At 43.2% G+C, this 144,179-nt stretch overlaps 5 protein-coding genes across 8 annotated transcripts; 4 read left to right on the top strand and 1 right to left on the bottom strand.

Moving 5' to 3' along the window:
* Positions 1 to 14,287: 14,287 nt before the first annotated feature.
* On the bottom strand, positions 14,288 to 15,913 carry LOC134611988 (nucleoside diphosphate-linked moiety X motif 17-like). The gene is made up of 2 exons (XM_063456369.1): positions 15,896 to 15,913; positions 14,288 to 15,173 (listed from the first exon to the last, which is right to left on the bottom strand). Exon 2 carries the CDS (start codon positions 15,158 to 15,160, stop codon positions 14,288 to 14,290), a length of 873 nt encoding a protein of 290 aa, XP_063312439.1. The 5' UTR covers positions 15,161 to 15,173; positions 15,896 to 15,913.
* Positions 15,914 to 54,743: 38,830 nt separating this feature from the next.
* Positions 54,744 to 62,714, top strand: LOC134610572 (G2/mitotic-specific cyclin-B1-like). Of its 2 annotated transcripts, none has more exons than XM_063453573.1 (9): positions 54,744 to 54,793; positions 57,798 to 57,917; positions 57,987 to 58,073; positions 58,495 to 58,665; positions 59,064 to 59,222; positions 59,302 to 59,538; positions 60,775 to 60,915; positions 61,128 to 61,238; positions 62,536 to 62,714. In XM_063453573.1, the coding sequence occupies exons 1-9, from the start codon at positions 54,773 to 54,775 to the stop codon at positions 62,629 to 62,631; spliced, it is 1,143 nt and encodes a 380-aa protein (XP_063309643.1). In that variant the 5' UTR covers positions 54,744 to 54,772; the 3' UTR covers positions 62,632 to 62,714. The 2 variants fall into 2 exon arrangements, with proteins under 2 accessions (XP_063309643.1, XP_063309642.1); XM_063453572.1 differs by having other exon boundaries at positions 57,984 to 58,073.
* A 1,345-nt stretch (positions 62,715 to 64,059) lies between these two features.
* Positions 64,060 to 87,569, top strand: LOC134612367 (uncharacterized). Of its 3 annotated transcripts, none has more exons than XM_063456705.1 (5): positions 64,060 to 64,213; positions 67,706 to 67,821; positions 73,015 to 73,183; positions 75,752 to 75,887; positions 87,113 to 87,569. In XM_063456705.1, exons 1-5 carry the CDS (start codon positions 64,165 to 64,167, stop codon positions 87,366 to 87,368), a joined length of 726 nt encoding a protein of 241 aa, XP_063312775.1. In that variant the 5' UTR covers positions 64,060 to 64,164; the 3' UTR covers positions 87,369 to 87,569. The 3 variants fall into 3 exon arrangements, with proteins under 3 accessions (XP_063312775.1, XP_063312774.1, XP_063312773.1); XM_063456704.1 differs by having other exon boundaries at positions 67,667 to 67,821; XM_063456703.1 differs by having other exon boundaries at positions 67,664 to 67,821.
* A 6,423-nt stretch (positions 87,570 to 93,992) lies between these two features.
* CENPH (centromere protein H) lies at positions 93,993 to 117,915 on the top strand. The gene is made up of 9 exons (XM_063456702.1): positions 93,993 to 94,195; positions 107,366 to 107,421; positions 108,049 to 108,094; positions 110,956 to 111,027; positions 111,453 to 111,509; positions 112,292 to 112,355; positions 115,001 to 115,052; positions 115,968 to 116,128; positions 117,747 to 117,915. The coding sequence occupies exons 1-9, from the start codon at positions 94,080 to 94,082 to the stop codon at positions 117,837 to 117,839; spliced, it is 717 nt and encodes a 238-aa protein (XP_063312772.1). The 5' UTR covers positions 93,993 to 94,079; the 3' UTR covers positions 117,840 to 117,915.
* Positions 117,916 to 126,151: 8,236 nt separating this feature from the next.
* On the top strand, positions 126,152 to 138,781 carry KGD4 (alpha-ketoglutarate dehydrogenase subunit 4). The gene is made up of 4 exons (XM_063453565.1): positions 126,152 to 126,213; positions 130,607 to 130,670; positions 134,774 to 134,982; positions 138,544 to 138,781. Exons 1-4 carry the CDS (start codon positions 126,175 to 126,177, stop codon positions 138,559 to 138,561), a joined length of 330 nt encoding a protein of 109 aa, XP_063309635.1. The 5' UTR covers positions 126,152 to 126,174; the 3' UTR covers positions 138,562 to 138,781.
* Positions 138,782 to 144,179: the final 5,398 nt, after the last annotated feature.

The following is a 144,179-nucleotide window of genomic DNA, read 5'->3' as shown; positions in this document are numbered from 1 at the left end:
CAATCCATGAACCAGTTTAGTAGCCCTTCTCTGAACTCTCTCTAAAGTATCAATATCCTTCTGGAGATACGGTCTCCAGTACTGCGTACAATACTCCAAGTGAGGTCTCACCAGTGTTCTGTACAATGGCATGAGCACTTCCCTCTTTCTACTGCTAATACCTCTCCCTATACAACCAAGTATTCTGCTAGCATTTCCTGCTGCTCTATTACATTGTCTGCCTACCTTTAAGTCATCAGAAATAATCACCCCTAAATCCATTTCCTCAGATGTTGAGGTTAGGACTCTATCAAATATTCTGTACTCTGCCCTTTGATTTTTACATCCAAGATGCATTATCTTGCACTTATCCACATTAAATGTCAGTTGCCACAACTCTGACCATTTTCTAGTTTACCTAAATCATTAGCCATTTCGCTTATCCCTCCTGGAACTTCAACCCTGTTACATATCTTAGTATCATCAGCAAAAAGACACACCTTACCATCAAGACCTTCTGCAATATCACTAATAAAAACATTAAAGAGAATGGGTCCAACTACAGATACCCCACTGAGGTACCCCACTGGTGACAAGCCCAAGCTTCGAATATACTACATTGACTACAACCCTCTGTTGCCTGTCACTCAGCCACTGCCTCACCCATTCAACAATATTGGAATCCAAACTTAAAGATTGCAGTTTATTGATAAGCCTTCTATGTGCAACTGTGTCAAAAGCCTTACTGAAATCAAGGTAAGCAATGTCTACTGCACCACCCTGGTCTATTATTTTAGTTACCCAATCAAAAAAATCAATAAGATTAGTTTGGCATGATCTCCCTATAGTAAACCCATGTTGTCTCTGATCTTGAAATCCATTTTTTTTAGATGTTCAACAATCCTATCCTTTAACATGGTTTCCACTACTTTCCCCACTGCTGAAGTAAGGCTTACTGGCCTATAGTTGCCTGACTCCTCCCTACTACCTTTCTTGTGAATGGGCACAACATTCTCTAACTTCCAATCTTCTAGGACTACTCCTGTTAACAATGATTGATTAAATAAATCTGTTAATGGTTTTGCAAGTACACCACTAAGCTCTTTTAATAACTTTGGGTGTATTCCATCAGGTCCCATTGACTTATTTGTCTTTACTTTTGAGGTTTGAAATAGAACCTCTTCCTCTGTAAACTCACGTGTAATAAATGACTCATTTATCCTTTTTCTTAACTGAGGTCCCTTTCCTTAATTTTCATCTGTAAATACTGAACAAAAATATTCATTGAGGCGGTCAGCTAGACCGTTATCCTCTTCTACATACCTTCCTTCTTTTGTTTTTAATCTAACTAATCCTTGTTTTACTTTCCTTTTCTCATTTATGTATCTAAAAAATGTTTTCTCCCCCTTTTTTTTTTTTACTGACTGTGCTATTTTCTCTTCTGTGTGTGATTTGGAAGCGCTTATAACTTGCTTAGCCTCTTTCTGCCTAATCTTATAAAAAAAAAGGAAGACAGAATGATCTATAATTACTAAATGCTAACTTTTTGTTTTTTACTATTTTGGCCACATCTGCGGAGTACCACAGTGGTTTCTTTGCTTTTACTGACAAGCCTAATGCAATTTTTCTGCCTTCAGCAGTGCAACTTTTAAATAATCCCATTTCTCTTGGACTCCATTTAAATTGCTCATGATAATGACTCCTTTACACATATTCTAATTTAAATATATCCTAGCAAAACCTCTGAAACGCTCACTGAGTGTAATGACATGAAGGGGTGCTGCCCTGGAACAGCACTGTCACTTTAAATGCGGGAACCCATTCAGCAGAGAAATAAATGCCAAGACACAAATAAATAGGGTAAAGCAAGAATCATATATATTTACAGGGAACCCAAGGAGAAAGTAAAACAATATATTATATATATATATATATATATATATACACACACACACACACACAGACAAGGCCACAAAATATATACAGTAAATCAAAAATAAGCACGAATCGTGCAGGTAACAAATACTGTAAGTCCTTTGGTAAGGGCAGGATTGTGCAGCTACCACGAGTAACAGGTAGGGCACAAATCCAGAGTCACAAGACTAATATAGTGACATCAAGATCAAAAGTAGAATAAATGAACAAGTCTGCAGGGACAGGATCACTGGTAGTAAAGCCGGGACCACAGAACCAGAACACAGGGTCAGAGGACACAGCAACTTAGGACCAGGAGGACACAGGATGAAGACCAGTAGATGCAGGACACAGGACCAAGTCACAGTATGCAGGAGCCAGGAGCCAGGAGCAAGGAATGTAATAGAATTATTAAAACCTTTATTAAATTTCTCATTAACTCCATTAACTTCATTATATGACATATTTTCCTAACAGCATTTAGAATATTAGACAGAGAATGTATTTTCTAGAAGGATATGACTAACACCGGAATTGTCAAGTTCCTGTAATATGAAACAAAGTATACCGTAGTTAGATCATGAGAAACTGCACTAATGAAATGTCCATTCACTAACAAGCCTTGAACCTGACCTCGAATCTCACATCACTAACTACTCAAAATGGTGCCTGAAGCCCCCCTCCCATCGAGTAAAGCCTCGTGCTAGCAAGATGGCGCCTGAACCATCGTGTCCACACCCGTGTCCAAGATGACGCCACCTCTCGGTGGGAGGACATTTAGCCAGCCACTTAGTACTTAAGCCATTTAATAATATTGATGGGTGGGTATTGACATAGCTACTTAACACCTAACCCAATTAATGATGTTTATTTGTTGTTATCTTGATATTCAATGATGATGCAATATTGCTCTTATAAGGGTCTGCGAGCCCGCTTTTTAACCCTGTTATGTAAACATAGTAGACGGCATACTAGACGGCATGGGGGCACGAGCTCTGAGGGACTCAGGCGCCACGCTCACAGTGATACAGCCGCACAAAGTATGGGCACAAGCACGCACTAACCGCACCATAGCCGTGAGAGTACCTGGGGGCTCCATTCACAAACTGCCTTCAGCAAAAGTACATCTAGACTGGGGTTCCGGATCCAAGCACCTCAAGGTTGGCATCATGCAGGAACTACCAGCTGAGGTCTTATTGGAGAATGACGAAGGCTGTTTTATGATAGTGAAGGACTTCCCCTCCCAACTTACTGGACACCTCCCTAGGCACTATTGACCAAGTAAGCTAAGGCCAAGAATTAACCCCCTTAAAGAAGAGCGAAGCCTCTCAGCTGCTACAGGGATACCAGGAGATGTTCTCAGCCGTACACCTCCACTGCGGTACACCAAGTAGAGACCCAGGGAGAAACCCCACTATGGCAGCAACCCTATCGTATCCCTGAGGCAGTTAGAGAGAACATGCTCACTGAGATAAGGGATATGCTAAAGTTAGGAGTTATTGAACCCTCACAAAGTCCTTGGGCTTCTCCGGTAGTGATAGTACCTACGCGCGACGCCACCACGCGCTTTTGTGTAGACTACTGGAGGCTCAATGACCGAACTATCACCGACGCATATCCCATGCCCAGAATAGACGAGCTATTAGACCATATGGCTGGGGGGAATTTCTTGACTACCCTGGACTTGTGGAAGGGCTATTGGCAAATCCCCTTGGAGCCCACGGCCATTCCCAAGTTGGCATTCGTCACCCCATTCAGGCTACACCAGTTTAAGGTTATGCCCTTTGGGATGAAGAATGCCCCGGCTACCTTTCAGAGAATCGCTGATAGGCTCCTAGAGGGGTTTCAGGACTTCGCATGTACGTATCTAGATGATATTGCCATCTATAGCCGCACATGGGGAGATCCAGGGTACTGAAGCGAATTCGGCTAGCAGGCCTCACATTGAAGCCTGACAAATGCCATGTCGGCATGGCCGAGGTACAATACCTCGGCCACAGGGTGGGTTCAGGTAGGCAGCGGCCGGAGCCCGCTAAAGTAGAGGCCAAAAAAGGAGGCCAAGTGGCCTCAACCTCGTACCAAAACACAGTTATTAGCATTTATAGGGACAGCCGGCTACTACCGCAAGTTCGTCCCAGAGTATAGTGCCCTGGCCAAACCCCTCACCGACCTTACCAAGAAGGCCCTACCTAAGCAAGTCAACTGGACCCCAGAGTGTGCGGCCGCCTTCCAGCAACTTAAGACTGCTTTAAGTGAGGCACCTGTGTTAACAGCCACGAACCCCACTAAATAATTTCGTGTACACACAGATGCCTCCATGTTTGGGCTGGGAGCAGTGTTGGGCCAAGTGGGGACGATGGGATGGAACACCAGGTGGCATACCTCAGCTGCAAACTTTTGCCCAGAGAGGTTAGTTATGCCACCGTAGAAAAAGAGTGCCTAGCCCTAGTCTGGGCACTGAAGAAATTGCAGCCTTACCTGTACGGCCGTCCCTTTACCCTTATGAAAGACAATAACCCCTTTGTGTGGCTGAACCATGTAGCTGGAGACAACCCCAGGCTACTGCGGTGGAGCCTAGCGCTTGAACCGTATAACTTTACGATGCAATACAGGCCGGGCAAACAAAACAGCAATGCGGGCGGTTTGTCGCGACAGACCGAACTGGACTCCTAATTTGTTTTCCCCAGACATCCCCAAGCCAACCCGGCAGGGTCTAGGCTGGTATGCCGACCCAAGGAACTATAGGGGAGCAGTGTGAAGAAATCACAAAGTTATTTAGTCTATTTTACTTTATTTCATTCGGTAGCTGTAACTACCACCCCCTGGCTTGTTAACTTAAAAGCAAACCATCATTTAAGCCCTCTCCCTGTGCGCAAACAAAGGCAGCGGGACTTGGTCGTCGAGTGTCTGGAACTAAAATCGGACACTCGACTTCCCAAACACCGGTCCCAACGTACGAACGCTTGCTTCTTCGTTTCCCGAACAGCTAGGAGAGCGCTGTTCGGTACTTTTGTTCATTCGAATGAGGGGAACAATCGCTGCTAGGAGCCAGGGGGAACCGTTCGTGAATTTGTTCGCTTTTTGAGACTTTTCAAACTTGACCAGCAAAACCACCAAAACTTGTGGAACTGTTTTGGGCAGGAGCCTCGTGGGTAGCCGGTTACCTAAGACCTTCATGAAATTCGAAAACCCCTAAACTGATCTGGGTGATTTTTGGATATGTTGGTCATCCAGATAAGGGCTATCTTGGGATATGACTTTTGTAGGGATATCTTATGTTTTAGGGTGCGTTTCAAAGTTGGGGTAAAATTGTGATTTTTCTACCTGGAGATAATTAAGTTATTACTTTATCAGCCTTAATTATCTCCAGGTAGAGAGGAGGGGATTATATGTTTGTACTGGGAGTTTTTAAGTGTTTCTCTGTTTATGATTGGCTGTATGATTTATGTTCTTGTGGGAGGTCCCCTTGCACGGGGACTTGCAAAAAAGCCAGTGTGGCATCACTAAACTTCAGTTCTGTTATACCCTTCATCTAGACTTCGGCTGATGTTCCTGTCTGCTTTACTGGGAGAATCTACTTGGGAAGCTGTTATTTCGTATGAGAATCGCTTACTTTATTTAACCGAACGGCGAGTTATAATCACTGATACTCTGGACGTTCGGGAGGAAACTACTGAATGGGTATTGGATATACCAGGTTTCCTTAAACTGTGTGTTTCAAATAAAGAGTGCTCAGTGTTTTAACCTCTCGAACTGTGCGTTGTCCGGTTACTGGAGGGAAGGAAGATTTACCCCCTGTGTCTGCTGTTCCAGCTTGCAGGGGATGCAATGGGGAAAGTCCTTGTAAGGACTAAGAGCTTCCAGGATTGAGTGCCGTCCAGCCCTGTGAGCGCATAGACCATGCAAGAGTTCCTGATCAGCTGAAGGAAGGGAACTAGCGGGGGTAACCGGTAGGGTTACCAGCTGCATCTACAGCTGCTATCAGCACACCACACAAAAGGCCAACACCAATAATACAATACACTAAACCGGATAAATGCCAACGGGGCAATCACTAGCGCTCAAGACACCAATCTGGGTAAACGCAAAAGGGGCAATCACTAGTGCACTAGCGCTCAACCCCGTTAATCCAAAGAGCGGACACAACAGACCAACCCTGAAAACATATAAGCCATCAGGCACATCCCCCAACGTTGGCCACCCAAACTCCTACCACATACCCGGCTTCCCCAACAACCAACTGAATCCACTCTCCCTGCCAGCCATAATGGAAAGAGGTAAGTCTGTATGTCTGTGTGTGACTGTTTGTCTGTGTGTCTGCATGCGTGTGTGTGTGTGTGTGTGTGTGTGACTGCCTGCCTGCCTGTTTGTGTGACTGTCTGTCTGACTGCCTGTGTGTGCTTGCCTGTGTGTGTGACTGACTGCCTGTGCGACTATCTGCCTGCCTGCGTGTGTGACTGCCTGTGTGTGTGTCCCAACTGATTCTCTCCAGCAAATGTAAAAAAAAACAACACACTAAGTCTTTAGTGAATAATATTCTACCAATCTACTTCTCTAATACTTCCCTTACCTTTTGTGTCACTATACTCCACTTCCTCTAGCATGTAAGCTCACTGAGCAGGGCCCTCAATCCCTCTGTTCCTGTGTCACTATACCCAGCTCCCTCTAACATGTAAGCTCACTGAGCAGGCCCTCAATCCCTCTGTTACCGTGTCACTATACCCCACTCCCTCTAACATGTAAACTCACTGAGCAGGCCCTCAATCCCTCTGTTACTGTGTCACTATACCCCACTCCCTCTAGCATGTAAACTCACTGAGCAGGGCCCTCAATCCCTGTGTTACTGTGTCACTCTACCCCACTGTGTCACTATACCCCACTCCCTCTGTTACTGTGTCACTATACCCCACTCCCTCTAACATGTAAGCTCACTGAGCAGGCCCTCAATCCCTCTGTTACTGTGTCACTATACCCCACTCCCTCTAACATGTAAACTCATTGAGCAGGGCCCTCAATCCCTCTGTTACTGTGTCACTATACCCCACTCCATCTAACATGTAAACTCACTGTGCAGGCCCTCAATCCCTCTGTTACTGTGTCACTATACCCCACTCCCTCTAACATGTAAACTCAATGAGCAGGCCCTCAATCCCTCTGTTACTGTCACTATACCCCACTCCCTCTAACATGTAAACTCACTGAGCAGGCCCTCAATCCCTCTGTTACTGTGTCACTATACCCCACTCCCTCTAACATGTAAACTCACTGAGCAGGCCCTCAATCCCTCTGTTACTGTGTCATTATACCCCACTCCCTCTAGCATGTAAACTCACTGAGCAGGCCCTCAATCCCTCTGTTACTGTGTCATTATACCCCACTCCCTCTAACATGTAAACTCACTGAGCAGGCCCTCAATCCCTCTGTTACTGTGTCACTATACCCCACTCCCTCTAACATGTAAACTCACTGAGCAGGCCCTCAATCCCTCTGTTACTGTCACTATACCCCACTCCCTCTAACATGTAAACTCACTGAGCAGGCCCTCAATCCCTCTGTTACTGTGTCATTATACCCCACTCCCTCTAACATGTAAACTCACTGAGCAGGCCCTCAATCCCTCTGTTACTGTCACTATACCCCACTCCCTCTAGCATGTAAACTCACTGAGCAGGCCCTCAATCCCTCTGTTACTGTGTCATTATACCCCACTCCCTCTAACATGTAAACTCACTGAGCAGGCCCTCAATCCCTCTGTTACTGTGTCACTATACCCCACTCCCTCTAACATGTAAACTCACTGAGCAGGCCCTCAATCCCTCTGTTACTGTGTCACTATACCCCACTCCCTCTAACATGTAAACTCACTGAGCAGGCCCTCAATCCCTCTGTTACTGTCACTATACCCCACTCCCTCTAACATGTAAACTCACTGAGCAGGCCCTCAATCCCTCTGTTACTGTGTCACTATACCCCACTCCCTCTAACATGTAAACTCACTGAGCAGGCCCTCAATCCCTCTGTTACTATCATTATACCCCACTCCCTCTAGCACGTAAGCTCATTGAGCAGGGCCCTCAACCCCCAGATCTCTCCCGGCAGCCGTACTGACAGAGGCCTAGGTCCCCTCCGGCAGCCGTATTAATCTTTTGTATCATTATTTCATAAGCCTGTAATTTTATTCTACCCACCAAAATCGGTCCTGAACAAGAGAACATCTAAAGAGATAGCCATTAATGCCTTTGTCAACTGTAGTTCCACCAATGTTATTTATATTATAACTTGTGATTGTGGATTACAGTATATTGGAAAAACTTATCAGCAACTACGTAGACGAATTTTACAGCACATTAGTTCCATCACTAATGTACATATTGAAACTCCAATTTCGAAGCATGTAAGAATTAATCATGCTTCCATACCTGAAGTTTTAAAATTTCAGGTGCTACAAAAACTTGTACTCAATCACCGTAAAGGAGATATTAATATAGCCCTTCTAAAGGCAGAATCTCGTTGGATCTACCAGTTTCAGACTCTCTACCCTAGAGGACTCAATGAAGAGTTTAATTTCACCCCATTCATTCATTCCTAATACAAATACACTTGTTTTTCTATCTAGGAGTGTCTAACTGTGAATGTTAATTTGATTTTAGGGTGAATGAAGAACAAAATAAATCATCTGTTACAATACCATAACAGCAATGTGATTATCCGTCTTTTCCCCCCCTAGGGATTTTCCAGGGTGCTCTTTTATATCTGTAGCACTTATGTGTCTACAATTACTATCTACAAAATGGGGGCCCCAGATGTAGGTTTAACAACAAATTTAATATATATATTTTCTTTTTATTAATTTTTTTGAACATTTCCCTTTGTGACATTTTTATCTGTTAACAAACAAACAAAAAAAAATACTTTCCAATCTCTGTAGAATTAATGAGTTCAGGAATGGGTCCTTTGTGTTACACATGTATACAATATTTATAACTATCCTTTTGCCCCTTTTTCACTTTCAAGACCTGACAGCGTTATTTTATAATTAGTTACTGAACATTATGCTTCTAATTTAGACTACACTGTTATTTACTTTTGGAGACTAATGTTTCCTTTTTCAAGACTACAATGAATCTCCTTCACTGTCTTTGAGATCCAATACTAACTGTAACATTATGTCTGAGAAGATCTCATCATTTCTTCTATTTGCCTAAATGCTTTACACCAATCCAGCATATTACTTTATGTGCTGATTGATACCCGGCCACAAAGGGTTAATTTTGCCTTTTCTTTGTCCCTCCCCTCTCAGTAGCGGTGGTTGGAAATATCAACCAATTGAAACTGAGAGCGGGATATTTAAACGATCATCGTTCACTTACCCGGTTCCCCTGGACGAGCCGTGTATCGGCGAAACGCGCGTCGGGACTTTCATCTAATAGCTAGTTATGGAGCTTGAGACAAGGGACTGATAGAAAGAATTTGTTACATTATTCTCCAGATTACTTTTCTAGCTTAAGTAAATGTGATTGATTTTCTGCCGCTCCGTTTTTCCAGCCGCAGGGACGCTCAGCTAGTAGTATCGTTCAGTTACATAAGGCACTTAGAGTTTAGACAGCGCTTACATTTTTCCTCTCCTATGTTACTTACCGAGCTTATTTAAGTTAACTCAACGATCTTTAGTAGACAACTGAATGAGGTCTTTTAGTCACTGGGACGCTAACTGCAACTATCAAGGGGTTTTTTTTTTTTCTTTTTTTACTTAACTATCTCCGGGGTGGTGTAAAGATTTGGGTTTTGAGGATTCCCTATCTGGGATTATAGACATAACGTTTATTTATTATTTTTTGTATGGAAGTGTTTCCACTACTCAATACCGTTTTTGATTTGGCTTTTTACTCCTCTACCAAAACCACTCATGTTGCTATCAGACTAAGGCAATTTAGCCTCTCTATAACAATTTAGATGGTCTGCTGATTGCAGCTCCTATTCTATTTCTTATTATATTTACACTTTTGATATATTTTTTAATGTTTTTTCATTAAAGGTTACATTTTAATTCACTATTACTATACGTGTGTATGTGTGGGTTGCTTATACTATACTAGCTCCATGTTAGAGAGTTGAGAATGGTATACCCTTTCTGGCAATTCTCCTCCTTAACTTTGGATTACTAGTATTTTTCGTTTCTTTCTTTGTTACTGTAATCATAGGGGTTACCCCCCACTGAGCATATAGCAACCTGACAATGTCTCCCTACTTGTGTCTCTTTTTTCATATTATTTCATAACTTTTTTTATTTCTTTTCAAGTTTGCTGCATGCACTGTCAGTGATAAAATATCCTGTACCTAATAAAAGCAGGTGAATTTATTCTGTGAATGTGCCTTCACCGTGAACAGATCAGAGTGAGTCAGGTAAATGTTGGATTGATATGAGAATCCTATACTTTGTGCATTGCCGATTTCAAACCAAACACAGGATTGTACAGAATGAGATGCGCTAATTGGGTGCAAATCACCATATCTGAATGGGAAATCCAATCATTTTCAGTAATTATGTTAACCTGCATTCAGATTTTACTGAATAGTCCTGACAAAGCGTGACCTTCAGACAGAGCACTGGAACTGAGACTGTTTTACACACAAGTAAAACATAATTTTCCTTCAATAATATACACAGCGCAGAGATTAACCCCTGCTGGGCTTAGAGTGGATAATACAGAGCACCTATTAACCCCTTCTCGGCCACGACTAGACAAACATAATCTACCTTCCAAACAGCTGGTCTCTGAGCAGATTAACTAACAGTCATCCCCTGGTGTATAATACAGTCTTATAGGCAGAGCACACCTCCAAACCGTCCCTATTTAGGAGGGACAATCACTGTGGAAAATACAGCCACTATATATGTCCTGTATATATAACCACTGTTAATGTATGTGTATACCCCTTTAAAAGAACCAAGCGTGTATGTATTATGTATATTTTGGTTCAGGGGAATGCTAGTATTCGTATGCTGGCGGCATGTAAACCGCCAGCCTTCAGGTAATCGTTTCACGAACGGTGAATTTCAACACCATTCGGGAAACAAACAGACTACCGAATGGAGTCCACACACAGGAGGTCGTGTGGCCCTCATTAAGGATTGCAACAATGTTGCAATCGGTATTTAAGAGGATTCAGGGTGCCCGTCGTTCGACTACCGACCATGCGGCAGTCGGCCATTTTGGATCCTTTGTTCGTCCAGTGGTATTTGGTCGTCGAGCCCCTGGTACTAAAATCGGCTACTCGATGGCACGAATACCGCTGGACTTGCAAGCCGTTCGGGAGCCCCGGTCTTTCGGTAATGTGGTCTCCTATGCTCAATCGGTAGTTTGAAGCAAGCAAAAGTATAATATGTATTTCGTGCGGCGTTCGGTTAGATAAGCTGGGATCAGAGCGGTACTTTCACGAAATGTGCGCTCAGACCCCAGCTATCTACCGAACGTCCAACCATGTTAATATACCGAATATTACCCAAGTTATGTATTTTTAAAGTAAATTGTCAGTTCTGCTGCACGAGGGGATAATCCACTTAACCGTATATTTCAGTGGGAGTATCCCTCTCGTCCAGCAGTGCCTGATGGGAGAAATGCAATGCATGATGGGAGAAATGTGGGAAATACCCCTGCTATGTCATTATGGAAACCCCTTGCATGGGGACCTGCGTAAATGCTGCAACTTGGAATAAAGCACTCAGTTGACTCCCAGCTTAAGTCTCGTCTAGTTCTTGGGAGGGAAGGATTCGTATTACGCTACCTGGAATATTGTATGCTGTACCTGCCTATGCTGATTATCACCTGTGTTTCTGTATACCAGCGGAGATCTTGCAGATGGTACTGCCTCTCCGCTACAATCACGAAGCACAAAGCCCTCTGATCCTCCTTTCTATCCTAATTTCCCTCTTTTCTAGGAGCTCCATATTGGTAATGTGTCTGAGTGTATAACAGAGCTCACCAGCAATAATACTCCCAGTAATGTGTCTGAGTGTATAACAGAGCTCCACAGCAATAATACTCCCAGTAATGTGTCTGAGTGTATAACAGAGCTCCACAGCAATAATACTCCCAGTAATGTGTCTGAGTGTATAACAGAGCTCCACAGCAATAATACTCCCAGTAATGTGTCTGAGTGTATAACAGAGCTCCACAGCAATAATACTCCCAGTAATGTGTCTGAGTGTATAACAGAGCTCCACAGCAATAATACTCCCAGTAATGTGTGTATAACAGAGCTCCACAGTAATAATACTCCCAGTAATGTGTCTGAGTGTATAACAGAGCTCCACAGCAATAATACTCCCAGTAATGTGTCTGAGTGTATAACAGAGCTCCACAGGAATAATACTCCCAGTACTGTGTCTGAGTGTATAACAGAGCTCCACAGCAATAATACTCCCAGTACTGTGTCTGAGTGTATAACAGAGCTCCATAGCAATAATACTCCCAGTAATGTGTCTGAGTGTATAACAGAGCTCCACAGTAATAATACTCCCAGTAATGTGTCTGAGTGTATAACAGAGCTCCACGGCAATAATACTCCCAGTAATGTGTGTGAGCGTATAACAGAGCTCACAGTAATAATACTCCCAGTAATGTGTGTTTAAACTACAGTAAATGTGTTTAGAATTCATTGTGTAAATAAGATACATTGTTCTTCTTGTAAATTACATTATAAATTGCTATTTGTAAATCACCAAATATTTCTCAGAACAATCCCACCCCTGGCCACATCCCCATTCAAACCCCTATAATTAACGTGTCCCTCTTTGTCTGTTTGAAAATACATTATTTTAGTATTGATTTCTATATGTATATTACATGATATTAATATTTAATATTTGATTTTGTTTACATATGTGCACTGTCAAATTCTTATAGTCAAAGGTTCCCTGCACAAAGGGCAAACCAACAGAGTTATTCAATAAACTTAGAATTACAGTGAATTAATGTATCGTAAAAAAAAAACTCCCCAAGTGATCAGAATGACAACTAACGGCTGTAATAGGGTTACTCCTCTAGACTTGTACACGCCAGATTCACCTAAAAATTTTTTACAAAATTGGTTTGGTCGAATTGAATTTCGTCCATGTGGCATTTCAATTCAGAGGAAATTCCCATGCAGTCGTTTGGTGAAAAACCATTTACGGTAGATGGAGCAAATGTAATGGAGCTCTTATTTGTGTACTGCAATTAAAACACAGTTTCTTCTACATTCCTTCCCACTTTTTGAGGCTCTGCAAAAGGAACACCGGATCACAAAATAAATGAGATGGCTCGTCCATTGCCCATTTAGTTTGCTTCATGATTTGACCATATAGTGTTTCTGAGTTTTGGTATTGTCACAAGGTAAAAACCCCGACACGCAGAGTTTAGGATAGCAAGGGATGAAACAAGGAAGTAACATATTCCCGGGCCTTTGAATGGCCAGACTTAATGTTAGACAGAGATAAAGCATAGTTAAGATACAAATCAAGGTCAGGGTAACAGAGACAGCGAAAACAGGAACTAGCCAGAGTCAGGGACATGGAAATCAAATTACACAGGAAAGGGTTAAAGATGAACGTAGGGTCAGTAACAAAGCCAAGGCCAATAGTAGAATATATAGAAGGAATCGAGAAACGCACTAAAGGGTACTGGGACAGAAACCATAATATGGCACAATGTACAGGGCCAGGGAGGATGAGGTGACAGGTATTCAGACAAATTACAATTTCCAAAATGGTGAAATAGAATGCACAAGTCTGCTATCCAACTTCATTCAATCTTTCACTCGCTTTTTAGGATTTTTATCAAGGAATATTTATAGCAAATGAAGAAATATACACTCAGTAGACACTTAGAATTCATATGATGTTTTTCTGGCAGTATAGAACATACACAGGAAATAAGAGACAAACGACAAGAAGAGTCCGACCTAGCCCCAGCAAGCAACATGGCTACCGGAACTATTGGAAGACGTGCCTGACAGAGTGCACTAAATTGGGGACTTTCAATAGATTGCATTTAGCAATTAAATAGCAACAGCAAAAAACGTGACATAAATATGTGTAGGGTCGAACAGGTTTATTTAGTAAAGTAAGTATGAAAAGTGAAATTAAGTGAATTTCAAATTTAAGCCCTGAGTAGCTGAGGGAAAGCATTGCCAACGCGCAGACATTTTGCAGTTGGGCTATTTTCACCTTAAAATTAAAATTCGTCCTAACACTTAGAAAAACAACAAAACATGTAAATTTGTCAGGAGTGCCCAAACCTTTGCTTGCAACTGTGTGTGCTCAGTTTTTAATTATTTTTTTTGTTATTTTGCTTTTTTAATGTAAGCATAACACACTATAAATTATCCCTCCTACCCCTGAGACATTCCAGGTTCATGCACTATATCCTCGGAGGGTATTCAGCCACAGTCCCAGGGCGTACTTCGTACCACTGATAAAACGTTCCTCAACTTCAGAGCCAACCAGCTCCGTGCTCAGAACTGCTCCTAGGTCCAGACATCTCTGGCTCCAAACTCCAGCTTTTACTTCAGTGATGCTGGCCGTGGAAGGCAAGATAGACAGATCCTTCTCTCCAACAACTCGTCCTGCTAGACAGGGATCCACCCATAGGCACGCACTCACCTCCAGCTCGTTCAGACGCAACTTTTTGTGCAACTGCTGATGTGTCTCGATGGAATGAACCAGAAGAAACATTACAATATGGTGGAATTGAGGCATTCCCTGGCTTAGCGCTGGAGGATAGACAGACTCCCAAAGCCCCAGCATACTCCATGAAACATTCCCAGAATGAACCTGTAAATTGGTTTCCTCCTCCAGCTCCCGGCGTCCAGCTTCAAACAACTGCTCTCCGATCTCAAGATGACCTCCTGGAGGAACCCAGGCATTAGGGAAGACACTAAGAGTCTTGGACCTCCTAATTAGCAGAACCCTTTGGTTGGCGGATTGTAATAGCACGGTGATGGCTACTCCAATTTCCCTACCTTGGACTTTCTCAGGAAATGCTGCAGCCTGAGATGAGCTGAAGTGACTGATAGGACAGGGTGACAATCTCCGAAGCTCAACTCTGCAGGACTTCCTGAATGGCCGGTCCGATATAACGAACTTGTTATGGTCAAGGCCACAGTGTACAAGCACCTTCCTCTCGTGTGCTCCAGAATAGTATCCTGTTATACTCTGGGCAAACTTGGCACGCTGGATCACAGAATTCTTCTTCAGATAGACCAGAACACGCTTTGCCGCCTCCATTATCTGAGCTAGACTGAACAGATAACATTGTGTGAGTCACATCGAAAACCTGATTAACATCACGTTTCATAAATCACATCTGATACATTAACCGCTTGACAACAGTCCAAGTTCTGAACAAAAACAAACCCTAGAATGTGACTATATGTACTATATTATTTACCTCTCTCATATAACGCGCACGCACACTTATTATATATCATGTTATTCAAGACAAATAGGGCTTACATTTCACATCAAATATTTACATTTGAATCATAATTTAAGACAAATAAAATCTAAATAAGTGTATTTTGTACAAACACGGACATTTGTTTGTGTCACCCATACAGTCAATGAATGAGAATATGCTACGGTTAACAATGACTTAAATGGAATATTTGAGCAATCTTAGTGATACCAGAATGTCTTGCTTTGTTTCAGACCCTCTAAACATTATCACATAATGAATATTAAGTAAGTGTCACAAGTATCGGGAGTTAAACTTGCTTTTTCCAGATTGCACCTTAGATACAAAGTTCCAGGTCACAAACAATGGTCTTACACCGTGTACCTTGGCAACCTACCCAGCACATTGTTTGAAATACTTGCTCTGAATCTTCTGAAATGTGTTAGACCAAAGCACACATGAAAATCTTTGCGGCCCGGCGATCTGCAAATTTAAAACATGCTTACTAAGGCAGAGTAAGCACCTGTTCTCCCCACATTGCAGGTGCCTACTCTGCTAAAATTTACCAGGGCGGGAAGGAGAGATCCCTGGTGGCAGTGAGGGAGTTCAGTCTTCCTGGTCCTCAATGCTCCCTCATGTGCGCCCTCTGTAGTGATGCTGAGTGCCGAATATGATGTCATTCCGGCACTGGCATCACTAAACCACTCCCGAGAGAAAATCCTCACTGGACCCCAGGAAGAGGACCCACACCAGCTCCCAAAGGTAGGGGGGGGGGAGAGAGAGAGAGAGGGGGGAGTCCCCCGCGGCAGATCCTGCCTCCTGCAGCCCCCCCGGCCATGTGAGAGTGAGGTCCTTGCGAGGACCTCACAATCACATGGCCGGGTTAGCTGGCTGCTGCATTGCCAGCATGGGGACTGCCTGGAAATCAAATGAAATTAAATTAAAATAAGTGTAAAAAAAAATATATATATACTTAGATCATATATATATATATATATATAGTATACATATATATATGATCTAAGTATATATATATATATATACACATATACACACACACACATACACTGTCTAGGTGTATTTTACTATTAATATATATATATATATATATATATATATATATATATATTAATATCAAATTACACGTAGACTGATACTGATTATATATATATATATATATATATATATAATTATTGTTATATACATATTTAAAAAAATATGTAGATATGTTAAAAAATAAAATTAAAAAAATAATTAAAAATAAATAATTAAAAAATATATAGATTTGTGTTATTTCGTTCTAACTGTATTGTGATATTACGTAACAAAAAGAATTCCCCCTGTGAAGATGGGTCCAAAAAACGGAACCGTCTCACTGGTGGAGATACATCTTTATGGACACTCCAGGGGTGTCCTGGGGCTTAACTGAAGGGGTATCACCTCTCCATCAGTATACTGAGGCTATATATAAAAAATATACCCCCTTTTTAAGTATAGTATTAATAAGATCTACACACGCTCTGGTTAGCGCTGCCTATGATGGTCACTTATCTATTTTTATCTTCTACAGCAAATCATGGCCATATCATATACTATGCTAGCTGAGTAGATAGTATACATCGATATCACCTTGGCGGATGACACTTTACCGAGATGAGCTAGCTATGCTAATTTCAAGCTAACACACACTGAATCCTACTAGCGCTCTCCCACCCAGCCCAGAATACAGTAATTCCCTTTAATAGGTATCAAGACCAAGGGGACTATGGGATCTATAAGTTCTCACTCTTAGGGTTACACTATGAGTACTTGAGAGCATTAGCAGATCATAGCTATTTGAATTCATGGCACTTAAAGTGTTAATTCCATCTCAGTCATCTTTTCACTGACCACGTACTATTAACTATATATTACAATGAAGAAGTGATACATATCACTCCTATTAATACAAATATAGACTACAATCCCAATTAGGAAGCGTCCACATTATTATACATGTGTAGATCCCACACCTATACTATAATCGTCCATCCGCCAGTTACATCTCTCTCGGGACGGCTTATAGCTTTCAGTTAAGCCGAGATACGATGTGTGTCTGATTACTTGATACAATTGCATAGTTACTGTAGCTATGTCTGTTCAAGCATCTACAGTTACTTCTGTATCACATTTCACTCTCACACACGGATCCGAACTCCTCGGCACTCAGCTGGTTAATATGCACTGAGAGATACGTCACAGCACAAGCAGTATGATTGGCTGGCACTGTTCAGCACATTAGCATAATGATCACGTGGTTATGTTGGCGCCAGAATGCGCACGATACTGGCTTTTTGATTGGACAGACTCCAAGATACTGTTACCTGAATACATTTAAAAGGAGACTGGGAATCAGTCTCCAGTCAGCCCCTGACGAAGGTGCATCACAGCAAGCACCGAAACGCGCGTCGGGCTCATATTCCTTCTTTTTTCTTCACTAGGGCTATCTATTACTATGTGCAGGTAACCAACATCCTAAGTATGGTTCTGCACATAGAGTCACTTTAACCCCTTAAGGACAGAGCTTCGGAAGCTTGTCTTTCACTTTGTGACAACGGCATTTTTTGCATTTTTTGCTGTTTGCGTTCAACTGCAATTTGCATTTGACTCATTTATTGCACCGACGCATATTATATACCGTTTTTTAAAGGACAGAAAGGGCTTTCATTTGATGTAACATATATATATATATATATACATGCTTATTTATTATAAAAAAAATACAGAAAAATGCAAAAAAAATGAAAAATTTTGATTTTTTTTTTACAGTTTTTGCAATAATAATGTGTGCCTAATTAGTGCAGGTTAAGGAAAGTAATTAAAAATAAATTCATTTAGTTGTTCTGATTTACAGAATATATAATGTGTCTGGGATTTTCAGTTTTTTTTTGGTAGTTACAGGTCACAAAGCACAAGGAGTAAAATAAACTTTTAATATGGAGCGATTTTAGAATTTAGTATGTTTGTCTTGTAAGCTTAATAGCCATAAAAGAAAACAAAATTGCCACACAAAAGTATATATTTATATAAAGTAGACACCACAGGCTATTTACCTAAGGTTGTTTTGACACTTTCTACGTAGCCATTTTACCGCCAACCTCTGCTAAATATTGGAGTAAAATTGTGTTTTTTGGGGTTTTTGGCACACAAACTTATAACAAAGAACTTCTCATGTGTTTTTTGTAAAGTTGGTGTGTGCTATTCCTGTGCAAAGTTTTATTATGTGTTCAGTAACTTCTGCTGAGTACAACGGTACCCCCATTGTATGTCGTTGGCACTATTTCGTGAAGCTACAGTGCCATACAGGAGACCTGTCCTTTTCAGTATTCACAGTAGAATTTTGAGAGACGGATTTAATGAGCCTATGCTTCCATTTGGGTTATTATAACAGTTTGACTGTTCAAGAAAACCCCACAAAGGCCTACCATTTGTAAAAGTAGACACCCCAGGGTATCTCATAAGGTGCATATTGTGCCTTAACATGCCCCCATTTTTTTACCATTACATGCCAAATTATGTGGTAAAAAATAATTTTGTGCATTTTTTACATACGGATTGCATTTTTGCTGTGCATTTTGTATATTTCATATGTGCCACTAAGTTCAAACCCCCCAAATTATGCTCAGCTAAGTCTTCTGAGTAAAATGACACCCCCATTGTATGTCTATGGCACTATTTCGTGAAGCTACAGTGCCATATAGGAGACCAAGCCATATCAGTTTTTACCGAACTTTGAATTTTGACGCCGGGCCTAAGTGCAATTTCCAAGCATCTTCGCAGGTTTTAAATTTAAACTACCCCACAAAGGCCTACCATTTCTTAAAGTAGACACCCCAGGGTATTTCAAAAGGCATATTTTGAACCTTAGCGTGGGATAATTTTTCCGCTAGCTTGTACCATGTGTAGTGGTAATAAGCGTTTTTTCTGCCTTTTTGACACACAAAGTGAGTTTGCACAGTATATTTTGCAAACCTTATGTGTACTACCACTGTATAATACTTCATATGTTGCTCAGCTATGTCTGCTGAGTACAAAAATACCCCCGTATGTACCTTTGCCAGGTATATGTGGACATCGGAGGGGCACATTTGGGACACAGCCATTCCATTTTTTTTCAAACTTTACATTTTTACGCTGTGCCCATGTCCCATTTTAGAGTATTTTACCAGGCTATATAAACCAAATACCCCATAAAGCCATACCATTTCTTAAAGAAGACATCCCAGGGTATTTTAAAAGGCATATTTTGAACCTTAGCGTGGGATCATTTTTCCGCTAGCTTGTACCAGGTGTAGTGGTAATGAGCATTATTAAATGTATTTTTTTACTTTTTAAAACTTTTTTTACTTTTTAAAACTATTTTTTAAACTTTTGTTTTGCTTATTAATTTTTTTTAAAGTTTCCTAAACTTTCGTAAAACTTTTTTTTACAGATTTAACATTTTTCTAAGCTTTTTTTTTACGTTAACCCCTAACTAGCAGTAAGCAGCACTAACAGTAAATTCCCCATTTTCCCATAACTCCCACCCACCCCAGCTAGCAAAATATTTAATTATACAATATTTAAATTAGTTAATTAAATAAATTTAACCCCTGAGGGTTCAAAAATAAATAAAAGTTAATCGTCAGGGGTTAAAAAAAAATTAGATCACAGTATAATACTGTGATCTGTATTTTGATCACTGTAGGCAGTGATCGACTGGCAGGGAAGGGGTTAATTTTTATTTGGACTGGGTAAAGGGTTTATTTTTTTACATTTTTTACTTAAACGTTATTAAAACTTTTTTTTAACTTTTTAAAGCTTATTTTTAAACTTTTTTTAACGTTAACCCCTAGTTAGCCTAATACTAAATCCCCCAATTCCCCACTAACTTCCACCCTCCCAGCTAGCTAAATTTATAACTTTAAAATATTTAAATTAATTAATAAAATAAATTTAACCCCTGAGGGTTAAAAAAAAAAATAATTAACCCTCAGGGGTTAAAAAAAAATCAGATCATAGTAAAATGTAATCCCTGCCAATTGATCACTGTAGTCTGTGATCAATTGGCAGGGAAGGGGTTAATTTTATATTAAAATGGGTAAAGGGGGGGTAAAGGGGGGTGGGATTTTAATTAAACTTTATTTTTTTAACACCAGGGGGCAGGATCAACACTGATCCGTCTCCCTGCACTTCACACTGAACCCGGAAGTGCAGAGAGGCGGAGGTGAGTATAGAGAGCACATGTGCCCGCTCTGGCATGCTGTCAGAGCGAGCACATGTACTGGGACAGCCCGATCCGGTGCTCCCGGTCTGCCTCTAATGCAGAGGCAGACCGGAGCACCATTAACCCCACGATCGCCGCGATTGCGGCGATCTGGGGTTAATTTTAACGGGTGACGGACGAGGTCCTTCACTCGTCGTTAAGGCAATCCCCTGAGTGACGGACCTCGTCCGTCACTCGTCGTTAAGGGGTTAATCTCTGTTTTTCACCTTTCAATTGGTCACAATATTTTGTCTGCTAAGGGTGATTCCCTTTGACTAAAACCTGGGACATTTATTATGTATAATGCATGTTTCCTTGTACCTACTCTATGGAACCACTATATGCCTAGTGTTACAGTCATCTAGCACCATTTCTAAAGGGACACAATCAATCCCCTATAGATGCTAGACGCACATTCTGCAAGGAAATTAGCAACATGCAGTCCCACTATGCCTGTTTGGTTTTATGATACGGTTAACCATTGTGTTTTAGTATGTGCAATTACAGGCTACTAATCACACTAGCGCTGTCATTAGCCACACGGCACTCTTAAACCATTCAGGCTTCGCTCAGTGACCATTTCCCAGACACCCATGTCAGTCAAATGACATTTACCTACCTAATACGCTCAGAGCCACTAGACTTGACACATATATATTGCCTAATAAAGTCTCTAGTCAGTTGCGATTCCTGAGCCAAATAGGTAATAGGGTACTACTGGGCTATTTTTGAGGTGAGCAACTAAGGCTAGATTGCACTTCCTTCATTATTTTGCTCTATTACTTAATTATTTAACTCCCTAATTACACTGCACTGAGTGTTTAATATTCCTATCTATTTTCCAGTACTATACTCAGCCAGTTTGGATTATTCCAACTCTTCGAGTATTTTGTTTTTTCTGTATTGTGATAATATATATATATATCTCAAAATAAACGTAGAACAAAATAATATATATCAATATACATAAATACAATAAACAATACACGAGATCCAGCGCACTCTCCTATCTACTAAACAGCAACTTCAATGTTGACAGATTTTATTAGTTTTTAAAAGTTTTTTTAAAAACACCTAATCTAGGCAAAAATAATAATGGGGATTTAGTTACATTATATGATCATACATTGCACAAGCCTGCCACAACGTCAATGTACCCCATCTTTGGCAGGTCCTACTCTCACAGTCTAATGTCTGCTCTTATGAGATTAACCCACTTACTTGGGAAAAAATTCCATCTGAGGCTCTCTGCAGTACAAGGCTAAATAGGGACCTGAGATGAGGCACCTGTAACAGGGAGGGGTGCAAAACCAAGGAGTTGGCTAGACTCCCAAATATATATATATGGAACATGGGGGGATGGTTGCACTCACCTAAACATGCTTAAATGGGGTGCTGCTGGGGGCCATATTATACAATAAACAATACACAAGATCCAGCGCACTCTCCTATCTACTAAATAGCAACTTCAATGTTGACAGATTTTATTAGTTTTTAAAAGTTTTTTTAAAAACACCTAATCTAGGGGAAAAAATCACTATATATCTACCTATATATAAATAAAAATATTTTAAAAAAAATTATATATATACATATATATATATATATATATATACACATACGTATATATATACATATATTAATTCTACATATATATTTATGTAATATTTTTACATAATTAGGTATCTTAATTAATTACAATTAGCGGGACCTGCCTGACAACCCATGCCGAAAGTATAGGGAATTTAATTTTCTAGCACTATATTTAACCCTATAACTTTCCAAGACACCATAAAACCTGTACATGGGGGGTACTGTTTTACTCGGGAGACTTCGCTGAACACAAATATTAGTGTTTCAAAACAGTAAAATGTATTACAACGATGATATCGCCAGTAAAAGTGAAGTTTGTGTGTGTGAAGTGAATGTAGGTGTGTGTATAGTGAATGCAGAGTGTGTGTTTTTGTAGTGTGTATAGTGAATGTAGTGTGAATGTAGTGTGCTTGTAGTGAGTGAAACGTGTGTATAGTGAATGTAGTGTGTGTGTGTGTAGTGCAAAGTGTGTTTAGTGAATGTAGTGTGTGTGTGTAGTACAAAGTGCGTTTAGTGAATGTAGTGTTTGTAGTGAGTGCAGAGAGTGTATAGAGAATGTAGTGCAGAGTGTGTTTAGTGAATGTAGTTTGTGTGTAGTGCAAAATGTGTATAGTGAATGTAGTGTGTGTGTAGAGCAAAATGTCTATAGTGCATGTAGTGTGTGTCTGTAGCGCAAAGTGTGTTTAGTGAATGTAGTGTGTGTGTGTAGTGCAGAGTGTGTTTAGTAAATGTAGTGTTTGTAGTGAGTGCAGAGTGTGTTTAGTGAATGCAGTGCAGAGTGTGTTTAGTGAATGTAGTGCAGAGTGTGTTAGTGAATGTAGTGTGTGTGTAGTGCAGAGTGTGTTAGTGAATGTAGTGTATGTGTAGTGCAGAGTGTGTTTAGTGAATGTAGTGCAGAGTGTGTTAGTGAATGTAGTGTGTGTAGTGCAGAGTGTGTTTAGTGAATGTAGTGCAGAGTGTGTTAGTGAATGTAGTGTGTGTGTAGTGCAGAGTGTGTTTAGTGAATGTAGTGCAGAGTGTGTTAGTGAATGTAGTGTGTGTGTAGTGCAGAGTGTGTTTAGTGAATGTAGTGCAGAGTGTGTTAGTGAATGTAGTGTGTGTGTAGTGCAGAGTGTGTTTAGTGAATGTAGTGCAGAGTGTGTTGAGTGAATGTAGTGTGTGTGTGTAGTGCAGAGTGTGCTTGTAAGGATTCAGTGTCTTCCTTTCCAGCTCCTCTCTGACTAAATCTCATGAGACAGGCCTGCGTGCTGTGCGGAGCGTTGCCATAGTAACCCGTGGCAATGCTCTGGCGGCCGCAGGGTGCAGGAAAGTTAGACAGAGAGCAGCTGGAAAGGAGGACAGAGTGTGCTGCTGGGCCCCCTCTTCATCGTACAGGTAGCAGGGGGCCCTCTGTGCACATATATATATAGCGAAAATCGCTATATATATATATATACTTCTCTATGACAAGCGTTCAGCGTCGACATGCAGAGCATGGAGATGTTGATTGTCAGTGCTGCACATTTTGCAACACTGACACAGGAAGCGCCTAGGTGTTCCTAGGCAGCAATGTAAACACTGCATTTTCTCTGAAAAGGCAATCTTTGCAGCAAAAACCCTGCAGTGGTAGACTATACTCACCAGAACAACTACATTAAGCTGTATAATATAAATTAAGCTGTAGTTGTTCTGGTAACTATAGTGTCCCTTTATGTTTGTGCGTGCAAAGGGGTAGGGACTGCAGAGGGTGCCGAAAGGAAGGGGCTGTAAAGGGTGTGAGTGGAAGGGGCTGCAGAGGGTACAGGGGGGAATAGAGGCTGTAGTGGGTGCAGAGGAAGGACAGGATGTAGTGGGTGCAAAGGGTAATAGGAGCTGCAGTGGGAGCAGTTGGGTAGCCCACTAGCCACTACCAAAAGCGAAACCCTACCATTGCGCACAGTGCAGGGGGCAGGAGCTGCAGTGGGAGCAGCAGGTAAGGGCTGCAGTGGGAGCAGAGGGGTAGGGAATTCAGTGGGAGCAGAGGGGTAGGGAATTCAGTGGGAGCAGGGAGGTAGGGGCTGCAGAGGGAGTAGAGATGTAGGGGCTGCAGTGGGAGCAGGGGTAGGTGCTGCAGATGGGGCAGGGAGGTAGGGGCTGAATGAGGTAGGGGTTGCAGAGGGAGCAGGGAGGTAGGAGCTGTAGGGGGTATGGGCTTAGGGCTGCAGAGGGAGCAGGGGGTAGGGGCTGCAGAGGGAGCAGGGGCTGCAGAGGGAGCAGGGAGGTTGGGGCTGCAGAGGGAGCAGGGAGGTTGGGGCTGCAGAGGGAGCACGGAGGTAGGGGCTGCAGAGGGAGCACGGAGGTAGGGGCTGCAGAGGGAGCACAGAGGTAGGGGCTGCAGAGGGAGCACGGAGGTAGGGGCTGCAGAGGGAGCACGGAGGTAGGGGCTGCAGAGGGAGCAGGGAGGTAGGGGCTGCAGAGGGAGCAGGGAGGTAGGGGCTGCAGAGGGAGCAGGGAGGTAGGGGCTGTAGGGGGTATGGGCTGCAGTGGTCGCAGGGGTTAGGAGCTGCAGAGGGAGGTGGGAGGTAGGGTCCGTAGGGGGTATGGGCTGCAGTGGGTAGGAGCTGCAAGGGGTATGGGCTGCAGTGGGATCAGGGGCGTAGGGGATGCAGTGGGAGCAGGGGGGTGGGGGCTGCAGAGGGAGCAAGGGATGCAGTGGGAGCAGGGGGTAGGGGCTGCAGAGGCTGCAGTGGGAGCAGGGGGTAGGGGATGCAGTGGGGGTAGGGGCTGCAGAGGGAGCAGGGGATGCAGTGGGTGCAGGGGCTGCAGAGGGGGTAGGGGCTGCAAAGGGAGCAGGGGGTAGGGGCTGCAGAGGGAGCAGGGGGTAGGGGCTGCAGAGGGAGCATGGGGGTAGGGGCTGCAGAGAGAGCAGGGGATGCAGTGGGAGCAAGGGGGGTAGGGGATGCAGTGGGAGCAAGGGGGGGTAGGGGATGCAGTGGGAGCCAGGGGGAGGTAGGGGATGCAGTGGGAGCCAGGGGGAGGTAGGGGATGCAGTGGGAGCAGGGGGGGTAGGGGATGCAGTGGGAGCAAGGGGGGGGTAGGGGCTCCCAAAACCCTCCCAAACCTTACCTCTCTGGTGGTCCTCAAAGGAAGGAACTGAAGGAACCTCACAATGCTGACATGCTGCCTGTAAGACCACCCCCGGGTTAGCCCCCCCATTTTGAGAATTTTAACAAAAGATTATTCCATTTGTTAGATCTTTGTTAGATCAGGTTTGATCAACTATTTTTTTCGTTAGATCTACTTTAAATTATGCGATATTAACAATCATTGTCAGGGGGGGTTAACCCGTAGCCAGCCCCCCCTCAACAAAAATTTGTACAAAATGTTGTTGATTATGATAGCTCTACGTTAGATCAGGTTTGATCAGGCAAAATTTTTGTTAGATCTAGTCTAATTACTGAGATATTGCATATATAATTAGGGGGGGCTGGCCCCCCCTCAACTGAAATTGTAATTTTTTTTAATTGATTTTGGTAGATATTCGTTAGATCAGGTAAGATCAACAGTTTTTTTTGTTAGATCTATCACGCAAGAGGCGGTATTCACTACTTAACTTTGTGGGCGTGACTACGGGTTAGCCACCCCTCAACTGAAATTTACATTTTTTTAAATTGATTTTGGTAGATATTTGTTAGATCAGGTAAGATCAACAGTTTTTTCGTTAGATCTATCATGCAAGTAAAGTAGTTTCTTACTTGCATATCAATATCCCATACACCTTAAACCAATACCCACCGTAACACACAGATGCTTACTTCTACCAGTGTTTCTTTGACAACTGTTATAATTGGAGCGAAAATTATTATCCAATCAAAGAATAGGTCATACACAGCATTACTCAAGGTTATCCTTGCATATTCCAATATCACTATTAACTACAGGCTGGGCATTTGCTGGACTTTATCACCTAAATAATGTGCATGTATAGAATAAAACCAATATTGAAAATGACCTACACATTGTGTTAACAAAACTCCAAGCAAATTCCTAAATTAGGAGAATATTTATCTGTGGTATCTCCTGTTTATGATGACACGTGGCTTGACATAAAAAATCAACTGGTATTTATGTGCAAAATCAAAATAAGATTGTGAATACCGCCTTTTGCGTGATCGATCTAATGACAAAAACAGTTAATCTTACCTGGTTTAATCCACCCCATCCTCCTCACACTCCACACCCTTATCCACTTTCTACCCTCGCATTCATAAAATGTAACTGTTCACAACAATGTAATGAAGCCATGTAAAGCGTTACCAGTTTGTAAGCTATAGACATCACGATTTTGCAATTGCGCTTGTACATTCTATTGTTACGAATATCTATCAAAATCAATTTCAGTTGAGGGGGGGCTAACCCCTAGTCACGCCCACAAAGTTAAGTAGTGAATACCGCCTCTTGTGTGATAGAGAAAAAAACTGTTGATCTTACCTGATCTAACGAATATCTACCAAAATCAATAAAAAAAAATTAAAATTTCACTTGAGGGGGGGCTAACCCGTAGTCACGCCCACAAAGTTAAGTAGTGAATACAGCCTCTTGCGTGATAGATCTAATGAAAAAAACTGTTGATCTTACCTGATCTAACGAATATCTACCAAAATCAATTTAAAAAAATTACAATTTTAGTTGAGGGGGGGGGGGGGGGGGGTAATTAGACTAGATCTAACAAAAATTTTGCCTGATCAAACCTGATCTAACGTAGAGCTATCATAATCAACAACATTTTGTACAAATTTTTGTTGAGGGGCGGCTGGCTACGGGTTAGCCCCCCCTGACAATGATTGTTAATATCGCATAATTTAAAGTAGATCTAACGAAAAAAAATCGTTGATCAAACCTGATCTAACAAAGATCTAACAAATGGAATAATCTTTTGTTAAAATTCTCAAAATGGGGGGGCTAACCCGGGGGTGGTGCTTGTAAGTCTGCTCAGGGCAGCTCCGCATAGCTTACTGTGACTGGTGATGTCACTTCCTGCAGAACCAGCCGCACGGAGCTGCCCTGAGCAGTGTTACAGGCAGCTCAGTGAGGTTGTGTTCTGAGACAGGCACACTGAGGGGCAGCCTAGTGGGGTCTTTGGGAGGGCCCTATAGCTGTCCCTCAGTGTTCCCTGCACGGAGGACATGATTAGTAGCAGCAGGGGCCCGCGGACGGCTGTGCGGGCCCCTTGCTGAGTGCAGGCTGGCTGGGGAGATTGTTTAACTCCCCAGCTCAGCCATTACTTACTGTAGCAGTATGTGGGGCTCGTGGCCCCCCAGGACCGCCGGGCCCATGACAACTGTTATGGTTGTCATGCCCTGATGGCGGCCCTGGTCACAAACACTGGCCAATATTGGCGTTTTTTGCTTTTTTCACACACAAACAAATATTACGCTAACTTTGGCCAGTGTTTGTGACCAAATGGCTACAAAAAAGACTGGACATACCCCATTTGCAATACCTTGGGTTGTCTACTATTGCAAATGGTATGCCATTATGGGTGTAAATTTCATTCCTGGGCTACTATACAGTCTCAAAGGCAACATAACCAATCTGGCGAATTTCAATTCCAAATGTAACGTGCTATAGTTGACCCTGTAACTTCCCAAAACACCATAAAACCTGTACATAGAATATGTGTATTTTATTACAGTAAAAGCAAACAGTATTATGACATTGACAGTTAAAATGTCATGTAGAACAAACAACATTTCTTATTTTCTCCCATTTTGTTCATATTAAATTATGATTCATAGCTAAATATTTGATATTAAATGAAAGCCCTGTTTCCCCTGAATAAAATGATATATAATAAGTGGGGGTGCATTTAATATGAAAGAGGTGAATTACGGTTGGACAGACATATAGTGCAAATGCCAGGTTTTGTTTACGTTATGTTTTGTTCACAACGTGTACATTTGGCCCAGTCCTTAACCCCTTAACGACGAGTGACGGACGAGGTCCGTCACTCAGGGGAATGCGTTAATGACGAGTGACGGACCTCGTCCGTCACCCGTTAAAATTAACCCAAGATCGCCGCAATCGCGGCGATCGTGGGGTTAATGGTGCTCCGGTCTGCCTCTGCATTAGAGGCAGACCGGGAGCACCGGATCCGGCTGCCCCAGTACATGTGCCCGCTCTGACAGCATGTCTGAGCGGGCACATGTGCTCTCTATACTCACCTCCGCCTCCCTGCACTTCCTGGTTCTGTGTGAAGTGCAGGGAGACGGATCTTCAGTGATCCTGCCCCCTGGTGGAAAAAAAACATAGTAAAATTAAAATCCCACCCCCCTTTACCCCCCCTTTACCTATTTTAATAAAAAAATTAACCCCTTCCCTGCCAATTGATCACTGACTACAGTGATCAATTGGCAGGGATTACATTTTACTATGATCTGATTTTTTTTAACCACTGAGGGTTAATTATTATTTTTTTTAACCCTCAGGGGTTACATTTATTTTATTAATTAATTTAAATATTTTAAAATTATGAATTTAGCTAGCTGGGGAGAGTGGAAGTTAGTGGGGAATTGGGGGATTTAGTATTAGGCTAACTAGGGGTTAACGTTAAAAAAAGTTTAAAAATAAGCTTTAAAAAGTAAAAAAATTAAGTTAAAAAAAGTTTTAATAACGTTTAAGTAAAAAATTAAAAAAAATAAACCCTTTACCCAGTCCAAATAAAAATTAACCCCTTCCCTGCCAGTCGATCACTGCCTACAGTGATCACAATACAGATCACAGTATTCTACTGTAATCTAATTTTTTTTTTAACCCCTGACGATTAACTTTTATTTATTTTTTAACCCTCAGGGGTTAAATTTATTTAATTAACTAATTTAAATATTGTATAATTAAATATTTTGCTAACTGGGGTGGGTGGAAGTTATGGGAAAATGGGGAATTTACTGTTAGTGCTGCTTACTGCTAGTTAGGGGTTAACGTAAAAAAAAAGCTTAGAAAAATGTTAAATCTGGAAAAAAAAGTTTTACGAAAGTTTAGGAAACTTTAAAAAAATTAATAAGCAAAACAAAAGTTTAAAAAATAGTTTTAAAAAGTAAAAAAAGTTTTAGAAAGTAAAAAAATACATTTAATAACGCTCATTACCACTACACCTGGTACAAGCTAGCGGAAAAATTATCCCACGCTAAGGTTCAAAATATGCCTTTTGAAATACCCTGGGATGTCTTCTTTAAGAAATGGTATGGCTTTATGGGGTAGTTTGAATTATATAGCCTGGTAAAATACTCTAAAATGGGACATGGGCACAGCGTAAAAATTTAAAGTTTGAAAAAAAAATGGAATGGCTGTGTCCCAAATGTGCCCCTCCGATGTCCACATATACCTGGCAAAGGTACATACGGGGGTATTTTTGTACTCAGCAGACATAGCTGAGCAACATATGAAGTATTATACAGTGGTATTACACATAACGTTTGCAAAATATACTGTGCAAACTCACTTTGTGTGTCAAAAAGGCAGAAAAAACGCTTATTACCACTACACCTGGTACAAGCTAGCGGAAAAATGATCCCACGCTAAGGTTAAAAATATGCCTTTTGAAATACCCTGGGATGTCTTCTTTAAGAAATGGTATGGCTTTATGGGGTATTTGGATTATATAGCCTGGTAAAATACTCTAAAATGGGACATGGGCACAGCGTAAAAATTTAAAGTTTGAAAAAAAAATGGAATGGCTGTGTCCCAAATGTGCCCCTCCGATGTCCACATATACCTGGCAAAGGTACATACGGGGGTATTTTTGTACTCAGCAGACATAGCTGAGCAACATATGAAGTATTATACAGTGGTAGTACACATATGGTTTGCAAAATATATTGTGCAAACTCACTTTGTGTGTCAAAAAGGCAGAAAAAAACGCTTATTACCACTACACCTGGTACACGCTAGCGGAAAAATGATCCCACGCTAAGGTTCAAAATATGCCTTTTGAAATACCCTGCGGTGTCTACTTTAAGAAATGGTAGGCCTTTGTGGGGTAGTTTGAATTTAAAACCTGCGAAGATGCTTAGAAATTGCACATAGGCCCGGCGTCAAAATTCAAAGTTCGGTAAAAACTGATATGGCTTGGTCTCCTATATGGCACTGTAGCTTCACAAAATAGTGCCATAGACATACAATGGGGGTGTCCTTTTACTCAGAAGACTTAGCTGAGCATAATTTGGGGGGTTTGAACTTAGTGGCACATATGAAATGTACAAAATGCCCAGCAAAAATGCAATCCGTATGTAAAAAATGCACAAAATAATTTTTTACCACATACTTTGGCATGTAATGGTAAAAAAATAGGGGCATGTTAAGGCACAATATGCACCTTATGAGATACCCTGGAGTGTCTACTTTTACAAATGGTAGGCCTTTGTGGGGTGTTTTTGAACAGTCAAACTGTTATAATACCCCAAATGGAAGCATAGGCTCATTAAATCCGTCTCTCAAAATTCTACTGTGAATACTGAAAAGGACAGGCCTCCTGTATGGCACTGTAGCTTCACGAAATAGTGCCATAGACATACAATGGGGGTGTCCTTTTACTCAGAAGACTTAGCTGAGCATAATTTGGGGGGTTTGAACTTAGTGGCACATATGAAATGTACAAAATGCCCAGCAAAAATGCAATCCGTATGTAAAAAATGCACAAAATTATTTTTTACCACATACTTTGGCATGTAATGGTAAAAAAATAGGGGCATGTTAAGGCACAATATGCACCTTATGAGATACCCTGGAGTGTCTACTTTTACAAATGGTAGGCCTTTGTGGGGTTTTTTGAACAGTCAAACTGTTATAATACCCCAAATGGAAGCATAGGCTCATTAAATCCGTCTCTCAAAATTCTACTGTGAATACTGAAAAGGACAGGTCTATATGGCACTGTAGCTTCACGAAATAGTGCCAAAGACATACAATGGGGGTACCGTTGTACTCAGCAGAAGTAACTGAACACATAATAAAACTTTGTACAGGAATAGCACACACCAACTTTACAAAATACACATGAGAAGTTCTTTGTTATAAGTTTGTGTGCGAAAAAACCCCAAAAACACAATTTTACTCCAATATTTAGCAGAGGTTGGCGGTAAAATGGCTACGTAGAAAGTGTGAAAACAACCTTAGGTAAATAGCCTGTGGTGTCTACTTTATATAAATATATACTTTTGTGTGGCAATTTTGTTTTCTTTTATGGCTATAAAGCTTACAAGACAAACATACCAAATTCTAAAATCGCTCCACATTAAAAGTTTATTTTACTCCTTGTGCTTTGTGACCTGTAACTACCAAAAATAACTTAAATCCCAGACACATTATATATTCTGTAAATCAGAACAACTAAATGAATTTATTTTTAATTACTTTCCTTAACCTGCACTAATTAGGCACACATTATTATTGCAAAAACTGTAAAAAAAATCAAAATGTTTCATTTTTTTTGCATTTTTCTGTATTTTTTTATAATAAATAAGCATGTATATGTATATATATGTTACATCAAATGAAAGCCCTTTCTGTCCTTTAAAAAACGGTATATAATATGCGTCGGTGCAATAAATTAGTCAAATGCAAATTGCAGTTGAACGCAAACAGCAAAAAATTCAAAAAATGCCGTTGTCATAAAGTGAAAGACAAGCTTCCGAAGCTCTGTCCTTAAGGGGTTAACCCCTTCAGGACGGAGTCAATAGTGCACGTTCTGATCAAAACAAAATGTAAACAAAAACTGGAATTTGCGCCATATGTCTGTTCACCCGTAGTTCCCCTCTTTCAAATTATATGCACCCACACTTATTATATATCATTTTGTTCAGGAGAAACAAGGCTTTCATTCCATATCAAATATTTATATATGAAACATAATTTATTATGAATAAAATTAAAAAAAAATGTGAGAAAATAAGATTTTTTTTTAAATTTGCATTTCCGTCTGACATTTTAACTGTGAATGTCATAATACTGTTAGGTTTTACTGCAAACAAATGCACATATTTGTAATCAGCGATGTCTCACGAGTACAACAGTACCCCCCATTAACAGGTTTTATGGTTTTTTGGAAAGTTACAGGGTCAAATATAGAACATTCCATTTTTAAATTGAAATTTTCCAGATTAGTAATGTTACCTTTGAGACGGTGTGGTAGCCCAGGAATGAGAATTACCCCCATAATGGCATAGCATTTGAAAAAGTAGACAAGCCAAGGTATTGAAAGTGGGGTATGTTTAGTCTTTTTTAGTAGCCACTTAGTCACAAACACTGGCGAAAGTTAGCGTTCATATTTGTTTTTGTGTGAAAAAAGCAAAAAACGAATATTTGGCCAGTGTTTGTGACTAAGTGGCTACTAAGAAAGACTGGACATACCCCACTTGCAATACCTTGGGTTGTCTACTTTTGCAAATGGTATGCCATCATGGGGGTAATTCTCATTCCTGGGCTACCATATGATCTCAAAGGCAACATAACCAATCTGGCAAATTTCAATGTGAAAAAAATGAAATGCAAGCCTTATATGTGACTCTCTAACTTTCCAAAACACCATAAAACCTGTACATGGGGGGTACTGTTATTCTCGGGAGACTTCACTAAACACAAATATTAGTGTTTTAAAACAGTAAAACATATTACAACAATAATATAGACCATAAAAGTGCCGTTCGCTTGTAAAAAATGTGAAAAACTTCACTTTTACTTAAAATATCATCGTTGTAATACAATTTACCAGTTTGAAACACTAATATTCGAGTTCAGCGAAGTCTCCCGAGTAAAACAGTACCCCCTATGTACAGGTTTTATGGTGTCTTGGAGAGTTACAGGGTCAAATATAGTGCTTGCGAATTAAATTCTCTGCACTTTCTCCCTGTGTTGTCAGGCATGTCAATCAAATTTTAATTAATCAAATCACATAATTACATTAAAAGATTATTTAAATATACACGTAGAATTTTAATATATATGCATTTAAAGGTATTTAAATTCTACGTGTATACTAATGTAATCTTTTATGTAATTATATGTATTTATCTATATTTATATATTTGCGGTTATTTGTATTTTATATATAGATAGATATATATATAGAATGTCATTCTAAGTGTATTCTGTTACCGATATATATATATATTAATAACAAAATACAGTTAGAATGAAATTACATATGCATAATATAATTTATATTCAATTTTGTTTCAATATTTTATTTATTTATTTTATTATTTTATTTATTTATTATTTTAATTATACGTATTTATATATAATATATATGTACATCTATTATATATATAATATATATATACGTATTATATATATGTAACGTCATTCTATGTGTATTTTAATATTAATATATATAATTATATTAATATTAAAATACACTTTGTATGACGTTACATATATATAATATGTATATATATTATATTTATAATATATATACATATTATATATATATATATAAATATATTTAATTTATTTTTAAACATGTTTAATTGTTTTTTTTTTACTCTTCCTACCAGCAGGGGGACTGTCTGATATTTCAAACAGTCCCCCTGCTGGCAGATCCATAGCCAGCTATAGGGGGCCATGTGATCGCTCTTTGAGAGCGATCACATGGCCCCCGGGGGCCTCATTTGCCGGAAGGGGGCTTCCTGGGCTCTCAGGCAGCCCCCCAGAAGAGGATCGCGGCGGAGGTAAGTAATTGCTACCTCCTGGGGCTGCAAGCCGTTACGGCGTACCATGCCGTCGCAACGGCTTTAAAGCCCATTAAATGCGTGACGGCATGGTACATCGTAACGGCGGGAAGGGGTTAAGGGGTTAAGCAGCAAATCCCAGTATCTCCTTGTCCCTGTGTGGTTTCCTGTTCCACAGAAGTCTCCTTGTTCCTGTGTTTCCTGTTTGTTCCTGGTTCCTGACTTTGTTCCTGGTTCCTGGTTCCTGACAGAAGAAGAATGGTACAGAGTTATAGTATTACAGAGTTACAATACATTCATAACACTCATACATTCCATCTATATAATAATATCTGCTACATTGTGTATAATAATATCTGCTACATTGTGTATAATAATATCTGCTACGTTGTGTATAATAATATCTCCTACATTGAGTATGTGCTGTGAGATGTTATGTGCAGCGTGTGTCTTACCAACCTAGTCTCATGTGATGTCAGTATCTTCTATTTTTAAAGGAATTGGTTCCCAGGTTGTAAATAGCCAATTCCTCAGCTCAGTTGATATGTAAATGGGATTTACTTTCCCAAGGCCCAAAGTGTTGTCTATCTGGTTATTTTATTTATGTGTAGTGATGTACCAAACTGTTCGCTGGCGTGTACTCTGCCAACCTCTGCAAGTGCACATTGCCACTCATATCTGGTGTCACAATAGCGTGCATTTAAAACCAAAAAACGTTTTTCACTGTTATAGATTGAATAGCAGTTAGTTGTCTTCAAGCGGGTGTCAGGCCTACAGCGTGTACTCTGCCAACCTCTGCAAGTGCACATTGCCACTCAGATCTGGTGTCACAATAGCGTGCATTTAAAACCAAAAAACTTTTTTCACTGTTATAGATTGAATAGCAGTTACTTGTCTTCAAGCGGGTGTGTCAGGCCTACAGCGTGTACTCTGCCAACCTCTGCAAGTGCAGCTGCCACTCATATCTGGTGTCACAATAGCGTGCATTTAAAACCAAAAAACTTTTTTCACTGCTATAGATTGAATAGCAGTTAGTTGTCTTCAAGCGGGTGTCAGGCCTACAGCGTGTACTCTGCCAATCTCTGCAAGTGCACATTGCCACTCATATCTGGTGTCACAATAGCGTGCATTTAAAACCCAAAAACTTTTTTCACTGTTATAGATTGAATAGCAGTTACTTGTCTGCAAGCGGGTGTCATGCCTACAGCGTGTACTCTGCCAACCTCTGTCAGTGCACATTGCCACTCATATCTGGTGTCACAATAGCGTGCATTTAAAACCCAAAAACTTTTTTCACTGTTATAGATTGAATAGCAGTTACTTGTCTGCAAGCGGGTGTCATGCCTACAGCGTGTACTCTGCCAACCTCTGTCAGTGCACATTGCCACTCATATCTGGTGTCACAATAGCGTGCATTTAAAACCAAAAAACTTTTTTCACTGTTATAAATTAAATAGCAGTTAGTTGTCTTCAAGCGGGTGTGTCAGGCCTACAGCGTGTACTCTGCCAACCTCTGCAACTGCACATTGCCACTCATATCTGGTGTCACAATAGCGAGCATTTAAAACCAAAAAACTTTTTCCACTGTTATAGATTGAATAGCAGTTAGTTGTCTGCAAGCGGGTGTCAGGCCTACAGCGTGTACTCTGCCAACCTCTGCAAGTGCACATTGCCACTCATATCTGGTGTCACAATAGCGTGCATTTAAAACCAAAAAACTTTTTTCACTGTTATAAATTAAATAGCAGTTAGTTGTCTTCAAGCGGGTGTGTCAGGCCTACAGCGTGTACTCTGCCAACCTCTGCAACTGCACATTGCCACTCATATCTGGTGTCACAATAGCGAGCATTTAAAACCAAAAAACTTTTTCCACTGTTATAGATTGAATAGCAGTTAGTTGTCTGCAAGCGGGTGTCAGGCCTACAGCGTGTACTCTGCCAACCTCTGCAAGTGCACATTGCCACTCATATCTGGTGTCACAATAGCGTGCATTTAAAACCCAAAAACTTTTTTCACTGTTATAGATTGAATAGCAGTTACTTGTCTTCAAGCGGGTGTGTCAGGGCTACAGCGTGTACTTTGCCAACCTCTGCAAGTGCACATTGCCACTCATATCTGGTGTCACAATAGCGTGCATTTAAAACCAAAAAACTTTTTTCACTGTTATAGATTGAATAGCAGTTACTTGTCTGCAAGCGGGTGTCAGGCCTACAGCATGTACTCTGCCAACCTCTGCAAGTGCACATTGCCACTCATATCTGGTGTCACAATAGCGTGCATTTAAAACCCAAAAACTTTTTTCACTGTTATAGATTGAATAGCAGTTACTTGTCTTCAAGCGGGTGTGTCAGGGCTACAGCATGTACTTTGCCAACCTCTGCAAGTGCACATTGCCACTCATATCTGGTGTCACAATAGCGTGCATTTAAAACCCAAAAACTTTTTTCACTGTTATAGATTGAATAGCAGTTACTTGTCTTCAAGCAGGTGTGTCAGGCCTACAGCGTGTACTCTGCCAACCTCTGCAAGTGCACATTGCCACTAATATCTGGTGTCACAATAGCGTGCATTTAAAACCAAAACATTTTTTTCACTGTTATAGATTGAATAGCAGTTACTTGTCTTCAAGCGGGTGTGTCAGGCCTACAGCGTGTACTCTGCCAACCTCTGCCAGTGCACATTGCCACTCATATCTGGTCTCACAGTAGCTTGCACGCATAGTACCACTAATCCAAAAAAAAATGACAGGCAGAGGCAGGCCACCCCGCAGGGGCCGTTGTGGTCGTGGTGCTGTGATTCCCTTTTGCCCTAGAATAATGCCCAATTTTCAGAGGCCACGTACCCTGAACTTGAAAAGTTCTGAGGACATAGTTGACTGGCTAACACAGGACACACAATCTTCTACAGCTTCCGCTCGGAACCTTGACGCACCATCCTCCTCCAGCTTAGCTTCGGGCACCTCTCAAGAAACCACTCACCCGCCTGCCGCCACCACCAACACTAGCACCACAGCCGCTTCACTTTATCTGTCAGAGGAGTTATTTACACATCCGTTTGAAGAAATGAGTGATGCGCAACCATTATTGCCAGAGGATGTAGATAACAGGGATATGTCTCAGTCAGGCAGCATTACATACATGGACGTACGGTGTGATGATGATGATGTTGTACCCGCTGCTGCTTTCTTTGCTGAGTTGTCAGATACAAGTGAAGCGGTTGATGATGACGATGCATCCATGGATGTCACGTGGGTGCCCACTCGGCAAGAAGAAGAACAGGGCGAAATTTCAGATGGGGAGACAGAGAGGAGGAGGAGATGAGTTGGAAGCAGGGGGAGGTCGTCGCAAGGAGCTAGTGGCACAGTCAGACAGCATGTATCGGCACCCGGGGTCAGCCCGACAGCACGCCAATCAACGCATGCTGTGTCCACCACCAGAATGCCGTCATTGCAGAGCTCAGCAGTGTGGCATTTTTTTTGTGTGTCTGCCTCTGACAACAGCGATGCCATTTGCAACCTGTGCCAAAAGAAACTGAGTCATGGGAAGTCCAACACCCACCTAGGTACAACTGCTTTGCGTAGGCACATGATCGCACATCACAAACGCCTATGGGATCAACAAATGAGTACAAGCAGCACACAAACTCAAAGCCGCCATCCTCCTCCTGGTCCAGCATCTTCAGCCACGTCAACCACTGCTGTCCTCCTTGCCCCCTCTCAACCATCCGCCACTCCGTTTCTCGCCTTGAGCAGTTCCCGCTCATCTGCCCACAGTCAGGTGTCTGTCAAGGACATGTTTGAGCGTTAGAAGCCAATGTCAGAAAGTCACCCCCTTGCCGAGCATCTGACAGCTGGCTTGTCTGAACTATTAGCCCGCCAACTTTTACCATACAAGCTGGTGGAGTCTGAGGCGTTCAAAAAATTTGTGGCTATTGGGACACCGCAGTGGAAGGTACCCGGACAAAATTTCTTTTCACAAAAGGCAATCCCCAACCTGTACTCGATTGTGCAAAAGGAAGTAATGGCATGTCTGGCACACAGTGTTGGGGCAAGAGTCCATCTGACCACTGATACCTGGTCTGCAAAGCATGGTCAGGGCAGGTATATTGCCTACACTGCGCATTGGGCAAACCTGCTGACGGCTGCCAAGCATGGAATGCGTGGCTCTGCAGAGGAGTTGGTGACACCGCCACGTCTTGCAGGCAGGCCTGCTGCAACCTCCTCTACTCCTCCTACTCCATCCTCTTCCATAACCTCCTCGGCTGAGTCCTCTTCTGCTGCTGTGTCTTGCTCCACATCAACGGCACCCCCCCAGCTCCCCAGGTACTTTTCCACATCCCGGATACGGCAGTGTCACGCCGTCTTGGGTTTGACTTGCTTGAAAGCAGAGAGTCACACCAGACAAGCACTCCTGTCCGCCCTGAATGCACAGGTGGAAAAGTGGCTGACTCCGCAGCAACTGGATATCGGCAAAGTGGTTTGTGACAACGGAACAAATTTGTTGGCGGCATTGAAGTTGGGCAAGTTGAAACATGTGCCGTGTATGGCACATGTGTGTAATCTGATCGTACAACGCTTTGTGCATAAGTACACAGGCTTACAGGACATCCTGAAGCAGGCCAGGAAGGTGTGTGGCCATTTCAGGCGTTCCTACATGGCCATGGCGCACTTTGCAGATATCCAGCAGCGAAACAACATGCCAGTGAGGCACTTGATTTGCAACAGCCCGACACGTTGGAATTCAACACTCCTAATCTTCGACCGCCTGCTCCAACAAGAAAAAGCCGTTAATGAATATTTGTATGACCGGGGTACTACGACAGCCTCTGGGGAGCTGGGAATTTTTTTGCCACGTTACTGGACGCTCATGCGCAATGCCTGTAGGCCCATGCGTCCTTTTGAGAAGGTGACAAACCTAGTCAGTCGCACCGAAGGCACCATCAGCGACATCATACCATTTGTTTTCTTCCTGGATCATGCCCTGCGAATAGTGCTGGATCAGGCCGTAGATGAGCGTGAAGAGGAAGAGGAAGAGTTGTGGTCACCATCACCACCATAAACAGCCTTATCAGCATCGCTTGCTGGACCTGCGGCAACACTGGAAGAGGATTGTGAGGAAGAGGAGTCAGAGGAGGAATGTGGCTTTGAGGAGGAGGAGGAAGACCAACCACAACAGGCATCCCAGGGTGCTCGTTGTCACCTATCTGGTACCCGTGGTGTTGTACATGGCTGGGGGGAAGAACATACCTTCATTGAGATCACTGAGGAGGAGGAACGGGAAATGAGTAGCTCGGCATCCAACCTTGTGCAAATGGGGTCTTTCATGCTGTCGTGCCTGTTGAGGGACCCTCGTATAAAAAGGCTGAAGGAGAACGACCTGTACTGGGTGTCCACACTACTAGACCCCCGGTATAAGCAGAAAGTGGCTGAAATTTTACCAAATTACAACAAGTCGGAAAGGATGCAGCATTTGCAAAATAAATTAAAAAGTATGCTTTACACAGGGTATAAGGGTGATGTCACAGCACAACGGGAATCTAACAGGGGAAGAGGTGAAAGTAATCCTCCTCCTCCCACGACCACGCCGGCAAGGACAGGACGCTTTAAAGACGTGTTGTTGATGGAGGACATGCGGAGCTTTTTAAGTCCTACACATCGCCACAGCCCTTCGGGTTCCACCTTCAAAGAACGACTCGACTAACAGGTAGCAGACTACCTCGCCTTAAGAGCAGATATCAACACTCTGAGGAGCGATGAACTCCTTGACTACTGGGTGTGCAGGCTTGACCTGTGGCCTGAGCTATCCCAATTTGCGATAGAACTTCTGGCGTGCCCCGCTTCAAGTGTCCTGTCAGAAAGGACCTTCAGTGCAGCAGGAGGTATTGTCACTGAGAAGAGAAGTCGCCTAGGTCAAAAAAGTCTAGATTACCTCACCTTTATTAAGATGAATGAGGGATGGATCCCGAAGGGACTGACAGTGGGCGATACATTCGACTAAAAAAGGCCTGATGAGATGAGCTGCCTTGGGTTAAAAATGGTGACCCGATGTAGGAGGAACAGTCCCTATTCTGCTCTGTGTCAGTGTGTATCAGGGTCCCTGAGGACAGGTGTCAATACATATCTGCAAAGTGACCCTATGTAGGGGGAACAGTCCCTATTCTGCTCTGTGTCAGTGTGTATCAGGGTCCCTGAGGACAGGTGTCAATCCATATCTGCCAAGTGACCCTATGTAGGGGGAACAGTCCCTATTCTGCTCTGTGTCAGTGTGTATCAGGGTCCCTGAGGACAGGTGTCAATCCATATCTGCCAAGTGACCCTATGTAGGGGGAACAGTCCCTATTCTGCTCTGCGTCAGTGTGTATCAGGGTCCCTGAGGACAGGTGTCAATCCATATCTGCAAAGTGACCCTATGTAGGGGGAACAGTCCCTATTCTGCTCTGTGTCAGTGTGTATCAGGGTCCCTGAGGACAGGTGTCAATCCATATCTGCCAAGTGACCCTATGTAGGGGGAACAGTCCCTATTCTGCTCTGTGTCAGTGTGTATCAGGGTCCCTGAGAACAGGTGTCAATCCATATCTGCCAAGTGACCCTATGTAGGGGGAACAGTCCCTATTCTGCTCTGCGTTAGTGTGTATCAGGGTCCCTGAGGACAGGTGTCAATCCATATCTGCCAAGTGACCCTATGTAGGGGGAACAGTCCCTATTCTGCTCTGTGTCAGTGCGTATCAGGGTCCCTGAGGACAGGTGTCAATCCATATCTGCCAAGTGACCCTATGTAGGAGGAACAGTCCCTATTCTGCTCTGTGTCAGTGTGTATCAGGGTCCCTGAGGACAGGTGTCAATCCATATCTGCCAAGTGACCCTATGTAGGGGGAACAGTCCCTATTCTGCTCTGCGTCAGTGTGTATCAGGGTCCCTGAGGACAGGTGTCAATCCATATCTGCCAAGTGACCCTATGTAGGGGGAACAGTCCCTGTTCTGCTCTGTGTCAGTGTGTATCAGGGTATCTGAGGACAGGTGTCAATCCATATCTGCCAAGTGACCCTATGTAGGGGGAACAGTCCCTATTCTGCTCTGTGCCAGTGTGTATCAGGGTCCCTGAGGACAGGTGTCAATCCATATCTGCCAAGTGACCCTATGTAGGGGGAACAGACCCTATTCTGCTCTGCGTTAGTGTGTATCAGGGTCCCTGAGGACAAGCGTCAATCCATATCTGCCAAGTGACCCTATGTAGGGGGAACAGTCCCTATTCTGCTCTGTGTCAGTGTGTATCAGGGTCCCTGAGGACAGGTGTCAATCCATATCTGCCAAGTGACCCTATGTAGGGGGAACAGTCCCTATTCTGCTCTGCGTCAGTGTGTATCAGGGTCCCTGAGGACAGGTGTCAATCCATATCTGCCAAGTGACCCTATGTAGGGGGAACAGTCCCTATTCTGCTCTGTGTCAGTGTGTATCAGGGTATCTGAGGACAGGTGTCAATCCATATCTGCCAAGTGACCCTATGTAGGGGGATCAGTCCCTATTCTGCTCTGTGCCAGTGTGTATCAGGGTCCCTGAGGACAGGTGTCAATCCATATCTGCCAAGTGACCCTATGTAGGGGGAACAGTCCCTATTCTGCTCTGTGTCAGTGTGTATCAGGGTCCCTGAGGACAGGTGTCAATCCATGTCTGCCAAGTGACCCTATGTAGGAGGAACAGTCCCTATTCTGCTCTGTGTCAGTGTGTATCAGGGTCCCTGAGGACAGGTGTCAATCCATATCTGCCATGTGACCTTATGTAGGGGGAACAGTCCCTATTCTGCTCTGTGTCAGTGTGTATCAGGGATCCTTAGGTTAGGTGTCAATCCATATCTGCCAAGTGACCCTATGTTGGGGGAACAGTCCCTATTCTGCTCTGTGTCAGTGTGTATCAGGGTCCCTGAGGACAGGTGTCAATCCATATCTGCCAAGTGACCCTATGTAGTAGGAACAGTCCCTATTCTGTTCTGTGTCAGTGTGTATCAGGGTCCCTGAGGACAGGTGTCAATCCATATCTGCCAAGTGACCCTATGTAGGGGGAACAGTCCCTATTATGCTCTGTGTCAGTGTGTATCAGGGCCTCTGAGGACAGGTGTCAATCCATATCTACCAAGTGACCCTATGTAGGGGGAACAGTCCCTATTCTGCTCTGTGTCAGTGTGTATCAGGGTCCCTGAGAACAGGTGTCAATCCATATCTGCCAAGTGACCCTATGTAGGGGGAACAGTCCCTATTCTGCTCTGTGTCAGTGTGTATCAGGGTCCCTGAGGACAGGTGTCAATCCATATCTGCCAAGTGACCCTATGTAGGGGGAACAGTCCCTATTCTGCTCTGTGTCAGTGTGTATCAGGGTCTCTGAGGACAGGTGTCAAGGTGTCAATATGTCATATGTCAGGTGTCAATCCATATCCATTGTGATCTAGGAATGTTAGGTGATTTATGCCCTTTATGGATTAAAACCAGACTCTGCATCAACTGTGTAATTTTCCATGGGAGTTTTGCCATGGATCCCCCTCCGGCATGCCACAGTCCAGGTGTTAGTCCCCTTGAAACAACTTTTCCATCACTATTGTGGCCAGAAAGAGTCCCCGTGGGTTTTAAAATTTGCCTGCCCATTGAAGTCTATGGCGGTTCGCCCGGTTCGCCGGTTCGCGAACGTTTGCGGAAGTTCGAGTTCGCCATTCGCGAACCGAAAATGTTATGTTTGCGACATCACTATTTAAGTGTGAACTCTCCCAGCAATCCCCTTGCCTCTAACCTAAGGTGTGTTTTCCAAGATAGAAACGCCTTTGAAGACTAGTTGATATGTAAATGTGATAAACATTCCCAAGGATGTAGCGGTGCCATTCAGGTGCTGTATCTTTCCAACTATCTAAACAGAGCCTCCCTGTGAAGATAATTCCTGATCTCCCATACACACAGACTTAATCAAGCACATATTAATCATATATATATAAAATGATAATATATTCCCCAACACTGCCCCCTTCCTACCTCTAATGCCCCCTTCCTACCAATAATGCCCCTTTCCCACCTCTAATGCCCCTTTCCCACCTCTAATGCCCCCTTACCACCTCTAATCCCTGCTTCCTACCTCTAATGCCCCCTGCCCACCTCTAATGCCCCCTGCCCACCTCTAATGCCCCCTTACCACCTCTAATCCCTGCTTCCTACCTCTAATGCCCCCTGCCAACCTCTAATGCCCCCTTCCCACCTCTAATGCCCCCTTCCTACCTCTAATGCCCCCTTCCCACCTCAAAACAACAACAACAACATTTTGGGGGATGTCTTAATTTTCGGGGAATAAAAGGTATCAAGCAAGTGCAAGAAAGCAGGTCTACATTTGGTGGAATTCCCCCGAATATAGACCAGTTCACTATGGCATGTAATCCTGCAAATCTTTGTTCGGGGAAACTTCCCCAAACATAAGTTAGTGACCTAGCGATAATCTCAACGAGGGCTTATTTTCAGGGGGGAGAGGGGGCCAAAATCATCTCACAGACCCCACAATGTACTGGTAACTCAGGTACTTCCAATAATATAAAATTGGCATGGATTGCAAAAAAAAAAACTGAGAGAGAAGGGAGGGAAGCAGACACAATGCTGATTAGCTGGATGGAAAAAAACCCTAAGGGGGTGTATGTATTGATAGATGTATTATCTATGAATGTACACTTTGGGGCAGATTCATCACTCAGGGGTTCATTCAGGTTCATTCACTAGATTGTCCTGGTTATCTGACAAACTGTGAAAAACAAGCTTTCAATTTTAGGATAACATAGTTGATTAAAAGAACATCTCAATCTCAGGTATAAATCACAGTTTGGCTACTTTACCTGAACAAGGACATTCATTTTTTAATTTCCGCTCAATGAGCTGTTTAGTAAGTAATCCCTTTATCAGAAAGAATAAAAGGTTAGGTTCACACACTGAATAGTTAGGTTTGCAATGCCTCCTGCTCATAGTTAGGGATTAGGTACTCTCGAATTATTGATGAGGATTAGCTACTTGTCAGGATCGGGACAGGGATCCAACACGCAGAGTACAAACAGTAGCCAGATACGTATACCGGACCTTAGAATGGCCGGACTAACGTAAGTAGTACAGTATAGAATGGTCAAAGACAAGCCGAGGTCGAGGGTAACAGAAGACAGGTAAGCGAGAGACAAGCCGAATCAAGGGTAACAGAGATAAGCAGAGTAAGGTAAACAAGCCAGGTCAAAACCAAAAGGGATAATAGAATACACAAGCACTGAGTGACTAGAACAAGCTAGAACCACGACAGGGCAATAAGCTAATGAAAGAAGCTCTGTTAAATACCCTGTTCAGAGCAGTAACCACGCCTCCAAGGCGTCCTGATTGGTCCTGCAGCCATTGACTGACAGGTTGTTCCGGGGGAGTGTCCTGATGACTACTTCCTGCCTAGATGCTGTAAAAGGCAGTCACTCCCTCGCGGCCGGCCTAGCATGACCGGATAGACCGCGGGGAAGGGAGCCATCAGACCGTCTGGATGGGGGAACAGCTAAGTCTCTACCTCTTTCGGAGGTAGAGACCACAGGTACCCTGACAGTACCCCCCCTCTCAGATACGCCCACCGGGCGGAATGAACCGGGACGAGATGGGAAGCAAGAGTGATACGCCCTGCGGAGACGGGGAGCATGAACATCCTCCTGAGGTACCCAACTCCTCTCCTCAGGACCATATCCCTTCCAATCAACCAGATATTGTACTCTCCCCCGGGAGATTCGAGAATCAATAATAGAGTTAACCTCATACTCCTCCTGACCCTCCACCTGAACGGGGCGAGGAGGGGCTATTGTGGAGGAAAATCTGTTGCATATGAGTGGTTTCAGCAATGAAACGTGAAACGAGTTCGGGATGCGTAAGGTATTAGGAAGAGCTAAACGATACGCAACTGGATTGATACGGGTCAGCACCCTGTAGGGTCCAATATAACGAGGAGCGAACTTCATGGAGGGCACTTTTAAACGGATGTTCCTCGTGCTCAGCCATACCCTATCACCTGGAACAAAGACCGGAGCCGCCCTTCTACGTTTATCAGCGTGTTTCTTGACCAACATAGAGTTGTGCACAAGGATTTGTCGAGTTTGATCCCACAACTTCCTCAAATTGGCAACATGAACATCAACCGACGGCACCCCCTGGGAAGGGGAATCCGAAGGAAGAATAGACGGATGAAAACCATAATTCATGAAGAAGGGGCTTGAATGAGTAGAATCGCAAACGAGATTGTTGTGTGCAAACTCCGCCCAAGGAATCAAACCGACCCAATCATCCTGGTGTTCAGAAACAAAGCATCGTAAATATTGTTCGATTTTCTGGTTGGTACGTTCAGCAGCTCCGTTAGACTGAGGATGATAGGCAGAAGAAAAGTTTAATTTAATACCAAGTTGAGAGCAGAAGGACCTCCAAAAGCGGGAAACAAATTGGGAGCCTCTGTCCGATACAATTTGAGAGGGTATCCCATGTAGGCGAAAAATCTCCTTAGCGAATATCTCTGCCAATTCGGGAGAAGACGGGAGTTTAGGCAGGGGAATGAAGTGTGCCATCTTAGTAAACCTGTCAACCACGGTGAGGATAACAGTCTGTCTTTTAGAGATAGGTAGATCGACAATAAAGTCCATGGCCAAACAGGACCATGGTTTTTCTGGAACCTCCAAGGGGTGCAGGAATCCACATGGAAGCGTATGGGGTTGTTTGGTTTTAGTACAAACTTCACATGCAGCGATGAACTCCTCAATATCCCTCCGCAAAGCAGGCCACCAGAAGTCCTTAGAGATCAACGCGTAAGTTTTGCGAATACCAGGATGTCCCGCCATCTTGCTATTATGTAAACACTGTAAAAGTTCCAGTTGAAGAGCAGGAGGAACGAAATGACGGCCCGCAGGAGTCTGTTTAGGTGCTAGATGTTGCAACTTAATGATCTCGGCCAATAATGGAGAATGAATCCTGAGATTCGTATTAGCAATGATATTGCATTTCGGAACTATAGAAGAAAGAACTGGTTCAGGTACAGTAGAAGGTTCATATTGGCGAGATAATGCATCGGCTTTAGAGTTTTTAGAACCAGGTCTGTAAGTCAGTACATAATTGAAGTGAGTCAGGAATAAGGACCAACGAGCTTGTCTAGAGGATAAGCGCTTAGCCTCCCCAATATAGGACAAGTTTTTGTGGTCCGTCAAAATCGTAATAGGGTGTAGGGTCCCCTCCAACAAATGTCTCCACTCCTTTAAGGCTTTAATGACTGCTAACAGTTCCCTTTCCCCGATGTCATATCTGCTCTCAGGCCCAGAACATTTCTTAGAGAAAAAACCACAAGGGTGTAACGGTTTATCCACCCCTAACCTTTGAGACAGAACAGCCCCAACTGCTGTCTCAGAGGCATCGACCTCGAGCAAGAAAGGCAGAGTCGTATCAGGATGGACTAGAATGGGAGCCGAGGCAAAAAGTTCCTTGAGAGTCTTGAAAGCACCAAGAGCTTCCTTAGACCAGCACTTAGTATCAGCCCCTTGTTTGGTCATATTGGTAATAGGCGCAATGATAGAGGAGTATCCTTTAATGAAGCGCCTATAGTAGTTGGAAAAACCAATAAACCTTTGGATAGCCTTGAGTCCTTTGGGCAAGGGCCAGTCTAAAATAGATTGGAGTTTTACAGGATCCATTTTAAAACCCTCCCCAGAAATCACGTATCCAAGAAAGTCTACCTGAGACTGATCAAAACTGCACTTTTCCAATTTGCAATATAGACCATGTTGCAGCAGCTTGTGTAATACCTTTCTGACCTGTCTATGGTGAGTCTCAATCTCCTTAGAGTGTATTAGTATGTCGTCCAGGTAAACAATAACACAATCATGCTGAAACTCCCTAAGTACCTCATTAATCAAATCTTGAAATACTGCAGGAGCATTGCATAGTCCAAATGGCATAACAGTGTATTCGTAATGGCCATACCGGGTATTGAATGCCGTCATCCACTCGTGACCTTGCTGAATTCTCACCAAATTGTAAGCCCCTCTGAGATCTAACTTGGTGAAGATTTTGGAGCCCTTAAGACGATCAAATAACTCGGTAATCAGTGGGATAGGATAGGCATTTCTGACAGTTATTTTATTCAAGCCTCGGTAATCGATACAAGGTCTCAGCGTGCCATCCTTCTTCTTAATGAAAAAGAACCCAGTCCCGGCCGGAGAAGAAGACCTCCTGATGAATCCCTTTTCTAAATTCTCCCGAATATACTCCTCTAGAACCGAGTTTTCCTGAACAGACAAAGGATATACATGGCCCCTCGGAGGCATAGTGCCGGGTAGCAGCTTAATCTTACAGTCAAATGACCTGTGTGGAGGCAAAGAATCGGCATTCTTCTTGTCAAACACTGCCCTTAAGTCTAGGTAAAGGTCTGGTATTTGTCTTTCTGTGGACTGAGTAGGATTCTCCGGTATGTTAATATTAGCTAATGGAGAAACCTTGCACAAACACCGATCCTGGCAGCCCTGGCCCCACGAGAGTATCTCTCCTAACTCCCAATCGATAATAGGGTTATGTTTTTTCAACCATGGGTACCCCAGAACTATGGGAACGGAAGGAGACGAAATGAGCAGAAGAGATAAATTCTCCACGTGTAGGATACCAACATTTAAATCAATGGGTACGGTCTCACGAAAGATAACAGGGTCTAGTAGTGGTCTACCATCTATGGCCTCAACGGCCAAAGGTGTCTCACTTAGCTGGGATGGAAAATTGTTCTTACTAGCAAAGGCTTGGTCGATAAAATTCTCAGCAGCACCGGAATCTATCAATGCCATAGCCCTTACTACTTCCTTCCCCCAAGTTAAGGAAACTGGTAGCAGAAGCCTGTGATCCTTATAATTAGGAGTAGAGGACAAAATAGAAACACCCAAGGCCTGTCCTCTAGAGGGACTTAGGTGCGAGCGTTTCCCGGGCGGTTAGAACAGTTCGAGAGTAAATGACCCTTGGCTCCACAATACATACACAAACCCTCTCTTCTCCTGTGCTGTCTTTCCTCCTCAGAGAGGCGGGTATACCCTATCTTCATAGGTTCAGTAAGCAAAGATATCGTGGAGTCAGGACTTGGAAAAGCAGGAGCTAACCTAAAAGAAGGTCTCTGGTTCCTCTCTCGAGTGTTCTGTCTCTCTCTTAGACGTTCATCTATACGAGAGATGAACGAAATTAAATCCTCTAAATTCACAGGGAGTTCTCTGGTAGCAACCTCATCAAGGATTACATCAGATAGGCCATTCAAAAATACATCCATATACGCCTGCTCATTCCACTTGATTTCTGCCGCCAGAGACCTGAACTCTAGTGCATAATCCACCAGTGTTCGGTTCTCCTGTCTCAGGCGCAACAGTAATCTGGCTGCATTAACCTTTCTACCTGGAGGGTCAAATGTTCTTCTAAAAGCAGCTACAAATGCAGTATAGTTATAAACTAATGGGTTATCGTTCTCCCATAGTGGGTTGGCCCATCTCAGAGCTTTCTCAATGAGTAGGGTGATAATAAATCCTACTTTTGCCCTATCTGTAGGATAAGAGCGAGGTTGCAATTCAAAGTGGATACTAATTTGGTTTAAAAAACCATGACACTTCTCAGGAGCCCCACCATAGCGTACTGGGGGGGTAATGCGAGAAGAAGCACCCACTGTGGTTACCTCTAGACCTGAACAGACAGGAGAAACAGGGGTATTACGTATCTCCTCTGGTGGGTTATTGGCACAAGCTAATAGAGCCTGTAGCGCAAGCGCCATCTGATCCATTCTGTGATCCATGGCTTCAAACCTAGGATCAGGAGCAGCCAGCTGACTGTTTGTACTTGCAGGATCCATTGGCCCTGTCGTAATGTCAGGATCGGGACAGGGATCCAACACGCAGAGTACAAACAGTAGCCAGATACGTATACCGGACCTTAGAATGGCCGGACTAACGTAAGTAGTACAGTATAGAATGGTCAAAGACAAGCCGAGGTCGAGGGTAACAGAAGACAGGTAAGCGAGAGACAAGCCGAATCAAGGGTAACAGAGATAAGCAGAGTAAGGTAAACAAGCCAGGTCAAAACCAAAAGGGATAATAGAATACACAAGCACTGAGTGACTAGAACAAGCTAGAACCACGACAGGGCAATGAGCTAATGAAAGAAGCTCTGTTAAATACCCTGTTCAGAGCAGTAACCACGCCTCCAAGGCGTCCTGATTGGTCCTGCAGCCATTGACTGACAGGTTGTTCCGGGGGAGTGTCCTGATGACTACTTCCTGCCTAGATGCTGTAAAAGGCAGTCACTCCCTCGCGGCCGGCCTAGCATGACCGGATAGACCGCGGGGAAGGGAGCCATCAGACCGTCTGGATGGGGGAACAGCTAAGTCTCTACCTCTTTCGGAGGTAGAGACCACAGGTACCCTGACACTACTACTGGTAGGGGTTAACGGATGTCCCACTGTTCTCCCAAATTATATATAGGGATCCCTTGATTTCCATGTCTGTGTTAAAGCGGAATTGTCACCCTATACCTACGAGGCCAGTGACGTTGGTTACGAACAGATGAAGCACCAAGAGACAAAGAGGACCCACTGGCTGCTGATGGTGATGGTTGCAAGTGACAGATTCAAGCAAACAAAACTCACCTTTCCTGCACCCTATGGTCACCAAGGAACAAAGTCACCATCAGGGGTCATTACTGATTATGGAAATACACCAGTAGATGATAGAGTTGCTTTAAGGGCCAATCACTAAAACTGAAAGCTACCACCTATTGCTGCCAGACACAATGTTTTACATACAAGGAGTTAAGTATCAAAATTTACTAATTTACTTTCACGTTTTATGCAAATATGATTCATACTTTTGGGGAAAAAAATTTTTTCTGTATTTTCTGTAGTGCGCCAATATGATTCCTGTTTCCCAAATTTTTCATTCATCTTTGAGATTCTTTACTATTTTTTCCCTGATAGTTTGATCATTGATTTATCAAGACAAATGATTATTAGGGGGGAAAAGCCTCATTATCGAAAATAGCCATTTTCACAATTTAAAAGTAATTTTTATTCCTCAAAGAGGAAGATTGTGAAATCTGGTACCTGTAACATTAAACGGCCACTCTGTCAGTGGAGAAAGAAAATGGCAAATTAAAGGTTTTTCTTCAGTTTGATCTTTCAGCTATTTGGTAGGTAACTCCCTAATTTGCCATTTATACTCCAACTTGGGGAGCTACCTAATAAACACACACAAAAAAAAATGTGGGCAATGGTACAGTTTATACAGCTTGGTTAATCTAGGGTTAAAAAAAATAAATGTAAAAAATCCCCATTTCCCACCCTCCCCTAACTATACCTGCCGTCTAAGGGTCTGTGTTCTTTGTAGCTGTATAAACAAAAAAAGGGGATGATCTGCTGAACCAATCACAAATAAAACAACATAGCGTATAACTGTGTATAAAGGCAAATTGTAGAAATTGCATTCACAAATGAATTTCATTCACAAAACGTTCCTACGCGTTTCATCCAACAGAATAGGACTTCCTCAGGGACTTGTGTGGTGTTTGACAGGTACAAATAAACAGGCAATGAACAATTCCTATAGGAAATCACCTATTATGTGGACATAGAGGGGTGTATATAAGGACTGGGGTGGGAGGGGAATGTTATTGTTCATCGCTTGTTTATTTTTACCTGTCAAACACCACACAAGTCCCTGAGGAAGTCCTATTCTGTTGGATGAAACGCGTAGGACCCCTGGTGGTGACATAGAGGGACTACACTGATGATTTCAAACTTTGATGTAAGTTATTAAATAATTATTTTGTACTTCACTCTGAACGTGCACCTTATTTTTATTATATTTTCTTCTTGAGCACATATATACAAATACATCTATGGAGATTCTAACCCAGACAGAAGATTTGGAACTCCTATTCTGAAAAGAAAAATTTCAAGGCTTGCAAACTTCTGTGAAAGTGTGAGTGGCCATTTGTGAATGCAATTTCTTGTTTTATTTGTGATTGGTTCAGCAGATCATCCCCTTTTTTTTTGTTTATATTGTGTGGAAGACAAGAGGACGTCTTCTGGGATATTACCGGAAATTTCATCCTATACAGGAAAGTTTCTTTCTGCCGATATAAATTAAGCACGTATTACACTGTGGTGGCTGTACACACACGTTGTTTTTTTCTGTATCTTTCTTTGTAGCTGTGTGGGATTGTGCAGAGAGCTGCATTATGTGATCAGCAGGGCCGGCGCGTCCATAAGGCGGCACAGGCAGGGCCGGCGCGTCCATAAGGCGGCACAGGCGGCCGCCTTAGGACGCACGGGCTCTGGGGGCGCAAAATTTCAGTGACCGGCAGGAGGGAAGCTCTCCCTCCTGCCAGCCACCATCTCGGCCCCCGGCGCGGCTGTGCTGTGCGGAGATCAGACGCGGCGAGGGAGCTCTAATCTCACCGCTCTGCTCCCTCGCGCGCTGTCTGCTGATTACCGCGGGAGACGAAATATGACGTCATATTCCAGCTCCCGCGGTATCAGCAGACAGCGTGCAAGGGAGCAGAGCGGTGAGATTAGAGCTCCCTCGCCGCGTCTGATCTCCGCACAGCACAGCCGCACGCCGCTCAGCAGGACCCCAGGGAAGGATGCATCATCCACACCAGCTCTCCAGGTAAGGAGGCTGGGTGGAAAATGTATATTTATTAAAATAATTAGTGAATGTATGTGATGTGTGTCTGTGAGTGTCTGTGAGTGTCTGTGTGTGTGTCTGTGATTGACAGTGTGTGTGTCTGTGAGTGTCTGTGAGTGTGTGTGTCTGTGAGTGTCTGTGTGTGTGTCTGTGAGTGACAGTGTGTGTGTCTGTGAGTGTCTGTGTGTGTGTCTGTGAGTGTCTGTGTATGTGTCTGTGAGTGTCTGTGAGTGACAGTGTGTGTGTCTGTGAGTGACAGTGTGTGTGTCTGTGAGTGACAGTGTGTGTGTCTGTGAGTGTCTGTGTCTGTGAGTGACAGCGTGTGCGTCTGTGAGTGACAGCGTGTGCGTCTGTGAGTGACAGCGTGTGCGTCTGTGAGTGACAGCGTGTGCGTCTGTGAGTGACAGAGTGTGCGTCTGTGAGTGACAGCGTGCGTCTATGAGTGACAGCGTGTGTGAGTGAGTGCGTCTGTGTGTGTGCATGTGAGTTTAGGAGTGTGTCTGTCAGTGTATGATGAGTGTGTTTGTCAGTGTATGAGTGTGTGTCTGTCAAATCAGTGAGAGTATGTTTGTCATTGAGTATGTGTGTGACTATCCGTGTGTCTGTCAATGAGTGTCAATGAGTCTGTGTCTGTCAGTGACGTCTGTGTGTTTGTCATTGAGTGTGTGACTGTCAGTGTGTACAGAGTGTAGCGGAGCGGAGCGCGGTACAGGAGCTTCTGTTTCCTGTACCTGGCCAGACTGACAGGAGGTGCTCACAGAGAGAGCACTCCCTGTCAGTTCGGCCGGGTACAGAAAACTGAAGCTCCTTTAGGGGATCTGCTCCGCTAGGCAATGCAACAATAGAAGTAGAAGGCACACCAGGAAGGGGAGTGTAACCACTAACGGGGTGTGGGGTGCACCAAGGGACAGGGAGGGAATGGGAGGGAAACACCAAGAGACAGGGAAAAGAGGGGGAGGGGAGAAGAACACTAAGGGGCAGGGAAGGGACCACTATTGGTCGGGGAGGGGAGAGGGGCTGGTTAAGAGGCACATAGGTGAAGATGTTTTTTTTGGGGGGGGCGGAAAAATGCATCTTCGCCTATGTACCTAAAAATCCAAGCACCGGCCCTGGTGATCAGCTCCTGGAATGGACTCTCTGCTGGTCTCTCCCTCACAGGTTCAGATCGACACACTCCATCCTCTCTCTCCCTGATTGCAGGACGCGCATGCCTGCCATGTGACTGGAGAGGGAGCTTCCGATTGGACACAGTATCTCCTTGACAGCCCATGAATGCTCACACTGCACAGCGTACAATATGCAAAGAGATAAATACAGAAAATGACACCCTGCACTCAAACTCCTATTACTCCTGGGCGGCAGCAATGACGATAGTACACATCAGCCCAATACATAGACAGTTAAACAAAGAAAAAGGTTAATTGTGCACTAACCCAAATCCCCACGCACATTTAAAAAACTGGAGATTTTCTTAGTATCACGCCAATGACTACTTAAGTGTAAGCTCACCTACCACGTCAAGGCAAAACCTTGTAGGTGGGTCCTACATTAACAAGTCACATTGCTGTCCTCAGCCACAAGGTAGAATCTCTAATGAGAGAGAGGGGTATTTTTCTAAACCCTTTACATACTTAATAACCCTTAAAGGAACACTATAGTCACCTAAATTACTTTAGCTAAATAAAGCAGTTTTAGTTTATAGATCATTCCCCTGCAATTTCACTGCTCAATTCACTGTAATTTAGGAGTTAAATCACTTTGTTTCTGTTTATGCAGCCCTAGCCACACCTCCCCTGGCTATGATTGACAGAGCCTGCATGAAAAAAAAACTGGTTTCACTTTCAAACAGATATAATTTACCTTAAATAATTGTATCTCAATCTCTGAATTGAACTTTAATCACATACAGGAGGCTATTGCAGGGTCTAGCAAGCTATTAACATAGCAGGGGATAAGAAAATCTTAATTAAACAGAACTTAAAATAAAGAAAGCATAAATAGGGCTCTCTTTACAGGAAGTGTTTATGGAAGGCTGTGCAAGTCACATGCAGAGAGGTGTGACTAGGGTTAATAAACAAAGGGATTTAACTCCTAAATGGCAGAGGATTGAGCAGTGAGGCTGCAGGGGCATGTTCTATACACCAAAACTGCTTCATTAAGCTAAAGTTGTTCAGGTGACTATAATGTCCCTTTAATAGGGAACACGTGGGGCGGGCGGCAGTACTGTAACATGTAACAAGAGGGAATGCAACTCTGAATTCTATTTAGACTACATTAGTGCTGTGAGCTCTCTGGCACCCCATGTGGCTGTACTGCTTGCACACCCCAAAGGCCATCCCTGGGTGCATGACAGGACTGTCAGAATGGGCGCAAACAAGACAAAAGTGACACACATAAAATAAAATATTGGTGCAAACAGAAAATTCTAAAATATTTTGATGTAAAACTTCCGTTAAATATTTTATACATAACCCCCTATGTTGTATGTGTAGCAAGACAGTGGTTCTGGGCACACATGAATGGCAATATCCGTGTTCAGGTCAAAGTACTGTTTATACCGCTCTGTTGTAATACTATCTGTCCACGTGAGTAATATTATAGCGAGTACAACTGGTCCGCAATGCTGATTGTGAAGTGATATAGATAGTAAATCGGATTTTCTCATTTTACGCATTTTATAGCTGACATGCTAACAAAGCAGAAGGTAAATTCACTAAACAGAAAATTGTCGTGAATTATTTTTGATTCATTATTCGTGTTAGCGTTTATATAATGCCAATATTTCGTGCAGCGACTTACAGTTTACAAAATGCGGATATTTAACACATCATTGTTCTACAGAAATCCTTTTTAAAACATGATCTAAATTATGCGATATGGTAATCAGTCCAGTTATGTTATAAAAAATCAATGGTAAAAAAAAAAACAACTGCAACACTGTAAATCTAAGCCCAAAATAGCTGATCTGCAGAATAAGCTCCTGAAAGCATTGCACAGCCAGCTGGGTCTGATTACTTCCTAAGCAATAGATTCAGGTAACGAAATTACCTGCATCTGTGGGGGCCACGTTGGGAGGGATTGCTGCAGCCAATGAGAGCATTGTATCAGTGATTTAAACCACAGCACAGGCCACACACTTTAGTCACAGCTAGATACAGACAGTAGTTTCCAAGTATGCCTCTGACCAGGAGTAAGGTAAGTGTCTTTGATGCAATGATGTTTATTACATACCTTCCAAGTGCACTTGTTTAGCTGGACAGTCCCTATTTTCTAGGAGCTCCATATTGTTGGTGTTCCTGAGCCCCACAGCAATAATACTCCCAGTAATGTGTCTCTGTGTAAAACAGAGCCCCGCAGCAATAATACTCCCAGTAATGTGTCTGAGTGCATAACAGAGCCCCACAGCAATAATAGTCCCAGTAATGTGTCTGAGTGTATAACAGAGCTCCACAGCAATAATACTCCCAGTAATGTGTCTGAGTGTATAACAGAGCTCCACAGCAATAATACTCCCAGTAATGTGTCTGAGTGTATAACAGAGTTCCACAGCAATAATACTCCCAGTAATGTGTCTGAGTGTATAACAGAGCTCCACAGTAATAATACTCCCAGTAATGTGTCTGACTGTATAACAGAGCTCCACAGCAATAATACTCCCAGTAATGTGTCTGGGTGTATAACAGAGCTCCACAGTAATAATACTCCCAGTAACATGTCTGAGTGTATAACAGAGCTCCACAGTAATAATACTCCCAGTAATGTGTCTGAGTGTATAACAGAGCTCCACAGCAATAATACTCCCAGTAATGTGTCTGAGTGTATAACAGAGCTCCACAGCAATAATACTCCCAGTAATGTGTCTGAGTGTATAACAGAGCTCCACAGCAATAATAGTCCCAGTAATGTGTCTGACTGTATAACAGAGCTCCACAGTAATAATACTCCCAGTAATGTGTCTGAGTGTATAACAGAGCTACACAGTAATAATACTCCCAGTAACGAGTCTTTAAGCTACAATAAATGTGTGTAACTAAGATGCACTGCTCCTTTTGGTTATATCTAAACTCCATAAACTAATCGTAAATAACCTAAAACTTAATTGGAGGCGGAATATCGATTTGAAATGTTTTCTCCTCCTGCTGCCTTAACACAGTTTAAGGGTGGAGGCAATTGTCCATCTTCTGTTCCAAACCTTGTGCTATAGGTGTATTCTACTTCCTGTACTGTAAGGGTTTCTCTTTAAGTGTATAGTGCAACTAATTAAACTGTGCGTTCCATGATTCTTTACCAGCATTATGGGAGATGTAATCAAAATATCTGCAGTTTCAAAGGTTACCTAACCCTCCCTTAAGGTAACCTATCTAATTAAAAAGGCAATGGATTTTATTATTTAACATAGTATGATGCTACCATCTACTGGTAGTTTTTCAGAATTCAGCTATATAATTGAAGCTGCGATTACTTAAAGGATCACTATAGTGTAAGGAAAACAATGTGGTTTTCCTGACACTATATGGTACCCTGAGGGTGCCCCCACCCTCAGGGTCCCCCTCCTGTGGTGCTGAAGGGGTTAAAACCACTTCAGCAGTTTACATTAATCCAGCCTGGGCTTCCTCTGTGCTGGTGACCTCTCCTCCCCGTCCGGTGTCAGCGGAGCCGCAAGGGCCACACGCGCATTCGAAGTGTCCATAGGAAAGCACTTCTCAATGCTTTCCTATTAACGCTCTGCATGATGGAGACAAAATGTGCCTACAGCGTTGCAGTTGCGCCTGAAGGGGCTGACTGCTATGTTTGCATCTGAAGGGTTAAAACTTGAGGGAACTGGCACACAGACCACTTCATTGAGTGGAAGTGGTCTGGGTAACTATAGTGTCCCATTAAATGTGAGGGGGAGTGCTGCCTGCTCGCCAAAAAGCCATGGCTGAGTTTATGAACTGTGTTAAAGAGTGCTGCACAGAGGTCCTCAGTCAGTCTGGTACCACTTAAAAAGAAAGGCCCTAGCAATCCACTGGAACCTTGTTACTTGTGTGCAAGGCGTTCTATGCTGCCCTAAAGGCATTAACATCAACTTTATGTAGGATGCTGTTAAATGGTTACTGTAGTCACACTGCTAATATATTTATATGTGGCTCATTAAAGGAACACTATAGGGTCAGGAACACAATTATGTATCCCTGACCCTATTATGTTAAACTACCATCTAGCCCCCCTCTTAACTCCCTAAATATAGTAAAATCTTACTTGTATTAAAGCCTGCAGCTGCTGGCTCTGCCTCTGACATCAGTGTTCTGAGCCAATCACAATGCTTCCCCCATAGGTTTGGCTGTGAAGGACGCAGAGCCAACACAAGTCAAACACAGCCCTTGCCAATCAGCATCTCCTCAAAGATGAATTTAATCGATGCATTTCTGTGGAAAGTTCAGTGTCTGTCTCCATGCAGAGGGAGGAGACACTGAATGTCAGTCACACTGTGCAGCACTGCCCCAGTAAGCACCTCTAACAGCCATCTGAGGAGTGGCCAGTGAAGTTATCACTAGACTGTAATGTAAACACTGCATTTTCTCTGAAAGTGTTTACTTCAAAAAGTCTGAAGGTAATGATTCTACTCACCAGAACAAATAAAATAAGTTGTGGTTGTTCTGGTTACTATAGTGTCCCTTTTATGTTAGAAACTTCGGCTTCTTCTCTGCCCACTGCTATCATCCCTCTCCAATATGTGCTATGTCTGGAATACTGACTATGGGTAACATCCTGTAATTGTGGGTATAATACCTGGGGTTGGGTGAAATGTATGGTGTTCAATAAACCTACGTGTTATGGTGTAGGTTCAGTAATCATTCCCAGACCCTCAGTGAATGGGGGTTCAGTAACTTGGTGGTGTGGTGACTTTTTTTTTTTTTTTTTTTTTTCAATTGTACTTCAGCTCCATGTCTTGTATAGTGTCTACAGCACTATAGAACGTTTCATAAAGAAATGTCTATTTATGAAGTCAAAACAGCTGCTATTGTCATACTGTGCTGACGTAGCATGGTTACTGCTCCTTGGCGCTCTGACAGAATGTCGCAGCAGGAGACTTAAACCTGTACTGACATATTGCCACTGGGGGTCTCTGCTGGTTTCCATGGTAACTGTCCCACTCTTAGAACTTTATTTTTCTTAGAACCCCACATTCTGATGCCTCCCTATCTTATATCCACAGAGTGTGATCCTGACAGAGGAAAACAGGGTAGCTGCCATGGCTGCAAAGAGGGTAGCTGTGTGCCGGCCAAGGCTACGGAATGCTCTGGGAGACATTGGAAACCAGATGGGAAATGCCCCAGTAAGTTACGTTCACAGAGATGGGTGTATGACTTTATATCTCAACTCACTGGCCTTTCTCTCACAGCAGGAAGCGCAGATTTTAAAGAAACCAAATGCAAATAAGGCGGACAGACTTCCTGCTCTGAAGGAGACTGGGCCTAAGGAACTTGAAAAGGTGGGTTTTTGTCTTAATTCTATTACTTTAATAGGTTGAACAGATGACTCTATCATGCCTTGCTACTTTGTTTTATGTACACATTGTGGTGTGGGAAGAAAGTCGTTAATTCTTTTATCTTATTTTTTTATTAATTAAATACTTGCACTATAGTGAGGAGTACAAATGTGTATTCCTAGTCACCACTTAACTGACTGGGTCCCGTTGGGTTAAGTGACTTTACTTGCCTCTGCTCTGGCCGAGACTATCTATCACTCATACAATTGCATTTTTTTCACACTGGGAGGCTAGTGCGCATGCAGGGGAAACGCTGCACCTTAATCCCTTCTTACAGCATATGAATGATGCATTCTTGCTATAATGCCCCTTGGCAATGTGTTATGTTGAACATTCCATACTTGTCTTTTGTTCTCCTAACAAGGTGCTATGTAGCTCTCCCAGTCCCATGGAGACTTCTGCCTGTGAAGAGCTGTCTCAGGCCTTCTCCACTGTCCTCCTACAAGTGAAAGATGTGGATGAAGAGGATGCTGACAATCCACTACTGTGTAGTGACTACGTTAAGGACATCTACTCGTACATGATGAGGATGGAGGTAAGGAGTAAGATGTACTGTCTGTTCCTCCACAATCACTAAATTAAATGATTTTATTTCTTCATGATCTAGAACATTCTGTTAGACCATTCACTAACTCTAGACCAATGTCTGTTGCCATATAATTTGCAATCACTCCTGTTAGTGCTGTCTGGAGCACTTGTAGAGTCAGGGCCCTGTTGTACGTCACTGCAATCCTTGCCATTGGCATCAGGTTGTCAATGCTTGTCTTCTGCTAATCCAGACATGTAAAGTTACAGGAATGAATGTTGCTAAAGTGTTTTCAGAGCCACACACTGCAGCATGTGATGTAATCTACGCAGGCTTTGTTTCTCTGTAAACTAAATACTCTAATGGAGAATAAAACATTCCCACTAACTGTACTCCTGACCCTCCAGGATGAGCAGGCAATCAGGCCGCACTATCTAGCAGGACAAGGAATTAATGGTCACATGAGGTCTATCCTGATTGACTGGCTCGTACAGGTTCACCAGCGTTTCAAGCTGCTCCAGGAGACCTTCTTCATGACTGTGGCGGTCCTAGATCGGTTCCTGCAGGTAAACTTCCTAAACACTGGGGTTTTCCCAGAGTGAGACTAGTGCACTATAGGCTTAACTCTGTTAATTGTCTTGTTAGGCAAATCCTGTGCCCAAAAATCTCCTGCAGCTGGCTGGTGTCACTGCCTTGTTTGTTGCATGCAAATATGAAGAAATCTATTATCCAGCCATTCGGGACTTTGCGTTTGTGACTGATCATACGTACTCAACTGCCCAGATCCGAAACATGGAGATACAGATACTCTCTGTCCTCAAATTTGAAATTGGCCGGCCTGTAGCCCTGCACTTCCTGAGGAGGGCATCAAAGATTGGAGAGGTAAGCTGTTCATGATATCCCAGCTTCTTCACCCAGTTTGCTTCAACCAGAATTATTTGTTTCTACAACAAAAGTACACCCTGTGGAATCCCTCCTTGATTACCCAATACAGTGATTTGACACATATATCATAGGCCACTGATCACACTATCTTCCTGTAGCAGGACCAGGATAACCTGGCTGGCTATCCCCTCGTTATAAAGTGCCCTGATGTATTTGACACAGTTCCAGGGTACAACCACAATCTTTTTGCCACATTCTGTTCTCTTCACCATGGGGTGGGCACTAGACTATGTCCCCTCCCAGTGACTTCCTGGCAGGAATGGGACCCTTGTTCCCATGGGTCCCTTGTTCCCCAAATACTGTGGCAGGGAGTAGTCTTCCCAGGGTCCTCTGTACCTGGGAGTCCCAGCATGGGGGAAAAATTCATGGGCTCCCAGGCACACAAACCCCACCAATCTTGGGACCTCCAGAATGAACAGCCTCTATTCATGGGGTCCCTGGGTGAAACCAAGCGAAGGAAGCATCTCCTTTCAAGACACAAACGTTTGTCTATACAAACGGTAGCTTCCCTTGCAGTTTAACGCTTGTGTTGCAAGTTGCCAATGTTCTAATTGATGTGAACACTCAAAGGGCACTGGGAAGGTCCTCTTTCGGAAGCCGAGCGAAGTGGGAAGCAATCCAGGAATGCTCCCCCTGGACGGTGTTCGCACAAACCGCCACCCTGGGTCTGCACACGCTGAGGCTTCCCTTCTGGTTTTCACACCTCATTGGTGAAGCATTCTAAATGGGGTATTGGGGTGGTCCCCATTCGGGAGACTAATGGGCTGCCTTTCTGTAGGGTCTCCCGAACTGGGAGCAGATCTACACAAATCACGAATACCAGGGAAACCTAAGCAACTATAGAATTACACTTCCTGGTTTAGCAGTGATCCTGCCACACCTCCCATATTGGGCAGAGGGCCAACTAAAAGTCATCTCTATTGATAACTGCATGTCTTGGACACAAGACACTGGTTCAATAGAAGTAGCCTGTTGACACCACTACATATCTGTAAATATAACCCCACTTCCATGGGAATGGCTATCCGGTAGTTTAAAGGTCAGGTTGTCAGATATTACCTGTTCCTCCTGTAACAAGAGTACTGTCTTTTATTCCTGTCTCATGTAAACTACTGACTAGGTTTAGTAGAATAACTTGAATCACAGGTGACTGTCCTGTTTATAATCTGACAGGCTGATGCTGTACAACACACCTTGGCAAAATACTTGATGGAACTGGCAGCAATGGACTACAACATGGTGCACATACCACCCTCTAAGGTGGCAGCTGCATCGCTCTGCCTGGCAATGAAAGTCCTCAATACCGGAGAATGGGTATGTCTGGAGTCTCGCATGAGGGGGTTTTGGTGTCTTCCCCACCATGTAGAACTGCAGGAACACTGGGGCTTCTCTGCTAAAATACTTTATATACTCTGTATGGGTCTTTTGGTTATCTTGCAATTAATACAATTGTCTTGGCAGCTCTAACACTGGCCCAGTGTTCTCTTGCCATTGCCAATCTTTCTAAAACTCTGCTGTATCTTCAGACTCCTACACTCCAGCATTACATGGTGTATAAAGAAAGTGATCTCATCCCAGTCATGCAACATCTGGCAAAGAATGTCCTGACTGTCAACAGGGGATTAACAAAATTCATGGTAAGACTGCTTGCTGCCTTTTGACATGAATACTGCATGGCTGCCACACTCTAACATGTACAGTGGCTGGCTGTACTAATAAACTGTAAGATCCTGCTTGTGGGAGCTTCCTAAGGGAGATTAACAGAACACTAGCTTTGGGAATACAGACTTGTATTGTCACTCACCCTAGCTCTACATGTCCTCTACCAACACCCAGTCCAACGATTTCTCTAACCGTTACTTATGTTGCAGGGATACTGTAACCAGAATACTTCAAGGAGCTAAAGTGGTCTGGGTGCCTTGTACTATCCCTCCTGTAGGAGGGGAATTGCTTCTACTTCACTTGAAGTGGCTATGGTGTAGAGTACCCTGTTGCAGAACTTTCATTCAGTGTCAAACTGTTAATGTGTCCCTAGAAGCCCACTACCTGATTGCTTGGCTTCATGAGGAGGAACTGGCCTGTGTAGCTGTGGTGGGCTAAAAGCTACCAGCTCCACTGCAATATGAATGGGTATCACTACAAGTGACATCTCTGCCCTGGCTGCACCCTTAATTGGTGTAAACTGCTCAAATGGTTAAACACTGAATGGAGAGACTGCGCCAGGAAATCCAGGCACCATAACTAATTCAGATGTATGGTCATAGTGCCTACCGCATCACTAACTGCTTATCTGGTAACCAGGATGGGGCTTGTAAATTGTACCCAATGATTGGTCATTATAGAGGCTTGCTGCGCAGGGAAAGATCTGCTCTCTAGACATTATAAACTGCATAATGTGCATGCTGGGTTTTACATGACTTGTCCATGAACTAACCAGCAAATTCAGGTAGTGGCCAACAAGAACCACCTCTACCAGCCAAGTTTAAACACATGTGCTGGCTAAGGGGTGACTGGCTAACAGACTGGTGAAAGCAATGAATTCTGAGACCTACTGACTGTAAAATGCCTCCATGTTTCTAAAGATTTAGTACAATGTTGGATCTTTGTAATCCCCACTAACTCTGCTCTACAAATAAATCATGTTATGCTGGATAATCCTTTATTTTTATACTTGTATAGTATCTTTATCCAGGAACACGGTAAAAATCAGTAGGTGACATGATAAAAATGTCAGCCAGGTATCTAAGACTGGCAGTATTCCGACAGTCATTAAGTTGGCATAATGCCAACAGTCTGTGGGTACAAAAGCTCAAACTGGTGCTGGGTGTCAGTGGGCAGCAGGGGGTAGGTTTAATTTCTCTGTACAATCCAACATTACTGTAGCAGGTGAATTCTGCTTATTCCACTCACCGCTAATGCCGGTTTCTCTTGCAGTCTGTAAGGAATAAATATGCCAGCCGTCACCAGCTAAAAGTCAGCCTGTGTCCCCATCTGAACTGTGAACTCATGGAAAACCTCGCCGGCTCCTGAGACAAGACTCCAGCTCGCACTGTGCACCGCACCAACATAGCTCTTATACTTTTTATCATTTTTAATAAAGCTTATTTATTTTATCTGTTTGCCTATTGTCATAATTTCAGTGAATGACTACTATAAAAGCTGCCTTCTTGCCATCTTAATTAGACATCCCCCTAGGCTCAGCTGCCTGTATCCTACACTAATCCTAATTTATTTTGTTTTTTGATAACGTGGCTCACGGGGTCAGATTAGGCTAGATTATTTACATGTTAAAATGTGTAAGGAGTCAATAGGCATAGATAGTAATTTTAGCTTTAGACCATTACCTGTGACATATTAACTCTATCATTGCAGACAAGGTGGGAAGCCTTCCTTGGGTATCAGAGCCCTGCTTCATATCATACTGAGCAGGGACGGTGTACGTTCAGAGCTTGCTTTATCACTCTGCGGTGGCATGGTTGTGTATGGTGCTCTCAGTGCCTACAGCCTTTATGCCAATGACAGAGGTAAACATTAAGGACATTGAAGTAGAGTAGCTTTTCAATAGTTGTGGTCAGAGGTACAAAGACCAGCATTGCTGCCACCTTCTCAATGTGGTCAAATTCTCAGAATAGTGCTGGATTAACCAATGTGACTGGTATACAAACAGTCTATAAAATTGACTTGACATTATGCACTTAATTACATTCATTAACCGGGTGAATTTAAGGTCAAAATAGCAGAACTAGGAAACTCTCTCAAAGCCAACCATGCTCTTACTTCAGATATTATGGCCTTGATTTTAAATTCTCAGTGCAGTAAACCCGGTCAGCGATCTTGCACTCTAACACTTATATATTTTTGCAGTCTACAGGAAAGTCTTGGATTTACTAATGTGTGAAGCAATTACCCAAACTGCAATCAGACGTTTAGCGATTTAACCTTAAATTTTATTTTACTAAAACCCAGACAAATTCAAAATTGGGGCCAAACTAGTGAATTCTCCCAGCTTGCTATTTTTGTCTTTGTTTGAAATTCGCACTGCGTTTCTGGCAATTCTCCCTTCAGTGAATAACCCTGTTTGTAAACACCAGGTACGAATCCTTGTCCATTCTAGTAGGAGAACAAAGGAAGTGCCTGGATAAGAATGCTAAGCAACTCCTACAGAGTTTGTTACAAGCATCGTAGCAACGCATTGATGCAGGAAATCACAGGGAACTGACTGCTGGCCCACTGAAACATTCTATCCAGACTAGAATCGCTGCTTTGGAAACCTTCTCCTGCAGCAATCATTGAGGGGGTCCTTCCCTGTGCGAGAGAGGGAATTCAGGACACTGCTTTATCCCTGTAACAGGGCGTCAGATACTGGATTTTATATATTTACAAACCATAAGTATTAACAGCAGAACCTTCCCTGGTCTGTGCTTGGACACTGCTCTGCACATGCTAAATAATGTACTTATTGGAAGCCAAGTGATGGACAACAACATGGCCTATTTACTATAACCATCCCAAATTGGTGTCTTATATTCTATACATGTAATCTATCACTACGTGACTTGCACTATGATCAAATCATTGAAGAAAGTCACATTCAGCCAGGAGCCGGTTTACTGTAAGTATATTTAAGATTTGCCTTTTTCTGCCAACTTGGGTTGAATGGGTCAGGGCCCTACAGTACTGTGTACATTATCTTAGAATGCATTGTGGGATGAGAACATATCGGTGTGGGTGCAACTTACTGGGCAAAATCTTCAAACTACCTACATTTGTCTGTTTATTGGTACAATGTATAGGGGAAGTTACTGCTCTGTGCAATGCAGGGCTTGGCTCAGAACTCTGGTTCTCGGGAACTTCAAGCTCTCCACCGCTGGTGGTGGGTTGTGGCACCTTACAAAGAAGCTGCAGTGGTTATGGTGCTTGGATTGTTCCTATAAAGGAAGCTTGCTGAAGTGCTTTGTTTCAGGAGACTGTCTTTATTTTTTTTATTTTTTTTTTAAGCAGCTTATAAAAGTGACAATTTCAGTAAAAATGGGTACTTTAGAAAAAAAGAAAAAAAAAATGGGCACAGAAACACCTCCCTGGCTGTCACTCAGAGGCATTTAGCTCTTCAGTGCAAACAAAAGTGGCATGCCTGCTGAGAGCGTCTGCCTTCTCCCCAGTGGCGTAATACATTGCACAGAGCGGTTATACTATGGGAATTATAACCTTAGTTGGGGTTAGTTACTGCTTTTTTTTTTTTTTTTTAAGCCCCATATTCTCATATTTATTTATTTTTTATTATCGTGTTTATATACCCCCAAAGGAGACATGCGGAACATGCCTTGTTGGCAAGCAGATCACCTCGCTGTTAGTGAATGATTTGGGTCTATTATGTATAAATGGCTTGAGGGCACCAGAGGGTAAGAGTGGTCATGTTAGAATTTAAGCTGCTAATTGTGTACAATAACCAGCACTGTAATTATACCTGAACTGCTTATGGTAACATGCAGCAAACATGTATGTACAGAAACTGTGACAGAAATAAAAGCATGGGCCCATCATTTTGTTTGATACCCACATTTGTTTTGGGGGAAGCAGTTAATTTGAAGTGAATGTAAAATGTCCAAAGTAGCCGACCTGTAAGCATAGCTGACGGAGAATGTTTCCAGTTTGGCTATCTTTGAAATTTTACTTTAACCCCTTAATGACACAACTTCTGGAATAAAAGGGAATCATGACGGAATATATCCGTCGTCTGTCCTTAAGGGGTTAAATTCCTGACAATTTTGCCTACAGTAAATAATGCTGTTCATTTACTTAATAAACCCCTCAATCTTCCGAGTATAAGGTTAAAGTGAAATGTCATCATTTGGGGTTTGAAGCTAATGTCAGCCCTTTGCCAAGTTTTGTCAATTTTACCATTATATAGAAGGGAAATTAGTCCTTAGATATAACTTAAACACTAAAAAAATGGAAAGACAAAAAAAAATAGGGTGATGGTTTAAAGGGGGGATATAGAGGCAAGTGAAAAAGAGAGAGCTGTTTCAGATCTACAACTTCCTTGGGATGCATTGACAACTTTAATAGAAAAAATGCATGCCATTTAGGGTTAAATCCCTTTGTTTGTTTGCCACACCTCCTCTAGCTGTCAATCACAAAGCATCCCCAAACACTTCCTATAAAGAAGCATTCAGTTTTAATAGCATATAGTACAGTTACTAACAGATTGTTTCAGGTACAGGGTTCAAGTGACACTCAGGTTGTGATTAGAGACAAAGGAACTGAAAACGTATTGATTTAAGTAATTTTAAGGGTCTAATGGTAGTCTCCTGTACCTATAAATGGCAAACTTGGGACAGTAAAGATCCGGTGGGAAAAAAATGCCAGGAAATTGTCTGCAAATTACACAATGCACAGGTAACAACGGCCAATATTGCTTGTTGACTCCATAATGGCAATTACATTTTTCCTTGGATCAACAACCTGTTCACACACATATTATTTTATCCTTAAATATTCTGTTTTTGCAACAAACAAAATAACTGACCAGGCCTTTTTTTGTTGTTTAATTACCTATAGAATCTGATAACACAACCTCTTTAGGCAGAGAATTCCATGTCTTTATTGTTCTTACTGTAAAGAATCATTTCCATTGCTGTAAGTGAAAACGCCTTTCTTCCAGTCTCAATGGATGACCTCTTGTCTGCTGTATATTCCTGCTAATGAACAGGTTAGCACATAGCGGTTTATACTGACCCTCTATATAGTTGTAATTCAGTTGCTCTAGCTTACGATTACTTTGTAGGACAGTAGTATTTTCTACATAGTTATATGTATTGTAGCCCATCTCTGAATTACAACAGTAAATGGAGGCTGGTCCATAAGGGCAGGTGGGCCCATAGGCACATGCACACGCATGCACAGGCACACACATACTCACACACAGTTTTTGGTGGGGGGGGAAGAGGGAGGGAACAAATGTTAGGACTAATGGTAAGTGTATATCTGAAAAAGCATGTACCATCTTTAAACTTCACCAACCGCCACAGGTAACAGCATGTCTTGTCTTTTACCTGTAGTGCAATGCATTATTAACTTTTTATAATTTGTACATAAATCTCTGGGTTTAACCCCTTTCTTGATGATAGAACCTATACTACATATGGATTACATAGTCGATCCTTTACATTATTATTAGAATCGTAGTTCAGCAGTTTGGGGGCACTACCATTTAACCACTCATTATTTTGCTGTTTGGTTGTCTTTGTCCCGAAACAATAGAAAAATATATTTGTGGGGGCAAATTCTAGGGCGGATGCAAGTTGTGCCTTAGCAGCTTTGAACTGGGTGTACTAACGCTGAGTTGATATGCTGTTAGTCTGAGCCAGCTTGTATAAGTGGCTCATGACCATGTGAGTTTTACCATCTGCAGATATAAAATTTATTGAGCTGCTACGTTATTACCCTATATACTTTTTATTCTTGTTTTTAGGTCTACAAGAGTGATTTTTTTCATGTGCAATAAGGGTAAAGTTTTATAGAGTGCTCTCACCACCCACATTTTTTGTAATACTGTATTATTTTATGTGAATATGTGACCCACATTGGTGATTGGAGCACCTTAGTTTTAAACCTTTTAACCTTAATTATTTTTATATTCAGCTTTGAACTTGCTGAGCTCAGAGATAAATATAGCAGGTCCTTCATCTCCTCTCATTCCTGTATTTGAAACGGGTTTTACTACAGTCACTTGTAATATTAGTTATCCACTGTACAGCACTCTGATATATGTTAGTGCTTAATAATATAACAATAACAATCCATAGGATATCAGTTCAATATTAGAAGTGCTTTGATAAATTTAACATCATAGGTGCACCTATCATGGGTAGCCATGTTATCCTTGTTTGTGAACTATATTTCCCAATGTTTAGAAGGCCATTTACATCCATCTGGTCTTCCAAGGTGATACATGTTAAAGGGATAGCAGAATACTTGACCCTTATCATCCAGGCAATGGTCTAACTTTATATCCTTTTGACCCTCGCCACTCATTCCTTTATCTTGTGATGTATTTTCCCAGTAGGTTCCACTTCCAGATCAGTTAATAATAACATCCATTCAGGCATATTACAGTACTATCACCCCGTGATGGTTAAACATCTTCCTCTGACGTCTGCGCTATACAGAAAGCTGAAGGAGAACGGAATCTTAACGAATGAGCAGATTGGATTGTTGGAGGTAAGATACTTTCAGTGTTACTGTAATAAAGAGACAATGACATTAACTTGGCTTTGTGCTACATTTTACCGTAGACATATTATGTATGACAGAATAAAAAGCTGATATGTAAAGGGTCACTCCAACCACTAGACATGTGCAATGCGTTTCGTTCTGAAACGCTTCGGATGCTTTTGAATGTCTAAATTGCCGAATTTCCGAAGTGCCGAACCGAACCAAATTGCTGAATTTCAGAAGTGCCAAAGTGCTTTAGATTTCTGAAAAGTGGCAAAACAGAAGTCCCGAATTTCTGAAGTGCCGCACCAAACCAAAGTGCTGAAATGCCGAAATCCGAACCAAATGTTTTGCCCATGCACATCCCTACCAACCACCATGACCACTTCTGTTTTTTGTAGTAGTCATGGTGATAGGAGTCTGGATGTGCAGTGTTTCAGCTTGAGTCACTGTACATCCAGATTTATAGGCACCCCAACCACATGTCACTTAGGCAACCCAGAACTCTGTTCCGGGCTGCCTATTATCAAGTCTGTGCGTATTTTACGTAATCTGCTTCCTTCTGCCAGGAGCTTCACCTGGAGATGGATTACAGTAAGTAAAACCTTCTTTTAAAACGCTTTTTGAGTGTTTCTTTTGGAGGGGAGGAGGAAGGGGTGATAAAGAATAATGCCAAGAGGGTATTATTTTAATAAAACCACTTATGGCCAATGAATGGCTTTAGAATATGGGTTATATCATATAGCTATAGCTAAAATACTTAGAGTACAGTCTGTGAATCATTTTTTTCTTTTTATTTGGATTTATCAAATGGAAATATCGTCTGGCACAGGCTGGCATTCAATGCAAATCACAAATGCAGTATCCCATGATTCCCTGTGAATGTGTGCTATTGTTGCTTATAAGCAAGCATTTCTGTACAGTGACATGCATCAACAATCTCTTTTCTTAAGGAGGCAGTCTAAGCACCACAACCACTGGCTGCTAGAAGGTTGCAAGCCACTTCTACCAGGTTCTGTGTCAAACTATGTTCAAGCAGTAAGTAGCATGTAAAAATGAGGGCTGCCAGGCAACAGAGGATGAGACTCTCATTGCTTCTTTTCCACATTAACAATGTTAATGTTTACCAAATGTGTACATCATTGATCAGCTGATTGTGTCATCAGGACATATTTAATATAAGCAGTTTGATACAAACCCAGGCCTCCTGGGTATCCACGACCTGGCCGCTACACTTCCACATTAGTAATGTCCATTTCATCCAATTGTGGGCAGCATTAATTGGCTGAGAGCATCAGCAAATGTTTATGTGGCAAAACCGAACTCGCCACTGGGAGGCTGATTGCCAGCCTCCTGCCATGTAACTATGGCCCCTGGGATGTATTACCCTTTAACCCCTTAGGGACACATGTGTGACATGTCATGATTCCCTTTTATTCCAGAAGTTTGGTCCTTAAGGGGTAAAAAGACATGATTTGTGTTGTGCTGCTGCTGGCCCTTTAACTCCCAGAGAAAGGATTTGTACTTTTAAACTGGCACTTCGGATGCAGTCGAAGTGCCGAAGTAGTCGAAGTGGCCGCCATTCAAAACCCGAACACGTGGTGGCGACCATTTTAATTTAGTCGAACACGGTCAGCGGTGCGTGCCACTGAATCTATGGAACTAAAATCGGCTACACATTTGCACGAACACCGCTGACCCTTACCTTCTCATGAACTTCGACACTTCGGCTGGAATCGAAGTGCGTTCGACAATTCAAACGCACTGGTAGACGGGGCTATTTACACGAACGGCCCCGTTCGTGCATTCGATGAGACTTAGCCCTTTTTTTTCTGTGTGAAATTGACCGACCGCACAGCCCAACTCTATGGAACTCTTTTGGGCATGAAAATGTGCTTGCGGCCGGTCAAAAGTGACTTATATCTATCTCCCGAACGGCTGAACGGATTCGAATGTTTTTTGGGTATGTTTGTATTTGAAATGTGCTGATTAATAATATGTTATTGATATTGGATGTATAGTTTTAGAGTTATGAAAGTTGGGTAAAAAGTATGTTTTAAACTGTACGGCTAATTGTGTTACCTCTCAGGCTAAGGGGATGAGATGTGTGGGATGTAACCAGTGTGTGATTGGGTAATTCATAATTGTCTGTGGGCGTCTCCCTTGCATGGGAGAATTGCATAAAAGCAGAGTGTGTGTCATTAAACCAGAGTTCTACTTCACCCTCAATTTGGAGTGCTGTCTCTTATTGGGGGAATCTGCTACAAGGGATTGCTATGCTCTGCATACTCTCTTGCTATAATCACTACTAAGCTCTTGTAAGAGCTTGTTCCTGTTCTGCTACCTGAAGGAGTCTATGGTGGTTATGGTGTCTGCTGGAGTGCTTGGAGTCCTCAGGAAGCGCTAGGAGCATCCTTCAACGGAGGTACCCAGTCAGGGTGCCAGGTGATCCATTACAGTTTAATTTTCACCCAATCAATCACGAGCGATCAGGCCACAGGCTTGTGTCAAAGTGCTTAAATGGAGTCACCTCTGTTCTGCTTAAAGGAACACTATAGGGTCAGGAACACAAACCTTCCTAAATTTAGCAAAATCTTACTTGCATTCACGTCTGTAGCTGCTGGCTCTGCCTGCATGGCTGTCATAATCAGAAGTGATTCTCTGAGCCAATCACAATGCTTTCCCATAGGAATCAGATCAGGGACAGAGCCAGCATGATTCAAACACAGCCCTGGCCAATCAGCATTTCCTCATAGAGATACGTTGAATCAATGCATCTTTATGAGGAAAGTTCAGTGTATCCATGCAGAGGATGGAGACACTGAATGGCAGTGTGACAAACACTCTTCCCCTTGGACATTTGCCACAAACTCCTGGAGGAGTGTGGAAGCTGACCTCCTGCCCACCGACTAAGGTCCAGGCGCTGCCCAGCTGCCATATGTAGCTTGCCCTGGGTGCCCCTGGTTCGGAACTTTCACTTATTTCAAATGAAACCGAATGCTGGCTCCCTGGTGGCCGTTCAAATGAACCAAACCCACGAATAGTCCCAGCAGTACTTAGCCATGACCGCTATGGAATTAATTTGTCAGGAAGACAGCCACTAGAGGCTGGATGAACCCTGCAATATAAACATAACAGTTTCTCTGAAACTGCTATTTTTACATTTGAAGGGTTAAAACCTGGGGGACCAGGCACCCAGAACACTTCATTGAGCTGAAGTGGTCTGGCTGACTATAGTGTCCCATTAACACGGTGGCGTTTCCCCTACACTGCATGGATCTGAGTGCTATTTGGGGAGATTTGGGGATGTATAATATGTGGGGTTATTGTATATTAGTTATGATGTTTTGGGGTATTTTTATGTTTTATATTTTTGTGTTTGCCTCTCTGTTCCTGGGAGATAATTAGCTTACCGGTCTTTAATGCAATTATCTCCCAGGCACAGAGATCTTTTGTTTTGAATATGTTTATTGGTGTCACATAAAGGCATCGCAAACCTGCGCTTAAGCGTGCTGTTGCCTGCGCAGAGGCTCTTTATAAGATTAATTGCAGTGTTGCCTGCGCAGAGGCTCATTGTGCTGAAAAATAATCACTTAATAAGCTGGTGCCTACGCAGATGTCCAGTATGATTTTACAGGTTGTCAATCATCGGTACTACCTAAGCATTTAAGTTCAGTGCTGCGTTCATGCGCTGCTGGTCACTTTGCAAGCTGATTTTTAGCCACATGTAATCAATTTTTCTTGTGAATTGAACGGAAACCTTAAATAACATTCATTAAGATCAAATAATATAAACTTCTCTTTCCGTAGCCTTGCCCGTTCAGGAGGACGGTTTGGGCCCCTTGCGGTAACTTCCGCCCTTAGGAGTGCCGTCTCCATGAGGCCGGGATTACCCCCCCGGCCAGGGGGGGAGCGGAGCCAGGCCGCCATCCACCACGTTGTGGTCTTCCGTGTAGGTATTATAGCCAGTTTACAGTTGTCTCTGGGTTGGTGGTCTATTATCCGTGCATCAGCTGGGCTCTCCCCATCCAGGCTTATGGCAGTGAGTAGGCCCGTGACAGGATTCTCAAAGTTCCCGGCCCGCGACCAGCCTCAATTTGGTATCACCGTAAAGCTCGGGTGCTTCTCATTAATTATATGTCGATTATCCCTGCTTTTGGATGGTCCGTGTGTGGATTTGTAGCTGTTTTCCTGGGCTCAGGCCTGGAGGCATGGTGCCCTGCTGCCTTCCTGCTCGGCGGCCCGGCGCCGCCCCCCCACAGAGATCTTTTGGAGGGGCTTGTATTGTATTGTGTGGAGACCCCCTGCTGGGGACTCTGTATATAAGCCCGCAACTTAATAATAAAGCAATTCCTTTTCACCCTTCACTCAGTCTGGGCTAGTGTTTGGGTGGATCAGCTATAATCTCTGCAGGAGAGTGTAATCGGAAAGGACTCTGTTCCAGGGCGGGAAGCGATGAAGAGACCCCAGCCAAGCTGCGGCAGCTAGGGGCTGTAGCACTCCTGTGTCCCAAAGGAGAGCTAGGAAGCGAGCTTGATGGAGGTACCCAGTCGGGGTGCCAGGTGGTTCGTCATAGGCAGTAATGCTCACTGTGCAGCACTGCCATAAGAATGCACCTCTAGCAGCCATCTGGGGAGTGGCCAGTGGAGGTATCCCTATGCTGTAATGTAATCCCTGCATTTTCTCTGAAAAGACAGTGTTTACAGCAAAAAGCCTGAAGGGAACGATTCTACTCACCAGAACAAATTCAATAAGCTGTACTTGTTCTGGTGACTATAGTGTCCCTTTAAAAATGTCCTCAAAGAGAATCCGGAGACAGTGCTCAAATCTTCCAAGTATCATAGCTAATAAAACAAACTATAATGGTGTTTAAAATGTCAATTTGTTTAGTTATACTATTGACATGCTGACTATAACTCCACATGTTACCAACAAAAACTAATTTGGCTGCAGCATTTCAAATACAAACAATGACAAGTGGAGTTCAAATGTTTGCTTAACATTGATGCTGTTAATCCATTATTACTAGTTGTGCCATTAACTCTTTGCTTTTATAAAAAAAAGAATATCTATTCTTTGGTTTAGAACTTGCGAATTCCTTTTAAGTTGCTTACAAATCTTCTATTCAGTGTATATTCCCCTGGGAGAGGCCCATACATACAAACAATGACCGTCCCTCTCTTTTGTATTGTCTTTTAGTTAGAAGAGAGTCAGCATGGGAAGGTGTTCAAGCTTATCCAAGTCTTGAGGAAAGCAGATCATCATGTTTTTACAACATTCTGTGCGGTTCTTCATGAGACCGGTCACCATCAACTTGCGCAGATTTTACAGGAGGCTACAAGACACAACAGACAGCAGTTACCGCTGGGTACGTTTATCTTACTGATTTTAAGGTATTACAGAAGAACGTTTCTTGGGTCTCAGTATATTTATATCGGCAGACATTTTGTGTTAAGACAGACATTAAAAGTGTATACTGCCAGTCACCCTCAGAACAGAGGTGACTCCATTTTGTATTACAAGGCTAAGACAGACACAAGATTTCTCTCTCTATCACTCTATTCATTCAAGTCTGAGCTAAGTAATGGGACTTACGTAAACAAGACAAGAAAACCAGACAGAACCAAATAACAGATAACACTAAGTAATTAATTTTACTTTAAAAAAATAAATAAATAATAAACGGAACATTACTAGTTCCATTGTAAGAAAATGGTGAAATTAAGGTTACAAGGTGTCATATCTAATTTTACGACCGTTTCTGCAGACACCCAGACTGGGTAAGAACCAAAGTCTTTGAAATTGACAGGTTCTGTGATTGATAGTAGCCATAAGAGATAACAAAAATGACGTAAAACGCATCACAAATTCAGTTAACCCATTATACAAAAAGGTAAATGGACCCCCTAACAAAAATTTTCTGTGATGTAATTGTGCCATCTACTGTCCAAAATCTAGACGATAGTCTGTAGGGAAGACACTCCCACAGTTCCCTATTGGTCCTATCAACTAGTGACGTGCAGAGAGTTTTCCCCTTTAAAAGTAAAGACAAAGGGAAGAGAGGACATTGGGACCATTGGACACACTCTCAAACTCTCGGGGACTTACATATTCTGACTCTTGGACTGGACTCAAGGCTCCCACTTCCAGACTCTCAAACACTCTCTTGGACACACCTAATTCTTTATCTTTTCCAACTAACACAACTTCAGAACTCTTCAAAACTTTTTTATTTTCCACAATTCTCATCACACTTGCACTCGAAATTCTTGGGACATATCTACACATCTGATAGAAAATCTACAACCTAACTGGTAATTATGCTGGTTTTATTTAATTAAATTATGGTAAATTAATTATTTTTTTTACCAATAGTCAGATTTCAATTATTAGAAATCATAATTAGCTAAGGAATATATGGTTATAAAAATCCCACTTCCTGCAGGTGGAATAAAGATAACGATATATTAATGATAAATTGTCAGATGTTAGCATGCCACATTTATCCAGATGTATTGACTTGTTCTGATATAAGATAGTGAATCTTCTTTAGGAAAGTTAAAATTCTGCAAACGTAAAATCTGGTAGAATTATTCTTATTGGATGGACAAAGAAATGGTGAATGATCTGGTATGAACATTACTTTAGTTATAAAATTGCAATATAATAGGATATCTTGCCTATGAGGATTGTAGCCAGTAGTGGAAGAGTTAATTCAGTGTGATCTGACTGTCAGACAAAATTTGTATTGCTTTATGCTGCGCTGCTTTATGTTCTGTGAAGTTCTATCTTCTCTATGAAGTTATTTCTAAGTGAAGTAGTGTCCTGCCGTAAATCTTGTTAAATTGCATACAACTGTCGCTATTTAGCTGTCTATATTGTGTTGAAACCATTGCCATATTGTATACTTATGTTATACCTAAATATTCACTGATTATTGTTGCGAATGTTACATATATTATTTTTATTATTATTGTCACAATCAATTATATTTCTATAAATCTAATAGAATTAAAATAGTGAGAAATCCTCAGCTTTATATAATCGGGGAACAGTGCCAAGATATACATTTTTGATATAATAAAAATTATTAAATTATTTTTTGGTAATTTTTATGAAAATATTATTTTTATATTTATTACCCCATAAATATCCTCACAGGGGTCTCAGGCTGATTTTTAATGTATTACAGAAGAACGGCTCTGGGGTCTCAGGCTGATTTTTAAGGTATTACAGAAGAATGGCTCTGGGATCTCAGGCTAATCCTGCTAATCGTTCCATAAGGCATAAAAAACTACCACTTTATTCAGCCAACCAAAGTTGGCCTACTCAGGACTGTACAAATAAAACTAGCTAACTAAAAACTTGGGGAAATACAGACAAAGAATTAACTTGCACAGATGTTTTTAATCGTGATGATGTGAGGTAGGAAGGATGTCCTGAAATATTGTTGGATATCCTGGATTAAAATGAATCCTCAGAGGAACCTGGCTCTACACCTTCTCTCTCAGGTGTATACATTATTTGGCATTGCACAATAATATGAAACAGGACAAAAAGCGACCACTTAACTTCTTTAGTTCTTCAATGTAACCGTTTCTAATTCTCTTCCTCATATCGTTGAATAAAATTCAAAATAAAGATTGTCAAAAGAAAAGACTTCTTAGTTCTCTACCAGGGCTCTCAGCCTCCCTATCCTCACATAACATAACCGTTATAGTAGCCAGGGGTAGGGGATGTGAAGGCACAGTGCATGGTAAGTACACTACAGAGATTCTTTGCAAGTTGCAATATCAGCTTGCAGTCCAAAAACGCAGATTTAATTGTAAGAATCTTTTTGGTGTAAAAATGTAAGTACGGTAGCTCCTATTCAGACACTCTTGTTGTTCCTGATGAGGAATTCTTACTATCTCTCTCCTTCTCTTTTTTTCTAAAGTGCCATCAATTTCACAACCAAAACAAACCTTACATGAGATAATTGCACCACATCATGAATCTAACCAGACAGTAAAGGGAGAAAATATACAACTGAGGAGACACTATCAAAGCTTGAGAAAAGCATACACCAAAAAGTAAGTAATGTTATACTGATCATCTTCTGCGTCTTCTTCTAATATTAGCCCTTAGTGTGCTCTGCACTCATAAAATACAAGGAAAGTGATCTAATGTGTGGAATTGCATAAATGGAGTTAGTTCCTACGTTCCCCATTGCATTGCCAGCCCGCCACGATTCATTCACATTGACGTATACAAATCATGAACAAAACAGCACTCTAAGTATTTAGCTGCCATAGGTATTTTTGAATTGCTCCAATGCATCTTTAATTATCCTGCAAATATATGCTATAACATAAAATAAAATACTAACTAATAAATAAATACAGTCTGAAATTTACTTTTTAGTTTGATGGGGGAAAGTTCTGTATGTCACGGCAGGGCTACTAGGAATCTCTGAGATATGCTCAATATATTTATTGTTAGGACCTCTATAGAAAGTGTTGCCTCCCTACCCCCTCTGTTCAAAGAGACGTAGCACCTGTGTCTAGTTTGTTGCTTAACCGCATCGCCCAGGGCACCCAGTCCTTATCCTGCTATATAAGATAAAAAAAAGTCACAGCGCCACATAATCTGCCTGTCTTCAATTTTGTGACTAATTTTATTTTATATTTTTTAGAATAAATAAATTATAGGAAGTCTTTGGTTGCATGATGTGATGTTATCCTTCTATGCATCATGGAGAAAGATGCATGTGTGCTGGATCAATTAGGATGATGGGAAGCAAAACATGGGCAGCAAAAAAAAAAAAAAATGGCATTTGTTATTTGTAAAAAGATGCACATGATTGCAAATATAATATGAATGAGTGCATGCCTCCCAACCATCCCAATTATGGTGGGAAAGTCCTTATTTTCCTGACATATGGGGGCAGTACACTAGGGATGTACTTTTCCCATGGGACAAGCCTTTGCAATAAAAGTTCCTCCCCCAACAGTTATAAGACACCGACCTGCCATGGACTCTCAGTTCTCTTTCTTGCTCCATCAGGAACGGACGGCATCTGAATTCTTGCGGTGAGGCACATGGGTTGCTGCCAAGGGGATTCGGCCAGATAGCCTCCCGGGTGGAGAGCTAAGTGGCCTGTGTTCATCCTGCAAAGTTACGGAGCAGGTATGTGTAGCTTGCTTTATGCCGAGTGTGGTCACCGGCAAAGCAAGTAGGAGGTCGTCCAATGAATACCTGCTAGATGTTATCACAGAAGTGATCAAACTTTCTGTTCTAGTAATGGGCTTGACATCGGTGGCCCGGAGGGCACTATGGCTCAAGGCCTGGATGGCTGACACAGCCTCAAAGTCTGCACTTTGTGAGCTTCCTTTGGAGAGGAAAAAATTATTTGGTTCTCCGTTAGAAGAATTAATCTAACAAATGTCGGAAACCAAAAAAGCTCTTCCTCAAGACAGGAAGTATTCCTGGAAGCCCAGATACAAGAACTTCCAGTGCAAGAACCGCTGGGGTTATCAAGAAAAACAGTTTTTTTCGTCAACAAAGGAAAGATCCAAAGTTTGACACAAAGACATCAAAACTGAGATTCTGAGGCCATACAAGTGGACAGAAGGATACAACAATTTGCTCACAGATTGAGAGAGACCACTGCAAATCCATGGATTTTGAATCTGGTTGCAAGAGGATACAAAATAAAGTTCTTAGATGTACCAAGACCAAGTTTCCTTGTCTCCTCCTACCGTTCAAAGCTAAAAAAACAAGCGATTTTCTCCGCTACGGTTACCCTTTTGTAGAAAGGTGTTGTAGAAAGATTTCCAAGAGCTCAGGTATATCAGGGTGTCTACTCTCGATTGTTCCTGGTTCCAAAACCAGATATGTCTTTTTTGACCCATTTTGGACCTGAAAGAGTTAAACAACAATATTCCATACCAGCATTTCAGAATGGAAACCATTGCTTCAGTCACTCATATCCTGAGAAAGTACCTGAGATTTGCCATGAGAAAGGGTTGAAAGGTTCATCACTTTTAATTCAAAGCCCTTCCATTCGGTCTTGCATCAGCTCCCAGGACTTTTAGAAAGGTTCTAACATCTATCACAGAGTTTCTAAGAGAACAAGGAAACACAGTTATTCCATACTTGGACAACTAGTTCATAAAGGCAAGTTCAAGAGACACTCTAGAGACGGATCTGGCTTACACCCTCAAAATCCTAGAAGAACATGTTTGTGTGACATACCTAGAAAAGTCTCACCTGCATCCTACAAAGTCAATTCAGTTTCTGGATTTCTTAATCAAGTCAGACTCTCGTGCTATCTACCTGACTGCAGAAAAAAGAAAAGATAAAGAAGCTGATAAAAGAACTTTAGAGAGAACTAAAATGCTCTGTGAGAAAAACTATGCAGGTCATCTCTGTAACGGATCACCTGGCACCCCGACTTGGTACCTCCGTTAATGGATGCTCCTAGCGCTTCCTGAGGACTCCAAGCACTCTGGCAGACACCACAATCACCGAATCCGAGAAACCTTTTAAATTCTCCCAAGCATATGAATGCTGTAGACCATTGAATAGGAACCATACGAATAGGCTTGTACTCCTAGCAGTCAACTGGAACAGCATGCAATAAATCCTTCCCCCCAATAATGAGACGACACATCACTTTGAGGGTAAAACAGGAACTCTGGACTGGCTCATCCAGCCTGGCTTTTATTACAATAATACACATACAGGCCACACCCAGGGGGAGGCATAAAATAACCAATCACATACATGGTTCAGCCCACACATCCCCTCCCCTCAGATAACATTAAACCCAATTATCCGGTACACTTTTCCAGCCAAGTTCTGGATGTACCCCAAAAACCGGGGGTACACCTTTAAATCCAGCATCGCTGGATAGCCCTTATTCAGGGGGACAACATATTCAAAATTCAAGTCATTCGGATGAACGGTTCGGGAGATATGGGGTTCCAAAGATTTGACCGACCGCATGGGTAAAGTATCCGAAAACAGTTCCATGCATTTTGGCCCTGCGGTCGGTCACAAACAAGGGAATGAAAACAGACGAATTGCCTGTGTTATAGAGCCTAGAGAGGGTTTGAATGAATTCCCTTGTTTGTGGGGTTCTTTCTACCGAACGGCGGGTCATTCGGTAGTTTCTATACGAATTCCTGGAAGTATGGAGGTCTCAGCGGTGTTTGCCTAGTCAAGTGTCCGATTTTAGTTCCAGACACTCGACGGCAAAACACCGCTGTTCGGTAGTTTAAGATGGCCGCCGCCACGTGTTTGTTTCCCGAATGGCGGCCACCCAGAGGACACAGAATACATTACACTGATTGCCAATTACCCGTTTGCAACATTGTTGCAAACTGTAATTGGAGGCACACTTATTCCTGGGTGGTCTGGTTGTTCGGTAGTTTCACTCAATATAATGAATGGAGTGATTCTACCGAACAATCAGTTGAATGCTGCATACATATCCCAGGTTAAACTCAACACATAAATACATATGTAATATTAAAGGCAGTATACTGGAATATGCTCCACAGTCTTAAAGGGACAGTAGTCCCAAAAGTCCCAATATGTCCATCACTGATTTTAAAGGGCCAGTAGCAGCAATATAAAGTACAATATGCCCCAAATAACCCAGGGGCCATAGTCAGCAGGTAGGAGGCTAGCAAACAGGCTTCTCCAGGGCCCAGTGGCGAGGTTGGTTTCGCCACATTTCTCCCCTTTTCCAAACAGACTAACAGGGTACCTGACCTCTTGCCGGTCAGTGCCCTTGTTAGTCCAGCAGCCCACCCACAAAACAGAAACAGCAGTACAGCCCACCCACAATAAATGGTTACTACACCTGAGTAAGGGAAAAACTTGTCCAGGTCCAGGTGCCTCACCACGGCTGTGTGGGGGACTGGTAGGCTGTTTTGGTGGGTTGCTGAGTGGGCAGAGACCAGCGGTACTCTGCCCTGGTGCCAGCACTACCACGGGAGTAGTCTGGTTGGAGCCTGGTTGCTGGAGACCGACTGTCTCCCCTTTAGCTGCGCAGCTCTGCTGCTGGAGACCGATTGTCTCCCCTTTGGCTAAGCAGCCTTGTTGCTGGGGGACAGGACTGACTGTCCTTACACCCTGTGCTGTAGGTGCAGAGACCACAGTCCCATCTGCACAGTTGTGGGGCTTACAGTCTCCCCCTGGTACATTAAGCTGCCGCTGGGGAGAGGTGGTAACCAGCTCCTCTCCCATTAGAACACTCTGCCGCTGGGGAGAGGAGGTAACAATCTCCTCTCCCATGTATACTTTCAGTCTTTGTGGAGGGAGACCGACTGTCTCTCCTCCCAATGCAGTGTCCTGCTGCTGGGGAACGGAGACTGGGCTCTCTATTCCCAAAAAATCACGCTGCTGCTGGGGGGTAGGACCAACTACCTCTGCCCCCTGTAACTCAGCCTGCCGCTGGGGAGGGGTGGTAACCAGCTCCTCTCCCATTAGAACACTCTGCCGCTGGGGAATGGAGACTGGGCTCTCTATTCCCTGTACATTAATGATCCGCCGCTGGGGAGAGGTGGTAACAATCTCCTCTCCCATACATACTTCCAGTCTCTGCGGAGGGAGACCGACTGTCTCTCCTCCCAACACAGAGTCCTGCTGTTGGGGAAAGGAAGCTGGGCTCTCTATTCCCTGCTGGATACTCTGCCGCTGGGGAATGGAGACTGGGCTCCCAATTCCCAACAAATCACACTGCCGCTGGGAAGGGAGGACGGCCCCTTCAGTTCCCTGTAACTTGGGCGCAGAGACCACGGTCCCATCTGTGCTGGTGTGGGGCTTACTGTCTCCCCTTGGTGTGCTAAGCTGCCGCTGGGGAGAGGGGGTAACCAACTCCTCTCCCTTACACACTTTCAGCCGCTGGGGAGCAGGGCTGACCCTATGTACTCCCTGTAGGCAGGGCGCAGAGACCACGGTCCCATCTGCGCTGGTGAGGGGCTTACTGTCTCCCCTTGGTGAGCTGCGCTGCCGCTGGGGAGAGGGAATAACAAACTCCTCTCCCTTACACACCTTCAGCCGCTGGGGAGAGGAGATAACAGGCTCCTCTCCCTGAACCGTAGACTGCCGCTGGGGAGCAAGAACGGCACCTTCAGCTCCCTGTAACGCACACTGCCGCTGGGGATCTGGGCCGACTGCCCAGCATCCCTGTAGGGCCGGTAGAGAGACCGCAGTCCCATCTCCACCTGCCATCTGTGGGTCTTCCCAGGACCAATCCGTGAGGCCCCTCAAAATTTGTGAGTAAGGGCCACCTGCTTCCCCACCTGACAACTCTGGCTGCTGCTGGGGATCTGGGCCGGCTTCCCAGCATCCCGGTGGGCCCGGTGGAGAGACCTTGGTCCCATCTCTACCTGCCTGTTGTGGTTCCTCACAGGACCAGTCTATGAGGACCCCCACTTCGGGTTCCTCCCGCCGCCTCAGGGAAAGACGGCTAACCTCCTTGGATGCAGCCTCTACTCGGCTGCTGTAACGCTCCTGCTGCTGAGCATACTTCCTCTCTTTCGCCAGCCGGAATTCTCGGTCCAGCCTTGTGTTTCGCTCGGCCATGACCTGGTTCCAGATCACCCGGCGTGTCTCCATGGGTATATCATCCCCATACTCGGCCACTCGCTGCCTCACCTCGGCCAGCCAATCATCTCCAGAGCCAGAACCTTCCATACTTGTCTGCTCCCAGGGGCGCTGCACGACTGCTAGCGTTGCCCTCAATTTGTAATCCAAACGAACTGTGTCTCCGAGCTGCTTTACCTCGCACTAGGACGCCATCCCACCGCTGCCACCAATGTAACGGATCACCTGGCACCCCGACTTGGTACCTCCGTTAATGGATGCTCCTAGCGCTTCCTGAGGACTCCAAGCACTCTGGCAGACACCACAATCACCGAATCCGAGAAACCTTTTAAATTCTCCCAAGCATATGAATGCTGTAGACCATTGAATAGGAACCATACGAATAGGCTTGTACTCCTAGCAGTCAACTGGAACAGCATGCAATAAATCCTTCCCCCCAATAATGAGACGACACATCACTTTGAGGGTAAAACAGGAACTCTGGACTGGCTCATCCAGCCTGGCTTTTATTACAATAATACACATACAGGCCACACCCAGGGGGAGGCATAAAATAACCAATCACATACATGGTTCAGCCCACACATCCCCTCCCCTCAGATAACATTAAACCCAATTATCCGGTACACTTTTCCAGCCAAGTTCTGGATGTACCCCAAAAACCGGGGGTACACCTTTAAATCCAGCATCGCTGGATAGCCCTTATTCAGGGGGACAACATATTCAAAATTCAAGTCATTCGGATGAACGGTTCGGGAGATATGGGGTTCCAAAGATTTGACCGACCGCATGGGTAAAGTATCCGAAAACAGTTCCATGCATTTTGGCCCTGCGGTCGGTCACAAACAAGGGAATGAAAACAGACGAATTGCCTGTGTTATAGAGCCTAGAGAGGGTTTGAATGAATTCCCTTGTTTGTGGGGTTCTTTCTACCGAACGGCGGGTCATTCGGTAGTTTCTATACGAATTCCTGGAAGTATGGAGGTCTCAGCGGTGTTTGCCTAGTCAAGTGTCCGATTTTAGTTCCAGACACTCGACGGCAAAACACCGCTGTTCGGTAGTTTAAGATGGCCGCCGCCACGTGTTTGTTTCCCGAATGGCGGCCACCCAGAGGACACAGAATACATTACACTGATTGCCAATTACCCGTTTGCAACATTGTTGCAAACTGTAATTGGAGGCACACTTATTCCTGGGTGGTCTGGTTGTTCGGTAGTTTCACTCAATATAATGAATGGAGTGATTCTACCGAACAATCAGTTGAATGCTGCATACATATCCCAGGTTAAACTCAACACATAAATACATATGTAATATTAAAGGCAGTATACTGGAATATGCTCCACAGTCTTAAAGGGACAGTAGTCCCAAAAGTCCCAATATGTCCATCACTGATTTTAAAGGGCCAGTAGCAGCAATATAAAGTACAATATGCCCCAAATAACCCAGGGGCCATAGTCAGCAGGTAGGAGGCTAGCAAACAGGCTTCTCCAGGGCCCAGTGGCGAGGTTGGTTTCGCCACAATCTCACTTCCACTATCCCAGCAGTAATATGGGCCAGAGCAGAATCAATGCCTTTGCAGTGGGAAATTCTTACGAAGTAGTCAAAGAAAGAAAAAGACTTGGATACTTTGATAAATATTTCAGATCCTGTAAGAAGACAACTAAACTGGTGGCAAAAGACCAATTTCATGTCAAGTGGTCTATCATTTCGACCAAAGGAATGGGTCATAATCACCACAGACGCTTCAAATACAGTTTGGGGAGCACACCTGCAGTGTCACTTAATGCAAGGAACGTGGTCAGCATAAGAAAAAAAGGAAACCTCAAATTACAAGGAGTTCATAACCGTTTTGTATGCTCTTCATCAGTTCAGAGCCCTCATTGAGGGGAAAGCAGTGAAAATTCAGTCAGACAACCAGACTACGGTGACTTACCTGAACAAACAAGGGGGTACAAGGATAAAAAAAAGTTACACTCCCTCTGCACTCGAATTATGTCCTGGGCTCAAAGTCATCTAGAAGACCTATCCGCCACTCATATAAGAGGGATAGACAACATTTATTGCAGACGACTTAAGCAGGTCAAGATGGTCCCACGACGAGTGGTCTCTAAACCTGGTTGTAACGGATCGACGGGCACCCCAACTGGGTAACTCTGTTGAAGGATGCTCCTAGCGCTTCCTGAGGACTCCAAGCACTGCAGCAGACACCACAACCACCGAACCGGAGAAGCATACGAATCCTCTCAAGCATTTGAATGCTGTAAACAGCTGAACAGGAAAAGCATACAATCAGCTTACACTCCTGGCAATCAACATACAATCCAATTCCCCCAATAACGAGACGACACTTCGTTTTGAGGTCAAGCTGAACTGACTGTACTGGCACATACAGCCTCTTTTATTCACAATCTACACACATAGTACTGCCCACAGGGTTTTACAGAACAACCAATAACACACGTACATTACAGAAAACACTCCCAGCAATTCTAAACAAAATCCTCCCCTCTGCCTGTGATATAATTATGGTACACAATGGGTTAACATAATTATCACAAGCAGGAAAAAGTTTTTATACATGTACTATAACTTTAAAAATATACATCCAATCTTCCTAAAAATTATATATATATAATACATATTCAGAATCAGCACACTTTAAACATAAACACTCTAAAAAATCAGACAAATCCATCCAGTAGATCAAAGGTTAGCTGGGAGTCCTTTATGACCGACCGCAAGCACATTTTCCTGCCCAAAACAGTTCCATAGATTTGGGCTGTGCGGTCGGTCTATTTTACACAGGCCGTTCGTGCATTTAGCTTAGTATAGCAGAGTTCAAACTGCCGAACGGGACTTAGTCTCTGCAGCTGAAAACGGAGTGTAGGAGAAGGTAAGGGTCAGCTGTGTTCGTTGAAATGTGTAGCCGATTTCAGTTCCATGGATTTGGCTACACATTCGAATGAACAAAGATGGCCGCCGCCACGTGTTCATTTGTCGAATGGCGACCACTTCGACTATTTCGGCACTTCGGCTGCATCTGAAGTGCCAATTTAAAGCTGCAGAACTGCTCCAATACAATTTAAAGGGGCAGCAAGTCTTTTAAAAATCCAATCTGCTAAAATAGTCTTTAACAGGCAATATCTTCCAGGGGCCATAGTCTTAAAGGGGCATTGTTCCCAAAAGTCACAGTATGTCCCCAGATGGCACTTAAAGGGCCAGCAGCAGCATAATAAAATACAGTATTTGGGCATATTGTATTTAAAGGGCCAAATCTCCCAGGGGCCATAGTCAGCAGGCAGGAGGCGAGCAAACAGGCTTCTCCAATGCCCAGTGGCGAGGTTGGTTTCGCCACACTGGTCATTTTTTATCAGCTGGTAGAAATTTTTGGTCTGCCTGTCATAGATCTTATGGCGAGATGGTCGAATGCAAAGGTGCAAGCATTTGCCTCAAGGCAGATATGCCTCTGGTTCTGGATGGGCTGTCAATGAAGTGGGACTTCAGCCTGGCATACATTTTTCCCCCGGGGAGCCTAATTCCAAGAATTCTGCAAAAGGTGAAAACAGAACAGGCAATGGTGCTGGCCATAATCCCATACAAGAAAAAAGAGAGAAGGGCTGCGCCACATAAAATTGAACAGAAAGTCTTGTCCCAACAATGCAAGTTGTCACATATAAAGATGTCTCTTATCAAGAAGAAGATGCAGCTGAAGTTGCTAAGTTCTTTATGCTTGGAGGATGTGGTAGATCTGAGTGTCTTTAGTCTCCGTATGAAAAAGGATAGAGGCAAGCATTGTGTTGAAAGTAACCTCGCCACTCTTTCTTGGAGGGGCCTGTCTGCCAGTCTCCTGCCTAAGGACTATAGGCCATGAAAAAAGGCTCATAAAAGACCCGGTTCGTGCTTCTTTTGCTATTCTGTTCGGTAGTTTGCATTCCCCTCCTATTTTAACATTGACCCGTTCGACTACCGAACAACTGCACGATCCAGGGACACCTATTAACAACTTGGATCGTTTCTCACTGCAGTGTTCAAATTGTTCGTCTGGATGGCCGCAATTCCTATGGACAACCACAAGGTGGCGGCCATCGTGTTCGCATGAACGCAGGCAGCGGTGTTTGGGCATGAATCTCATGGAACTGAAATCGGACACAGAAACTCCCGAACACCGCTGGACTTCCATCATCATCATTGCCTACGTTCGGTTCTATACAAGTTAGAAGGGCACTGTCGGTGGGATCGTTTGTCTGGATGAGGGCAACAAGCTCCAGGGTAAGAACACTGACTAGTTCAGTAGTTTATTTGTTTTTAAACTACCAAACTAGACCGACCACAAGCCCTGATTCTTTGGAACTATTTTGGGCATGGGACCATGCGTGCGGTCGGTCAAATAAATTACTTCCAGGAAATTCCTGAACCCCTGAACTGATCTGGGTGATTTTTGGATATGTTAGTCACCCAGATAAGGGCTATCAGAGGATGTATGTAACTTTTGTGGGGTTTTATGTGTTTTTGGTCTTCGTTCAACACCTTCGTCAAACATTACAGATTAGACGTATTCTCTGCCTCTGACGCTGCTTCCGGGCATAAGGTGTTACAAGCGGTGGTTGCATGATTCCCGGGATCTCAATATATCCTTAGTGTACTGCCACCATATGTCAGGAAAAACTTCAATTTTACTCAGCGTAAATTCCTTTTTCCTTAATATGGTGGCAGTACATCACTCCCTCCCTTTATTAATAAATTTGACATTTTTGCAGTATTATTGATGTTTTATTGAGACGTACTGAGGGTCCATGGCAGGTCGGTGTCTTATACCTGTTGGGGGAGGAACTTTTATGTTAATTTTAATTTCAGATGCTTGTCCCATGGGAAGAGTACATCCCTATTGTACTGCCACCACATTAAGGAAAAATGAATTTACGGTGAGTAAAACTGAAGTTTTTCGGTTCCTGTCCCAGCGTCCTGACTTTGTTCCCTGGTGTCCCGCTTTCAGGGAAACCAAGAAATTGTCTCTAAAAAGTATAGCGTGGGCGTACCATTAGACATGATCGCGCTATAGGACTTTGCAGAGAGCACTGGCACAATGCTCCCTGTATGTCCGGCCTTCGGTGGGCTGGCCTGCATGACTGACCTGCCAGTAAATCCTACGGATCCTGCGGAGCGATCGTATCACTGGTCTGCCACCTTAACATACCCTCGGACCGGCACATGCGAGGGTTCAGTGTGTTGTGTCTGCATTTGTTTAGTCTGCAGGTAGATGTATATGGTGTGTGGATGAAGAATATTTGACTCTGTATGCTGTATGTTATCTTTAGGAAGGAATTTGTAACCCTTGTTAAAGTACAAGGGAATCAATGGCAGAAACTGACAGACCACATTGGCTAAATCTGATACATTTTGTTATATTTTCTAGCTATACATTTAATGTGCCAAAAATACAAAATATCTACTCCATGCAGTCTTATCCCCTCTATGCACCATAACAAATCAGTTACACAAACCGCTGTATAAAGAGAAGGACAATTATAATTGTATTAGTGAGAATATGGATTTCTGTACTCTCAGTATATAGAAGGGATGAGTTCTGGTATCTCTTTCACAGACCATTGTCATTTATGGTGACAGCTCTTTGTAAATAATAATTAGACTATATATTAGTGTGTCACTGCTATGTTTTCAATTTATTTTGTTGCAGGCTGGAAGACCTTGAAGAGCAGATATCACTGGCCAAATGGAAGCGAGAGCTCGTTATAAAGGAGAAAGACATAATCTGGAGTGAAAACGAAGCCCTTCAAAACCTGAATATTGAGCTTCAAGCCCTGATTGACAAACTGCAGGAGACCCGTCTCCAGCCCAAGCACAGGCATGATTTAGGATTAAGCAAGGATTTCACATACAAAAACTCAAGAGCATTTCACCCAGCCACCAAAGTAGGACATATTTATAGGTGATAAATGGGGGAATGATTCCCCGCGCACTCAGACCCGATATCTGGAGAGGCTAGGTTTCAGGAAGCATACAGTGCCTGCAGATGTTTGTGTAACCTAATGACTATGACTAAAGTGTATATATTCTCCAATCCATTGTGTTACAATAAAATCAAGCTTTTTTAATAGGAACTGGCTCCATTAAGGCTCATGTTAAAGGCCATGTCTGAGCAACTCATATCCTCCGTTATATAAAAACCCAATCATCATACATGGGTACTCGGTATTCATATACTTATAAATCTATATTTAAACAAGGAACAAAAAATATCACAGGCTGTGATCTCCAATCAAGTGTTCAATTAATTAATCACTCTGCTGCACAGGCTGCATGTATTGTCTTTTCAAAGAGAAATTAAAGAACGGGGTTTATTTACTAAACTCTCTAAATTGTAGTGAATTGAAATTCAAATGTTGGGTAAAAAAAAGCTGAGTTTGAGACTTATATTTTCCTAAATTATGGCATTTGGAATTTAATTTGCTACAAATCATTTTATGAGTGATTTATTCATTGGTTAGTAAAGTGCAATAAAGTGAAAATGGAATTCTGAAATAAAGGTTCATTAACCCCTTAAGGACCAAACTTCTGGAATAAAAGGGAATCATGACATGTCACACATGTCATGTGTCCTTAAGGGGTTAAGCCAATCTGTGATCCGTTTGGCTTAATGGAACTTGCCTTTTTTTTATTCACTATTATTCACATTTAAGTGACTAAAACTCACATAATTCAGGATTTGTTTTCTAAACAGAGAATTGTGGTAAATTAAAACGGGTATGTAGATTAAAGGAACACTATAGTCACCTAAATTACTTTAGCTAAATAAAGCAGTTTTGGTGTATTCCCCTGCCATTTCACTGCTCAATTCACTGTCATTTAGGAGTTAAATCACTTTGTTTCTGTTTATGCAGCCCTAGCCACACCTCCCCTGGCTATGATTGACAGAGCCTGCATGAAAAAAAAACTGGGTTCACTTTCAATCAGATGTAATTTACCTTAAGTAATTGTATCTCAATCTCTAAATTGAACTTTAATCACATACAGGAGGCTCTTGCAGGGTCTAGCAAGCTATTAACATATTAGCTATTAACATAGCAGGGGATAAGAAAATCTTAATTAAACAGAACTTGCAATAAAGAAAGCCTAAATAGGGCTCTCTTTACAGGAAGTGTTTATGGAAGGCTGTGCAAGTCACATGCAGGGAGGTGTGACTAAGGTTCATAAACAAAGGGATTTAACTCTTAAATGGCAGAGGATTGAGCAGTGAGGCTGCAGGGTCATGTTCTATACACCAAAACTGCGTCAGTAAGCTAAAGTTGTTCAGGTGACTATAGTGTCCCTTTAAATCTATGATTTTAATGTATTTAGAAAGTGAATGTGGAAGATATGCATTTCATTGTATATGATTTAGATTTAACCCCTTAACGCCGTTACGGCGTTCCATGCCGTCGCGCTTTAAATGGGCTTTAAAGCCGTTGCGGCGGCATGGAACGCCGTAACGGTTTAAGCCCCCAGGAGCCAGCAACTAGTCACCTACGCCGCGATCCTCTTCTGGGGGGCTGCCTGAGAGCCCAGGCAGCCCCCCTCCGGCAAATGAGGCCCCCGGGGGCCATGTGATCGCTCTCAAAGAGCGATCACATGGCCCCCTATAGCTGGCTATGGATCTGCCAGCAGGGGGACTGTTTGAAATATCAGACAGTCCCCCTGCTGGTAGGAGGTGTAAAAAAAATAAAATAAACATGTTTAAAAATAAATTAAATATATTTTAATATATATATAATATGTATATATATATTATATATATAATATATATACATATTATATATATGTAACGTCATGCAACGTGTATTTTAATATTAATATAAGTATATAAATTAATATTAAAATACACTTAGAATGACGTTACATATATATAATATGTATATATATTATATATATAATAGATGTACATATATATATTATATATAAATACGTATAATTAAAATAATAAATAAATAAAATAATAAAATAAATAAATAAAATATTGAAACAAAATTTAATATAAATTATATATGCATATGTAATTTCATTCTAACTGTATTTTGTTATTAATATATATATATCGGTAACAAAATACACTTAGAATGACATTCTAAATATATCTATCGTTGTATAAAATACAAATAACCGCAAATATATATATATAGATAAATACATAGAATTAAAGAAAAGATTACATTAGTATACACGTAGAATTTAAATACCTATAAATGCATATATATTAAAATTCTACGTGTATATTTAAATAATCTTTTAACGTAATTATGTGATTTGATTAATTAAAATTTGATTGACATGCCTGACAACACAGGGAGAAAGTGCAGAGAATTTAATTCGCAAGCACTATATTTGACCCTGTAACTCTCCAAGACACCATAAAACCTGTACATAGGGGGTACTGTTTTACTCGGGAGACTTCACTGAACTCAAATATTAGTGTTTCAAACTGGTAAATTGTATTACAACAATGATATTTTAAGTAAAAGTGACGTTTTTCACATTTTTTACAAGCGAACGGCACTTTTATGGTCTATATTATTGTTGTAATATGTTTTACGGTTTTAAAACACTAATATTTGTGTTTAGTGAAGTCTCCCGAGAATAACAGTACCCCCCATGTACAGGTTTTATGGTGTTTTGGAAAGTTAGAGAGTCACATATAAGGCTTGCATTTCATTTTTTTTCACATTGAAATTTGCCAGATTGGTTATGTTGCCTTTGAGAGCGTATGGTAGCCCAGGAATGAGAATTACCCCCATGATGGCATACCATTTGCAAAAGTAGACAACCCGAGGTATTGCAAGTGGGGTATGTCCAGTCTTTCTTAGTAGCCACTTAGTCACAAACACTGGCCAAATATTAGTTTTTTGCTTTTTTCACACAAAAACAAATATGAACGCTAATTTTGGCCAGTGTTTGTGACTAAGTGGCTACTAAAAAAGACTAAACATACCCCACTTTCAATACCTTGGCTTGTCTAATTTTTCAAATGGTATGCCATTATGGGGGTAATTCTCTTTCCTGGGCTACCACACCGTCTCAAAGGTAACATTACTAATCTGGAAAATTTCAATTTGAAAATGGAACGTTCTATATTTGACCCTGTAACTTTCCAAAACACCATAAAACCTGTTAATGGGGGGTACTGTTGTACTCGTGAGACAGTATTATGACATTCACAGCTAAAATGGCAGACGGAAATACAAATTTAAAAAAAAATCTTATTTTCTCACCTTTTTTTTTTATTTTATTCATAATAAATTATGTTCCATATATGAATAGTTAATGATAGATTAAAGCCCTGTTTCTCCTGAACAAAATGATATATAATAAGTGTGGGTGCATATAATTTGAAAGAGGGGAACTACGGTTGAACAGACATATAGCGCAAATTCCAGTTTTTGTTTACATTTTGTTTTGATCAGAACGTGCACTATTGACTCCGTCCTGAAGGGGTTAAGGTCAGCGGTAATAGGATAATTCCTTGTTATTGTGTGTATAATATTTAGAGAAATGGGTTACAACAGGTTGTGCCCTTATTACATTCAAGTTTGTACTTGAGACTACAAATGGTTAACCCTTGTAGGACACTCGGGTAGAAGGTAATAGATAATACGCTATTTGACTGAGATAATTAAAGGATGGGGGACGCTGGCTAATATGTTTGAAGAAGGGGAAGCTTTGAAGGGGGAAGCGACGTGCGTCTGCTCAGTAAAGTATTTTTATTTTTTTTCACGAAACTCCAATGGCAATTTCTGGGTGATCACACATTTAGAGTATTTAAGGACTCTGTGCATGTCCATTTACCTTATTTATTACCTTTATTTATTGGTTAAATAAATGTGTTTTAAAGAAGAAACTTATCCTTCACATCCTACATCAACTCAGACCTGATCTGACTGGGGTCAGGCATGTATGAGCAGCACTAAGCCACTTCTGATTTGTGAATTTGCCATTATATATTTACAGCATGCTTTTTTTATAGTTTTATTTTAGAGCTTTGGGGACTTCCATAGCAGACAATATACGTAGGTTACAGAGAATCTGCTTACTGAGCTTAGCACTGTATACAGCATGGTACAAAACTGAAACAGATGGTTTAAATTGGGGGGTGGGAGGGCAAATTCTGGAGTGCAGAACTCCACAGTACCCAGACGTTTGCTGGAGCACTCAGTGAGATATGTCTCAGTATACAGGTCCCCAAAAGTCATTCTAGTGTTTTGAGGTGTTAATGAGGGCACGCAGAGTTCTACATTTGCTTGTATGTTCGATATCGCTCAACTTTGGGGTCCTGTGGGGACACAATGAAGGCATTTTGTGGGTGCTTAACCCTAAAAACAAAGGATACGCCAGCCCAGTGCACACAATTAGGCTTTCTTGGGACATCTAACAACTAACTCAGGACTCTCGGACAGGGGCCTCAAATCGTGACTGTTCTAATGAATCCAGGACAGTTGGGAGGTATGCTCTCCATATGTGGAAGCAGCACATCGTATTGTTTTATACCTGGTCTGTTTGTAATGTATATTATGTTATGTTTGTGCTTGCATCAACATCTAAAATAAAAATCCTAAAATATTTACATTCAAACACTGGCTTATTATTATTTTATTATTTATATAGCGCCATCAGATTCCGTAGCGCTGTACAATGGGTTAGATCTCATTCACTATTTTAGTTTTACTAAACCATTATAGACCGCTCCTTATCCCAAAAACGCCATTACGGCGTGCTATTCTGCAGGAGGCGGGCATAAATGCAGTAAGCCATACTCCCTTAGAACTGCAGTGTTGGCCACATACCCTCAGAGCTGCCATGCTAGCCATACCCCTTCAGAGCTGCAAGACTATCCATACAGAGCCGCCATGCTAGCCTACCACCTCAGAGCTGCCATATTAGCCATACAGAGCCGCCATGCTAGCCGTACCACCTCAGAGCTTCCATATTAGCCATACAGAGCTGCCGTGTTAGCCACACACCCTCAGAGCTGCCATATTAGCCATACAGAGCTGACATACTAGCCGTACCCCCTCAGACCTGCCATATTAGCCATACAGAGCTGGCATGCTATGATACCCCCTCAGAGCTGCCATATTAGCCATACAGAGCTGCCGTGCTAGCCATGCCCCCTCAGAGATGCCGGGCTAGCCGTACCCCCTCAGACCTGCCATATTAGCCATACACAGCTGCCATGCTACCATACCCCCTCAGAGCTGCCATATTAGCCATACAGAGCTGCCGTGCTAGCCATACCTCATCAAAGCTGCCATATTAGCCAGAGAGAGCTGCCGTGCTAGCCATACCCCATCAGAGCTGCCATATTAGCCATACAGAGCTGCCATGCTAGCCATTATACAGAGCTGCAATGCTAGCCATTATACAGAGCTGCCATGCTAGCCATTATACAGAGCTGCCATGCTAGCCATTATACAGAGCTGCCATGCTAGCCATTATACAGAGCTGCCATGCTAGCCATTATACAGAGCGTGCTAAACATTACACAGAGCTGCCGTGCTAGCCATTATATAGAGCTGCTGTGCTAGCCATATCCCCCTCAGAGCTGCCATGCTAGCCATTATACAGAGCTGCCATGCTAGCCATACAGAGCTGCCATGCTAGCCATACAGAGCTGCCGTGCTAGCCATTATACAGAGCTGTCGTGCTAGCCATTATACAGGGCTGCCGTGCTAGCCATTATACAGAGCTGCCGTGCTAGCCATTATACAGAGAGTGGTAGCCATTACACAGAGAGTGGTAGCCATTACACAGAGAGTGGTAACCATTACACAGAGTGCTAGCCATTATACAGAGAGTGCTAGCCATTATACAGAGAGTGGTAGCCATTACACAGAGAGTGGTAGCCATTACACAGAGAGTGGTAGCCACTATACAGAGCTGCAATCATACAGAGAGTGCTAGCCATTACACAGAGAGTGGTAGCCATTATACAGAGAGTGGTAGCCATTACACAGAGAGTGCTAGCCATTACACAGAGAGTGCTAGCCATTATACAGAGAGTGCTAGTCATTATACAGAGAGTGCAAGCCATTATACAGAGAGTGGTAGCCATTACACAGAGTGGTAGCCATTATACAGAGAGTGGTAGCCATTATACAGAGAGTGGTAGCCATTATACAGAGAGTGGTAGCCATTATACAGAGAGTGGTAACCATTATACAGAGAGTGTTAGCCATTACACAGAGAGTGTTAGCCATTATAAAGAGAGTGCTAGCCATTATACAGAGAGTGGTAGCCATTACACAAAGCGTGGTAGCCATTACACAGAGAGTGGTAGCCATTATACAGAGTGGTAGCCATTACACAGAGAGTGGTAGCCATTATACAGAGAGTGGTAGCCATTACACAGAGCTAGTATAGTTAGTGATAGTAGCTTGCTCTGGTTACATATAATTTATTGAAGAATGGATAAATAACATGAAGCTGTTGCCATGGCTCCCAATGCAGAATGTTTCCAGAGCTGGTGTCTGTCAGTTGTTAATGTATACTAAAGTTGGACAGTTTGAATGTCTGTGGCCCCGCCCATACCGGAAGGCGGGAGCTCCGTTGAAGCCGCAGTGAGCTGAGGGCGGAAGTGGTCGCTCTGTCTGTCTGTCTGTGAGGGTATCCGGGGGGCCATGGATCCCACCCTGGCGGCCCTGCAGGGCCAGAGCCGGGAGCTGGGCAGAGTGGCCGTAACGGCAGCCAGTGAGGAGAACTCCGAGGACAAGGTGGACCTACCGACACTACTGCGGTAAGTATCCCAACTCCCAGGACTCCCAGCCACGGCCTACACTGCATCACCCTGACTGTCATCATATTATACACAGCTAGTACAGCGGCTGCTAATCAATATCTATAGCTAATACTGCTAATCAATACACAGCTAATACTGGTAATCAATACACAGCTAATACTGGTAATCAATACACAGCTAATACTGCTAATCAATACACAGCTAATACTGGTAATCAATACACAGCTAATACTGGTAATCAATACACAGCTAATACTGGTAATCAATACACAGCTAATACTGGTAATCAATACACAGCTAATACTGCTAATCAATACACAGCTAATACTGGTAATCAATACACAGCTAATACTGGTAATCAATACACAGCTGATACTGGTAATCAATACACAGCTGATACTGGTAATCAATACACAGCTGATACTGGTAATCAATACACAGCTGATACTGGTAATCAATACACAGCTGATACTGGTAAACAATACACAGCTGATACTGCTAAACAATACACAGCTGATACTGCTAAACAATACACAGCTGATACTGCTAAACAATACACAGCTGATACTGCTAAACAATACACAGCTGATACTGCTAAACAATACACAGCTGATACTGCTAAACAATACACAGCTGATACTGCTAAACAATACACAGCTGATACTGCTAAACAATACACAGCTGATACTGCTAAACAATACACAGCTGATACTGCTAAACAATACACAGCTGATACTGCTAAACAATACACAGCTGATACTGCTAAACAATACACAGCTGATACTGCTAAACAATACACAGCTGATACTGCTAAACAATACACAGCTGATACTGCTAAACAATACACAGCTGATACTGCTAAACAATACACAGCTGATACTGCTAATCAATACACAGCTGATACTGCTAAACAATACACAGCTGATACTGCTAATCAATACACAGCTGATACTGCTAATCAATACACAGCTGATACTGCTAATCAATACACAGCTGATACTGCTAATCAATACACAGCTGATACTGCTAATCAATACACAGCTGATACTGCTAATCAATACACAGCTGATACTGCTAATCAATACACAGCTGATACTGCTAATCAATACACAGCTGATACTGCTAATCAATACACAGCTGATACTGCTAATCAATACACAGCTGATACTGCTAATCAATACACAGCTGATACTGCTAATCAATACACAGCTGATACTGCTAATCAATACACAGCTGATACTGCTAATCAATACACAGCTGATACTGCTAATCAATACACAGCTGATACTGCTAATCAATACACAGCTGATACTGCTAATCAATACACAGCTGATACTGCTAATCAATACACAGCTGATACTGCTAATCAATACACAGCTGATACTGCTAATCAATACACAGCTGATACTGCTAATCAATACACAGCTGATACTGCTAATCAATACACAGCTGATACTGCTAATCAATACACAGCTGATACTGCTAATCAATACACAGTTGATACTGCTAATCAATATACAGCTAATACTGCTAATCAATACATGGCTAATACTGCTAATCAACATACAGTTAATACTGCTAATCAATATACAGCTAATACTGCTAATAAATATACAGCTAATACTGCTAATCAATATACAGTTAATACTGCTAATCAATATACAGTTAATACTGCTAATCAATATACAGTTAATACTGCTAATCAATATACAGCTAATACTGCTAATCAATACATAGCTAATACTGCTAATCAACATACAGTTAATACTGCTAATCAACATACAGTTAATACTGCTAATCAATATACAGCTAATACTGCTAATCAATCTACAGCTAATACTGCTAATCAACATACAGTTAATACTGCTAATCAACATACAGTTAATACTGCTAATCAATATACAGCTAATCAATATACAGCTAATACTGCTAATCAATACATAGCTAATACTGCTAATCAACATACAGTTAATACTGCTAATCAATATACTGCTAATCAATATACTGCTAATCAATATACAGCTAATCAATATACAGCTAATACTGCTAATCAATATACAGCTAATACTGCTAATCAATATACAGTTAATACTGCTAATAAATATACAGTTAATACTGCTAATCAATATACAGCTAATACTGCTAATCAATACACAGCTAATACTGCTAATCAATACACAGCTAATACTGCTAATCAATACACAGCTAATACTGCTAATCAATACACAGCTAATACTGCTAATCAATACACAGCTAATACTGCTAATCAATACACAGCTAATACTGCTAATCAATACACAGCTGATACTGCTAATCAATACACAGCTGATACTGCTAATCAATACACAGCTAATACTGCTAATCAATACATAGCTAATACTGCTAATCAACATACAGTTAATACTGCTAATCAACATACAGTTAATACTGCTAATCAATATACAGTTAATACTGCTAATCAATATACAGTTAATACTGCTAATCAATATACAGCTAATACTGCTAATCAATATACAGCTAATACTGCTAATCAATATACAGCTAATACTGCTAATCAATATACAGCTAATACTGCTAATCAATACATAGCTAATACTGCTAATCAACATACAGTTAATACTGCTAATCAATATACAGCTAATCAATATACAGCTAATACTGCTAATCAATATACAGCGAATACTGCTAATCAATACATAGCTAATACTGCTAATCAATATACAGCTAATACTGCTAATCAATATACAGCTAATACTGCTAATCAATATACAGCTAATACTGCTAATCAATATACAGCTAATACTGCTAATCAATATACAGCTAATACTGCTAATCAATATACAGCTAATACTGCTAATCAATACATAGCTAATACTGCTAATCAACATACAGTTAATACTGCTAATCAATATACAGCTAATCAATATACAGCTAATACTGCTAATCAATACATAGCTAATACTGCTAATCAACATAAGTTAATACTGCTAATCAATATACAGCTAATCAATATACAGCTAATACTGCTAATCAATATACAGCTAATACTGCTAATCAATATACAGTTAATACTGCTAATCAATATACAGTTAATACTGCTAATCAATATACAGCTAATACTGCTAATCATTACACAGCTAATACTGCTAATCAATACACAGCTAATACTGCTAATCAATACACAGCTAATACTGCTAATCAATACACAGCTAATACTGCTAATCAATACACAGCTAATACTGCTAATCAATACACAGCTAATACTGCTAATCAATACACAGCTAATACTGCTAATCAATACACAGCTAATACTGCTAATCAATACACAGCTAATACTGCTAATCAATACACAGCTAATACTGCTAATCAATACACAGCTGATACTGCTAATCAATACACAGCTGATACTGCTAATCAATACACAGCTGATACTGCTAATCAATATACAGCTGATACTGCTAATCAATATACAGCTAATACTGCTAATCAATACATAGCTAATACTGCTAATCAATACATAGCTAATACTGCTAATCAACATACAGTTAATACTGCTAATCAATATACAGCTAATACTGCTAATCAATATACAGCTAATACTGCTAATCAATATACAGCTAATACTGCTAATCAATACACAGCTAATACTGCTAATCAATACACAGCTGATACTGCTAATCAATACACAGCTGATACTGCTAATCAATACACAGCTGATACTGCTAATCAATACACAGCTAATACTGCTAATCAATACACAGCTAATACTGCTAATCAATACACAGCTAATACTGCTAATCAATATACAGTTAATACTGCTAATCAATATACAGTTAATACTGCTAATCAATACATAGCTAATACTGCTAATCAACATATAGTTAATACTGCTAATCAACATACAGTTAATACTGCTAATCAATATACAGTTAATACTGCTAATCAATATACAGCTAATACTGCTAATCAATATACAGCTAATACTGCTAATCAATATACAGCTAATACTGCTAATCAATATACAGCTAATACTGCTAATCAATACATAGCTAATACTGCTAATCAACATACAGTTAATACTGCTAATCAATATACAGCTAATCAATATACAGCTAATACTGCTAATCAATATACAGCTAATACTGCTAATCAATATACAGCTAATACTGCTAATCAATATACAGCTAATACTGCTAATCAATATACAGTTAATACTGCTAATCAATATACAGCTAATACTGCTAATCAATACATAGCTAATACTGCTAATCAACATACAGTTAATACTGCTAATCAATATACAGCTAATCAATATACAGCTAATACTGCTAATCAATACATAGCTAATACTGCTAATCAATACATAGCTAATACTGCTAATCAACATACAGTTAATACTGCTAATCAATATACAGCTAATCAATATACAGCTAATACTGCTAATCAATATACAGCTAATACTGCTAATCAATATACAGCTAATACTGCTAATCAATATACAGTTAATACTGCTAATCAATATACAGTTAATACTGCTAATCAATATACAGCTAATACTGCTAATCAATACATAGCTAATACGGCTAATCAACATACAGTTAATACTGCTAATCAATATACAGCTAATACTGCTAATCAATATACAGCTAATACTGCTAATCAATATACAGCTAATACTGCTAATCAATACATAGCTAATACGGCTAATCAACATACAGTTAATACTGCTAATCAATATACAGCTAATACTGCTAATCAATATACAGCTAATACTGCTAATCAATACATAGCTAATACTGCTAATCAACATACAGTTAATACTGCTAATCAATATACAGCTAATCAATATACAGCTAATACTGCTAATCAATATACAGCTAATCAATATACAGCTAATACTGCTAATCAATATACAGCTAATACTGCTAATCCATAGTCACATCTAATACTGCTGATCCATAGTCACATCTAATACCGCTGATCCATAGCCACATCTAATACTGCTGATCCATAGTCTCACATCTAATACTGCTGATCCATAGTCTCACATCTAATACTGCTGATCCATAGTCTCACATCTAATACTGCTGATCCATAGTCTCACATCTAATACTGCTGATCCATAGTCTCACATCTAATACTGCTGATCCATAGTCTCACATCTAATACTGCTGATCCATAGTCTCACATCTAATACTGCTGATCCATAGTCTCACATCTAATACTGCTGATCCATAGTCTCACATCTAATACTGCTGATCCATAGTCTCACATCTAATACTGCTGATCCATAGTCTCACATCTAATACTGCTGATCCATAGTCTCACATCTAATACTGCTGATCCATAGTCTCACATCTAATACTGCTGATCCATAGTCTCACATCTAATACTGCTGATCCATAGTCTCACATCTAATACTGCTGATCCATAGTCTCACATCTAATACTGCTGATCCATAGTCTCACATCTAATACTGCTGATCCATAGTCTCACATCTAATACTGCTGATCCATAGTCTCACATCTAATACTGCTGATCCATAGTCTCACATCTAATACCGCTGATCCATTGTCACTTCTAATACTGCTGATCCATAGTCTCACATCTAATACTGCTGATCCATAGTCACATCTAATACTGCTGATCCATAGTCACATCTAATACTGCTGATCCATAGTCACATCTAATACTGCTGATCCATAGTCACACATCTAATACTGCTGATCCATAGTCACACATCTAATACTGCTGATCCATAGTCACATCTAATACTGCTGATCCATAGTCACATCTAATACTGCTGATCCATAGTCACACATCTAATACTGCTGATCCATAGTCACATCTAATACCGCTGATCCATAGTCACATCTAATACCGCTGATCCATAGCCACATCTAATACTGCTGATCCATAGTCTCACATCTAATACTGCTGATCCATAGTCTCACATCTAATACTGCTGATCCATAGTCTCACATCTAATACTGCTGATCCATAGTCTCACATCTAATACTGCTGATCCATAGTCTCACATCTAATACTGCTGATCCATAGTCTCACATCTAATACTGCTGATCCATAGTCTCACATCTAATACTGCTGATCCATAGTCTCACATCTAATACTGCTGATCCATAGTCTCACATCTAATACTGCTGATCCATAGTCACATCTAATACTGCTGATCCATAGTCACATCTAATACTGCTGATCCATAGTCACATCTAATACTGCTGATCCATAGTCACATCTAATACTGCTGATCCATAGTCACATCTAATACTGCTGATCCATAGTCACATCTAATACTGCTGATCCATAGTCACATCTAATACTGCTGATCCAAAGTCACATCTAATACTGCTGATCCAAAGTCACATCTAATACTGCTGATCCATAGTCACATCTAATACTGCTGATCCATAGTCACATCTAATACTGCTGATCCATAGTCTCACATCTAATACTGCTGATCCATAGTCTCACATCTAATACTGCTGATCCATAGTCTCACATCTAATACTGCTGATCCATAGTCTCACATCTAATACTGCTGATCCATAGCCACATCTAATACTGCTGATCCATAGTCTCACATCTAATACTGCTGATCCATAGTCTCACATCTAATACTGCTGATCCATAGTCTCACATCTAATACTGCTGATCCATAGTCTCACATCTAATACTGCTGATCCATAGTCTCACATCTAATACTGCTGATCCATAGTCTCACATCTAATACTGCTGATCCATAGTCTCACATCTAATACTGCTGATCCATAGTCTCACATCTAATACTGCTGATCCATAGTCTCACATCTAATACTGCTGATCCATAGTCTCACATCTAATACTGCTGATCCATAGTCACATCTAATACTGCTGATCCATAGTCACATCTAATACTGCTGATCCATAGTCACATCTAATACTGCTGATCCATAGTCACATCTAATACTGCTGATCCATAGTCACATCTAATACTGCTGATCCATAGTCACATCTAATACTGCTGATCCATAGTCACATCTAATACTGCTGATCCATAGTCACATCTAATACTGCTGATCCATAGTCACATCTAATACTGCTGATCCATAGTCACATCTAATACTGCTGATCCATAGTCACATCTAATACTGCTGATCCATAGTCACATCTAATACTGCTGATCCATAGTCACATCTAATACTGCTGATCCATAGTCACATCTAATACTGCTGATCCATAGTCACATCTAATACTGCTGATCCATAGTCACATCTAATACTGCTGATCCATAGTCACATCTAATACTGCTGATCCATAGTCACATCTAATACTGCTGATCCATAGTCACATCTAATACTGCTGATCCATAGTCACATCTAATACTGCTGATCCATAGTCACATCTAATACTGCTGATCCATAGTCACATCTAATACTGCTGATCCATAGTCACATCTAATACTGCTGATCCATAGTCACATCTAATACTGCTGATCCATAGTCACATCTAATACTGCTGATCCATAGTCACATCTAATACTGCTGATCCATAGTCACATCTAATACTGCTGATCCATAGTCACATCTAATACTGCTGATCCATAGTCACATCTAATACTGCTGATCCATAGTCACATCTAATACTGCTGATCCATAGTCACATCTAATACTGCTGATCCATAGTCACATCTAATACTGCTGATCCATAGTCACATCTAATACTGCTGATCCATAGTCACATCTAATACTGCTGATCCATAGTCACATCTAATACTGCTGATCCATAGTCACATCTAATACTGCTGATCCATAGTCACATCTAATACTGCTGATCCATAGTCACATCTAATACTGCTGATCCATAGTCACATCTAATACTGCTGATCCATAGCCATATCTAATACTGCTGATCCATAGCCATATCTAATACTGCTGATCCATAGCCATATCTAATACTGCTGATCCATAGCCATATCTAATACTGCTGATCCATAGCCATATCTAATACTGCTGATCCATAGCCATATCTAATACTGCTGATCCATAGTCTCACATCTAATACTGCTGATCCATAGTCTCACATCTAATACTGCTGATCCATAGTCTCACATCTAATACTGCTGATCCATAGTCTCACATCTAATACTGCTGATCCATAGTCTCACATCTAATACTGCTGATCCATAGTCTCACATCTAATACTGCTGATCCATAGTCTCACATCTAATACTGCTGATCCATAGTCTCACATCTAATATTGCTGATCCATAGTCTCACATCTAATATTGCTGATCATAGTCTCACATCTAATACTGCTGATCCATAGTCTCACATCTAATACTGCTGATCCATAGTCTCACATCTAATACTGCTGATCCATAGTCACATCTAATACTGCTGATCCATAGTCACATCTAATACTGCTGATCCATAGTCTCACATCTAATACTGCTGATCCATAGTCTCACATCTAATACTGCTGATCCATAGTCTCACATCTAATACTGCTGATCCATAGTCTCACATCTAATACTGCTGATCCATAGTCTCACATCTAATACTGCTGATCCATAGTCTCACATCTAATACTGCTGATCCATAGTCTCACATCTAATACTGCTGATCCATAGTCTCACATCTAATACTGCTGATCCATAGTCTCACATCTAATACTGCTGATCCATAGTCTCACATCTAATACTGCTGATCCATAGTCTCACATCTAATACTGCTGATCCATAGTCTCACATCTAATACTGCTGATCCATAGTCTCACATCTAATACCGCTGATCCATAGTCTCACATCTAATACCGCTGATCCATAGTCACATCTAATACCGCTGATCCATAGTCACATATCTAATACCGCTGATCCATAGTCACATATCTAATACCGCTGATCCATAGTCACATATCTAATACCGCTGATCCATAGTCACACATCTAATACCGCTGATCCATAGTCACACATCTAATACCGCTGATCCATAGTCACACATCTAATACCGCTGATCCATAGTCACACATCTAATACTGCTGATCCATAGTCACACATCTAATACTGCTGATCCATAGTCACACATCTAATACTGCTGATCCATAGTCACACATCTAATACTGCTGATCCATAGTCACACATCTAATACTGCTGATCCATAGTCACACATCTAATACTGCTGATCCATAGTCACACATCTAATACTGCTGATCCATAGTCACACATCTAATACTGCTGATCCATAGTCACACATCTAATACTGCTGATCCATAGTCACACATCTAATACTGCTGATCCATAGTCACACATCTAATACTGCTGATCCATAGTCACACATCTAATACTGCTGATCCATAGTCACACATCTAATACTGCTGATCCATAGTCACACATCTAATACTGCTGATCCATAGTCACACATCTAATACTGCTGATCCATAGTCACACATCTAATACTGCTGATCCATAGTCACACATCTAATACTGCTGATCCATAGTCACACATCTAATACTGCTGATCCATAGTCACACATCTAATACTGCTGATCCATAGTCACACATCTAATACTGCTGATCCATAGTCACACATCTAATACCGCTGATCCATAGTCTCACATCTAATACCGCTGATCCATAGTCACATCTAATACCGCTGATCCATAGCCACATCTAATACTGCTGATCAATAGTCTCACATCTAATACTGCTGATCCATAGCCACATCTAATACTGCTGATCCATAGCCACATCTAATACTGCTGATCCATAGCCACATCTAATACTGCTGATCCATAGTCACATCTAATACTGCTGATCCATAGTCACATCTAATACTGCTGATCCATAGTCACATCTAATACCGCTCACCACTAGACACAATACAGGTCTAATGCCGCTCACCACTAGAAACAATACAGGTCTAATACTGTTCACCAATAGAGACAGTAGATGCCATGACAAAATACTAATATTCTAACAGGCTGTGCTCTGTATAGTACTTTCTGCACTGTGTCCCGCATTGTACCCTGTATAGTGCTCACTGTGCTCGCATTGTACCCTGTATAGTGCTTACTGTGCCCCGCATTGTACCCTGTATAGTGCTCACTGTGCTCCGCATTGTACCCTGTATAGTGCTCACTGTGCCCCGCATTGTACCCTGTATAGTGCTCACTGTGCCCCGCATTGTACCCTGTATAGTGCTCACTGTGCCCCGCATTGTACCCTGTATAGTGCTCACTGTGCCCCGCATTGTACCCTGTATAGTGCTCACTGTGCCTCGCATTGTACCCTGTATAGTGCTCACTGTGCTCCGCGTTGTACCCTGTATAGTGCTCACTGTGCCCCGCATTGTACCCTGTATAGTGCTCACTGTGCCCCGCATTGTACCCTGTATAGTGCTCACTGTGCCCTGCATTGTACCCTGTATAGTGCTCACTGTGCCCTGCATTGTACCCTGTATAGTGCTCACTGTGCCCTGCATTGTACCCTGTATAGTGCTCACTGTGCCCCGCATTGTACCCTGTATAGTGCTTACTGTGCCCCGCATTGTACCCTGTATAGTGCTCACTGTTCCCCGCATTGTACCCTGTATAGTGCTCACTGTGCCCCGCATTGTACCCTGTATAGTGCTCACCGTGCCCCGCATTGTACCCTGTATAGTGCTCACTGTGCCCCGCATTGTACCCTGTATAGTGCTCACTGTGCCCCCCATTGTACCCTGTATAGTGCTCACTGTGCCCCGCATTGTACCCTGTATAGTGCTCACTGTGCCCCGCATTGTACCCTGTATAGTGCTCACTGTGCCCCGCATTGTACCCTGTATAGTGCTCACTGTGCCCTGCATTGTACCCTGTATAGTGCTCACTGTGCCCCGCATTGTACCCTGTATAGTGCTCACTGTGCCCCGCATTGTACCCTGTATAGTGCTCACTGTGCCTCGCATTGTACCCTGTATAGTGCTCACTGTGCTCCGCATTGTACCCTGTATAGTGCTCACTGTGCCCCGCATTGTACCCTGTATAGTGCTCACTGTGCCCCGCATTGTACCCTGTATAGTGCTCACTGTGCCCCGCATTGTACCCTGTATAGTGCTCACTGTGCCTCGCATTGTACCCTGTATAGTGCTCACTGTGCCCTGCATTGTACCCTGTATAGTGCTCACTGTGCCCTGCATTGTACCCTGTATAGTGCTCACTGTGCCCCGCATTGTACCCTGTATAGTGCTTACTGTGCCCCGCATTGTACCCTGTATAGTGCTCACTGTTCCCCGCATTGTACCCTGTATAGTGCTCACTGTGCCCCGCATTGTACCCTGTATAGTGCTCACCGTGCCCCGCATTGTACCCTGTATAGTGCTCACTGTGCCCCGCATTGTACCCTGTATAGTGCTCACTGTGCCCCCCATTGTACCCTGTATAGTGCTCACTGTGCCCCGCATTGTACCCTGTATAGTGCTCACTGTGCCCCGCATTGTACCCTGTATAGTGCTCACTGTGCCCCGCATTGTACCCTGTATAGTGCTCACTGTGCCCTGCATTGTACCCTGTATAGTGCTCACTGTGCCCCGCATTGTACCCTGTATAGTGCTCACTGTGCCCCGCATTGTACCCTGTATAGTGCTCACTGTGCCCCGCATTGTACCCTGTATAGTGCTCACTGTGCCCCGCATTGTACCCTGTATAGTGCTCACTGTGCCCTGCATTGTACCCTGTATAGTGCTTACTGTGCCCTGCATTGTACCCTGTATAGTGCTTACTGTGCCCTGCATTGTACCCTGTATAGTGCTTACTGTGCCCTGCATTGTACCCTGTATAGTGCTTACTGTGCCCCGCATTGTACCCTCTATAGTGCTTACTGTGCACTGCATTGTACCCTCTATAGTGCTTACTGTGCCCTGCATTGTACCCTCTATAGTGCTTACTGTGCCCTGCATTGTACCATGTATAGTGCTTACTGTGCCCTGCATTGTACCCTGTATAGTGCTTACTGTGCCCTGCATTGTACCCTGTATAGTGCTTACTGTGCCCTGCATTGTACCCTGTATAGTGCTTACTGTGCCCTGCATTGTACCCTGTATAGTGCTTACTGTGCCCTGCATTGTACCCTGTATAGTACTTACTGTACCCTGCATTGTACCCTGTATATAGTGCTCACTGTGCCCCGCATTGTACCCTGTATTGTACTCGCTATGCCCTGTATAGTGCTCACTGTACCCCACATTGTACTCACTGTGCCCTGCGTTGTACCCTGTATAGTGCTTACTGTGCCCTTTGTTGTACCCTGTATAGTGCTTACTGTGCCCCGCATTGTACCCTGTATAGTGCTTACTGTGCCCTTTGTTGTACCCTGTATAGTGCTTACTGTGCCCTGCATTGTACCCTGTATAGTACTTACTGTGCCCTGTATAGTGCTCACTGTGCCCCGCATTGTACCCTGTATTGTACTCACTATGCCCTGTATAGTGCTCACTGTACCCCACATTGTACTCACTGTGCCCTGTGTTGTACCCTGTATAGTGCTTACTGTGCCCCGCATTGTACCCTGTATAGTGCTTACTGTGCCCTTTGTTGTACCCTGTATAGTGCTTACTGTGCCCTGCATTGTACCCTGTATAGTACTTACTGTGCCCTGCATTGTACCCTGTATAGTGCTCACTGTGCCCCGCATTGTACCCTGTATCGTACTCACTATGCCCTGTATAGTGCTCACTGTACCCCACATTGTACTCACTGTGCCCTGTGTTGTACCCTGTATAGTGCTTACTGTGCCCTGCAATGTACCCTGTATAGTACTTACTGTGCCATGCATTGTACCCTGTATAGTGCTTACCGTGCCATGCATTGTACCCTGTATAGTGCTTACTGTGCCATGCATTGTACCCTGTATAGTGCTTACTGTTCCATGCATTGTACCCTGTATAGTGCTTACTGTGCCATGCATTGTACCCTGTATAGTGCTTACTGTGCCCTGCATTGTACCCTGTATAGTACTTACTGTGCCCTGCACTGTGCTCGCTGTACCAGGTTACACAGTCTGCCAATAGTCATGGCTTCCAGATTCTTTTTCAGATTTTTAAGTTTGCAGTAATCTTCCATAATCACATCATTTTAGAATTTCTAGAACATTGTCTGCACGCGTTTAATTGCTCAGTGTGTGTTTTTCTTTTGCAGAATTAGAGACCAAGTGAAACATCAGCATCATGAGCTTCGTTCCATGGTTCTAGCATGTAAGCTTCTGTAATTAAACTAACATTGTGTGTATGTTATAGAGTACAAAATGAGGCTCTGTGTGAATGTATCATCAATAGAACACATTGACGAAACTGGAATTAATGCCCAAAACCTTGAATTATAGCTGAAAACAGGATGACAAACGTTGGGCCAAAGTAGCTGAATTGGATACTTTCTGAAACTCTGCTCGGCTCTTTTAGCCTGAAATTAGTTTTTCAGGTCATGGCTTAGTGAACGTATTGCAAGTTGATTTATATTGCTTCACCAACAGCTTTGATTGTCAGGTGAGGTGACCTGACACCTCATTTAATTTAGATTTTATTTTTTTATTATTATTTTTTAACTATTCCAAATATGCAGATATACTGAATTATCTTTAAAGTCATGAAAAGTGCACCTTGAAATTAAAAAAACATCGGATATAAGCATGTGATTTCCCAAGAGAATATTTATTATTATTATTATTATTATTATTTCTGCAACAATTTGCCTGGTATACTTTTTTAATGCTGCTGTGGCATTGCAAGCTGCTTTAGCAAGAGACTGCAAATTTCACAAACTGAGCTTTGCTGAATTTGTGTATGATTGTTACACATGGCCTTATTATTATTATTTTATTACAGGTGAAGCTTCCTCCGATTCATATCCTGAACAGCGGTTGGGTGAGATGTAAGTGTTATTTAAATTATTACGGTAATGATCTGTACAGTCAAGTGCTTATTAGAAATGATTGCATGTTATGTAGCTGAACCATTGCAGTAGGTTTCATATATTTTAATTGACTAATAAACTTGCAAAGAAATCCGTTTCCTACTTCAAACGTGATTATGAACTAAAGCTGCCATTGTTTGGAATTGTAAAGAGTAAGGTGCCATGGCTTCGTTGGAAAGTTCTTTGGCTATCTTGACTTACATTTTTATACAATTAACACTTGAGGAAGTCCACTTGTGTGGTATCAGCTTGGAGGGCCGAAAGTCCCCGTTCATGAGTAGGTAAGATTGTGCCGGTTTGTGCGCTCTGCTCCGTGAAAATTAGGTATAGTTAGCGGTAAAATGCAGGAGCTGTTGCAGCTTGCGTCTGCTTCGTTCTGCGGTCAGGCCCTGCCCCCGTGACTCATATATTTTAATCTAACAATCCTTTCAGCTATTGAAAGGAAATAGATTTTTCTTTTTTAAATGAAGTAGATGTATAAAAAAAGAGCGAAACTCATTGCCACCTTTACTATATAACAGGGTCCGTCAGGCAGTGTTTGCAAAGTATCTCTCTATGGACTTTCCTTCTTCTGTTCAGGGAGGACCATAGAGACTAACTGAATTCAAACACTGCCTGACCCAAGGTTAATGTATATGGCTGAATGGTCCTGACATATACTAAAGGTAGGGATGAGTTTTTATCATTTTTTCCATATACTTAATTTAAAAAAAGGATATTGTCTAGCTTTCCTCCAACACCTCTTAGTGCTTCATTACTCTTACTGGCCGCTAGCAGCATGTATTTCATGTCTGCAGATAATAATTCTAGTCTATTTAGATGTTTTCTGTTCATTAGTTGCATTTTCATAAGCTGGTTTCGGAAATGGCTGTATAGTATTTCCATATTGTAGTCATTGTGTTACAGGATTACTCCAATCATCAACCTCATCACTGTATTCTGCTGCAGTGGCTCTAATGCCAGGAGTACCGTGTTTCCCCGAAAATAGGACCTACCCCGAAAATAAGCCCTAGCCGAATTTTCGGGGTGGGCTGCAATATAAGCCCTACCCCGAAAATAAGACCTAGGCAGGGCCGGCACTTGCCGGCCCTTTAAATGCCTCAGCCGCCTGAGCGCTCTATAGAGAGCGCTCAGACGGCTGCCGCACTGCCTCACCTCCCCTTCCCTGTAGCGTCGCCGAGCTCCTCTCCGGTCCGCGACCTGCCCGGACTGACAGGAAGTGCACACTGAGTGTGCACTTCCAGGTCAGTCCGGCCGGGTCGCAGACCGGAGAGGAGCTCTCGGCCACGCTACAGGGGAGGTGAGGAGAAGATGGAGGAGGGGGGGGGAGTATTACAGGGAGAGAGGGGGGATGGGGAGTATTACAGGGAGGGAGGGGGGAGTATTACAAGGAGGGGGGAGTATTACAGGGAGGGAGGGAGGGGGGAGAGCATTACAGGGAGGGAGGGAGGGGGGAGAGCATTACAGGGAGGGAGGGAGGGGTGTGTATTACAGGGAGGGGGGGAGTATTACAGGGAGGGAGGGGGGAGTATTACAAGGGGGGAGAGTATTACAGGGAGGGAGGGGGGAGAATATTACAGGGAGGGAGGGGGGAGAATATTACAGGGAGGGAGGGGGTGTGTATTACAAGGAGGGGGGAGTATTACAGGGAGGGAGGGGGGAGAGCATTACAGGGAGGGAGGGAGGGGGGAGAATATTACAGGGAGGGAGGGGGTGTGTATTACAAGGAGGGGGGAGTATTACAGGGAGGGGGGAGTATTACAAGGGGGGAGAGTATTACAGGGAGGGAGGGGGGATAATATTACAGGGAGGGGGGGAGAGCATTACAGGGAGGGAGGGAGAGGGGAGAGCATTACAGGGGGGGGGAGAGCATTACAGGGAGGGAGGGGGGAGAGCATGGGAGGGAGGGAGGGGGGAGAGCATTACAGGGAGGGAGGGAGGGGGGAGAGCATTACAGGGAGGGAGGGAGGGGGGAGAGCATTACAGGGAGGGAGGGGGGAGAATATTACAGGGAGGGGGGTGGGGAGTTTTACAGGGAGGGAGGGGGGGAGTATTACAAGGAGGGAGGGGGGGAGTATTACAGGGAGGGAGGGGGGAGTATTACAGGGAGGGAGGGAGGGGAGAATATTACAGGGAGGGGGAGGTGAGGGTCTCTGGGGGGGTTACACAGCGCGGACACCGGTTAACAGACTGGCTCTAAGCCCTACCCTGAAAATAAGCCCTAGTGTGTTTTTTGTGATTAAAATGAATATAAGACCCGGTCTTATTTTCGGAGAAACACGGTACCATGCATGCGTCGCCCGTTAATTCTGCAATGTTTTGACCATTTAACCGTGTCCCCACCAGGTGACATGCATCCAGCTTCTACAGAGATGCCAGTCATTCACTCGCTGAGAGCATCACCTGATTGCTGTCAGCCAATGAATGCGTAGAAAGATGCACAGAATCGACATTTGCTCGCCCGGAAAACTAATTCCAGGCTACCTGACGCTGTCCAGGGTAGAATTACCCTTCTGGCAGCAATATAAAATGTTTTTGTATGCAGCACTTCGTACAGAAACACAGCACACACAGACTGAAGTGCTTACGGTGCTTGGAATAACCCTTAAACGAATGCATCTTCAACAAACCAGAATGTGTATTGTTATTATAACAATATTCGGTTCTTTTCAAAAGAGGTTATTGTTAAACTTGGCCCATTTTGGTCCATGCATGCTTTGGGGGAATCATTAGGCAGTATAGTTCATTATACAGAATTGTATGAATTTTCAGTGTGCTGTGCTCTAATTCAGTGCCATTTATTGTTTGTTTTTTAACAGAGCAAAAGAATTACAGCAAGAAATTGAAAAAATGAAAGTTTCTCATTGTAACAAATCCCTGGTTTTACAGAGGTAAGCCGTATATTATTAAAGTGTGCGTTTGGTCTGTGTTTTAATTGCCCAATTCTGGGAAGGTATGTCATTTCAAACTAATCTTTAAATGTTCTATACCTGGCGTCCTCATCTCATGCAGCAGCTGTTTAACTTCAAAGTTGTAGTTTAGCGATTGCTGGAGAGTGACAGTCTCTCTGAACCAATTCCAGCATCTAATAATATTATTGCATTTTAAAATGTTTTGCTATTTTGATTCACTGTTTTTTTTTGTTTTGTTTTTACTTCGTCTCATTGTCACGTAGTGCAGCATGTTTAGAAAATGATTGACGTTTGTATGGGAGTGTACGTGTATTGCGCCTCTTTTGCCTTACTTATAAATGTATTTCAGACATCCTCGTTCTGTATTACCTACTGCTGAATATTTTCTTTTCCTCTTTCCGTAGGATGCAGCTTACAGACGCACTTCTACTTAAATTGAATGAAAACAACACAGAATCGAGGTAAGGTTTTCTAGTTACACAAGGAGAGGAAATCGCTTATGTATGCGGTCACCTAAACTTCTAACCGGGCACTATAGCGTTAGGCATTCACATTTGTAGTCCGAACGCTATAGTGTTGCTTTAAGAGTAGTATTCCGTCCTAAACAGAGAATGAAGAGGGAATTGGGGGCACACACAACATTTCTTAGCAGTTGTGCTGCTGTAGAGACTAAAATGTATACAAAATGTATTTTTTGTGTAATGTTCCTTAAACTGGAGTTTTGAATTTTACAATGCTACTTACACTGAACAAAATTATAAACGCAACACTTTTGTTTTTGCCCCCATTTTTCATGAGCTGAACTCAAAGATCTAAGACTTTCTATGTACACAAAAGACCTATTTCTCTCAAATATTGTTCACCAATCTGTCTAAATCTGTGTTAGTGAGCACTTCTCCTTTGCCGAGATAATCCATGCACCTCACAGGTGTGGCATATCAAGATGCTGATTAGACAGCATGATTATTGCACAGGTGTGCCTTAGGCTGGCCACAATAAAAGCCACAGCTGCTTTTAACGCTTTAGACATTTTAGTAGAAAAGTGAGCAATGTACTGCTATGCCTCATCTTTAGTTTTAGTACCACTTCATCTTGGGATTTGGAGATAAGAGAGTTGAGGTGAAGGTGTGACTGTCTGTGTATGTCACATCATTCAAATCTGTAGCTCACACGTATAGCTTTAGAAACCTTTCATTGTTTAAAAATAGACTATTATTTCCCTAACCTTGTTTTCTTCCTTTAGGTTGATTCGGGACACCATTAAACATATTACAGAGCTGTCATCTTCAGTAATAAAAGCACAAAAGGTGAGTAAATATATTTTGACAAAATATTGTTTTCTCCATTTAAGAGGCTCTATCGTCATATTCATTAGACGGTTCTCTTTTTATGCTGTAACAGGGCACTATAACATTAGGAATTCACATTTGTAGCCCTTTAAGAATAGTATTCTGTTCTGAACAGAGGATAAAAAGGGAATGCATTTCTCGGCAATGCTGATGTTGTGGAGATTAAAATGTAATTAAATAGGAAAGTGCTTGCCTACAGGTGTCAATTAGTTAAAACAGAACATTTAATAGATTTGTTTAAAAGCTTGCTGTTGAAAATCAGCAAATAAACCAAAAAATATTATTAACTTCTAAAACTATTAATAGTGTAGAACAAATGACAAAAATAAAAATGTATAAAGAAAATCAAAAAAAGGGACTATTGTAGAATAATCCTAATTATTACTGAGATTACAGCATGAGCCCAAGTGTAAGTAATTAGTAGTGTACTTTCAGAAATGCCAGTGAAAATGAAGCTGGCAATTCTAAAAGACACAAAGTATCAATAGAGTAAAATATAACCACTAACTATAGTTTAGTATACTATTGTATCAGTTTCCCTTGAGGGGAACTATCAGTGTAACTGTGCTCGGTTATACACTCTATAGGAGAGGAACTCAGCCTGAAAATCTCTTGTCAGATACAAGAATCAGATTGTTCAATGCATGACTGTTTCCCCAAATAGTGCTGTTCACCGATCATACTGTGAGTTGCTAAGCTGTGCTTTCAAGGGCACCTAATCTGAATAAGAAACAGTCTGCTAGCCTAAGGTAAGCAATAGTTTGGGAAAAAGAGTCATGCAAATGCCTCCCTATCTCTCTTGCAGAGGACATAATGTCTAATATCTAATGAAAAAAACAAATGTCTTAAAGTAATCGTGATACAGTATAGTGCAGTGCAGAGCCCCGACGCGCGTTTCGCCGGTAAGGGGGCTCTGCACTGCACTGCACTGCACTGCACTATACTCTCACGATTACTTTAAGACACTTGTTTTTTTTCATTAGATATTAGACATTATGTCCTCTGCAAGAGAGATAGGCAGGGCATTTGCATGACTTTCTTTTTCCCATAACTATACTATACTATACTATACTATAATATAACTATAGTTAGTGGTTATATTTGACTCTATTGATACTTTGTGTCTTTTAGAATTGCCAGCTTCATTTTCACTGGCATTTCTGAAAGTACACTACTAATTACTTACACTTGGGCTCATGCTGTAATCTCAGTAATAATTAGGATTATTCTACAATAGTCCCTTTTTTTTTTTTTTTTTTTTTTTTTCTTTGTACATTTTTATTTTTGTCATTTGTTCTACACTATTAATAGTTTTAGAAGTTTGTGGCGGAACCAACCTCGCCACTGGACATTGGAGAAGCCTGTTTGCTTGCCTCCTGCTGCTGGACCAAGGCCCCATGTTAAAAACTGGTATTCTCCCCTGCAGAAAGGATTGTCCGTTCCTTTCTGCCTGGGCGTTCGGTAGATTGAATCTACCGAACAAACAGACGAATGACCGACCACCTGGGAATGGAGTGTGCCCTCAATTGACCGCCCAGAAGCTGCGGTTAACCACAGCTTAATTGACGAACGCTGGGTGGCCTTTGTTCGTTTGCCGAACACGTGGCAGCGGCCATTTTAAACTCCCGATCGGCCAGCGGTGTTCAGCTCCAAATCTATGGAACTCAAAACGGACACTATTTGCACCGACACCGCTGAGCCGCCGACCTTCTTTCTCCTTCAATTCATGCGAAAGCTGTCCGTTCGGTACTTTGACTTAGTGACCATGCTACCCCAGATAGCTATGCCATGGAGCCCATTCGTGTAACGAAAAACAAGGTATAAGACTTTGGCTCCATGGCGATTGGACTGTATGTATATGATCTGAGCGCCATTCGGTAATAATGTGCGCTCAGATCTAAGCTATCTGGGGATGTGTTGAATGTACCAGTCTTATGAAATAGCTACACAGTTCTATATTTTTGTGTAATTTTATGTCTTTTTGTCACCATGTGGGTAATGGAGTTTTGCCTCTGTCCTTGGAGATAATTGGATTACTTCCCAATTATCTCTAGGATAGAGAGGAGGGATTGTGATGTAATTGTGGGAGTGTTTAAAGGTGTATGTCTGTGATTGGTCAGTGTATATTTTATGTCCCAGTCTTCCATCTGGTCCCCGAGGGGAGTGTCCACCAGGTGGGAGACCTGCATAAAAGCCGGGCAGGTCTATCTGGAAGGGGAAGATCGCCTAAACAGGTTTTACCCATTTTGTGCCTGTGGGATCCTTTACAAAGTTAATAATTTTTGGTTTATATGCTGATTTTCAACGGCAAGCTTTTAAAAGAAATTATTAAATGTTATGTTTTAACTGACACCTGTAGACAAGCACTTTCCTTTTTACTTACTTCTTACTTAGGGTTACCCCCTTTTTCTTGCCACAGTTATTGTGACACTGAGTTCCTATTCCTTTCCCCTTTAAAAGAGATTAAAATGTATACATGATCCACAGACTAATGTTATTTGCTTATCCAAGATTCCTGCTTATGCTTGGCAGTATGTAATAGGAAGAGGGTAACATTTTCAAATTGCACGACTGACTCTCCTCTTTTTGTCTCTTTCCCTAAGGAGACACGTCAATTAGAAGAGAAGTTGAACGAAGTGAAAAGAAAAAGATTAGGTAAATTCTAAGTGTATTTTTTTTTTCCCCAGCATTTGATAGACCATGCATTCCAGGTAAACTCCATATATTTCACAAATTGCTAGCTGGATGTAATAGGACTAACACAGGGCTGCCCTCCCAAAACCCCACAGCTACGCTACGAGCTGGCAAAGTATCATGGGAGTTATACATTACTGCAGTTTAGTGGTAGCTATTAAGTATCTGCCATTAGCTTTCTGATGTTCATTAGGGTTTTGGGTTTTCTTAATTTTTTATGTATTTTTGTAATTGTATATTTTTGTTGTGCAGTAAAATACAAACTGGCTTGCCGTGCCACAACAGCCATAGCAAACATTTCATAAGACATGGTTCGACAACTGAATGGCATTATAGTAATACTGTGTGTGTGTGTGTGTGTATATATATATATATATATATATATATATATATATATATAATTTTATTTTATTCTGGACATGTGGATATATAACCATACATTACCATATAATGAATGGAGATGAAACCACTGGGTGCTCAAAAACAGTGAGACACATCACACAAAGCAATGAGCAAAGCCTAGATACGAAGGCCCTGTAGCCAGCTCTGATGTGGTAGTTCAGCCAACACCCGCCTGACAAGGTTTGCCACAGCTGAGCGAGGTGAATCTCAAACGCCCCAGACCCTTCTTTGAGCCCTTGACGCACAGCCCCCCGCTCTTCCCAGCGACCAAAGCTGGATTCTAGAAGGCTCCTCTGCTCAGCAGCTGATTATCTAGGCCATATGTGTTGTGGGGTTTTATTTTCCTGATTGACATTACAAGACAGCGTTATTGTCATTTTTCTTTAAACACTCGGTCTAATTTTTTTTAATCAATTTGATAAAATGAATATTAAATGCATACATTTGTATTTTTAACATTCTCCTGATCTGCAGCATTAAAGGAAATGGGCTGTGACCTATTGACGCAGATTCATAGTATTGAAAAGAACAGGTACACGGACATGGAACCCATTAGCAGTACCAAAATACTGAAGATTTGTAAACTCCTAGAAACAGAACAGAATACGACTACAGTAATACAGAATGTTTTCCAGGTAACTCCTGTCCTGCACTGTGTCTTGTACTTAATTGGGTTATGTGTGAGTGTTGCTTGTCAATTTGTGTATTTGAGAAGTTTCCATTACTATTTATTTATTAGTGGCATCTATAAAGCACCACCATATTCCACAGCGCTGTACAATTAGGGAAGAACATACATTATACAAAGGGTAAAGACAACCTTGCCCTTAATTGGAGATCTAGCCATTAAAGCTCATTTGTACAAAATGTTAGCAATGAGCTTACAATCTAAAGGATATGTTCTTCTTGTGTTGTTTTATTGGGAATTGTTTTAAAGGACCACTCTAGGCACCCAGGCCACTTCAGCTTAATGAAGTGGTATGGGTGCCAGGTCCAGCTAGGGTTAACTAATTTTTTTATAAATTAGTTAAGCCTTCCCCTTTTTCCTTTAGTGGCTGTCTCACTGACAGCCGCTAGAGGCGCTTGCGTGATTCTCACTGTGAAAATCACAGTGAGCGCACCCAAGCGTCCATAGGAAAGCATTATGAATGCTTTCCTATGCGACCGGCTGAATACGCGCGCAGCTCTTGCCGCGCGTGCGCATTCAGCCGACGGGGAGGAACGGAGGCGGAGAGGAGGAGAGCTCTCCGCCCAGCGCTGGAAAAAGGTAAGTTTTAACCCTTTTCCCCTTTCCAGAGCCGGGCGGGAGGGGGTCCCTGAGGGTGGGGGCACCCTCAGGGCACTCTAGTGCCAGGAAAACGAGTATGCTTTCCTGGCACTAGAGTGGTCCTTTAACTTGTAGGGCATTGATACAGTAGTGACAGTTTCATTGGAAGCAATATTATATCACTTGATTAATGCCTTGCATCTGCAAGAATGCTTATCGAGCACATATATATTAGAGCAATGTAGAATTAACCTCTTGAACCAGCCTTTTTTTTTTTTTTTTAAGAAAGGGAAAAAAAAAAAAGTATGGAACAGGCTATGTATATATGTCAAGTATGACAATGTTATGGAAGAAGATTAACTAGACATGCAGTAGTAGCATATAGATATGAAACCTGTAAAATAGAATAGCTGTAATACTGCTGGATACCAGAATCAATATAGGGATAGGAAAATGAGAAAAGACCGGATTCTCTGTGTTATAAACAGAATCGTAACTGCATATGAGCAAGGTCTCTGCCATCGGAGGTCAACAGACGCCGCATGTAGACCACAATAGACCTCCAGTCTCTGTATCTGCCTTCCTCCCACTAATCGCTTCCATAGAGCTTTCCACCTGAGTGAAGTCTGCTATACTTTGTTTCTTTACTCCCGGGAGCTCAGTCCTTAAAGGGCACCGGTATCTTACTCACTGTGATCTCTTTCCTCCATTGTACATGATCTCTGGCTCGAGAATGCTATGGAGTCAGGGGAACCACAATGGGTAATAAGGCTGCTGGTCGGAGGTTCCCAATGCAGCTCAATGAGAAGTCTTTGCAAGGCAGGTGCTCTGGGCAATTGCTGCCTCTTTAGTTTAGTTCCACTGAGACAAACAAACCAGGAAGTAGCAGGACCGGGTCTCATTAAAATTAAAATGTTGTAGTAATTTTTTACATCACATAAATGATTTTCAAACTGACTAATCTATTTTTTTTTTCTTACTGTTAGCATCTTATTTTAGCCAGCCGGGTTAACTGGGCCGATGATCCTAATCTGAGAGACATGGTACTGAAGCTGGAAAAGAACCCAAATAAGTTATAAGAAGTTTTCACATCTGTTTTTATATTTATTTTGCTGTAATATAGTTTCTTTTGAACATATTGACATTTTAATACATTTGCTTGGTTTTATGTATTTACTTTTGTTTAGTTTTTTCATTATTTTTTATATTCTGTAAACAGATGTGTAAATTGTTTTTTATTTTTCATTTTTTAGATCTCTTGCGTTCTAGTATGAGGTTTGCATTACAGCATTTGAACATTAAACATATGTTTACCTGCGATTGGTGTCTTGCTTATTTGTTTATTGTATTTGACCATCCTTGCAGGGAAGACGTGCCACATTCTGGGTTCTTGGATTCCAGCCTTGTGTCCAATCAGTGTCCATATAACCCATCATTATTGCAGGTTTTCAAACTTTATGAAATCCTATTTGAGCATGAACCCATTTGTGCTATCCCTATACTCTAATAAACAACCATGTAAAGATACAATATGCTGCTGGAGTGTATTAAAAAAAATAAAAAATGTTAAAGGAGAAGTGGTGTAGGGGTTAAATGTCCCCTCTTTTTTTCATGTTATAAAAGTGTTGATGTGAGACCCAGCTACTCTTCTACAGAAGCACAGGATTGGACGGGAGATCATCACTGATCATTCCTTCCCCCCACTGGTTAAATTAACAAATGATGGCTTATGGAGGTTAATATGACCCCCATGCTATTACAAGGCAGGTTTAAAGCTTACTCTGGTGGGGCTACAACTTAATTATAAAACATGGGGGCATGGTATAACCCCCTCCCCCAGTCCCCTCATGGTGGGGATGTAAATAAATGATAAAGCCGGGTAGGCCTTAGTGCTCCTACCTGTGGCCAGCGAGTTGGGGCTATTAAATGAAGTGGGGCACATTGAGAATACGCCACTGGCATGGGTTCTTGGCAGATGAAGCACCAGGAAGTTGAGTATTTCCTGGATTGAGATGGGTGTGGCAATGAGGGACAGTTTCAGGTAAGTGAAACCTACATCCCATCTCCCCTAAAAAATAAATATACAAAGATCCTAGAAGGTGACAGTGCTAATTGGATGTCCAAAGATTCTCTCGAGTTTCATCTTTGTGCCACCCCCCTACATAAATAACAATGTCTGTGTGGCAGTCATAATATGTAAGACTCCTATATTTGTGTACAGCTTAAACAACTCCCATACAGCTTAAACAACAAAGCCCATATCCATAATATATTTCTTATTAGAAATTTAGTAATTTTACTTGAGTCATCATTTAATATTTTTCTAAAGTGTTATTATATCCCTTATATGTTTATTTTAACTATGAACTATAAATCTTGAATTTTAGACAGCTCATTCTAACTCTAGTGATTTGATTTTCAGAAACGCTCCTTTATCATGGTTGGTACTGGCAACTTTGTCTATACATTACCAAGAAAATCTATTATTTGGTTGTATTCAATAAAAAAAAAAAGTCACACCAAGAAAGTTAATTTCCCTGTTCTGAAACTCAATTTCAATTTGATAAAAAATGAGTCCATTATAAACACAACTACAATTGCCAGATAGTGATATATGTGTACAGAGGAACAATACGTTCAAAGTCTTCTATTGATAAACATCTAATTATCTATTGATAAATCCTGTTAGTGTTTGTTTGAAGCCTACTGGAGAAGAGGTGTCTTTAGTACATAGAACATGGCGCTTGTAGCCCCTCTGGATATCAGGGGAGGCACCCTGGAACTGAATGCAATCCTAGGATTTCGTAAATACCACTCAGCGCACACATTTATACCTGTTCAAATTATATTATGGTTTTGTTTTTTTTAAAGAAATTAGCTGTATCTAAAATTGTTTTGTATGATAGATACTGTATAGACAAATGTAGGTATTTTTGTTCCCCCAACATCAATCTACACTCATTACCCCATAAGGGCAAAGCAAAAACCAGGAGCAACTCTGAATGTCCTTAAAAGGCCCAGGCTTGAACACAATCGAACATCTCTGGAGAGACCTGAAAATGCTTATCCACCGACTGTCCCCATCCAACTTGACCATCTACACAGATGAATGACAGAAATTACCCAAACCCAGGTGTGCCAAGCTTCTCCTGTCGCATCTTACCCAAGAAGACGTGAGGCTGTAATCACTGCCAAACATATATCAAGTCCTGAGTACAGGGTCTGAATACTTATGCCAATGTGACTTTCAGTTTGTTGTTTGTACCAAAATCTCATTTATTTATTTTTTGTTTAATATACCGTGGTGTCTTAAATCTGTTTTTGATTTGTCATTCTGGGGAATTGAGTGTTGATTGAACTGATAAAAAAATGTGAACAAAATGAAGTCTGAACACTTGTGAATGCACTTTAGACACTATAGAAATAGATATAGAAAAATCCAGACCGCTATACAGTAAAGATATAGTGTAAATCTAGTTAATGTATAGCTATAAAATACTGTATAAACACTATAGAAATACTTTATAGACCATTATAGATATAGTATATAGCTAGATATACATAGTGTGTGTATACACACACTAGCTATATGCTGTATACAATATCTATAACTGTCTATAAAATATTTAGTGTCTGTTTATACAGCATTTTCTAGCTATACATAACTGGATTTACATTATATATTTACTGTATAGCTGTCTGTATTTATCTATTGCATTGTACCCCACTGACAGTCCGACTGGGGGTTCAGATATAATCCCAGTGTCCCCCACGGACAGTCAGACTGGGATATCAGATATAATCCTAGTGTACCCCACTGACAGTCAGACTGGGATATCAGCTATAATCCCAGTGTTCCCCACTGACAGTCAGACTGGGATATCGGATATAATCCTAGTGTATCCCACTGACAGTCAGACTGGGATATCAGCTATAATCCCAGTGTCCCCCACTGACAGTCAGACTGGGATATCAGCTATAATCCCAGTGTTCCCCACTGACAGTCAGACTGGGATATCGGATATAATCCCAGTGTCCCCCACGGACAGTCAGACTGGGATATCAGCTATAATCCCAGTGTTCCCCACTGACAGTCAGACTGGGATATCAGCTATAATCCCAGTGTACCCCACTGACAGTCAGACTGGGGGTTCGGCTATAATCCCAGTGTTCCCCACTGACAGTCAGACTGGGGGTTCAGCTATAATCCCAGTGTCCCCCACTGACAGTCAGACTGGGATATCCGCTATAATCCCAGTGTACCCCACTGACAGTCAGACTGGGGGTTCAGCTATAATCACCGTGTCCCCCACTGACAGTCAGACTGGGATATCCACTATAATCCCAGTGTCCCCCACTGACAGTCAGACTGGTGGTTCAGCTATAATCCCAGTGTCCCCCACTGACAGTCAGACTGGGATATCAGCTATAATCCCAGTGTTCCCCACTAACAGTCAGACTGGGGCGGGTCAGCTATAATCCCAGTGTCCCCCACTGACGGTCAGACTGGGGGTTCAGCTATAATCCCAGTGTCCTCCACTGACAGTCAGACTGGGGGGGGGGGCAGCTATAATCCCAGTGTCCCCCCACTGACAGTAAGATTGGGGGGGGCAGCTATAATCCCAGTGTCCCCCCACTGACAGTAAGATTGGGGGGGGGGGTTCAGCTATAATCCCAGTGTCACCCACTGACAGTCAGACTGGGATATCAGCTATAATCCCAGTGTTCCCCACTGACAGACTGGGATATCAGCTATACTCCCAGTGTACCCCACTGACAGTCAGACTGGGGGTTCAGCTATAATCCCAGTGTTCCCCACTGACAGTCAGACTGGGGGTTCAGCTATAATCCCAGTGCCCCCCACTGACAGTCAGACTGAGATATCAGCTATAATCCCAGTGTCCCCCACTGACAGTCAGACTGGGGGATCTGCTATAATCCCAGTGTCCCCCACTGACAGTCAGACTGGGGGTTCAGATATAATCCCAGTGTCCCCCACTGACAGTCAGACTGGGATATCAGCTATAATCCCAGTGTTCCCCACTGACAGTCAGACTGGGGGGGGGGGGGGCACCTATAATCCCAGTGTCCCCCACTGACAGTCAGACTGGGGGTTCAGCTATAATCCCAGTGTTCCCCACTGACAGTCAGACTTGGGGGGTGGTCAGCTATAATCCCAGTGTCCCCCACTGACAGTCAGACTGGGGGTTCAGCTATAATCCCAGTGTTCCCCACTGACAGTCAGACTGGGGGGGGGGGGGTCAGCTGTAATCCCAGTGTCCCCCACTGACAGTCAGACTGGGGGTTCAGATATAATCCCAGTGTCCCCCACTGACAGTCAGACTGGGGGGATCAGATATAATTCCAGTGTTCCCCACTGACAGTCAGACTGGGGGTTCAGCTATAATCCCAGTGTTCCCCACTGACAGTCAGACTGGGGGTTCAGCTATAATCCCAGTGTCCCCCACTGACAGTCAGACGGGGGGGGGGGGTCAGCTATAATCCCAGTGTTCCCCACTGACAGTCAGACTGGGGGGGGGGGTCAGCTATAATCCAAGTGTCCCCCACTGACAGTCAGACTGGGGGATCAGCTATAATCCCAGTGTCCCCCACTGACAGTCAGACTGGGGGGATCAGCTATTATCCCAGTGTTCCCCACTGACAGTCTGACTGGGGGGGGGGGGGCAGCTATAATCCCAGTGTCCCCCACTGACAGTCAGACTGGGGGTTCAGCTATAATCCCAGTGTTCCCCACTGACAGTCAGACTGGGGGTTCAGCTATAATCCCAGTGTCCCCCACTGACAGTCAGACTGGGGGGTCAGCTATAATCCCAGTGTCCCCCACTGACAATCAGACTGGGGGTTCAGCTATAATCCCAGTGTCCCCCACTGACAGACAGACTGGGGGTTCAGCTATAATCCCAGTGTCCCCCACTGACAGTCAGACTGGGGGTTCAGATATAATCCCAGTGTCCCCCACTGACAGTCAGACTGGGATATCAGCTATAATCCCAGTGTTCCCCACTGACAGTCAGACTGGGGGGGGGGGGCACCTATAATCCCAGTGTCCCCCACTGACAGTCAGACTGGGGGTTCAGCTATAATCCCAGTGTTCCCCACTGACAGTCAGACTTGGGGGGTGGTCAGCTATAATCCCAGTGTCCCCCACTGAAAGTCAGACTGGGGGGGGGGGGTCAGCTGGAATCCCAGTGTCCCCCACTGACAGTCAGACTGGGGGTTCAGATATAATCCCAGTGTCCCCCACTGACAGTCAGACTGGGGGGATCAGATATAATTCCAGTGTTCCCCACTGACAGTCAGACTGGGGGTTCAGCTATAATCCCAGTGTTCCCCACTGACAGTCAGACTGGGGGTTCAGCTATAATCCCAGTGTCCCCCAGTGACAGTCAGACTGGGGGGGGGGGGGGGGTCAGCTATAATCCCAGTGTTCCCCACTGACAGTCAGACTGGGGGGATCAGCTATTATCCCAGTGTTCCCCACTGACAGTCTGACTGGGGGGGGGGGGGCAGCTATAATCCCAGTGTCCCCCACTGACAGTCAGACTGGGGGTTCAGCTATAATCCCAGTGTTCCCCACTGACAGTCAGACTTGGGGTTCAGCTATAATCCCAGTGTCCCCCACTGACAGTCAGACTGGGGGGTCAGCTATAATCCCAGTGTCCCCCACTGACAATCAGACTGGGGGTTCAGCTATAATCCCAGTGTCCCCCACTGACAGACAGACTGGGGGTTCAGCTATAATCCCAGTGTCCCCCACTGACAGTCAGACTGGGGGTTCAGATATAATCCCAGTGTCCCCCACTGACAGTCAGACTGGGATATCAGCTAAAATCCCAGTGTTCCCCACTGACAGTCAGACTGGGGGTTCAGCTATAATCCCAGTGTCCCCCACTGACAGTCAGACTGGGGGGTCAGCTATAATCCCAGTGTCCCCCACTGACAATCAGACTGGGGGTTCAGCTATAATCCCAGTGTCCCCCACTGACAGACAGACTGGGGGTTCAGCTATAATCCCAGTGTCCCCCACTGACAGTCAGACTGGGGGTTCAGATATAATCCCAGTGTCCCCCACTGACAGTCAGACTGGGATATCAGCTATAATCCCAGTGTTCCCCACTGACAGTCAGACTGGGGGGGGGGGGGGCACCTATAATCCCAGTGTCCCCCACTGACAGTCAGACTGGGGGTTCAGCTATAATCCCAGTGTTCCCCACTGACAGTCAGACTTGGGGGGTGGTCAGCTATAATCCCAGTGTCCCCCACTGACAGTCAGACTGGGGGGGGGGGTCAGCTGTAATCCCAGTGTCCCCCACTGACAGTCAGACTGGGGGTTCAGATATAATCCCAGTGTCCCCCACTGACAGTCAGACTGGGGGGATCAGATATAATTCCAGTGTTCCCCACTGACAGTCAGACTGGGGGTTCAGCTATAATCCCAGTGTTCCCCACTGACAGTCAGACTGGGGGTTCAGCTATAATCCCAGTGTCCCCCAGTGACAGTCAGACTGGGGGGGGGGGGGGTCAGCTATAATCCCAGTGTTCCCCACTGACAGTCAGACTGGGGGGGGGTCAGCTATAATCCAAGTGTCCCCCACTGACAGTCAGACTGGGGGATCAGCTATAATCCCAGTGTCCCCCACTGACAGTCAGACTGGGGGGATCAGCTATTATCCCAGTGTTCCCCACTGACAGTCTGACTGGGGGGGGGGGGGCAGCTATAATCCCAGTGTCCCCCACTGACAGTCAGACTGGGGGTTCAGCTATAATCCCAGTGTTCCCCACTGACAGTCAGACTGGGGGTTCAGCTATAATCCCAGTGTCCCCCACTGACAGTCAGACTGGGGGGTCAGCTATAATCCCAGTGTCCCCCACTGACAATCAGACTGGGGGTTCAGCTATAATCCCAGTGTCCCCCACTGACAGACTGGGGGTTCAGCTATAATCCCAGTGTCCCCCACTGACAGTCAGACTGGGGGTTCAGATATAATCCCACTGACAGTCAGACTGGGATATCAGCTAAAATCCCAGTGTTCCCCACTGACAGTCAGACTTGGGGGGTGGTCAGCTATAATCCCAGTGTCCCCCACTGACAGTCAGACTGGGGGTTCAGCTATAATCCCAGTGTTCCCCACTGACAGTCAGACTGGGGGGGGGGGGGGGTCAGCTGTAATCCCAGTGTCCCCCACTGACAGTCAGACTGGGGGTTCAGATATAATCCCAGTGTCCCCCACTGACAGTCAGACTGGGGGGATCAGATATAATTCCAGTGTTCCCCACTGACAGTCAGACTGGGGGTTCAGCTATAATCCCAGTGTTCCCCACTGACAGTCAGACTGGGGGGGGGGGGTCAGCTGTAATCCCAGTGTCCCCCACTGACAGTCAGACTGGGGGTTCAGCTATAATCCCAGTGTCCCCCAGTGACAGTCAGACTGGGGGGGGGGGGGGGTCAGCTATAATCCCAGTGTTCCCCACTGACAGTCAGACTGGGGGGGGGGGGTCAGCTATAATCCAAGTGTCCCCCACTGACAGTCAGACTGGGGGATCAGCTATAATCCCAGTGTCCCCCACTGACAGTCAGACTGGGGGGATCAGCTATTATCCCAGTGTTCCCCACTGACAGTCTGACTGGGGGGGGCAGCTATAATCCCAGTGTCCCCCACTGACAGTCAGACTGGGGGTTCAGCTATAATCCCAGTGTTCCCCACTGACAGTCAGACTGGGGGTTCAGCTATAATCCCAGTGTTCCCCACTGACAGTCAGACTGGGGGTTCAGCTATAATCCCAGTGTTCCCCACTGACAGTCAGACTGGGGGTTCAGCTATAATCCCAGTGTCCCCCACTGACAGTCAGACTGGGGGGTCAGCTATAATCCCAGTGTCCCCCACTGACAGACAGACTGGGGGTTCAGCTATAATCCCAGTGTCCCCCACTGACAGTCAGACTGGGGGGTCAGCTATAATCCCAGTGTCCCCCACTGACAGACAGACTGGGGGTTCAGCTATAATCCCAGTGTCCTCCACTGACAGTCAGACTGGGGGTTCAGCTATAATCCCAGTGTCCCCCACTGACAGTCAGACTGGGGGGTCAGCTATAATCCCAGTGTCCCCCACTGACAGACAGACTGGGGGTTCAGCTATAATCCCAGTGTCCCCCACTGACAATCAGACTGGGGGGTCAGCTATAATCCCAGTGTCCCCCACTGACAGACAGACTGGGGGTTCAGCTATAATCCCAGTGTCCTCCACTGACAGACAGACTGGGGGTTCAGCTATAATCCTAGGGTCCCACACTGACAGTCAGACTGGGGGGGTGGGGGGAGGTTCAGCTGTAATGCTATAATTTAGCTGGGGGGAATCAGCTGTGCCGGAAGCGGAAGTGAGTCACGTGGTCGCCATGGGAAGCAAGATGGCGGCGGCCAGCAGGGTCGTTCAGGTAGGAGAGAGACACTAGGAACAAACTGCTCTGCGGCCGGGGGAGGGGGCCCGGGGGGGATGTGAGGGAGGGGATCGACCCGGGCTGGACCGAGCAGGATCACCCCGACCGGGGAAATAACTGGGAGACTCCCCAACCGGAGGGAGAAACTGGGGGTCACCCTGACAGACACCCCCCCCCTCTGACAGGCAGACAGACCCCCCCCCCCCCCCGACAGGCAGACAGACCCCCCCCCTGACAGGCAGACTGACCCCCCCCCCCTCCCCCCCTGACAGGCAGACTGACCCCCCCCCCCCCTGACAGAGTGCTGGGGGAATTCAGATCTCCCCCGACAGTGCTGGGGGGGGGGGGGGGAATACAGATCTCCCCCGACTGTGCTGCGGGGGGGGGGGGGGGAAATACAGATCTCCCCCGACTGTGCTGCGGGGGGGGGGGGGAAATACAGATCTCCCCCGACTGTGCTGCGGGGGGGGGGGGGGGGGGGAAATACAGATCTCCCCCGACTGTGCTGCGGGGGGGGGGGGGGGGGGGGGGAAATACAGATCTCCCCCGACTGTGCTGCGGGGGGGGGGGGGGGGGGGGGAAATACAGATCTCCCCCGACTGTGCTGCGGGGGGGGGGGGAAATACAGATCTCCCCCGACTGTGCTGCGGGGGGGGGGGGGGGGGGAAATACAGATCTCCCCCGACTGTGCTGCGGGGGGGGGGGGGGGAAATACAGATCTCCCCCGACTGTGCTGCGGGGGGGGGGGGGGGAAATGCAGATCTCCCCCGACTGTGCTGCGGGGGGGGGGGGGAAATACAGATCTCCCCCGACTGTGCTGCGGGGGGGGGGGGGGGGAAATACAGATCTCCCCCGACTGTGCTGCGGGGGGGGGGGGGGGAATACAGATCTCCCCCGACTGTGCTGCGGGGGGGGGGGGGGGGGAATACAGATCTCCCCCGACTGTGCTGCGGGGGGGGGGAATACAGATCTCCCCCGACTGTGCTGCGGGGGGGGGGAATACAGATCTCCCCCGACTGTGCTGCGGGGGGGGGGGGGAAATACAGATCTCCCCCGACTGTGCTGCGGGGGGGGGGGGGAAATACAGATCTCCCCCGACTGTGCTGCGGGGGGGGGGGGGAAATACAGATCTCCCCCGACTGTGCTGCGGGGGGGGGGGGGGAAATACAGATCTCCCCCGACTGTGCTGCGGGGGGGGGGGGGGAAATACAGATCTCCCCCGACTGTGCTGCGGGGGGGGGGGGGGGGAATACAGATCTCCCCCGACTGTGCTGCGTGGGGGGGGGGAATACAGATCTCCCCCGACTGTGCTGCGGGGGGGGGGGGGAATACAGATCTCCCCCGACTGTGCTGCGGGGGGGGGGGAAATACAGATCTCCCCCGACTGTGCTGCGGGGGGGGGGGGGGAATACAGATCTCCCCCGACTGTGCTGCGGGGGGGGGGGGGGGGAAATACAGATCTCCCCCGACTGTGCTGCGGGGGGGGAATACAGATCTCCCCCGACTGTGCTGCGGGGGGGGAATACAGATCTCCCCCGACTGTGCTGCGGGGGGGGAATACAGATCTCCCCCGACTGTGCTGCGGGGGGGGAATACAGATCTCCCCCGACTGTGCTGCGGGGGGGGAATACAGATCTCCCCCGACTGTGCTGCGGGGGGGGAATACAGATCTCCCCCGACTGTGCTGCGGGGGGGGGAAAATACAGATCTCCCCCGACTGTGCTGCGGGGGGGGATACAGATCTCCCCCGACTGTGCTGCGGGGGGGATACAGATCGCCCCCCACCGGGGTGCTGGGGGGGGAATACAGAGCCTCCTGGGCCTGGGAGGTGGTGGAGTTATTATAAAGCTGGGGGTCCTCAAAGTGCTAGAAGTCATCCTAACAGAGGGGGACGCGCGTGAGAGGCGTAAGAGGGCAGGTCTCTGGCATACTGTGAGAAACAAGCACATCTTTGGGCGTTTGGTCAGAGCATGAAGACTGGTGCCCACCTGGTGTGTGCAGCATTTACTGCTCTACAGAGAATTTATATAAAGGGACACTACAGCTTAATGTAGTTGTTTTTTGTGAGCACAGTCAGTCCCTGCAGGCTTTTTGCTGTAAAACAGTGTTTACAATACAGCCAAGGGACACCTGCAGTGGCCACTCCTCAGACAGCCGCTAGAGGTGCTACCTTGGTCAGTAATGCACAGCGTGGAGGCGCTGAACATTCCCCATGAAGATGTACTGATTTAGTGCATCTCTATGAGGAGATGCTGATTGGCGCAGCGTGGTGTTTTTACTGTGCATGCGCAAGGCTTTCATATAGGAATCGGCTGAGATCGAAGTGGCCTGCCCTTTCCAATCACATGGGAAAGTTGTTTTTACTTACCTTTTTTCCCATGCCATTCTGGTGACTGTGGCTGGCCCCATCTCCATGGCTGGGATCAATCTTGAGCATCTCATCTTTTGACTGTGGCGGACCGCCTGGCACCCCAACCGGGTGCCTCCGCCAATTGCTGCTTCCTAGTAACTCCAAGTACTTCCAAGCACTCCACCCGACACCGTAACCACCGTAGTCCCCATAGCCAGCGTTACAGCTTGGTTGGGGTCTCGCTGTCCTCCACACACCCTGGACCAAAGACCAGGATCCAGCTTCCAGTGGGTAGACCTCTCCTAATCCAGAGATTAAAAGCAGTATGCTCTTAAAAGAGCAAGTGATTATAATCCAAGGGAGAATAATGATTGTAGCAATCCCCAGAGTAGCGAATATAACTGTTCCCTCCAAGCATGAGACGAGGCTCTATGTTGAGGGTGAAGCAGAACTGGTTTAATGGGAGCCACACACTGCCTTTTATGTGAATCCCCATGCAAGGGCTTTATCGTGACATATTTCGGGGCATTCCCCACTGGACCTGAGAGGAGACTAGTTACAGCAAACATGCCCAGGACACTCCCACACAAAACCGGGTAATCCCTCACCTGTGCCTTAGAGATAATTGAGTCAGGAACTGTACCTAACTCAATTATCTCCAGGCACAGAAAACTTACATTTTAACAACATCCCAAAAACACATGGAAAATCCACAAAAGTCATATCCCCTGATAGCCCCGATCTGGGGGACCAACATATCCAAAAATCACCCAGATCGTTTCAGGCGTTTGGGATTTGCATCGCAGTCTTCATTTTGACCGACCGTGCACATAGTCCTATGCCCAAAACAGTTCCGGGGAATCAGGGCTAACGGTCGGTCTCTCTTTCTGGAGTACAAAAGTACATAAATCATATGAACTGAGCCTTTTAAAGTGCATTGAGCAAGGTATATTGCAGGCCAATAGCCCTGAGGCTGCAGGATGGCAAGCAGGCTCCTCCAGGAGCCTGTAGCAAGGTTTTGTTAGCTACAGAGACTCTCTTGCACATGAGCGGCAAAACGCCACACTGCATCAATCAACTTCTCATTGAGGTGCATTGAAGCAATGCATCCCTATGGGAAACATTAACGTAGGTGCTACACACTGTGCAGGACTGACCCAGGAAGCACCTCTAGAGGTCGTCTGAGTGACAGTCACAAGAAGTGTTACCAGGCAGCAATGTTAACACTGACATTTGTCTGAAAAGTCAGTGTTTACATTGAAAAGCGTGCAGGGACAGGATATAGACACCAGAACCACTGCATTAAGCCGTAGTGGTTCTGGTGACTAGTGTCCCTTTAAAAAAAATGATTTAACTTCTAAATGGCAGAGAATTGAGCAGTGAAACTGCAGGGGCATGATCTATACACCAAAACTGCTTCATTAAGCTGTAGAGTGGAGTCCTCTGCAGCTTGGAACTACTCAGACACCGTGTCTGAGGCCAGTGAAAGAGCCAAGTCACAGCCGCCATCTTGTTTAACACAAGGTGTATCATTCTTGGCCGGTTTAGTCTTCTGAAGACCATCTGCCGACTTTAAATGGCAGTAAGGCCCATGTGGATAGCCTTGACTTGTGGGAGATGGGTTAGTAGCCTGGAGAGTCACAGAATGCAGGTCAAGCCAAAACATGTGACTGCATGCTCAGAAAGCCAGGACATGCCCCCCACATAGTTTATATATTTATTTTTTTTAAATTCCCCACACATGAAGTGATGTCCAGTCATTTGAGTTTGCCACAGGTGGACTCCAATCAAAGTGTAGAAACATCTCAAAGATGATCCAGAGAAATTGAATGCATGTGAGCTAAGTTTCAAGTCCCATAGTAAAGCGTCTGAATACTTATGTCAATATGATATTTCTATGTTTAATATAGTTTTTGGTTTTTTTTTTTGCTTTGTTGTCAGCAGCAATGTTGTATGGAAGGCTGATCTAGAAGGTCTTGAAGCTGCATTTTGTGTTTAATAATAAAATAAAATTAAAGTGTATATTCATGTTTGTTTTAGGTAGTAAAGCCACACATTCCGGCAATTCGATTTCCTGATAGAAAGAACAGTCCTAGACCCAATGGTGAGTCTTGAAACACGAATACAGTATTTATGTAGGCCAGTTTGGAACTAGCATAACATGATTGCTTCAGATCTATCTGTATGTTAATTTCTTGCCAATATTTCTATGACTGTCAGTCTGGTCATTATTTATCAGTACACAATCAGAAACCTTTCTGACCCTTGCACGCTACCTCTTGCAGCCACTTGGAAAAAATATCCACTTTTTCTTAGAACAGCCATATCCCTCAGTCCCTCTGTTACTGTGTCACTACACCCCACTCCCTCTAACATGTAAACTCACTGAGCAGGGCCCTCAATCCCTCTGTTACTGTGTCCCTATACCCCACTCCCTCTAGCATGTAAACTTATTGAGCAGGGCCCTCAATCCCTCTGTTACTGTTTCACTATACCCCACTCCCTCTAACATGTAAGCTCACTGAGCAGGCCCTCAATCCCTCTGTTACTGTGTCACTATACCCCACTCCCTCTAACATGTAAGCTCACTGAGCAGGCCCTCAATCCCTCTGTTACTGTGTCACTATACCCCACTCCCTCAAGCATGTAAGCTCACTGAGCAGGGCCCTCAATCCCTCTGTTACTGTGTCATTATATCCCACTCCCTCTAACATGTAAACTCAATGAGAAGGGCCCTCAATCCCTCTGTTACTGTGTCACTATATCCCACTCCCTCTAGCATGTAAACTCACTGAGCAGGGCCTCAATCCCTCTGTTACTGTGTCACTATATCCCACTCCCTCTAACATGTAAGCTCACTGAGCAGGGCCTCAATCCCTCTGTTACTGTGTCACTATACCCCACTCCCTCTAGCATGTAAACTCACTGAGCAGGGCCTCAATCCCTCTGTTACTGTGTCACTTTACCCCACTCCCTCTAACATGTAAACTCACTGAGCAGGGCCCTCAATCCCTCTGTTACTGTGTCACTATACCCCACTCCCTCTAGCATGTAAACTCACTGAGCAGGGCCCTCAATCCCTCTGTTACTGTGTCACTATATCCCACTCCCTCTAACATGTAAACTCACTGAGCAGGGCCTCAATCCCTCTGTTACTGTGTCACTATACCCCACTCCCTCTAACATGTAAACTCACTGAGCAGGGCCTCAATCCCTCTGTTACTGTGTCACTATACCCCACTCCCTCTAACATGTAAGCTCACTGAGCAGGGCCCTCAATCCCTCTGTTACTGTGTCACTATACCCCACTCCCTCTAACATGTAAACTCACTGAGCAGGGCCCTCAATCCCTCTGTTACTGTGTCACTATACCCCACTCCCTCTAACATGTAAACTCACTGAGCAGGGCCCTCAATCCCTCTGTTACTGTGTCACTATACCCCACTCCCTCTAACATGTAAACTCACTGAGCAGGGCCTCAATCCCTCTGTTACTGTCACTATACCCCACTCCCTCTAACATGTAAACTCACTGAGCAGGGCCCTCAATCCCTCTGTTACTGTGTCACTATACCCCACTCCCTCTAACATGCAAACTCACTGAGCAGGCCCTCAATCCCTCTGTTACTGTCACTATACCCCACTCCCTCTAACATGTAAACTCACTGAGCAGGCCCTCAATCCCTCTGTTACTGTGTCACTATACCCCACTCCCTCTAACATGTAAACTCACTGAGCAGGACCCTCAATCCCTCTGTTACTGTGTCACTATACCCCACTCCCTCTAACATGTAAACTCACTGAGCAGGGCCTCAATCCCTCTGTTACTGTGTCACTATACCCCACTCCCTCTAACATGTAAACTCACTGAGCAGGGCCATCAATCCCTCTGTTACTGTGTCACTATACCCCACTCCCTCTAACATGTAAACTCACTGAGCAGGGCCTCAATCCCTCTGTTACTGTGTCACTATACCCCACTCCCTCTAACATGTAAACTCACTGAGCAGGGCCCTCAATCCCTCTGTTACTGTGTCACTATACCCCACTCCCTCTAACATGTAAACTCCCTGAGCAGGGCATCAATCCCTCTATTCCTGTGTGTCCAACTTGTCTGGTTACAACTACATGTTTGTTCGTCCACCCACTGTAAAGTGCTGTGGAATTTGTTGGCGCTTTATAAATAATAATAATATAACGCCCTGCTCTGGAGTTATAACTTTGACCTGTTAAATCTAGTCTTATGCCCAATAAGAATGTGTGCAAATCAAACAAATCAGATTTTGTCATTTCAAGGGAATAATGCCTTTATTGGGCAATCAGGACGCGTTGAGATGTGGTCAGGGCTGGTATTGCAATGTACAATACAGGTCTCGGATATCTGATAAAGGAGTTAAAGCATCGCAGGGTGGGCTCAGTGAGGTTTCTGCCTGCTTCCTGGCTCCCAGGTACGGGAACACCTGAATATATCAGTCTGTAGGCTTGGAAGGGAATATATGGGTGGATCTGGCTTAGGGAGCAAGTGGCACAGCAGGCTTTCAGGTTTGCTTGCGTAACTTCGGTAGTCACACAGCAATCAATTCTAGTTTCTCCAAAAGCTTCACACTCAAATCTAGGGCTGGGTGAGTGTAGGGAGGTGCAGAACTGGCAGGTAAGTGGTCCTGATTCACAGTGCGTTTATAATGATGGCATAAAACAGTGGAGAAGTAATGTCACTAGTTTTATAAAAAAACAGGTTTATTCACGTAAGTGAATTTCAAATTTAAGGTCAAATTATCTTAACTGGAAGTATTGTGTAAGTCCGCTATGCTTTTCACTCAGCTACTCAGGCTTTAAATCTGAAATTCACTTTAAAGGAACACTATAGTCACCTAAATTACTTTAGCTAAATAAAGCGGTTTTTGTGTATAGATCATTCCCCTGCAATTTCACTGCTCAATTCACTGTCATTTAGGAGTTAAATCACTTTGTTTCTGTTTATGCAGCCCTAGCCACACCTCCCCTGGCTATGATTGACAGAGCCTGCATGAAAAAAAACTGGTTTCACTTTCAAACAGATGTAATTTACCTTAAAGGACCACTATAGTGCCAGGAGAACATACTTGTTTTCCTGGCACCCTCAGGGACCCCCTCCCGCCCGGCTCTGGAGAGAGGAAGGGGTTAAACTTACCTCTTTTTCCAGCGCCGGGCGGGGAGCTTTCCTCCTCCTCCTCCTTCTTCCTTGCGACGTCATCGGCTGAATGCGCATGCGCGGCAGGAGCCGCGCGCGCATTCAGCCGGTCGCATAGGAAAGCATTTACAATGCTTTCCTTTGGACTCTTGCGTGCTCTCACTGTGATTTTCACAGTGAGAATCACGCAAGCGCCTCTAGAGGTTTTGGAGGCTGGATTAACCCTCAGTATAAACATAGCAGTTTCTCTGAAACTACTATGTTTATAAAAAATAAAAGGGTTAATCCTAGAGGGACCTGGCACCCAGACCACCTCATTAAGCTGAAGTGGTCTGGGTGCCTAGAGTGGTCCTTTAAATAATTGTATCTCAATCTCTAAATTGAACTTTAATCACATACAGGAGGCTCTTGCAGGGTCTAGCAAGCTATTAACATAGCACGGGATAAGAAAATCTTAATTAAACAGAACTTGCAATAAAGAAAGCCTAAATAGGGCTCTCTTTACAGGAAGTGTTTATGGAAGGCTGTGCAAGTCACATGGAGGGAGGTGTGACTAGGATTCATAAACAAAGTGAATTAACTCCTAAATGGCAGAGGATTGATCAGTGAGGCTGCAGGGGCATGTTCTATACACCAAAACTGCTTCATTAAGCTAAAGTTGTTCTGGTGACCATAGTGTCCTTTTAAATTGAGTACTTTTTGTTCTGTCAAATATTTGATCCTTTCTGATAAATCAGCCAGAATAGAATCCCTTGATTAGTATGCTCTACATCTGTCTTACATATAAGCAGGGTGACCAGTGTTTGTTTATATCTGATGGTACTGGAAGAAAATAAATCCATATATCCAATGTGGGGAGTGATGAGGGGTATAGAGGAATATTTACAGAAATGATGTATGCCTCATTCCGTTAGAGGGATTCAGTATTATATGTTCTAACATCCCTGTGCTGACCTTGTGTATGCAGTATCAGGACAACGTGACAACAAGATTTTAACATCCATCACCTATTAATATTTATTATACCTTGATTTCTAGTCCAAGAAGCCTTAAAGTCATTGACTTTTCCCTTCACTATGCCATCCATAACGCCAAATATTGCTGCAAGTGGGAACCCGCCGGGCGCTCAAACGGTCTCATCCGTCCGCAAAGCACAAACCACGCCAGACACAAGTGAACTACTGAAATCTCTACCCCAAAAATATCGAAGAAAATCTCTGTCCGGCGAGGAAATGGAATATATCCAGGTGATCTAATGAGCAACATTTGTTATTTTGTGTTGGGGGGAAAAAAACACAATTTGTAATTAAATGTATGCACTAATAGTTCATTTAAATCTCTCACTAATACATTAAATAAACTGTAGTTTTGGGGTTGATGTATTTTCTGCCTTTGATATAAATAATGATTTCTCTTTAGTGTGTTTTTTGTTTAGCAGAAACTGTAAAGTCTGAAAGGTTAAAACTTTTATTCAGTTATATTGCAGTATTCTATGTAAATCTGATGCCATTACTAGGCTTTGTTAGGGGGAAGGTCTGTCTGTACTACAGGAAACCATTATCCAATGTGTACACATTGCAGTTTCTTTGTAGCAAATATATGATCAGTGGTTTTATATATGCTTTATCTTGTCCAAAAGCTCAATAACACGTAACCAATTAATGTTTCAGTTGGGGTGAGCTTATATGCATTTAGATGAGAAGCTGGTGTAAATATCTTATAGAATATCAATATCCGCAAACCATTGTACTAGACCACATACGTCACGGGCCTTACAAATTCTGATGGAAATATCTTATAGAATATCAATATCCGGAAGCTATTGTACTAGACCACATACGTCACGGGCCTTACAAACCCTGATGGAAATATCTTATAGAACATCAATATCCGCAAACCATTGTACTAGACCACATACGTCACGGGCCTTACAAATCCTGATGGAAATGTCTTGTAGAACATCAATATCCGCAAACCATTGTACTAGACCACATACGTCATGGGCCTTACAAATCCTAATGGAAATATCTTATAGAATATCAATATCCGCAAACCATTGTACTAGACCACATACGTCACGGGCCTTACAAATCCTGATGGAAATGTCTTGTAGAACATCAATATCCGCAAACCATTGTACTAGACCACATACGTCACGGGCCTTACAAATCCTGATGGAAATGTCTTGTAGAACATCAATATCCGCAAACCATTGTACTAGACCACATACGTCACGGGCCTTACAAGTCCTGATGGAAATATCTTGTAGAACATCAATATCCGCAAACCATTGTACTAGACCACATACGTCACGGGCCTTACAAATCCTGATGGAAATGTCTTGTAGAACATCAATATCCGCAAACCATTGTACTAGACCACATACGTCACGGGCCTTACAAATCCTGATGGAAAAGTGAAAAGGCCGTTTACCTTTTCTCCCTTGCCCTGGTGTTTGCTCCATGGCTGGCCCCACCTTCTTGGCTGAGATCATCAGTGTTGATGATTTCATCCAATCCAATGCCATCCCATCGGAAAGCATTGAGGGTCTGCTGCGCATGCGCAGCAAAATGTCACGCTGCGCCAATCAAATGGTCACTATGCTTCCATCTGATTGAAAGTATGACAGCCACCAGAGCAATGTTTTCGTCTCGGTTACACAATAAATAAACGTGTTAGTAGATCTGTATTGGAGATTAAATGGGTTTTTAATTTAAACTGGCTTTGCTTAGTATTTTTTCTTTATGTATTTTTGACAAATCCTACCTTTTTTGAGTTAAAATCTTTTGGGATTAGCAAAGTTTAAAGGGTTACTCCAACCCCCAGGACCACTTTAGTGATTTGAAGTGGTAAGTGTATCTATGTACAGTATTTCAGCTTTAAACACTGCACATACAGAGATATTGTTAATTGTGTGCCAGGGGCTAGTTGCACTCCCAGCACACGTGAGGCTGGCAGCTCAGAATCTTGTTCCGGCCTGGCAATGTCAATTGCACGCTAAAAACAGATGTGAGAAGCTAGCTATCCCCACCCACCCACATTGCGCTCCATCCCGCCTCCCTTCATGCAGCATTGACTTTTTTTTTTTTTTTTTTCCTATCGCTGCTGGAAAGTGGTCCACTCACCGGCTTCTATATGAGAAATCTGTGATTGAACCGCGCAGGTTTGCAAAAGCCAGATCTGTTTTTGCTGCTCATTCATTGGCTGAGAGCGTCAGCTGATGGCTCTCTGCCAATTAATGTCACTCTGTACATAGAAACATTAGCTAATACAGAACTCTTGTCCCGGGCTGGCTAATGACCCTTCAATGTCACTGCCGGAAGTGGAGTTACACCTCCAGCAGAAAGTTAAACTATGTATGTGCAGCATTTCATAGCAAAACGCAGCACATACAGACTCCAGGCATCGTGTCTTCTTTAAATCACTTGTCCTGGTGGTTTGAGTAACCCAATTGTTTTAGTGCTTACAAAGAACACTTAGATCCAGAGCTTCAAAGCAATATTATGGTTTGGGTCTTATGTGTATCACTTTAAAGGAACTCTAAGCACCATAACCACTGCAGCCCATTGTAGTGAATATGGTGCCAGAAATACCTGTGGTAGGGGGAAGCAACCTACGACACTCCAGATCACTTTATCTCCCCTGATGCTTTGACAGCATTATGGGAGGTGTAGATCACACCATCTGGGGTGCCAGAGGTTGCCTATCCCTCCCAAGGGTAAGAAGTCTAAGTGTTTGAGAATGGCTGACACTCGCAGTAATGAGCCGGCCATACATGACAGGGCTGACCTCCGGGTAACCTCATAGAGGCTCCTTGCAGGAGACAGTGGCAAGTGTCAGGTGGAACCAGGTAAGTTGTCAAATCGTTCTCAGAGGGCTGTAGTGGCTATGGTGTTTGAAGTGGTTCTTTAAAGTCTAGAATTTTTTACCACTGAATATGTTGTTCATCATAAAGCTAAATTAGATACTTTATTGATTTAGGAGATACTGATTCTATGCTTGCCTCCTCTTCATCGTTGATGCCCACATACCAGGATTGTGGGTGTTGTTCCAACACTCTTTACTGCATGATTGATCTCTCTTTTATCACAGACACACTGGTATCATTGCCCAGCTCGTCTGTTACTGCATTGCTATATTTCTCTAGCAAAGCGTAATAGGCACACACTAGAGGAATAATCCCAGCAACTGCAGTGCCGCTCTCCTGTTAGTCTTGGCCACTATTATTATTTTTTATTAATCTCTAGACATGCTAGCAAATCTGATAACGCCATATATTGATGAAATGGTTTGTGGTGTCATTTTATGATACCGTGGTATAACCATGACAGGTATACATTAAAGGACCTCTATAACATTAAGCAGACAAAGCTGTATTCCTAATGCTGCAGTGCCCTAGTAATCTACAGTTTTGAGGGCCCCCAACTACTATTAAAAATAGGTTTTTACTCCCCTTTTCTCCAGCACTGACACTCCCTTGGCACTGCCAGCTGCTCCACCTTGGCCACATCGCCCTCATAGAAGGATATTGGGCACTGATGCTGCGCGTTCCTCCAAATGCTTCTCATAGGAAGTATTGAGTTCGGTGCATTCCTATAAGCTGCATTTGGTCACATGACTTTGTTGTAGAGAGGAAGCGCCTCTGGAGGCTGTCTGCAATGGTTTAGATTGCAAGGTTAAAACAGGGCCGCTGCACCCAGGCACGTCATTGAGACACTTTAGTGGTCTTTTTAAAGTAAATCATGTAAAACTGAAGTCCTTGTATATATAACTTGACTGTTAACTGCCCTTTCTGTTGTGTATTACAGCGTGGAGGACCTGAATGAGGAATGACACCAGCCAGCATTACCACCAGCATACAACTGCTGTGTTACTAAGATATCTTGGATCCGTGTAATTATATAAAACTTGTAAAACCGTAGCTTTAATAAAGGCAGTGATTTCCTCACTCGTGGTGGGAACGCATCCTCTGTAAGAAGCCACTGTAGAAACATGTATTACCTTTTGTATGATCTTAATTCTATTAAACTGTATTATTTATAATAATTTAGTCCAGTAATTTAATACAAATTTAAACGAGATGTTGATTGTATTTCAGTTTTCGATGGCTAAAGCAGCCTGACATAGAGTAATCCATGTTTAATGGAGTATAGGTGCAAATAGTCCCGAATTTGTTGGGACAGTCCAGCATTTTGGGGTACTGTTCCAGTAACTGTAAGACATATTGCTGACAGATTTCAAAATGCAGGAGTGGACTGGGCACTAGTTTTCTGGGATATGTACTATAGAGATAGTAAAAGGGGAGGTATGGGAATAAATCACAATTCCAGAGCAAGGTTATATAGTGTGCGTGTACAACGGGGAAGATATTATGGCGGTGAACAGGCTGCTGAATCGTATTGCGATTTGTCATCTTACTTAACGTTACTCCAAGAACCATGACCACTTCAGTGCTGCCCTAGGGTCTGTGTGTCCAGTATTTTGCTATGAAACGCTGCACATCCAGAGTTTAACTCCTTTGCTAACAATGGTATAACTCCATGTTCAGCAGCATCATTGGGATGTCATTAGCCAGCCCAGTACAATAGCTATTGGACATCTTTCATCGGCACTCACAGAATGCTGGTGACAGGCTCCAATTGCTGCATCCCCCCCCCCCCCGGTGCTATCCTCACTGACATCCCTGCAGCGGGGGAGTACCGTCAATAGAGGAGGATAAGGCTGCTGGGAGGACTTGGCATTGGCGCTTAGACAGAGGTACGTTTTTTTTTTTTGTGTTTTTTTTTCCTCTTCCCTCTTTTTTTTTGGGCACAATAACAACACAAGTTTGGAGGTCGTGATCAAAGAGAGGAAATGAGCTGTGTACTGGATGATACAGTACATAATGTATGTTAGTGGTGATAATGTTACGGATATTGCCAGCTATAAGTGTAGGAGAATCCTTCCACGGAGTAAGAGCAAAAGGAGGATGCCATCTTGCTGCTCCTACATGCAAGGTGGGTTAATTGGGTGCAATAGTTGCTAACGATTAATTGAATGTCAAATGAGTGGAAATGGGGACCCCTAGCAGAGAAGTATACAAAGAATAGCCAGGGGTGCGTTGTGTGACAGCAATATGAGCAGAGATGGGGCACTGGCTGAAAACTCAGTGACAGGAAAGTTAACATCGAAAACGTTCCCAGGAAAGTACATTTACCCTCACTTTGTTTTATTGCTAACCTGCTCTGCTGCAGACTCGGATATTGCATCTCAGTGTTAGGCAGAATTATTTTTAAAAGCAGGTCAATGGAAAGCACATAAAATGTAGAAATAAAAACTGACATGAATATAGGAGCAGCTTTTAATGGCTATTGATTGGATGCGGAAACGTAAAAAAATACAGAAAACGAGATGGAAGAAAATCTGCAACTGAGTGATTACTATTCGTAGCCACAGCTAACCAAAAAAACCGTTCTGGAAGAATGAAAAGTGAGGTTCAAATTTAAGGCCAAAGTAGCCAAACTGAGAGCATAGCTGAATTAGAGAAGTCCGGGGGTTTAGATAATCCGAACATGGACTATGTCAAAACACAAAAAGTTTTAAAACAAACCCAAGTTTAGGCAAGAAACAAGCCATTCCGGAGAACACGCTACAAATGAATCATTTAGCCTTACATTTCAAAATTCACTTTGAATTCCCAACAATTCCCTCTTTAGTAAAATACACCTGGTAAAATACAAAACACAGGGGGCTGTTAATGTCACTTTGTCAGATTAATCAATCAGGCTTATTCGTTAAAGTGTCAAAGCTAAATTTAATGAGTTTTATTCACTAAACTATAAATGGCAAAACTGCAAGCTGTTACTATAGGAACTGTCCCAGATTTATTTATTTATAAAATATTTTACAAGGAAGGATACATTGAGATTTCTCTTGTTTTAAAGTATGTTCTGGTCTGACAAACATGGCATTGTTATGATAGGGTACAGTAATATATTAAAAATACAAAGTAATTTTAAAATACACATATATACATTTAACAAAGAACAAGTAAGAAATATAATCAACCATGATTACAGATGCATTCTGTGCAGAGATATGTTGACCGAAATCTCTTAAAGGATTTTAGAATAAATTAAGCTTTAACTGTGTCCGTGATGTTATTCCATAATTGCGGTGCTCTGTAGGTAAATGAGGATCGAGCCACTTTCTTTTCGTAATGCGGTATAATAAATAAAGTGCTGGTACTGGATCGGAGATTATAGGAGGTGGGAACGGCCAGGGAGATCAATTATCTTTGCCTTATAGTGAATTTGTAAAAAAAAAAAAAAAAAAAATTTTTACTTACCTGAAATTGCGTCCCGTATACATTGACTACACCAAGATACATGGCCTATTCAATGTAAAATATATTGATTTGCTCACTTTTCCTTCAGTCCCGCGCCGGTTGTGTTTTACTCTTCTGCTAACACCCACCTCTAGGTTGTCCTCTGCTCCGCCTGGTCTTCTCTTGGATTTGGCCTACTAGAGACTCGTCCCCAAACAGGGCAAACCTCCTCAGTGACATTGGCCCGCCGTGACGCCTGCTTCATTACCAGCAAGCCAGCATTGGAATAGAGTGATGACCTCGTGTCACTACGTTCCTATACTCGCAGGCTGGCGCTAGAAGCACCGGCTAGGGAGTTTCCATAGCAACCGCAGCACATACACTATATTTGCTATGGATGCAGTGCAGATGGACTTCCTGTGCAAGTTTTTTTGTTTTTGTTTCTCCCATAAGTTTTTTTTGGCATGACGTGCCCTTTAAATGTTGCTATTATGGTTGTAATTTACTACAATTTGGCGTTAAGCGACTAACCCCATGGATTTATTCTCTACAGATTAATTAGCAATTAATTGAAATCCAGATGTAGGATTATTTTTTAAATTAGCCAGGCTGTGACTGTAGCTGTTTTGCAGATTTTTTTCCATATCAGCAATTTATTTCTCTGTATTTTGCAAACTTGTTATTATTTTATTATTTATATAGCGCCAGCAAAATTCCATAGCGCTTTACAGTGGGTGGACTAACAGACACGTAATTGTAACCAGACAAATGGACTCACAGGAACAGAGGGGTTGAGGGTCCTGCTCAATGAGCTTACATGTTAGAGGGAGTTGGGTATAGTGACACAGTAACAGAGGGATTGAGGGCCCTGCTCAGTGAGCTTACATGCTGGAGGGAGTGGGGTATAGTGACACAGTAACAGAGGGATTGAGGGCCCTGCTCAGTGAGTTTACATGTTAGAGGGAGTAGGGGAAAGTGACACAGTAACAGAGGGATTGAGGGCCCTGCTCAGTGAGTTTACATGCTAGAGGGAGTGGGGTATAGTGACACAGTAACAGAGGGATTGAGGGCCAGTGAGTTTACATGCTAGAGGGAGTGGGGTATAGTGACACCGTAACAGAGGGATTGAGGGCCCTGCTCAGTGAGTTTACATGTTAGAGGGAGTGGGGTATAGTGACACAGTAACAGAGGGATTGAGGGCCAGTGAGTTTACATGCTAGAGGGAGTGGGGTATAGTGACACCGTAACAGAGGGATTGAGGGCCCTGCTCAGTGAGTTTACATGTTAGAGGGAGTGGGGTATAGTGACACAGTAACAGAGGGATTGAGGGCCCGGCTCAGTGAGTTTACATGCTAGAGGGAGTGGGGTATAGTGACACAGTAACAGAGGGATTGAGAGCACTGCTCACTGAGTGTACATGTTAGAGGGAGTGGGGTATAGTGACAGTAACAGAGGGTTTGAGGCCCTGCTCAGTGAGGTTACATGTTAGAGGGATTGGGGTATAGTGACACAGTAACAGAGGGATTGAGTGCCAGTGAGTTTACATGCTAGAGGGAGTGGGGTATAGTGACACAGTAACAGAGGGATTGAGGGCCTGCTCAGTGAGCTTACATGCTAGAGGGAGTGGGGTATAGTGACACAGTAACAGAGGGACTGAGGGCCCTGCTCAGTGAGTTTACATGTTAGATGGAGTGGGGTATAGTGACCCAGTAACACAGGGATTGAGGGCCTGCTCAAAGAGCTTACATGCTAGAGGGAGTGGGGTACAGTGGCACAGTAACAGAGGCATTGAGGGCCTGTTCAATGAGCTTACATGCTAGATGGAGTGGGGTATAATGACACAGTAACAGAGGGATTGAGGGCCTGCTCAATTAGCTTACATGCTAGAGGGAGTGGGGTACAGTGGCACAGTAACAGAGGCATTGAGGCCCTGTTCAGTGAGTTTACATGCTAGAGGGAGTGGGGTATAGTGACACAGTAACAGAGGGATTGAGTGCCAGTGAGTTTACATGCTAGAGGGAGTGTGGTATAGTGACACAGTAACAGAGGGATTGAGGCCCTGCTCAGTGAGCTTACATGCTAGAGGGAGTGGGGTATAGTGACACAGTAACAGAGGGATTGAGGGCCTGTTCAATGAGCTTACATGCTAGATGGAGTGGGGTATAGTGACACAGTAACAGAGGGATTGAGGGCCCTGCTCAGTGAGCTTACATGTTAGAGGGAGAGGGGTACAGTGACACATTAACAGAGGGATTGAGGGTCCTCCTCAGTGAGTTTACATGCTAGAAGGAGTGGGGTATAGTGACACAGTAACAGAGGGATTGAGAGCACTGCTCAGTGAGTTTACATGTTAGAAGGAGTGGAGTATAGTGACACAGTAACAGAGGGATTGAGGGCCCTGCTTTGTGAGCATACATGTTAGAGGGAGTGGGGTATAGTGACACAGTAACAGAGGGATTGAGGGCCTGCTCAGTGAGTTTACATGTTAGAGGGAGTGGGGTATAGTGACACAGTAACAGATGGATTGAGGGCCCTGCTCAGTGAGTTTACATGCTAGAGGGAGTGGGGTATAGTGACACAGTAACAGAGGGATTGATGGCCCTGCTCAGTGAGTTTACATGCTAGAGGGAGTGGGGTATAGTGACACAGTAACAGAGGGATTGATGGCCCTGCTCAGTGAGTTTACATGCTAGAGGGAGTGGGGTATAATGACACAGTAACAGAGGGATTGAGGGCCTGCTCAATGAGCTTACATGCTAGAGGGAGTGGGGTACAGTGGCACAGTAACGGAGGCATTGAGGCCCTGCTCAGTGAGCTTACGTTCTAGAGGGAGTGGGGTATAGTGACAGTAACAGAGGGATTAAGGGCCCTGCTCAGTGAGTTTACATGCCAGAGGGAGTGGGGTATAGTGACAGTAACAGAGGGATTGAGGGCCCTGCTCAGTGAGCTTACATGTTAGAGGGAGTGGGGTATAGTGACACAGTAACAGAGGGATTGAGGGCCCTGCTCAGTGAGCTTACATGTTAGAGGGAGTGGGGTGAGGATAATGAGAACCAGCTAACAGTTTAATTGATAGACTTTCCTGAAGAAATGTATTTTCAAAGATTTGTTGAAGGAGTGGAGACTGGTTGAGCATCT

Source organism: Pelobates fuscus, chromosome 5 (assembly GCF_036172605.1).
Source record: "Pelobates fuscus isolate aPelFus1 chromosome 5, aPelFus1.pri, whole genome shotgun sequence".
NCBI classification, from domain to species: domain Eukaryota; kingdom Metazoa; phylum Chordata; class Amphibia; order Anura; family Pelobatidae; genus Pelobates; species Pelobates fuscus.
The sequence above is the reverse complement of the archived record's forward strand: the minus strand, read 5'-3'. Positions and strand labels throughout refer to the sequence as shown.

Excerpts from the sequence above, each read along its gene's own strand:
- LOC134611988 (XM_063456369.1), bottom strand. The coding sequence starts at position 15,160 with ATGGAGGCGGCAAAGCGTGTTCTGGTCTATCTGAAGAAGAATTCTGTG.
- LOC134610572 (XM_063453572.1), top strand. The coding sequence starts at position 54,773 with ATGCCTCTGACCAGGAGTAAG. Across the intron at positions 59,223-59,301 it reads TCCTAGATCGGTTCCTGCAG|GCAAATCCTGTGCCCAAAAA; the intron begins GTAAACTTCCTA and ends TTGTCTTGTTAG. Across the intron at positions 60,916-61,127 it reads TCCTCAATACCGGAGAATGG|ACTCCTACACTCCAGCATTA; the intron begins GTATGTCTGGAG and ends CTGTATCTTCAG.
- LOC134612367 (XM_063456703.1), top strand. The coding sequence starts at position 64,165 with ATGATCAAATCATTGAAGAAAGTCACATTCAGCCAGGAGCCGGTTTAC. Across the intron at positions 64,214-67,663 it reads CAGCCAGGAGCCGGTTTACT|TAGGTTCCACTTCCAGATCA; the intron begins GTAAGTATATTT and ends GTATTTTCCCAG. Across the intron at positions 67,822-73,014 it reads AGCAGATTGGATTGTTGGAG|TTAGAAGAGAGTCAGCATGG; the intron begins GTAAGATACTTT and ends ATTGTCTTTTAG.
- CENPH (XM_063456702.1), top strand. The coding sequence starts at position 94,080 with ATGGATCCCACCCTGGCGGCCCTGCAGGGCCAGAGCCGGGAGCTGGGC. Across the intron at positions 94,196-107,365 it reads GACCTACCGACACTACTGCG|AATTAGAGACCAAGTGAAAC; the intron begins GTAAGTATCCCA and ends TTTCTTTTGCAG. Across the intron at positions 108,095-110,955 it reads GAACAGCGGTTGGGTGAGAT|AGCAAAAGAATTACAGCAAG; the intron begins GTAAGTGTTATT and ends GTTTTTTAACAG.
- KGD4 (XM_063453565.1), top strand. The coding sequence starts at position 126,175 with ATGGGAAGCAAGATGGCGGCGGCCAGCAGGGTCGTTCAG. Across the intron at positions 126,214-130,606 it reads CGGCCAGCAGGGTCGTTCAG|GTAGTAAAGCCACACATTCC; the intron begins GTAGGAGAGAGA and ends TGTTTGTTTTAG. Across the intron at positions 130,671-134,773 it reads GAACAGTCCTAGACCCAATG|TCCAAGAAGCCTTAAAGTCA; the intron begins GTGAGTCTTGAA and ends CTTGATTTCTAG.